A 144,179-nucleotide genomic window follows, 5' to 3' on the forward strand; every position below is an offset into this window, starting at 1 on the left:
ATTTGAAATGATGCTTTTGAATACAGAATAAATTGAATAGATTCATTATTCAAAGATTATAAAAGAATTGCATAATAGAGGAATTCTCCATTATTTCCACATGACCCAGCAACAGAACTCTGCACGCTTATGGCAGGCACTGGAGGATCTTACAGATAATTTGTAAAATGAGAGCTTGACTTAAGTAGAGTGTATTTTTATGATGCAGAGAACCTCCCGGCTTCCTCATTGGGATTCAACTTTTATCTGTTATCTGATCTCATGGCATTAGGTAATTTCTCCTTTACTGAATCGTACCGAGAATTTTTTTTACATAATATATGTGTTGTAAACAAGAGTATAATTTTTAAAATGGGTTAAGAAAATGCATGAATCCTATGAGTACACCATTTTAACCTCAGAAAAAAACTTTACACAAGGCTGATATGTAGAGAAACCTTGATGCAAGAGAGTTAGACAACTGAGGGTTAGGTTACATACATTACTTATCCACTCTCTTCCTGTCAATCACTTTGTTCTACTAAAGGGAATGCCCTCTGGATGTCGTTACATCCAAAGGAGAGAAATTAAAATCTTTTTAACTCGAAGTAAGTATACTGTATCAGTATTAATTCCCTACATGCTCAAAAGAAATTCCCCACAAACTATGAGAATGAGTTTCTTCCTATGTTCAGTAGTGAATAATGTGTGTCATATCTATAGACTGAGGAGAAACATGGTAAGCATTCTAGCAAACGATGCATGTCAGGCAACCACAAATGCAAAGTATAGAATGGCAAAAAATGTTTGCTTTTCCATAATTGGGAAGCATTTATGGTTTCTGGAATATAAAAATATATGATCATAATATATCCTTTGTTTTCTGATGCCAACTTTTGGCCATCAGAGAAACATTCCAGACCCTTATTTATATAATTTTTTCATTGTTGAAGAACTCAAGAGAAAAAGAAAAGAAAACTGTGTCAATTACATAAATATGGAGAGGATCCAAAGTGTAAACTGTGTAACTAGAATCAAAACATTATTTTTGATGAGTTATTAACAGCAAAGAAACTATTGAAATATTGTGGTTTTATTTGCAATAATTGTGGTACGGATATCCAGGGAAGGAAGCAAAACAAAAACAAACACAGGCTTTGGCTTTTTTTTTTTTCCTTACTGGTGCAAACTCCTAAGAAAAAGTAATATCAAGCCGGGCGGCGGTGGCGCACACCTTTAATCCCAGCACTCGGGAGGCAGAGCCAGGCGGATCTCTGTGAGTTCGAGGGCAGCCTGGGCTACCAAGTGAGTCCCAGGAAAGGCGCAAAGCTACACAGAGAAACCCTGTCTCGAAAAACCAAAAAAAAAAAAAAAGAAAAAAGAAAAGAAAAGAAAAAGTAATATCAAAAAAATGTGAATGATTTGAATTTACCTTGCTTCTGCAGTGGACTTTAAAATTTCTGGACACTTGTTGCAAGTTCATTAAGTAAATATTTGGAGCATTATAAGTGGGAAGTTGCTTGGAAATTAAATAAAAGGTGTTCAAGACATCGAGATCAAAAGAAGGGCATCACTTATCCCAGTTAGATACATGATATTCTTCAAATAGATCACCCCACCCACCCACCCACCCACACACACACACCTTTCTTCAGAATTGTTAAGCTACTCTGGGCATAGTATTCTATCAGCATTGGGATTAGTTTCAGAACTGTATGCCCTCTTGTGCAACCAGGCACAAAATCATTTTGTTCCATTTTCCTCCTCTGTACTTAGAGATAAATGTAGTAGCACCTAATTGAGAGGATGTTTGTAATTATGAAATGAAACAATGCTTATAAAATGCTGTATAAAAAAAACCAGTAACTTGAAGCTGGGCATGATGGTGCAAGCCTTTAATCCCAGCACTCAGGAGGTAGGGGCAGGTGGATCTCTGAGTTCAAGGCCAGCTTGGTCTTACAAAGAGAGTTCCAGGGCAGCCAGGGCCACAGAGATTTCAGGATAATGGCTCCTATCTCAGTCTTGAGCAATACTTCCTGATTTTCCAACAAACACTAGTTACTCATCTGAATTGGAGTTATGTTCTATTCATGTGGGACCTAGAAGAGGAAACAGTAGTCATTCCCATATTGTAGTGGTATTTTCCTCATGATTCAGTGTGATGTCATTATACTGTCATGGTATCTTTCCAAAATTCTTCCCTAAGAGTTTTCTTAGCCATAATAGTGACCCAGCATCAAACTGATCATTATAATTACTAATATATTTAGATAAAAATAATCTCATAACTGAGTCTTCACTCCATTTTGAATATACAGAGATTCAAGAGGGACTGTGCTCCTTGGCCAGGCCCTTTCTCTTTTGAGATACGAAGAAGGCTGTTGGTGACCATTTTTTTACTATTGATAATCCAAAATGAGCACCGAAAGGCAGTGTTCATCTAAATACTTTGCACATAGTTGGCATTAATGAATTACCGCTGGGATGCACTGATTAAAAGTTATGACCCTGAAAAATGTCAGGTATAGAATGTCCAGATGATCATGCTAAACATATCAAATGCTCATCATTGAATCAGCAACATGTGTATATATGATGAATAATATCAGTAGTTACCCGAAAGACAAGAGTGAGGTAGAGCAGGATTACATTATTACGAAGGTGTTATTTGACTGGCATAATGAATTGTAAGGAAATAAGTCTTACAGCTATGAGCAAACAGTTTTTTTAGTTAGAGGCCATGAGGAACCACAAGAAGAAGAGAAGAGTAGGGCAGCATCACCGATGCTGGCTGCTGAACTGTCTGTTTTAGAGGTGAGCAGGTTTCCAATTTGATGGCAGCTGCTTAGCATCATTAATACAGCGAAGAGAGAAATGGGGAGGCTCCATAAAAATTAACCATTGACTGAAAGTAAAGGAAAACTTGGGGTGCCCTTGTACGCTGTGTTTGTGGATTCTTATCTTCTACAACTTGTAGTAAGCAAGGTGGTTTCTCAGAGTCAAGACTTATTGGCAAAGTGCTTCAAATGAATGTTTGTGGAAGATTAAACCCATAGCCTTGCCAAGTATCTCATGCCAAACCAGAACCATATTAAAGGAAATATGCTAGGGCAAATAAATATTTCTCCTCTAGGCCTGATTTCCTAAAGCAGTCTGGGAGCAGAGAAGCAAAAGAACTCACGGAGTTTGTAAAGTGAATTTTCTGTACACAGATCACTGCACATAATAGCAGACAGTGTGTATAGATTTATCGATTCAAATTTCTGTTCTGATGACTTTTCTACAATTTCTGTTCATCAACTCTTACTGAGTTCTTGCTGTCCTAGATGCGGAATGTGAACACAGAATAAATTTCAGTAATAAGTTTCCCGAAATCCTCATTTCGGTCTCTTAACTCTATTGTTATTTTACAATATTAACTGAAAAAAATTTAAATTATGTATTATTTGGATGGCAAAATGATAACATTAAATTAATTTTATAATTCTCAACTTGCATTAGAGTTTGGTGAAATGCTACATATTACAATATTTCTTATGCTTAAAAACATATTATGTTTTTAGGCAAATAAGAGATAGCATATATAATTACTAGAATTGACAATGTATAACTTATTGATGTTAATCCAGTCACTATAACCAATGTAGAATCAGGAGGACATTGAAGCCCATGCCATATTACTAAAGTATTTGGTCCAGTGTGATTTTCATAGTGCCCTACTATCAGTTCACTTGATCGAAAGTCACCAAAGTGACCTATGGAGAAGAAGTCCATGATTGGTGATGTGCCAGTTTATTATAAACTGTGGTTCCTAGTCCTGTGATATTCTAGGGAACAGTCCAGAAGTTTCAGGAAATCTGCCGACAAAGTGCCAAATGTGGCACAAAGTACATGGTGGAAATCTTTCTCTTTTGTTTTCTTGATTATATGAATGTATCAGAGTTTTTAAGCATCTCCAGATGGACATTTGAACAACGGCTTTTCATTCTTTCATAAAATATTGGCATGCCCCTATGGCAGGAAAACATTCACTGTCAAGTATGTGCTGTACAAAACCATCTCAAACCCTCGAGGCTCCAGACATGCTCTTCAGAAATCATGAAATAGCCGGCGTCTTTGAAATTTCTTGAATAGTTCTGAGTCTGAAGTTAAAAATGGAGAATTTTCTTTTATTTTCCTTTTATAATTCAGACCAGTTAGCAGCATCTCAGTGGTCTTTTCCTGTTCCAAATATCCTCTGGAATTATAGATATAAGATCAGTTGCCAGGTAGCTAAAAGTAAATAAATTATATTCTTCGTGTTTGTAGTCTGAGGGAGAAGACACAGCATTTTGAAGCACTCAAAAGTCAGGACTTTATGTGGTTATGCTGAGAATAATCTGAGATGGTGTAACATTAGAAAATGATGTGGAAAATAGCAGGGATTTAAAAAAAAGAAACACAGCATGAATGAACACAGTAGAACAGAATTTGATATACAAAAATACTACTGAAATTGCTATCTCTACCTCTAGGATAAAACCCTCCTAGGTTTGGTAATTTAAGCTTAAAGACTCAATCCTTTGAAAAAGCAAAATACAAGGAGCAACTATTCCAGAAAAAACTCTGGAATAGTCTTTACCAGGGTGCATTTCAGGAAGGTTCTTAGAGAGTCCTTTTTCATGATGAGTAAAAGAAAGAAAGGGAAAGAGATGGGGAAGAAGGAAGTCACAAAGACAAAGGAGGGACAAAGAGGAGGAGAGGGCAAGGGGGAGGGAAAGGAGAGAAGGAAGGAAACTGAAAAAGCATGAAGAGGATTCCATAGTCTAATAAAACAAGGTTAGAAACTAAAACTAAATAGATAAAAAATTTCAGACTTTATTTTCCTTATATTTGAATTCATGATTACATGAGGGTGGTGTGTAGGTTGTAGATTCCCCCCTCCTCCAAAAAAATTGATCACTGAAATGGCTGAAAAATACTTGGAAAAAATGCTGCTACAGACCGATTCTTTTCAAAGAAGTTTTTTTTAAGAGATCAAACAATTCTGGAAGGTAACCAAATCCTGGAATAGTACAGGTCCTTGGTTACAGAGAGCATCTATAAAAACAAATACAAAAACATATAATACTGGTGAGTATATATCCAATTATTCATAGGCTATAAAAATTTTCACAAAATTATCTCTTCTGATTTTCAATGCACCTTTTCAAAATAAGTATCACATCTACATGCACAAATAAAGCCACAAATGCTGGTGGAGTTGAGGCTTTTAAGATCACATAATTAGTGGCAGAGTTTCCATTTCAACTGTAAAATTCTTCCACTCCACCTCTCCTGCTGCTCTATTGTACACTGATAATAAATGGAAAGGAAAACTCTTTTTGTTCTTTAAAAATTAAATAAATTGAAGAATTTTTCTCTGACAGATATAGCATATCTTCAATAGGATGTTTTGGTTTGTCAAGGGAACAGAACCACTCTATAGGGGAATTTTTAAATCTTGAGAATTTATGGCATGAAATGATGTTTATCAAGCCAGGGGTGCTACATACCAGCTGTATGTGGGATAGGCTTTTACTACTTTCCAATGTAATTTCAATTGACAGTTTAACAAGTGTTAAACATAGAGAAATTATGGTGTGATAGGACTCTGTACAAGTAAACATTTACTAAACTTCATAAAACTTTAACGAAATGCTCACTAAAGTAGGTGATAGTCATTTTGATAGGAATCTACTATGGTATACAGACATTGCCTTGCTGATCAGGTAAGCTTCCCTCCTCTTCAGCTTGGTTCTTCACACAACTATACTGATTGCGAGTCACAAACTCCAGATGTCCCCATTTACATATACACCATATACTAAGTTGACCTTCAAGCCTTACCTGTGACTTGCAGAGATGCCACCATTTTAATGTAATTCTAAACTTCTTCTAGGGTGAGCCACATGTGATTTGGGTAGTTTCAGTTAACATAAAAACAAAACAAAGCAAAACAAATAAACAAAAAAAAATAGATCTTTCACAGAGTAGGTGGCTTTAAACACTATAAAATTGTTGTTTGTTCTTACAAATTGAGAGACTAGAACAATCAAGATCAAGGTGTTAACAGTTTGGTTTATTACCTGCCTTAGGGACAGATGACTTATATCTGGTTAAAAGACTCTGATACTTAAGGAGAGAAACCTCCAGGTGTTTGCTAAAATTATCCAGGTATATTAAAGACTGAGTGAGATGAATGATTGTCTTGGCAAAGTAGGGTAGACAAAAATTTGCTAAATTCTTATAGAATTCCTTGCTGAAGCTGAATCACTTCCCAGGGAGGGAGCTATCTAGGTGTTTGGAGCCACATCTGAGGAATACCACACAGGCTCGGATATGAGAGCACTTGTGTACTGAAACTCCTAGGCGCAGCCACCATGTATTCAAACAATTTGAGAGGTAAACTGATGAGCACTGAGAAGTCATGTGTATTTCCTATGGTTTCAGGATGAATGGGAAGTGCTGGAAATTTGAGTGAAAGGGAGTAATCAGGCAAGGCTGTACTTGTAGGGAGGTCTTGATATCTTGATCTCTGGACCCCACTCTGAAATTAAATAGGTAAGAGACTTGGAGGCATGAGCAAATAGAATGTCAAAACGAAGATGTCCAAAGTTAGCTTGGTGAAACTAACACACACACAAAGTCTTTAAAATGCCAATCTATGAGATAAAAATGTATGATTTGCTCTATAGGCTATCTGGTGAATACATACTGAGTTTGTTTTCTTGGTGATATGTTTCCTCTTTGGAGTAGTAGTTAGCTACATGGGTAAGCAACTGCATAATGAATCGTTATACAACCTTAATGTCATTTCTGATCCAAATAGGATGATCACTAATTCATGTGGTATCTTTTTCTGTGTGAAATTTGAAAACAGTGTTGCTTTTTAGAAACCTGTTACTTCATCTATCAGAAAATTACTATATACAGACTTAAAAAAAATTAAAAACTCATTTTACTGCCATCTACTGGAAAATCATGTCATACAAATGAATGGCATGGTAAGAAAAGCCTGGACATAATAGTTTGTGTAGTATAAACATAACCTGGTGTCAGTGGCTTGCTGAGTTGTGTCTATGTACAGAATTTGCCGTGATGACCTCTTCTGGTTACAATGGCAAAATGGTGAAGATAAAAGCTAGGAGCTCCCAGTGACCAAGGTTCAGTTTTGTGGAGAAACTTTGTAAAAGATTGAGGAGAAATAGTCTTAGTAGCCCTAAGCTTTTAGGCTCTAATCCTACCTAAAGAAATTTCTCTCTCCTCTCCTCTCCTCTCCTCTCCTCTCCTCTCCTCTCCTCTCCTCTCCTCTCCTCTCTTCTCCTCTCCTCTCCTCTCTTCTCCTCTCCTCTCCTCTTCTCCCCTCTCCTCCAATCTATTCTTCTCTCTCAGCATATGTGTGTGTGTGTATGTATGTATTCATAGTTAGAAAAGTGGGTATAAAGAAATAGTTGGGAGTGTGTGTGTGTGTGTCTGGATTGAACCCAGGGCCTTTTGCCTACGAGATAAGTCCTCTTCCACTGAGCCATATATCCCCAGCCTGAAGAAAATTTTATCTTCACCATTACTTTTTTTAGCAGAGCAAAATTCAGTTTTTGTCCAACAAAATGTTGTCCCACTAACAAACGCCAGACATTATTATAGACTATTTTGCTATAACCAAATATAGCATTTTAAACAAAAAACTCTGGTTTTCACAATAATGAGGGCTGGAAATCCAAAATAAAGTTTCTAGAGGATGTGGTCTCTAGCGAGGGTGTGCTTAAATGGGGTCTTCTAAAAGTAGCTTCAAATTATTGTGTGTGGTGCAGGATGCAGTGCTCTTGGGCACCTTTACAAATGTTCTAATGCCATTCATGAAGATTACTCTCTCATGACCTGATCACTCTCAAAAGCCCCATTTTCTAATACTATCTCCTTGTTGGTTAAGATTTCAACTCATGAGCTGGAGTGGTGTGGGGGGGCAAGAATACTCAGACCCTAACAGAGATCCAATAAAATGACTTGACTGACCACTTAAGAAAGTGAGCAGGCTGGGCGGTGGTGGCACACGCCTTTAATCCCAGCACTCGGGAGCCAGAGGCAGGTGGATCTTTATGAGTTCGAGGCCAGCCTGGTCTACAGAGAGAGATCCAGGAAAGGCGTAAGCTACACAGAGAAACCCTGTCTTGAAAAATCAAAAAAAAAAAAAAAAAAAAAAAAAAAGGAGGTGAGCAGGAAGAGATAATTGGAGATATTTTCACTTCGTATTAGACTCAGATATGAAATTATCTATTTGTTTCTATGGGAGCAATTTCTTACCAAATGTAGTGAATGTTGACTTCTCAGAATGGATTCTTGTCCAGAATAAAAATTTCGTTGAGTTGAATTAATTTTAAAATACACAGAAAAACACCCTTACTTAGTCATTTCATTGTCAAACATTTATGCAGAAGCTACTTTTCAATAGTTCTATTTACTGAATATAATACATGGAATGCTTTCAAACTAATATAGCACAGTAATGCTTAGCCACTGTGCCAAAACAGTTGATAAATAAAAAGGAGGCATTAGTTGTGTGTGCTGGCACACACCTTTAATCTCAGAGCTAGAGAGGTAGAGGAAGGTGTATCTACATGAGTTTGAAGCCAGATCTATGTGAGTTCTGGGATACTCAGGGCTACACCCAAGAAGTATAACTTTCAGTTTTTTTTTTTTTATATATGAAAATTGGAGATACCCTTTAACCTACCCCTAAAGTTTTAGTTTTCTCATCTATAATATAAATAGATAAATTATAATTATAGCTGATCTATAAGACAGTGTAGTTAAAAGTAGCTTAAATTTTAATATTTCCAACAAAGGTTTCCAAAGTGTGGCCCACAAGTGTGTTCAAATGAAATTCCCAAACCCACCTCCAGACCGATTGAATCAGACACTGTGGGGATTAAGTTCACTAACCTGTGTCTTTGGCAAATTGTTATGTATTTAGAGTTTGATAATCACTGCTTGGAAATACATGATGCACTTCATATCAATGTATTCATACCTGTATCACCAACAATGTTTTCTCTCTTAACTTCCACCTCCTCTAAAATTTCCTCCTCCCATCTCTCAGAGAAAAGGATTTTGATGAAGATAAAACTTTTCTTTATGCTTCATGTCTTCAGATATTCTTCATGGATACATGGGATCTTGCAAACAAAAAAAGCTCATGTCAAGGAAATGATTATCCATTTAGAGTAATTCTTAAGGTCTGCAGAGTTTTCTTAGTGGCTAGCGAGCTTGCTGTTTTTAATGGAGGAGCTCAGTTTCTAGTACTCACATAACCATGACTAAATCCAGTTCCAGGGATCTGACACTATTTTATGACCTCTATGGTCATTGCACACATATGGTCCACTTACATGCAGACAAAACATCCATACACATAAAATAGAAAAAACAATTTTATATTATTTTTATTTATTTATTTATTTATTTATTTATTTATTTATTTATTTATTTATTTTTTGGTTTTTCAAAACAGGGTTTCTCTGTGTAGCTTTGTGCCTTTCCTAGATCTCACTCTGTAGACTAAGCTGGCCTTGAACTCACAGAGATCTGCCTGCCTCTGCCTCCCAAGTGCTGGGATTAAAGGCGTGTGGGCTAGATAGATGGCTCAGCCTTTAAAGGCTAGGCTCACAACCAAAAAAACAAATATTTTAAAGAGTAATCTTTGTGAATATTTTTTGAGAATCATTGGATAGTAGAGTAGTGCATTAATAGTATCAATACAAGTTCACAGGTTAATAAGTAGGGGGAAGCATTTTGGTTCCATTTTGTGCTTATTGTGAGTTAAAAGAAGTTGGTACAGGATTTTCTCCTAAAGGCTAATCTCTAGAGATCAGTTGTAATGGGTTAAAATGACAAACCCATGTTACAGATTTGTAACCTTAGAAACAAGCACCAAGTGATCTCCCATATTTATCCTGTTCTTTCTGCCACAGATCATAAAAAATGAGAAATAAAAAGTATATATATATATATATGTGTGTGTGTATATATACACACACACATATATATATATATATACATACATGCATATATAATTCTGGGCACAAGGCTACTTTATCAACTGAGAAAGACTCCTACCTGGTTTTAAATTTGTTACCCTCTCTAGGTTTATAAAGTGGTCTGGGGTATGTTCTCATGTACAGTTAGCACTAGTTTGTAAGCACATTTATAGAAACATTAATCAGAAATCTTATGAGGTATCACTTGTGCTTTTGGTTCAAACATCATGCACCCTTGATGTCTGAGGGAATCTAAGATGAGTTAAAGAATGACATATATTTCAACAAGGGTATATCCAAATGGAGAGCAGATGGATTTGATTATAGCTGTATGTTCTTCTTCTGTCTATGCCCCATGATATTTCAATTCCTTTTATAAAACTTCCTTCAGGAAAGCCGTTTTTGGACAGGCTTTTAGCAATCCTTAGTGACTGGGAGATTGAAGTAAATGTAGATACCACTCCCCCAGGAGCCCTTCCGGTTCTCTCAGCTCGGGCCTGGAAGCCCGTTTGGGCCTTTCGTTTTCATTTGCTGGATTTTATATCTCGATATAGACAGGGTCATTACTTGAGAAAAGATGTGATGGGGAATTCAAGGATGTGCCCCTGAGTGACAGTGATTTGATTCTGAGCTACAGCAGCTTGACTCAGCAATGGCAATGGATGTTACTATGGCAGATTGGGGCTGTTTGTGTTCAGTCTTTAGGGAATGATCCCACATAGCCTAATATTGACATGTATTTTTGAGAGAAACATTTCATCATGTATAGGAAAATCACATCTTCTCCTATTCTCCACTATCCTTCTCTAAGGTCATTGTCTTTTTAGTTATTGGCCTTCCTGAGTCACTACCAAGACTCAAAAATTCAAGTCTAGCAGGTCACTGCTTTCTCTTTTTTTCCTCACCTTGGTTCCTATCATCTCTAACATCTATTTTCTTCAGATATGAAATCAGAAGAACACGGGTGACTTGGACTTTCCAGGGGTAGTGTTTGTAAAACAGATGCAACTAGTTTTACTGTTAGGGCTTCCTTCATAAAGAATCCAAAGAAACAAAAGAAGATGGGGGTAGGGGGAACTCAGCTACATTCTCTCCTTAGGAAGCTCCCTCAGGTTAGTTAACACTTCCAAAAGCTCCCCCATCTCCTTTGCAAACTTGTTCTTTCCCTGTTTCATCGTTTTTGTTTCTGATGCTGTTGACTGCTTCCCACCTTTCTTCGGTGTCCTGTTTAATGATTTCCCATTGGTTTGATACCAGTTGGTCATGTCTATGCTTTTTGTGTGTTCTCTTTTTCCTCCCATCACAGGTCACAGATAGCTATGCAGAGGAACTGTTCACTTGAAGACTGGTTATTAGGAGGAGCCCAGGAACCGGGAAGAGAGGAGCCCTCAGGTTCTCTTCATGCTTAGAAGCACGTTCTCCATACCTGAAGTGTGAGAAGCAAAAGCTGGAGGCTGGCTAAGGCAGGACCAAGATGAGAAGCCTGTAAAAGGAATGTTCCTAGAGGGGTGTGAACTAGGAGAGGCAAACTAGAGCCAGCCTGCCAGGTCAGTAGCTAACAGCCCACGAGTTTGCTACTAAGGAAATTAAGACTGGAGCTAATGAGATGGCAGCCACCTCCTGAGAGTGAGCTGGAGGCGTCCTATTAATTCTCTCTTCTAGGTACCTTTGCCTAAACAATCTTAAAGTTGTTTTCCTATTTGTTTAAAAGCACAAGACCCAGAAGACAAAGGCATTTATAGAAGAGAAGTTGGAGGAAAACTCTTATCACACTCTCCCTGGAAATGTTCTTCACCAAAATCATATCCTAGGTCACGGAAAGAAGATAGAAGAAAAAAAAAAAAGATTCTGCATAGATAAGAAACACAGCCAAGATGACTCAGTCTCAGGGGGAATTCTGGTGAGAGGGCATTGATAAATCTGCTATTGGCTCTGTAGACTCAGCATCGTTAGCCTACCTCTTACAAGCCCATGAGTCGATTTTGAGAATTTCAGGTGTTGAGCAATCCTAGCTGTGTCCACTTATCCCCCCACCTCCACCCCACCCCACCCTCCGCCCCGTGGCAGAAGTCTGTTCAACTCGCAGGTCACCAGGAGAGTGATTGGAAGTCTCTGGCTATTGCTTGGTCCTGGAGAAACATTTAGGGTCACTTTACAGCCTGGGACTCCAGCTTCTGGTTGCACACTGTGGTCCCTTACGAACCGAGCCAGGTCTTTGCGGGAGGGCGAAGCTGAAGGAGCCTTGGCTGGCTGGAAGAAGACCCGCAGCGCCTTAGCAGCAGGCTGCGGTGATAGGGACATTTCGGAATGAGGATGTGAGGGGTGGACAGCTCGCGAACTTGTCCCCCCAGGCACCATGACGCCAAGGAGGTCTGGGAGAGACCCTAGCGGGATGTTCCCCCCGGGGCGGTGCAGCTGACATCCCCCGGCGGCGGCGGCGCCGCGCGGCCCCTCTCTCCACCCGCGAGTGTGCGCGCGAGAGCGGCGGCAGGCGGCGGCGGGAGGAGGCGCAGGCGCGCTGCTCGCCCGTCTGCAGCCCCGCGCCGCCGAGCGCCTCGTCTCGGGGAGTTGATGGCAGCACCACAGTGCGGCCGGCCGGCCGAGCGCACCGCGCAGCCACCCGCCGCTGCCCTCCGAGCGGCCGATATGTGGGGGGACTGGGGTGGGAGCGGCCGGAGCAGCGCCAGGGACCCGGGCGCGCAGCAGCCGCGGCTCGCTCGCCTGTCCTGACCTGACTCGCTAGTTCCCCCCACCGAAGAATGTCAGCCAAGTCCAAGGGGAACCCCTCCTCGTCCTCTGCAGCCGAGGGACCTCCGGCAGCCTCCAAAACCAAGGTGAAGGAGCAGATCAAGATCATAGTGGAGGATCTGGAATTAGTCCTGGGCGACCTGAAGGACGTGGCCAAAGAACTTAAGGAGGTGAGAGGGGCTGGGGTGGGGAGGGAGTGGGGCGACCCGCGCCCTTCTCGGGTGGGTTCCGGTCCCCCTCTTCGCTTGGGACCGTGGCATTTCCAAACTCCTAGCAACTACAGAGGGATGCCTGCAAGACCGACTTTCTCGGCTCTGGCTACTCGTGAGAAGAGTTGTGGCACTTTCCATCTCTCTCTTTTTTAATCAGGCAGAAATCAACTAGTGTTTTAATCGATGGACTCAGTAGGATGGTGGGAGGGGTGGAGGCAAACTACTGTCTACACGGGACTGCCGGTGGTGTCAGGGGAAGGGGTTAACTGGGGGTGTGTCATCACAGAAGATGTGAGCACCGGCTGGCCCGAGCCGGTATGATGCTCTTTGCCTGCCCGGCTGCTCCCCTTCAAGTCCTTTGGCACGTCCCCTCCTGGCCTGGCAGCCTCTGGAAGCTGAGCTGAAGGGGGTGTCTTCTGGGCCCTGGGCCAGGCCAGGGAGGGCACTGGGAGGGGGAAAGCTCAGCTCTGGCTCCCCTCTCCTCTTCCCAAGCCCCACCAAAAAGAAGGCGACCCTGGATGCTGACAGGGGGATCCAGCTTTGGGGAAGGAGCTATGTCTGGGACTTTCTCACTTTCGCAATTCCTGAAGCATCCCCTGCCCTTTTTCCAAATGTTTTCCAGCAACTCTGGGCCTTCGCGCCACCCCGAGTGTCGCCATTCTTCACTTCCTTCCTTTCATTCTGTCATCGCTTGGCATTGAACCTGAGCAGTAGGGCTTACAGAGGAGTGTGTATGTGTGTGTGCGCGTCGCGCGTGCCTTGTGGTCTCGCCACTTGCATCCTGGGTTTTTAGAACTGGGATTGTTTTCCCCCTCCCCCGCCAGTATTCTACCCCCTCTATACTCCGCCCCTCCCTATCCGGGTGAACTGGATTGGAAGAGGTGAGGTGTCGGGTGGAGGCTGCGTAACTCAGGCAGCCTAAGCGGCCCAGGGCCCCAGTGAGGGCCAGTGGGCAGGAGGTGGGTCTCCTTGTCAACCTGGCTTCCTCTTGTGGCTGGGGGAGCTATTGGTGATGCCCACAGCGCTGTCGCACTACGGAGTGGGGCTCCTGGTGCAGTTCTTGGTGAGGGAGTCTGGCAGTTGGAGCTGCAAGAAGACAAACTTCTTAGGTGGTGGTTGTGGTGGTCTCCATGGAAAAATAAGGGGAGGGGCAATCATAGCCTAAATCCGAATTCTAATTCGGTTTCCGAAGCCAAGGAGGGGGAAATTGGGGGCTGTTTGGATGATTGGCCTCTAGAGATTATCCTCCTGTCTTTTCCAGCCCAAATGTGAGGAGTCTTCCAGGGATTACCTCTATGAACAAAACCCGAGTTTCTAACCAAATTCACAGCCTGTTGAGAGGATCCATTCCTGGGCAGAGTTTGTTTTGCCGATGATGAATTCATTCCTGTAGGTTTCTCTGCAAAAGGAACACAGTTACTGCTAAGGTCCTGATAGTGGTGGTAGGCATTGACAGGTCAGGAAACTTGTTTGTGTTTGCAGGATTTTCCTAGGCTTGTTTCACAACTGGTTGGCAGCTGGAGAGGCTGTGCACTGAAATCCAAGTCTAAAGATGTTTGTTTCTTTGTTATTCTTTTACTAGCCATGTTTGGCAGATTGTTTTCATTTGCAACATTATCGTGGTTTTAAAAATGAATAATTTACAAGAGTTCCTCTTGGCACACACCTGCTTTGCATTTTTTTTTTTAAAAAAAGGTAGTGGATGTAGAAAACCAATAGCACCGAAAGGTATAGCTTGTTTTGTTTACAGGGAGAGACTGAGAGAAAGGTAGCCAGCCAACATTTTGCTTCTGTGGGTCGTGGTAATGTATCAGGACACTCACTCTTTTGGACAGAATAAACCAGAAACTCATGACCTTGGTTCTTTATTATTATTATTATTATTATTATTATTATTATTATTATTATTATTATTTAGACATTTGATGGCCAAGATAATATACAAGAAAATGTTTATCCTTTCTGGTTTGTGGCTAAAATTAGAGATGTTGGTCTTCCCATGTATTCATTTTAAAAAATATACATATTTAAGAGAAAAAAAATCAGTACTTCACCAAGGGACGGAAATGCAGACCTGACAGAGCTTGAGAAAACATCTTCATTTGATGCCTTGCAAGGTTTCTTTCACTAAGCAAGGCCTAATTGGGTAAAAATCTCAGCACAAAGCTAAAATACAAGAGTGATACATGATGTGATTGACTACCAGCTAACTTTGCTGTGGACAATCAGCATCCTAGGCTTGAATGTGGGAGTGTATATGCTAAAGCTAAATATCAAAAGCGGCTATTTATAGAAGAAGAATGGGACTAATTTCCAGGACCAAATATTTATAGGGCATGTTTAACCTATGACATCTTGCGGTTGTCCAGCTTTGATCTGTCTGGATAATGCAGCATACATGACTAAGTATGTCTTTCATGAAGCTTTAAAGAAGCACGTCACTGAAAACTTTGGTAAACTCTGCAAAGCTTATTTATACATATATACATTATTATATAGTACACATAAATTATTATAGTATTATACTATTGGTATACATAATATAAATTATTATATTCAAAATTCAAGTTCCTTTATGCATAACACTATACTTTTAAACCATGTTATATTTTGATGTTAACTTACAGTGAACTTTTATTAACTTGGAATGGAAACTAAAGTAATAACATAATTTTGACTGATTCACTGTCAATTTCATTTTCATTACAACTGAAGGTTGAAACCTTCTGCCTTTTATCTTTGTACAAACCTCACCAATAACACTGAATTCTTGTTTGATTACTTTAATATTTTTGAAATTAAAGTATAATTACATCATTTTCCCCATTCCCTTTCTTTCCTCCAATCCCATTTGCCCCCTCCTTTTCTCTCTTACAGATTCACGATTGATTATTTTAATAGTAGCTTTTTGAATTCTGATAGGCAGGGTAGATTTGATCACCATACTAGCTGCTTGAAACACTTAATAATTAGTAAGAAAACTCCAGTCTGTTCACTAAGAGGAGTACTTGTTATATCTTTTTCTGATTTGTTGTTTAGTTATAATAATTTAATCAGTTATAATTGCACTGAGTGTTATAAAGAGACAGGATTTCTAGAAAACCCAGAGACTGTTTTATTCATTCTCAAAAGTGAATAAAACCTCAAAACAACTTGAGGATTTCAGAAATATTATGAATCATTTATCTTTCTGTGCTATAATTAAAAAAATAACCTAAAATATAGCTCTCTATATGTGTTCATTCAGCACCTACCATGTTACAATAGAACTTTGATTGTTGCTAAAATGAATAACTTTTGTTCATGCTCAAAATTTTACTTATGATGTGTTTATTATGTTATTAAACATCAGTACTCTAAAAAGTCATTAATGCTTTTACTGGCTGCTCTGACTATTGATGTAAAGTAGAAATTGAAGCTAAGAGTACTAATTAGTACATGTTCATTTATAAATCTGTACTGGTTATGTACTCAGTAGTATGGTATTCTGTGAGCAAAGAACATGAAATTTAAGAAGAGAACAAGATAAGAACTTTAAGTAACTTATAGTTATCCAGGTTTTTGTGGTGGACATAAATGGATTGGTTCACAAGAGATCACATATTCATGTGTTGTAAGTACATATGTGAGACCTCCATGAATAATAAAGTTTTATAGAAATGTAAACTCAAAATATGAACCTTCCTTTGCAATATGGATAAGATTTGAAGAGTTAAAAAAGAAAACACTTTAACAAAATTCATCGTTAGAATATGTGATTAATCCATGTTGTGTTTTCTATAAATTGAAGAAAGTGTTTGTGAAACTCTAGAGTTTAAGGAATAAAATTAAGCACAACTGGTATAGCAGATGTTAGTGTTCAATTTTTTACTAAGAAATGTGGAAACAAATGCACTTTTGAAAATATTTTTTAAATAATTCAAAATGCTGGTAATAAGCTGAGTGTTCCTTTCTAAAGATGGGACTTGTGAAATATTTCACATTAAATGTTTGTTTGCTGGAATCTCCAATAAAGAGCCTTAACTGCTTTAGCTGTTATCTTTTTGTTCAGACTATTTATAGCCTTGAACTTTCCTTGTAGCATCTCAGTGCTTTAAATCTTGTCACAGTACTATTATATGAATGGAACAAACTTTAACATGCAATATATAAAACTTATGTTTATAACAAGTAAGAGGGGCACTTGTGAGTAGGTGTCATGGAGGCAAAATAAGAACCGTTCTGTTAGTGAACTAGAATCACCTCATGGCTGGATTCCACAGGTAGGCAGGTGAATCTGTGAATGGAAAGCACCCATGAGTTTTCTTATAATTTCATAGACAAAAGAGAGGGACAACTTAAGTTAACCTTAGAAAACTTGGAAAGTCCATTGACATTGATTAAAAACAATTAACAATTACTTGTTAGGTATTCTTGCCTTGTAACGTTTTCTGTTTGAAAAATGATTATGTTATTAATTTAAGTGTATGAGTGTTTTGCCTGTACATACATGTGTGCACTATGGAGGCCAGCAGAGGGCATGATATCCCCTGGACCTGGAGTTAAAGATGGTTGTGAGCTAACGTGGGTGCTGGGAATTGAAGCTTTTTAACATTTTAACAGAGCCATCTCTGGACCCCCTTAATGATCTTTCTTTCTGACTTATTCACTTGTAATTCTGTAGTTTATTGCTCTGAGAAATCCTACAGTATTTTTAGTTAATGAATCTATGCATATAAAATGCATTCTTAGAACAAATTATAGAGAATGATCTCTGTAGTATTTTCTAAGTTCTAAAATTATGAATGAATGGAAGTCAACAGTGCATCACTCTATCTTTACTACTCTATAGCATACCTTACCCAAACTGAGATGTATTTACTAAACATCAAACTACATTAATTACCTTTTCTCTTCTTAAATATGGTGCCTTAGAAGGCTACTGAGAGTATGCTTCTGTGAGCATAAGATAACTAATATCCACCCCTACCCATCATCTCTCTCTTTTAATGAATTGAATCATTTAACACGGAGAATTAGCTGGTAAGAAACTCAAGCAGCCTTAAAGTAATAACGTGCTTCAGGCAGTAGTGACGTGACAGATAATGAAATCAGTGTAATAGATTTCATTGTTACCTGGATGGTGTTCTTCCACCCTGCTCTGAGGATTTCAGATATTTGAGTCTAGGTGTTAGGAAAAGAGAAAGGAATATGAATCAGAGCGAAGCATATTTTCCCAAACAAAACAGATGACATGATCTGCTTATGGAGCTACTTACTGGCAACTTTTGAGAATTGATAAAAATCACAACAGATTGATGATTATATTCTGACAGAAAGCCTGGTAATTGATATCAAGCTGCCAATGTAAAACTAATGTACAATAATGATACTACATTTTAAAGAACACTTGTTTTTCTGATTTCAAAAATTTATGTGATCTTATAAATCATCTGGAAAGATGCTTTAAATGAGAAAATAAAAAATAATATTAATAGAAATAGATAATGCTGGACATTTTGTTATATTTATCTTTAGTCTTTTGCTGTGGATATTTTGATGAGGTTGAAGTAAGAGAAATATGAATTATATGCAATGCTATTGTCTGTTTTCTTTAATAACACTAGAGTATAACTATTACATGGTAGCTGTAAGATAAGTGATAATTCTGTTAATGTTACATATACGACTTATTTCTAATGTTTTGTGGCTATTAAGTATCATTAGAAGCTGCAACTTTGGCAACAAACAAGGCTAAAGAGGAGTGTTCTATTTCACCAGGTTGTTCTCTAAATACTCTTTAAAATTCTAACCCATCTAGTCCTCATAACCGTCATTTCTCACTTTACAGATAAGGAAACTAAGGTGATATGGGTCAAGTTCCTTACTCAAAGCCATTTGTGCAAACACGAGGCTTAAAAATCATGTTTGTGTTGGGGACTAGACATTTCACTGTTCTGGCCTATGGTTTCATTTCTAATATTTTGACTTTGTATTTTTTTTAACTGAAAGTGGAAGTTTTAAATTCTTCAATTCATATTAAACTACTGTCCAGAGATGTTTCTTTTTTTTTGTTTTATTGCCAGCAGCAGCAGTATATATATATATATATATATATATATATATATATATATATATATATGTATGTATACAGATGCTTTTTCAGATTCATAGTGATACTAATAAAGTACTTAATCCTTAACCCTTGCTGTGTGGATTAATATCTTTTTGGTAACACTCCTTTTTTTTTTCCAAAGAGGGTGAAATGCATTTACATTTTGGTACCAGGATTGAAGCAACCATTAATAGTGAAAAAATTAGATTCTTCAGTTTTCATTTTTCAAATAAATAGGTGCTTCAGTAAATCATGCAGCTTTTCAATATCATGGCTTAGAAAGTAAGATGAAAAGTCAGTAAGAGTGATTCCAATGTCTCATGTTATGTATGAATTATACATATAATTATACATATATAAACATAATTTGTATACAATATGAGACATCAGAAGAACTTTTATTGGCTTTTCCTTATATTTTCTAAGCAATAATATTGAAAAGCTGTATAACATTCACTATACACACACTCAAACACACAAACACACACATTATTTTTCAGAGCTGGGTTTTGAACCCAGGGCCTATACTTGCTAGTTATGCATTCTACCACTTTGCTACAGCCCCGGTCCTATACAGGTCTTTCCAATGAAGAAAAAATAATTCAGGAAGTTATCATCTTTTGTTATCGCATTGCATTTAAAGAAAGGGCCTATCATGATGATTGAGATTTGACAATCATTTTTGCTTTTTGCGCTAATTGATAAATTAGAGAATTTGTTGAATTCTTAGCCAGGTAAAAAAGCATTAAACTGATTGATGCTGCCTTGTGTATTTTTGTGTTCTTAGTCATGAGCCATTTCCTTTCCATGACATTAGAAACGTACAAGAGTAGCCTTATGTGTGTTTCCTTTCTGGTATGACATGAGCAAACTGTTTTCATCATATTGAAAGGTCATTAGGAAAAACTGCTCAAAATTAAGATTTCCTGTATAATCTAGAAGGCTCAAGTCAGCGATGTCATCTCTAAACAAGAGCTAGAAACTAATATTTAGGGAAATGAAAACAATAAAGCCATGTCTAATTAATGCCCAAATCAGAAAACACTCACAAGGTGGCCTGTCAACTTACAACAAATGTTGCCACATATTGCATGAGTTAGTCTGTGTATTTATTTATTGTCTGAAGATGGAAAGATAGATCTCAAAGTAATTAAACTCCCAGATTCCACTTTCAGCTAAGAAATAGGAGTAACGCAAGCACAGAACATTTACTTATGATCCTTGCCACTCTTCCTGAACTGTGCAAATACTACTCAGGTACTGTTTGAGTAGGGTTTTTTTTATGTGTGGAATAATTTAAATGACTCAAGTTCTGTTATTATGGTGTTTGGCACAGCATAAGTAGATTACCCACTGTGGATAACATATGCTTATTAGGAACAAGCAAATTTGATGATTCCTAACAGTTTATTATTACTTTTTCTCTAACAAAATAACAAAGGTTAACAGATACGTTGGTGTGTAAGCTTCCTTTTTTCTAACATTTTATCTTATCACAAGATTTAAAATCACATTGTATATAACAGAAAAACGCCAGGTTCAAACACTGACCAAGTCAATTATCTTTTAATGTCAGTGATTCTTAATCTTTGCTACATATAATACTATGAACAAATGTTTAAAATCGGGGATATTTTTCCTGGAACAGAACTCACGCTATTGTAAGTGTGTGCACACATTCTGAGAACCTTTGGTGAGTGAGGAGAACTCAAATAAAGGGACAAAACAGCCACTGACTGTACTCACACATTTCCAGTCTGTAATTTGAGCTCTGTCTCTCAAGTTTTCAATACTAAAAGTCTGTATCTGTGGAAATGGAAAAAAAAATGCAACATACTAGTGGCTGAAGTCAGATGGTGTGCTGGTTAGTTTTTGTTAACTTGACACAAACTAGAGACAGATGGGAAAAGGGAACATGGGCTGAGAAGTCACCTCTATCACACTGGTCTCTGTCTGTGTCTGTGGGCATTTTCTTCATTTCCAATTGATGGAGGAAGTTCTAGCTCACTGTGGATAGTGCCACCCCTGGGAAGGTGGTCCTGGATTGTATAAATAATTAGTGGAATGTGAACCTGGAAGCAAGTCAGTAAACAGCTTTCCTTCATGGTCTCTGCTTCAGTTCCTGCTCTGGGTTCCCCGCTTTCAATTCCTGCCCTACCTTCCTCCAGTGATAGTTTATGACCCATGAGTTGTAAGATGAAGTAAACCCTTACCTCCCTGAGTTGCTTTTGGCCTGTGTTTTATCAGAGCAATTAGAATGCAGACTAGGATGGATGGCTTTATTCCAGGGAGCACATAAGTAGTGTGTCAGGAATTCACTAATTTTAGAAGATTGTGTGTGTGTGTGTGTAAAAGCCACTGTTCTCCAAAATTGTCAAATTCACACGTGATTGATGTCTGGCTCATTTTTTTTTCTTACAAAGTATAACAGAGCAGAGCATTTTACGACAAGATAAACTATTTCTAGGCCTCATTTTTAAGCATAACCTTTTCTTAAAACTTTCCCCAGGGCAGCATCTATCTTTGTTGTTATTAGTTTTCTCTGCAATGTGTATCTGTGAATTATAAAACATATATTGAATCTCTGACATGTGTAAGTTTTTGTTCCGAAGGCCCTGAAAGATACATGCATGAGTAAGCTCAAGGACATACTCATAGAGAATGTTATTTCTGGGAAGAAGAGCTTCAGTTCTTTAAAGTTAAAACAGGGGCCTATGCAGGGACACTTTGCTCATCCTGGGAGGAGGGGACTGGACCTGCCTGGACTGAATCTACCAGGTTGAGCTGAATCTCCAGGAGAGTCCTTGCCCTGGAGGAGATGGAAATGTGGGGTGGGCTGGGGGGAGGGTGACGGAGGGTGGGGTGGGCTGGGAGGAGGGAGGACAGGGGAATCTATGGCTGATATGTAATATTAAATCAAATTAAAAAAAACAGCATAGAAAGTTCAAAGGCCATGCTAAATTATACAGTGACCACAAAACACGAGATAAATCCATCTTAGTCTTTTTATTGGTTTCTGTGTTAATGCATTTAAAACTTCTCTAAATAATATCTGCAGTAACTCCTGCAGTATGTTGTGGTTTCTGACGTGAGGGTAAACTTTTGAAACTCGCAAACACAAATGTTCATGTGATATCTTAAAGTGGTGAATCATATGAGATTATGGTAAAATTTCTACCAGTTACTAACACTGGAACTTACTTTTATGAAACAATTCTCCCAATTAGAATTTCTGTTGTCAAAGAATGATTGCATTACAATAACCAATTATCATTAATCACATTATAAATAATTAGTTAGTGTTTATGTTTACACAGATTGGCATGGGCTTTCTTTAGGTACATTGTATCTACATTTTTAGTTCTTTTGTATAAGACGTGTGAACAATTTTAAGCAAATTACTGAAAAAATGAATTTTCTAATCATGATAATTCCTCAAGATACATAGAATGCAGAGTGTGCTGGATAAAAGATAGGATGGCATACAAAGAAGTGGTCCATGGCGGGGGGTGGGGGGTGGGAAAACTTGTGTCAGTCACTACTGGAACTGCATAAACTGACCATGAACAAAAATAATCCCATTTGGTACCAGCATGAGCAGATAAAATCTACCAAAGAACTGAGCAAGCACTCTCTCTCTCTCTCTCTCTCTCTCTCTCTCTCTCTCTCTCTCTCTGTGTGTGTGTGTGTGTGTGTGTGTGTGTGTGTGTGTGTGTTTGAGACAGAGTTTTCCTGTGTAGCTTTGGAACCCTTCCTCGAACTCACTCTGTAGACCAGGCTGGCTTCCAGCTCAAAGAGATCTACCTGCCTCTGCCTTTCCAGTGCTGGGTTTAAAGGCTTGTACCACCACCGCCTAGCTTGCATTTTCTCATTTTTAATACAACTTTTTTTTGAGGGGTGAAGGTGGGGCACTTATTAAGCAGATCAAACTCATCCTTGAACTTTATGTTCTCGTCTCTGCTTCCTAAAGGCTGGGATATAATAGGAATAGGTCACCACCATTCCTGGTTTAATGCACATCCAAAGTCTCACTCTTATTTGACAGGGAACTTGAGGAGCCAAGATTAAAGAATATCTAGTAAATATATTAAGGACTAAAAGCCAATCATTCACTTGAGTGTTAGACTGTTCTTGCTAGTTTACTCAATGAAATTACTATTCTTCCCTTGTTTCTCTTATACCATCACAATTTTTTAACAGACTGCTAGAGGATTTCTCTCAAAATAAAACTGAAATAAAATATAATAAAGCTCTTTTTTATATAGTTCCATGAATACTGCCATACCATTCCTTAGCTTTCCTTTACAATAAACTTGAACCAGGGGCCTGTGCATGTTAACACCTTTTTCTTCTTACTTTTTCTTAAACCCATTCCAACCAGGTCTCTTCCCATCACTCTAGCAAAGACATCTCTCCCTAGCTTGACGATGGCCCAGTTATTTAATCTAAAGTTCAATTTTCAGTGCTAGCATTCTGTAACCTATTAAGGGCTATTTTACATATTAGTAACACTTGAAGTCTCTGTTAATATTTCTTCCGTGTGTTTGAAGAGTGCTGTAATTTTTCAAGCTACTAATTCCCCCCCTTTCTGGTATCTACATTTACTCCTCCTTAGAGATGTCTGAACTTAAATTAATATATTTTGTTTGTAATTTGCATTTTTCCTTGGCATTTTTATTTAGTCTGTGAATAAATTCCACTGATAGATTCTCCAACTCTTAAATTTGTCTAACTAGTCCTTCCTTCCTTCCTTCCTTCCTTCCTTCCTTCCTTCCTTCCTTCCTTCTGGATTTTACCTGCCTAGTCTGCTGATATTCTTCCTCCTCCTAGACATTAGTCCCTGTCACCTTTCTCATGCCAGTTGGAGGTGTCTGTCTTTCAACTGGATTTGGGGGCCATTATCAATTATCTCCAAGCCACGTGAAAGCATGATTGAATCTATGTTCAAAGTTTGTCCAGGTCTTAACTTCTCCACTTCTTGCAGCCTGAACCTAGCCAACATGCTGTCTCACTTGGGTTGGTACAATACTAACAATGCTCCTGCTCTCCTTTCCCTAACCATTCTTGTCCCCTATAACGTATCTAACCTCCTTTCTTAGTGATTTCTTACTGGTTCTCTTTGCTTCAGCAGCAGTAATCTTGCTATTTCTCGAGTGAATGTGATAGGCACATACAAGCTGTCTTCAACTGTTATCTCTTTGAGGACCATTCTGTTGTTTTACTGGTTTTGTGTGTGTGTGTGTGTGTGTGTGTGTGTGTGTGTGTGTGTGTGTGTGTGTATGTGTATGGTCTTGTGTATACCAGTGGTTCTCAACCTGAGGGATATGTGAGAGGTTTGGAGGAAGGGAAGGAAAGGGAAAAATGTTGTAATTACATTATTATCTCAAAAAGTCATGTACAAATATCAACAAATACTTGGATTTTTTTCTAACTCTAAATTTATCCTCCTAAACCTGTCCACTTAAGGTTCAAAACCATCACCATTTACTTTCCACTACTATGCTACACTTTCTGAGAATGAACATATATAACACATACATAATATAATATGTATATTATATACAATATTTATATATACTATAATATATATCATATATAATAAATACATTTGGTAAGGATTCTTTGTTTTTCTTACCTATTACATGTAAGTTAGTTGAATGAGATCTTATTTTCCCTTGTTTGATTTCACAATTGAGCAACATTTTATCCTTCGAAATGCTCAAAGGTTTTTTGGTAATGCTATCATGCTGAACAATGATTACATGCCAAAATTCTAAGTTAAACAAGACAAAGCAAACAAAACCTTATCAAATCGTCACCCCTCTCATCCTTTGCCCTGTGGTTCTTAAGCTGTTCCTCACATTTTGAAATTCTCAACACATTCTTTCTGCATAAACCATAAATTTGGTTTGGAATACCTCGGTTTCTCTGTCAGAAAAAATCTAGGTATGATTTGAAAAGGCTCATTTTCTTTATAATACAGAGAAGTCACTTTAAAATATTTAAAACATTTAGCAAGTTATCTCCAATCAATTATAACTCTATTTTTTCTAATAGAATATGTAAATTGAAATGGAGAGAGAGTATATTTACTTTTTGAATAAAATAACATTTACCTTTTTTTTTCCTGCTTGAATATTGTTCCTTCTTGTCATTAACTTTGTCAAATTTTAAACTAACTGGAAAAAAAGCATTTAAAAAAAGACGTTGGATTTGTTTAAATAAGTTTTAGCACTCTGTGAGAATCAAGCATAAACAACTTAGTGAGACCTAACGCACAAGATACTGAGGAAGCACAGCAGGCCTATGTTCAGCTTCCCATGTCATTCTCTTCTACACTCCCTCTAGTGTTCAAAAATATGGACACTTACAATTAGTCTATTGTCATTATAGTACAAATGCTTATGTGGAAATAGTGTTTTCTTCCTAATATTGTTTTGTTTTCCTAGATAATGTTGCCCCAATCCTAACCTCTCAGACTCACCATCTCCCCTTCCCTAAGGCTGCTAACAGGCGTGGCTTTTCTGTGCCCATGCTTACAATCTGTGCACTTCTGTCAGGGACACGCCTGAGTTTCTGACTTTACATTTTCCCTCCATTAGTAGTATACCTATAGTCAAGATTTTAATTTTGCAACTTGAAAAGTCTCACTAAGTTGTTCATGCTTGATTCTCAAATGGAGTGTTAAAAAATGATTTAAGCAAGACCCAATGATCACTTATCTTTTTCCTATTTACTATATGAATTGAATATGGATATGAAAACATTAATGATGTAGTTTTGCTATAATATTATTGAAATGCCATTTAAATACATTCCTTTCAAACTCCCTTAAGAAACAACCAGAAAATCTCTAGGAGAAGAAAGTTAAAAGGAAAAATGGATGGTTATTCAATATAAACTATTAATAATTACAAAACATGTCAAAGAGATTATTTTCAATCATGAAACTTAGCTGCTATTTGCTGATTTTTAAAAATTTGGGCCCAGTATTTAAATATGTTCTCTATATTAACTGGAAATATTACAGATACTTGTTTAATATCTTATAGTTTTTAAGCAATTTTAATGTTTGCTATCATATTTTAATTTCTCGTTATTAGATGAAGTTAAAACATATATGAAGAGAGCATTCAACATTTCTCCTCTCCTTCTGACTTCTGGGCATGACGTGGCTTTTGTATTTTTAAGCTCACAGCATCCATGATTACCCACATGAGGTCCCCAAGTCTGGGCCTGCCATACTCTGTCATGAAGCAGGAAAGAGCTCATGAGGTCTCATCCTTCCCTGAAGATTTGTAGGCACTTCATGATTGCTGAGGGAAAGAGGGACATAATTTTTTTTTCAGTAGCATAGTTACTGTGAAAGTGTCCATGCTCCTGTAGAGAACTCCTCTTTGTACTCCTGTAAGCAAACCTAAGGAAAATCATTTGGTTCATTAACGAAAACCACAGAGACAGGGTTTCTCTGTGTAGCTTTGTGCCTTTCCTGGATCTCGCTCTGTAGACCTGGCTCTGCCTCCCGAGTGCTGGGATTAAAGGCATGTGCCACCACCACCTGGCCTGAAGGGAGGGTCTTTAGGGAAAGGATGAGGACCAGCTGGAATTGAAGGGGGTGAGGAAAGTGAAAAGAGGTGAATAAGATCAAACAACATTATATATTGGACAAAATGTCATAATAAGAAACCAAAGGGAGAAAATAGAATAAAATTATGTTCAGAGTTACTGCTTCAAATTTCTATTCACTGTTCAGTATATTATAAAGATTGATACATTTTAAAATAGAACTCAGAACTCAACATGCACTCTTTAACAATCTTCCAAATTTATTTTGGGTGCTTAATCCTTGTTCATAACGGGTTATACTGTGTACCCTTGCAGAAACAAATTTTTTAATACAGAGAATAATGCAATGCAGCATGTGCATTTTTGATTGTTTCATGAATCACAAATGCTTGAGAGTTTACCATCTGCTTCCTGAAGTTACTAATACTCACAAGTCAATAAATTATATTACCAACTGCCTCTTAGCTTACCTGAGCCATGCAGCTCACTGAAAGCTGACATCCTAGCATGTTCCAGGAGAGGTAGAAGGTTTTCAAGAAACTGTCCAAGTAAATCTTTATTCATAATGTGTTTCTTTTGCCAAGATACCAAGAAGGAAGTCCTAAGTTGTGCATAAACAATTTAGTATTACTTAATAGCATTAGCTTCAATAGTGTTCAATCTAGCTTTCAGAGATCTGAAATGTTCCTAGCTCTGCTAATGTTCTTATTGGATTATGATAATGTGTCTTATTTTCCCTAAAGACTGGAGAAGAAAAAGATTTAATGTAAAAGTACTGGCATCTGATCAGAGTTGCAGAGAGAAAAGAAAAAACAGACCAAGCATTACAATTGAATGGCTGGAGAGAGAGAGAGAGAGAGAGAGAGAGAGAGAGAGAGAGAGAGAGAGAGAGAGAGATTCAACCCAGGGTTTCCTTGAACTCACTTTAAATCTTGTAATTCTAATCTGCCAAGTGCTAGCATTACAGGCATTTGCTGCCATATCCCACTGCTAGTTTGTGCAATGTTTAGGCTAGAACCCAGGAATGAGGCCAGCACTCTGCCACTGAGTGTTATCCCCTGAATGGAGACTGTATTAATAAGCTTGCTTTGTATGTAATGTTATGACATTATTACTATAATAGTGAAACTGAAAGAAGTCCATTATCTACTACATTAATATATGGAGATACTTTTCTTAAATGTTAAGAAAAAAATGAATCAATTCATTATTTTTTAGCCAGAATTCTTGATCTCCTGTGTAGTGATATTTTATGTCATTTTGTAGTAACAATAGATGTATAAAAAGTCATTTGTAGATCCAAAAGCGATCCTTTAAATCACATCGTCTAGTAACCATCGTGTCACCATTAATCCAAAATACTCTCTTAATGATAAAATACACCACAGTATTTTGACTGATATAGTTTTCTTTGATGTTTATTTTCAAATTAATTATACTGACCTAACCTACATTTTAAAGTGTATTATTATTGTATATCAGCTTCCAGTGGTGTGCATACTTTGGATGGTTCTGGATGCTCTGGGAGACTGAACCTAGCTAGAGGAAGCAGGCCAGTAGAGACAGATTCTCTGAGGTATTTTATCTCTGCTCCCTCCCCCTGCTGCTTTCATTGCTTCCTGTCTGGCAAACAGGGAGAATAGCCTTTACCACAGGCTCTGGCTGAGAAGAGTTTCTGCCCCAGGCTATGGAACTAGCCAGAACTGGGTGAAATGGTAGCTAAAAGGAATCCTGTTTCCTGGAGTTGTTTCTGTCAGAGATTCCTCAACGCAATGAGAAAATTAACACATATACCACTGCAGATATCTGCTTCCTTGATGAGCAGGAAAGGGGTCTAGCACACACAGGGTATTTATTGTAACTTCTCCTGGAAGACCTTGCAAGAGCCTTCGATTTGAAACGTAAAGAGAAAATAAAGATGTTACATTAAAAGTTACTGTAAATTATAGAAAGCATATTATAGTTCCCAGTATAGGCAGAATGTCATACATCCACACAGGTAAAATAATTTTAAAATAAGTTGTTTCTGTGAATTTAAGACAAGCTTCCTATAACATGCTCTCTTTACAGTGTCATACAGAGATAATTTAGTTAATGATTTAAAAAAAAGTTGATTTTAGCACTTATAAAATTGAGTAAAGTTTATTTAAATTCTCTAGAATAATATTGTTTACAAAATATACAAAATTAATTAAAAAATAGCTCAATGATTATAGTCAAATTGATTTCCATTCCTCAAATGAACCAAGAAATATCCAATCTGACTTACTATCTACCTAATCTACCATTCTGATTAAAAAATGGCTCCTGGTCCTTTTATTGGGTTGTTGTTACTAAGACTGCCATATTTTCATGTTTATAAACAAAGTTTAACATATACACATTGTAAGCATTCGCACCCGCCCCTTGGGGACCCGCCCAGCGTCCTGACAATGTCATCTTACTAAAGTCCTCTTTAAGAGAAAACCTCTCCCCCTTCTCTCTCTCTTCCTCCTTCTCTCTTGCCATGAGGGCCTGTGCACCTTCTCTCTCTCTCTCTCTCTCTCTCTCTTTCTCTCTCTCTCTCTCTCTCTGCTTCTCTCTCTCTTTCCCTCTCTTCCCTTCTCCCTTCCCTCTTTAATAATAAAACTTTCCATGTGAGCACTATCACATGGTGTGAGTGACTTTCAGCCATGCCCCTGGGCTCCAACCTGCCAAGACCTCCGCTGTGCCCTTTTTAAAATACAACACACGTTTCATAGAAAAATGGAGAAACTGACACTGGTTAAATGCTACCTTAGTTTCTTTTCTTGTTGCTGTGATAAAATAAAATAAACCGACAAAAGCAACTTAAGGGTGTGTGGGAGGTGTGTGTATTGTTTTGCTTTGCATTACAATCCAGGTTATAGTCACTCACAGCAGGGAAGTCACAGTTGAAAGAGCCTGAGACAGCTTGCCACATTGCAATCTGAGTCAAGAGCAGAGGGAAGAATGCTTATTCTCAGCCTTGTCCTTATGCAGTTCAGGATCTCAGCCCAGAGAATGGTCCCTCCCAGGGTATACAGATCCCTTCACCTTGGTTAACCTAATTAAGAGATTCCCACACAGGCAAATCCAGAGGCCCATCCCTCTGGTGAAAGTACATCTCATCCATTTGACAATTCAGATTAATCATCTCAATATACATATCATCCTCTGGGCATTTTCTTCCTGTGATCAGCATGCTAGCTTACAGCATTGCATACCATGTAGGAGTGTTATAAAAAATAGTCAATGAAGTTCTGTACACATAAAATTCCAAGTTTGTTTCTTGACAAGTACATTTAGCTGATATGGAGCAAATGAGGAATTTAAATATCTGAAATTTGTACTTAAAATCCTGTATCAGGGGCTGGAGAGATGGCTCAGTGGTTAAGAGCACCGACTGCTCTTCCAGAGGTCCTGAGTTCAATTCCCAGCAACCACATGGTGGCTCACAACCACTTGTAATGAGATCTGGTGCCCTCTTCTGGCCTGCAGGGACACATGCAGGCAGAATACTGTATACATAATAAATAAAAATAAATCTTTAAAAAAAATCCTCTATCAGCCCCATTTCTACTACTTTCCTTATGTCAGAATTCAACTATTGCCAGAGGGTGTGGTAATTAATGTCAAAACTTGGGAGCCTGAGGCAGGAGGATCTCTGTGAGTTAGAGACCAGCCTGGTCTACATAGTGAGTTCCAAAAGAGCCATGACTAGAGAGAGAGAGAGAGAGATAGAGATAGAGATAGAGATAGAGAGAGAGAGAGAGAGAGAGAGAGAGAGAGAGAGAGAGAGAGAGAGAGAGAGAGAGAGAAACTCAGGCATTGTATAGGCTGGCAGCATGGTGCAATATAGTACCCTCAAATCTCTGTTATCTAACTCAACAGTAGTTCCTTTTGTCTGATATAAAAGCACTCTCCAAAGCCAGTGGGTGAGGGGCTGTGCTCTAGTGGGTCATTCTGGGGCTCCTATTCTTCTTATATTGTCATATCAATATAATGCTTTTGAGGGGTAAATTCAAAAACTAATATCCATATGAATGTTATAACCTTCAAGGAAAATAGATTTCCTGTACACACAGAACTGTGTTCCATAGAGAAATATAAGGGACTGAAGCTTTATTTATTTATTTTTTACTTTATAATTAATTTAATTTTACATATCAGCCACGGATTCCCCTGTCCACCCTCCTCCCACCCCCCAGCCTTCCCTCCCAAACCCCCCTATTTCTACCTCCTCCAAGGCAAGGTCTTTCCTGGAGATTCAGCTCAGCCTGGTAGATTCATTTGAGGCAGGTCCATTCTCTTCCTTCCTACACCAAGGCTGAGCAAAATGTCTCAGCATAGGCCCTAGGTTCCAGAAAGCCAGCTCATGCACTAAGGACAGGTCCCGGTCCCACTGCCTAGGGGCCTGCTAAACAGTTCAAGCTAATCTACTGTCTCACTTATCCAGAGGGCCTGATCCAGTTCCATGGGACTTCCTCAGCTATTGGTTCATAGTTCATGTGTTTCCACTAGTTTGGCTATTTGTCCCTGTGCTTTTTCCAATCATGGTCATATAATCCCTCCTCTCTCTCACCGATTGAACTCCTGGAGCTCCACCTGGGGCTTGGCCCTGGATCTCTGCATCTGCTTCCATCAGTCACTGGATGAGAGTTTTATCATGACAGTTAGGGTGTTCAGCCATCAGCCACCAGAGTAGGTCAGCTCGGGCTTTCTCTCGACCACTACCAGCAGTCTATTGTGGAGGTATCTTTGTGGATTTCTGGGGACCTCTCTAGCACTCTGCTTCTTCCTATTCCCGTGGGGTCTTCATTTATCATGGTATCTCTTTCCTTGTTCTCCTACTTTGTTCCTGATCCAGCTGGGACCTCCTGCTCCCCTAAGCTCTCTTTCCCCTGACCCTTGCCCTCTATCTACCCCCCCCCCCATGTCCAGGTTGCTCATGTAGATCTCATCCATTTCTCTGTCATTGGGCGATCCCTGTGTCTTTCTTAGGGTCCTCTTTACTAGGTAGCCTCCATGGAGTTGTGAGTTACAGTATGGTTATCCTTTGCTTCACTTAAGTGGGTCTGGATGGCCGAGCGGTCTAGGGACTGAAGCTTTATAAACCCACAGTGGAAATGAAATCTGTTGGAACCTGGAGGCTCAGTACTATCCTGCCCACAACTTTACATGATTTTAGTTTTCAATTTAATGATTATGTGATATTAACTTTATAAGATTTCACATATAAGCCTACAGATACATGTGTACTTGTGTACACATGCTGAGTTTCATACATACACAGAGGATATGACAAACTCAACATATTGGTATTATTTTCCAGATGCTTGAAGATATAAGTTCTGCTCTTTGGTGGTGGTGGTGGTGGTGGTGGTGGTGGTGGTGGTGGTGGTGGTGGTGGGTGTTGGAGAGACGGCTCAGCAGTTAAGAGCACTTCCTGTTATCCCAGAGGACCTGAGTTCAGTTTCTAGAACCCACATCAGGTGGTTCACAACCACTTGTAACTGCAGTTGCAAGGATCTGATGCTCTCTTCTGCCTTCCTCTTCTGGGCATCTTCACACAGGTGTCGATTGTTCACTCACACAGACCATGCACACATACATATATATAAATCTTTTGAAAGAGTCTGCTTTTTTTCTGAGATTCTGATTTCATAAAACACTGTCCATGATCTTGCAAATTGAATGCGTGTCAGAATGTGTCAAAGACTCACTTTTAGTAGAATCTTTTGTCTACAGTAAATCAAGGATACATGAGTTTGACGGTACTTGTCAGCAAAACCGTAAATAGAGAACATAATGTGCCCTTTACTTTACAATGGCCATCATTTCTGAATGCGTCAATGCCAGCTTATAGCTCAGAACACAAAGTCAGAGGCAAAAGTAGACATCTACCACTCTCTAAGCAATTCTAACCCACTTGTGCAAGAATCACACACTAAAATTATTTCATATTTTGAGCTCCAGCATGGTCTGAGCTGGCCCAGGACATTTCCAGTCTTCTTTGTCCACAGTAGGCTATAGACACTAAATCAGGATAGGCAGCAGGATTGCTACCTGTCTCTTCCTTGAGATTTGTACTTGGGCCTGAGTGTGAAACAGGAACAAACAAACAAACAAGCAAGCTTAGAATAACTTCCAAGCAAGTCCCCAAACTGTGGGGGTCCCTGAAAGTATTCAGGCAGAAAAACGAACCACACAAAGAGATACGAATGAAACTAACTGACTTTGTCAACCTGGATCAGACTTTGGAGAGTCTAATAACAGGTGGTTTAATTGCACTAAGAAGCATAATTACATTGAAATTCTACTCAGAGAATATGACATTTCCTTCAAGAAGGTGGGTTCTAGAGATAGGCTACCTGTACTAGCTTAAGGGCCTAAGGGTCTGGCCTGGTTTTAGTCATAGAGATAACATAGAGGTCATTTGGGCTATTAGCCATCTCTGGTCCTGGTTGTGGGAGCTTTGGGAGTCTCTGACTATAAGGGTCATTTAGATTACTAGCCACCTCGGGTCATGGTCATAGGAGCTTGAAATAGCCTGACCCAGAAGATAACACAAATCACCAGGCTATTAATCACTTCCAGTTTTCAGCGTTCTGGATGGAAAAACAGGTTTTTCATTTTTCTCATCGGATAGATAATCCTATGTGCTTATCATAGGTTTCTCTGGAGATTTATGGGTACACGGATCTTCCTGCTATGCTCTCGACAACAAACGGGTGGCTTTTTGTTTGTTTGTTTGAGATAGAGTTTCTCTGTGTAGCTTTGGCTGTCCTGGAACTCACTCTGTAAACTAGGCTGGCTGGCCTTGAACTCAGAGATCTTCCTGCCTCTGCTTCCCGAGTGCTGGGATTAAAGGTGTGCACCACCACCTGATATCACCATTGGACAAGGGTGGCTTTTAATTAAAGAAATTCCCGGTTACTTCATTTCTCCAAATGAAGACTCATATTCTGCTTGAAGCATGAGAGTATGACTAAGGCATTATGACTGTCTGGTAAAACACTAGAAGTTCAAAGAAACCTCCATCCCCCAGAACTGTAAACATCAAAGACATGAGGCTTCAGAAAATATCCTCTTCCCACCAGAATTTAGAACCCAATTGCAGAATGCTCTCTTAAATTTGTAGAATGAAATCTGTGATCTCAATTCTAGTTTATTTTCTTCTTACTAAAGCGATACAGTCCGTAGGAAGCACAGTACTTGATCCTATAAGGGGATCTGAATTGTACCCATTACATATATTTTGTATAACTTAACGTATTTGGTATTCAATTTAAGTAAAATTCTAAAAATATATAAATATTTTATTAGTTTTATTTTTTAGAGTCGATTTAAAAATATTTTCCTATTTCTTGTATAATAACTGAAATGTTACAAAAAATATTTGGAGACTTTCCCCAAATTATACAGAAAAAGTAAAAAGATAAGTTAAATACTTACTATCTTTGATTTTAGGAATAAAATTAGTACAAACATATAAAAGGGCCATCTTATAAGCTTTTAGCACATAGACGGGTGCTGTTTAAATCACAGAAAGTGCCAACATTAGATAGCCACCAACATGGTCACCTCTAGGCTTTCAACATCTGTTTGTGCTTGTTGTGGATGTGCGGGGGTTCTCCTAAATGGAAACAGTCACATAGCATGCAAATAGCTCATTATGACACTTCCAGATGTTGGTGTGAATTATGTCCTAAATTTTCGTTCTCATGTTTCCCTGCTAACACATTGACTATCCTGAAGTGACTTCAAAAGTATGGAAAATGTTGATGTCCCATAATGAATTTTCTTGGCAATCTGTTAACATGGCATTGACAATGTGTTCCTAGTGCTACACATCAGTCACCATCTCTTCTGGCTCTGTATAAATTTAGACAGGAGGTAGAGCGGGTATACACACACTCTCTTAGTGTTATTTGTGTTTTGGAACTATTGTCTTTATGGAATGACTTATTCTCTAAATCATCAAACCTTGATAATAAACTTCATTATGTGTATTTGATTAATCTGTGAATTTAGAATGAGATAATCACAAGTACAAAGAGTGTTACGAAATTGTAACTGGATTTGATAAATTAATATTTGGTTTCTTTGTTCCTTTTATTTGAATTCACATATAGGAGACATTGTACATCTTTAAAATTTTTGTAACTAATGTTTCTTGATTATGTGTTTGAAGTTGAGTTAAAACACAACAGAAAAGTAGTATTTGTTGTGAAAGACTATTTTGTGCCAAAGACTACATTTTCTTTGTATTTAACCAGCCTTAATAAGTTGATACTATTTGATTTTTAAATTTAGGCTCTAAATAATTCTGAAATTATTTTAGATTCACACACATGTGTCAAGAATATGTAGAGATTTCTTTGATCTTATCTAGCCTCTATGTGGAAATATCTTTCAAATCTGCAGCAAAATATCATAATGAGGATATTGACATTGATGAAGTCAAGCTACCAAAGGTTTTCACTGTCAGCTTTTACAACTATCCCACCTTCCCTACGACGTCCACTCAGGCACTAACCACTAGCAATTCTTTTCTGTAAATTTTCCTGTGTAAGATAGTTATAGCTATGAAATCAAATTATATGTACTATTTTGAACTTTTTTTCATAATTACATAATTATCTGGGGATTCATCAGCATATTGTGCATAGCAACAATTTATTCCTTTTTGTTTCTGACTAGTATGTCATGGTACAGATGCACCTCCCACTGTTGAACATTCACACATTGAATGACATCACAGTTTGGGGCGATGATGAAAAATTAGTTTTGATGGGTGAAAAATCAAAGAGAGGATACAAATTTGGGTGATAGGGAAGTAGCGTTAACTGGGATTGTATGAATACAACACCAAAATACATAGAAGAACTCATTTAAAAAGGAAGTGATATACTTCAATATACTTGGATAAGATTATGAAGGAATTATCCATCTGTCACAAGTTTCACTAGATGCTGACTATCTTCTTTGCCTAGGAAGACAAGCTGACTTGACAATGTTAAAATAGAGTCCCCTACTTCAAACTGAGTATGAAAAAGAGACTGAATTTTTGGAAAAAGTGTAGTTTATGACATGGTTATGAAGAAGTCATTATTTACTATAATTTTGTTACCTTATTCCTCTGAGGATTTTTTTTTTATTAACACACATTCTCTTTATGATAGAAAGAAGTATTAAATTAAAATTCTATTTCCATGTATTGACATACCTCCATTCACAGACATGAGTTGAATTCTCTAAGTTGAAGAGTTGGATTTTTGTGATCCAGTGATTCATCGCAGAGAGAAAGAAGTGATTAATGTATGTCCAAAAGTCACTGGAGCAGAGAGGAGGGGCACCAGTACTCTTGGAATGACGTGTCTTAGTGACTCACTGTGACCCCATGCAGCAATACCACTGGAGGGAAATTTGTCAGCGTGTATCAGGAGCTTTCTCTACCCTTGGAGTCAGCAACTCTATTTCAAGGAATTAGACTAAAAGAATAGATAGAACAGAACCACAACAATATCCTGCTTGTGGTGGTATTGTGTTCCCCAAAATATTGTGCACCCTAATAAGCTTATCTGGGGTCAGAGACAGAACAGCCACTAGATACAAAGGCTAGAAAATGGTGGCACTCACACCTTTAATCCTAGCACTCCAGAGGTAGAAATCCCTCTGGATCTCTGTGAGTTCAAGGCCACATTGGAAATGACCAGGCATGGTGACACATGCCTTTAATCCCAGAAAGCGAGCCTTTAATCCCAGGGAGTGGTGGTAGAAAGCAGAAAGATATATAAAGTGTGAGGACCAGAAATTAGAAGCATTTGGCTGGTTAAGCTTTTAGGCTTCTAGCAGCACAGTTCAGCTGAGAGTCATTCAGATATGAGGACTCAGAGGCTTCCAGTCTTAGGAAACAAGACCAGCTGAGAAGTTGGCCAGGTGAAGTTAGCTGTGGCTTATTCTGTCTCTCTGACCATCCAGCATTTCACCCCAATAACTGGCCCCGGGTTTGATTTTATTAATAAGACTCTCTAAGATTCCTGCTACACCTGCTAATTCTACAACAATCCTAAAATAATTTCATGTTCTACTCTTATTTCATTTTTAATTTTAATATTTCATTATATGATTTTTATATTAGAAAAAGGCATTGAGTTTCAATTGGTAAATGATTATAGCAGATATTATTCTCAAAAATATATATTTAAAAGGGAATTATTTTTCTCATTTTTATTAGTTCTTTCAGAATTTTTTATACTGTATTTTGGTCATATTTACCTCTTCCCTACCCCTCCCATATCTATTTCCTTTTCCCTAACCACCCAACTTTGTCTTCTCTCTTTTTTAAATCCATCAAATTCAGGTTGTACTGCCCGTAGACTTTTGGGTGTGTGATCTTCACTGAAGCATTGTTAATATGGAAAGTTTTAGTACACTTAAACCACATTTAATAAATAGTTCAGGGATAAATATTTGTATTGTCTCTGTAACTCTTCAGGCAGGAAATCCCTTTAACTCTTCCTGTGGCTCTGACAGAAAAGTTTTCAGTTATAGAAAACAGAAATTGTGATACAAGGACAAATAAGGAGGAAGAGGCTGTGCGTGCTTAAAATACAACCCAGCCTGGGTGTGAACCTTTGTTTAGATCCGGCTCTGACACTAACCCTAAGTGAGTCTTATTCCTTGTGGTAACAGTTTCCTTTTAAATATTTGGGGTAGGTGATGCTCCTTTTATTTTTTAGGTCACACGGTTCTACACCAGCAATTTCAGATGCATCCTAATAAAATAAGGAATAAACTTGAAGTTAATACAGCTGTGTTTAAAAGAACAAGCAGTTTGTTGCTTTATTTGCTGGTCTTAGGAACTGAAGGGATATCTCTGACCAACCTAAACTTTCTTATTTTTGTCAGAGAGATCATTATATTGCAAACTGAGAACATGTTCATTCATTTAAGAAATAGTTTTGGGAGTTGAGAATCTCATGCTATAAATTAAAGCATATGGCATACTAGATGGGGCATTGAGTTGAAAATATTGTTATCCCAGTTAATCTTGGCTACAAGACACTATATTTCACCACTGAGAGTTCTATGAGCCCATTAAAACATAAAGTATTATATTATTTTTAGCCCAGAGTGCCTACATTTTATTTTGGGTAAAAGGAAGAAAAAGAAGAGAAGACACAGAAAAACATTTCCTTAAAACAAGATGCAAATTATAAAGATTTCCTCTTTTAAAAATCATGTTTTAGACTTTTCAACTTGCATGAAATTCTGTACTTTCACATGCTCTCACTTAAAGAGGGTTAGGGAAACATGTTCTCTCCCAAAGTGTGTGGGACCTAATTGAAAGGAATAGATGCAGAGTCATCCCAAGGAAGGTCTCCAACCCAGTGCCTATCCCGAGGTACATTAAGAGAGAAGTCAATGGCCTTTTAGAGCCCATTCCCTATGCCTTGCTCAGCAGTGATGCCGTGGGGAGGGGCTTGGTCTGTCTCCAACTTGATACGCCAGCCTGTGTTGACTACCTAAGGGAGGCTTTACCCTCTATGAGGAGGGGTAGTATGGGGGGTGGTATTGGGCAGAGGGGTTGTAGCTTCTCATGAGTCTGTTTGCCCTCCTCTCCCTTGCGCTGGAATTGGATCCATTGCTTTGTCATATCATCTCAAGTTCTCCTCAGCTGTCACTGGAAGCACATTCTGACTCTTATTCTACATTCAACTGTGGCAGAAATAAAGCCAAAGGCATGTAAGAACTTTGAATCTCTACCAGGTGCTCTTGAAGCATGGAGTTAATACATTTATAAATAATCATGGAGGTCGGTCTACGCTTACTCACTTACATCGAGGCTGCTTGCTTTGAAGGAGGCTGTCTTGTACTCTGATGATATATTTAAAAGAAACGATTTATTCTAATTTTTAGATATAGTTCCAATTTAAAAGAAAGCAGTCTACCACCCTTCATAGGTTTGATATGGATAACAAACATTCAATCCAAAACAGGCAGAGCACATTTCTGGGAGAAAATATGACTTTGTGAGAGGATGCCAAGTGGGAATTCAAAGGAGGCCGCCAAGCCAGTCTTTACTACACAGATGACCAGCTCTCTTCAACAGCTATTTCCTCTGAAGCCAAGATCCTGAAGGGCCTGGCAGCACTGTAACACGTTCACACTCTGTGTTAATTGTATAAGTGCCAGGGAGTCACACACTCTGAGACCACCTGCACCATCAAAATAACAATTTCCAAGGATAAAGTCACAAATATATAGGTGGGCCAGGCAGTGGTGGCGCACGCCTTTAATCCCAGCACTTGGGAGGCAGAGGCAGGTGGACCTCTGTGAGTTTGAGACCAGCCTGGGCTACAGAGTGAGTCCTAGGACAGGCTCCAAAGCTACACAGAGAAACCTTGTCTCAAAAAACCAAAACAAAAATGACAAACCAAAACCAAACCAAACACACAAACAAAACAAATATATAGGTATAGAAATACTTGTGTCTTCAAGAACTCCTATAAGCATGTAAATAGGTGGAGAGTTCCTAAGGCAGGAAGTCCATTGTACCGCCCCCACCTTGTTCTTAGGAATTTTGTGATATTTTTTCCCCTGAACAGTTTTGGAATATAATCTGAAAATTAAGCTATATGTCAATCATTTCAAAAGTAATACAAAACACTGATTGCACGTGATTAATTTTGTCCTATCCTTTCTCTTCATTTTCTTTTCCCTTTGTCCTTTTTTGACTACTCTAAGAGATTCAAGATTATATTAATTTAATGAGGCTTTCCTTAAGTATTTGAATGGAAAAGGTTGAAGTTCAACAGGATTCTGATAGAGTTTTTTTTTTTTTTTTCATTAAAAAAAAATCACTACTGGAACTGCAGCTGGTAAAGCTGGTAAGGGGTAAGGGTGGTACAGAGATTGTGTGAGTGGCCAACTGATGACTAGTCCAGCCTGAGACCCAGGCCACGAGGCCCACCCCTGATACTACCTGGAGCACCAGGACCCAGAGGCTGGATGGCCCAGAGACCTGGGATAGAACCAAACATGACTGGAGGGGAAAAATGGTAATGTGATGATGCCTAATGATATTCTGCTAGACTCCTAGCTTGGTGCCTGTCCCAATTGTCATCAGAGAGGCTTCATCTAGCAGCTTTTAGAAACACATGCATAGACCCACAGTCAAACAGTAGGTTGAGCTCAGGTAGTAGGAGCCAGAGGGGTCAAGGATATCACAAGGAAACCCTCAGAATCAACTGACCAGGGTTCTTAGGAACTCACAAAGACTGAACAAACAACCAGGGAGCCTAGGTCCTCTGCATACATGTAACAGTTGTGTAGCTTGGTCTTCTTGTGGGATGCCTAACAGTGGGAGTAGGGGCTGTCTCTGACTCTTTTACTAGCTTTTGGGATCCTACTCCTCATAATGGATTGCCTTACCCAGCCTTAGTACAAGGGGAGGTGCTTAGTCTTACTGTAACTGGATGTGCCTTGTTTTGTTGATATACATGGGAGGCCTGCCTTTTTCTGAATAGAAACAATGAAGGAGGAGGAGTAGATGGATGGGGCAGAGGGGAAGTGGGGGAAGGGCTGGAAGAAGAGGAGGGAGGGGAAACCAGGGTCTGGATGTAAAATAAATAAATTTTCAAAAAAGTAAAAAGCAAACCAAAACAAACAAACAAAAACTCCTACCCCCTCTGCTGTGTGTGTGTGTGTGTGTGTGTGTGTGTGTGTGTGTGTGTGTGTGTGGTACGTGTACCACACCATGGCATGCATGTGGTGGTTGAAGAACAATTTTGTTGGGTCCGTTTTCTCCTTCCACTTTTTGTGGGTTCCAAGGGTCTAACTCAGGTCCCCATTATTGTAAGGCAAGGACTTTACAGGCTGAATCCTCTTGAGACCCCTCCTGATAGGGTTCTTAATGAAGAAGCAGTCTCTCATCCAGCTGGCCACTGAAGTACTCTTGCACATACATTGACTATGTTGAACATAGTTTTTGCCCTTGATGTATGAATAGACCTAGATATGAATAGACTTCCTAAATTGTACTCCTGCATTCCACAGGTCAGGTAATGATAATTTGGGTAGCTGAAGTTAAAACTTCATAACTGTAGTCTAAAAATGTAATTTTGGGATTGTTACTATTGATGTCATACTATACATCACTGATTCACAAAGCCTCCATACATGTACATGTGTCAATTATTTTGGTGAAAAAATGTTGTAATTTTTACTTTTTTTTTAGAAGAGATTGATAAAAGCAGAGTTTGAAGCACGTTAAACTTTCTGCTGGATTTCTATTTCAGTGATATCTCAAAAATCAAAAATATAATGACTCTGCATAAATTATTTGATATATGCTCTTTAAATTTATAAAATAATCTATTCTTAAATGTACTGTTTCTTTATTGAAAGTATGTGAGGAAACATTTGTATATACTTATGTATATATGCACAATGTTTGTATATACATATATATCTTCATACATATGTACAAAGAGAAAATTTATGTATGTATACCACTTGCATGCAAAGTGTATCTGGATTTTTCATGTTGACTTGTCTATCCATATCACATCACAAAGTACTGAATGTTGCTTGACTTGAAAACATAAAAGTATCTATTTTCCAGATAGAATACTAAACGGATTATGCACCCTGAGATTACCCTGAGTCTTTGTGTTCCAGCAGTGACTAATTTGGCTTCAGAGTGATATACTTGAGATAGTTAATTTTTATTGCCAACTTGGCAGGATGTAGTGAAAGCATTTCCAGGAAAGTTAAGCAGAGAAGGGAAGACCCATCCTAAATATGGGGTTACCATATTGTGTGAGGAGGGTCCATACCAAATAGAAAGGAGAAAGGAGAAACTCTGGTGAGTGCCTGAATTCTCTTCTTCCATTTTCAGGTCCTTTTGATGTGAACAAACAATTTCACATTCCCATTGTCAAAGCCATGAGACACTTCTGTTTCCACGTTTTCCCTGTCATGATGGGACTACATTAAGGAACAAGCTAAAATAAACAATACTTCTTAAGTTTGTCTCATTTCAGTGATGAGAAAGCTTCCCAGCACATGTACTCTCAGACCATAGAATTTTAAAATAGACTTTCTATAGGCATTAATACCCTACAATTAATACCCTCCAGTATTAAACTTAAGGATTCAAACTCTAGGCACTTTTATGTGAGGGTGCAGGCCTGAGATCGATGTTGGAAACTTTCTCAATTGCTCTTCCATCTTATTTTTTGGAAGCAAGGTGACACCATCAAACCTAGATCTTAGGGATATGGCTAGTTTCAGACTGTTCAGGGAATTGTCTGTTTCTTCCTTTTGAGGCTGTAGTTAAAGGAGACCAACCACACTCACTCAGCATTTTCAAAGGTTTTGGAGATCCGAACTCTTCTTGTATGCCTAGTAAGCACTTTGCTCCCCAGCCCCAGTTAATTCCTTTATAAGGTCGATCTGAAGTGTTTTAGGGATCATTGGGGCATTAATTACTATTTGATGAATGAATCTGTGTAAATTTTGTCAGAAACTTTGCAAACTGTGACTCATTGGGTTTGTTCACAGATACCACTGGAGCTGAGAGCAGAGCAGTAGTAGACACTCCTAGCTAGTCATTATTTTTATTGCTTATTTCTCTCAGTTTTTGAGATGCTAAGGTACTTGTGAAATAGCTGTGTTTCTCAGCTTCTCTTACTAAAGTATGGCATAAGGCCAGTCCTATCTCTGTAGGAGTCATTGGTGAAGCTTCTGCAAAGGGCTTAAAGGGAGCCGACGGGGCTGCACATGCCTTTTCTGGAAGGTCGAGCATGGAATCTGGTGGCATCTGGAATAGACATTCATTCCAGATTTCTTAGAGTTGTTACATCATTGCTGGGTGACTTAAATTTGGCTTCCTGTTATATAAAACCCTCTGTGCTGACAGCAGTGCTATTTGGTTTGTGTGTGTGTGTGTGTGTGTGTGTGTGTGTGTGTGTGTGTGTGTGTGTGGTTTGTGCAATTGAACACATTTTCAACTGTTATAATGTAAAGGAGAATGTGAAGATCCCGCTTCTTCACAGCAGTCTCTGTAGCATGATGCACTCAGTATTTTTGAGGTATCCTTTGATATGTAACAAATCTAGACAATCTCGGTTGCTTTAGAACTTAGAGCAGAGAGGAAAGGCTTTAGGCTAGTGTGAAGCCTCTCTATGCGACTGGGCTCCATCATTTGTAGAGAGAAGGTATGCATCTTCAACATACCTGAAGTGAACTTCCCAAATCTGTGTTTGTCTAATAGAGCCTAATTTGAATCATGTGGCCTAGCAAGCATTTTGTGCTTGCCACTTAGATGTATCCTTCTCCTGTATAGGGATCATTACACATTTTAAAAGTTCCATTTAAGGGAAAACTAATTATGCTGTAATCAACCCTTCAGTATGTTAAAAAATGTGGCCATAGATAGTAGAAGTTCTAAGATTATTCTTGTCTGGATATAACTGAACATTACTGGATGTGTTTTCTGTACAGATTTAATTGGGTTTGGGGCATAAACGATGACAATTTAGTTAGTTAATCAAAATTTGTTAAATTGAGGTTACATAGAGATGGGGCCAGCTTTCTCTAAAACAGACTAGTTTACACTGTATAGTCCTGTCTAACGTGTGTCCTTGAGACATTAAATGGTGGACGTCTAATTAGCTGGGAAAATGCAGTAGCACAGTAAATCTTTGTGCTGCACATTCACACATGGTTTGTATTTCTTGCGTTCATCTTGTAAATACTTTTACTCACACACTTTGTAAGTGACCACAGGCCTACAGTGCTGTAATCTGACATCTGTGCACCAGGTTTCCCTGCTCGTTTCTGTTGAGTTATTTTCATCCATGTAGAGCACCGTTACAACCTTCTGCTTTCGATGACATGTAAGGATCAAATGACAGACTGAGACCACCAGAAGAAAGAGGGTTAGTCATCTTGGGCTACTAACATATCCCACTTGTATGCAGTTGAATAGTAGGAAGTCTGTGATGTTGGCGAGGCTGTTTTGTTTTATATCCAAAGTGAGACAAGAAAGAGTGAGTAACAAGTGCTTCCTCATTGAGGATTTCTCTATTGATGATTCCTCAGTGTTAAACACAGTGGCATTTAACATTACTTAGCCAGAAGGTCTCAATTTGGAAGAGCATATCATCCATTTTAGGCTACTGATGGCTGTTGCCTTTTCACTGTCTTTTGGTGCTAGAGGCACCAGGGTTTTATGCTACAGTGCTCCAGGAATAGCAGGAGGAGATTATTAATGTGGGCTGCAGTTTGCCAGGTGAATACCAGGCTGCTCAGTTTGTATTGTATAAATTTAATCAGAAAATTTCACTAACAGAGAACAAGTAATTTTTATTTTATTTTTAAAATTACCATGCAAAGTATTAGGTATCCTGACATTTTTAAATACGAATTTTTAAATAACTACCCCTACCCTTGTCCATCTCCTTACCTCCAACTGACACCTCTGATATTTTTCCTGCTTTTGTATACCTGGGGTCCACTTTTATTTATCCCTCCCTCTTCACATGTGTTCTTACCCTCTCTTGGTTCTTTTCTAGTTCTTTGAGCTTTTACTCATGTTTACACCATTTCTATGCATATGTGTAAACATTATAAACTGTAATCCATATGTGAGAGAACATGTAGTTAAATTGGAATTTTGGATGCTGATAAAATTGTCTTGAGTAACTTTTAATCTTTAGTGACCTACCAAGTTTGCAAGTCACTTCACAGGAACAGTCTTTCAGGTGGACATGTTAGGTTTCAAGCATGCATAAAGAGATGATTTATTACTTGTCCATTACACTGTTTTCTATGTGCATCTGTTTGGAGTCATGCAGCAGGTAGGCCTAACAGCCTCAAAGACATTTCAAATGGAGCTAAACTGTAAATGTCAATCAGTCTTTATGGTCACACAACCAGACCTGGGAAAACACCAATCACATTGCAATTGGTCTTGTAAAGACCGACCTGACTTTTGTCATTAGCTTACTCTGACTTACTGTTTGTTTCTCACCTGCAAAGATGAGAGAATGATTTGCCTCTAAAGAGATGGTATTTATGAGCAAAGTATTTGTGAATGGCAGAGCCCTGTGTTCTGAGAAAGCCATTTAAACAATAAATAATACCATTCAGTGTGTTATTAGGAGCTTGCTAATATATGTTAGAATACAGTTCATAATGGAAATCTGATAAATAGATAGGTCTCAACAGTTGAAACTGCTCCCCAGTGGAAATTGCTAAAATGAAAAATTACTGTCTGGCATGCTTATCATTGTGCAACAGAGCCTGCTATCTGTGGAGGTTTATTTTGCACTTCCTATCATTTGTAGAAAAGGATGTTGATGTCCCCTGAAATGCCATCTGTATCCACATATTGGATGTGAGACATGATGCGATGTTACCATTTTTTAAGAAGCAGTTTTGCACATACCAGATGAAAGAAACAGAATGCACTAGGTGATGATAGCACGGTGAAGTATGAAAATAATATACTCAGATGAATGAATTCGACAGTACAGTCCCCACATTGAACCACCCAAACAATCCCAGCTTACTGCAGATCTCAACATTGAACCAGTCAGTGGTGGGTTACACTTTTCAATGATGTAGTAAGGTTGTCCTGGAGGGAATGGTGGGCAAAGAAACAGGAGGCTCAGATTTTGACTCAGGCCTGCCACATGATGACCATGTGACTTTGATGATCTCATACAGGAAACCTGTGGATTATCTCTTTTTAATTGTCTTATACAATGGCTATCACGTGTTTGGGAATGGAGGACAGTGTTGTGTTTTATGGTCTTGTTTTCATTTTTATTATCTTAAAACTTGACCTACTGTGTGTTAGTACAGACCTGTCTTGAAAACATCCCATGCACAAGCTCCCAGTAACATGATAATAAGAGGACAGTGTTTAAGAGGATGCATAGCTGAATCGTAAGATCCAGCATTACTAAGATGGACAGGTGCTTTGGGTAGCTGATTTTCCCCCTGAGGCAAAGTACTTGGGAACCCCAAGTGTGATTAGAAGCTTGCATAGCTTGCACGGAATGTTCAAGTTAAATGATGTGCATTTTCTAGATGAGAATGTGTCCAAATAAAAGTCTCCCTCTCAGTGGAAACAAAGAGATGATATCCACAGCCTCCTTTTGATCCCAGTTTCTGAAAATGTTCATTTTCTGTTACATTTGTATATTTCTGAAATGACTTACCTTATCTTTCTCTCTGACCTATATACAGTGGCATTATAATTTAATTTTCAGAAGGAAAATTTTATCTCTTTTGTTTCTAAGTCACTGGCATTTTTTAAATATATCCTTCTCTTCACTTTACTGCATGTAATAGGTTAATTTCAATATTTACAGAGCTAAGATACAGGGCAATTTCTACTCAATCTATTTATATTGGGACTTGATATTTTAGAGGCAATTAGACTTCTCAAGTTTCAGTCTCATCCTGTGGTGGGAGAAAATGCTTAATTCTTTTGAAAGGCACAGAAGTGAAAAGTTTTAAAATCTTTTTAAAACGTGTGTTCACATTTATTTATTTACTCCCCCCCACCCGTGTGTGTGTGTGTGTGTGTGTGTGTGTGTGTGTGTGTGTGTGTTTGTGTGTGTACGCATAGTCACATGCACGCTCGGGAAATTGCTATGGTGTGCATACCAAAGGACAAATTTTAGAAGTGGGTCCTGGAGATTGCACTCAGGTTCTTAGGCTTTGCCTACAATCACATTTACCAATCTCCAGGCATATTATCTTTCTCATGTAGTGAAGTGACAAGATGCATTTACACAGCCTGAAACCTAAAGGCCTGACTCCGGACATGTCATTCCTGACAACTTATAAACTGAGGAAACTTTCCCTTTCTTGAGGAATTCTAGGAACGAAAAGCTGGTATTTGGGTGTGAGCAGATCCTGTCTGAACCTTCGAACTTCATTGTGAATATGCTCAGGCTTATGACTCAGTCCAGCAGTTAGGTAATGTTTTATTCAAGTAGTTAGGAACAGTAAAGGTTTTGGAAAGCAGTTAATGACATTTCACAATCATCTTTACCACTGCTATGCTGACTGAGCACTACCTGACATTCAGGCATCTGCTGACCAGATTTGCTGACTTCCCTGTGGTTCATGGGAGCCTGTTTCTTTTACCACATTTCCCTCTAGCTACATGGATAGCATCCATCTTCCATCTACTGCCCTTAACTTGCTTATGAGGCATAACTTTCCATTTCCCCGTAGCTTTAAGCATAAGGTTTTGAGGGCTGGCTTCTGCTGATTAAATACATAAAGGATCAGAGTGGCCTGGCTATGGTTCTGCTCCTAGTTAAAAATGCCAGCTACTTTAGTAGAGAAAGAGGAATTACGAGTAAAGCCAAGGTATCTCATACAGAACCTCTAGGTGGGAGTCTCTGGCTGTTGGAGATGCCCTTCTGACTAGTCTTCTGGGACATTTGTAAGAGAAACAAGATGTGAATGTTACCAGGAGTTGTTTTCTGTCTGCAGAAACAGACAAACAAATGAACAAACCAAGGCATAAACACAATTTAATGTGACTGCAGAATCAAATTCTTTTCTTGTGGCAGGGACATGGCACTTAGAATGCCTGTCTCAGTCAGAAGTGCCACCTCCCATTAAAATGTGTGCCACTTGGCCTTGCTCCAAGCCCTGTCTACAAACGCCCCTTTCAAATGTGGTCACTTAATTCTTTGCCTTGTATGCCTTCAAGGACTTTCTGATGACTAAATGTCTTGTGATGGCAATCTCTCATTGCTTGTCTTTCCAACTCTCCTTCCTTCATTAGTCTCTGGACACACCCATGCCCTTCAGTTTTTCCAAGATTTTACAGGCCCAGGCCTCAAAGCTCTGTTTGAGACTCTTCCCCAGGACTTGTGCCCAGTGTCTTCATCTTCACACACTAACTTCTGCTTCTCTCGCCAACTCTACCCACCACAACATTCACTATTTCCTTCCTGTGTTCTCACTTTTCATAGTGCCTGGCATCTTTTGGCTTAACCTGTTTATTCACAGTTTTACTTAATATTCCATTTGATAATTGTGAGTTCAGAGATCACATGTTTTATATTATCATCTGTCTGTCATTTCTCACCATTTTTGGTATAAAGTCAGCACCAGAATAAGTTACTGATGAATGAATGATAATGGGTGAACCTAAGCTTTCTTTTTTTCCCCCCAATGGATCCTCTTCTCTGTGCAATTGTAATGATTGCCATCTGGGATATTTGCACATTAAGTAAACCAAAGTGTTTCATTCAATGCTGTGTCAGTTTGGGACTCTTTCTAAATGTGTTGTAAAGGAATACTAATGTATTTTCTTTAGATGCTTAAAATTTATATATGTCATGTATTTTCTAGAGATTAGTAGTCATATATTAGTTGATTCCTTCATTGTATTAATTAACTGAACATATGAGATGTTCCTTCTCTTTTTCCGTGGAGGTCCCTTTCTAAACTGATGCATTTTATAAATCACTAAACCTTTGATATGCCACAAATTTTGCTGAAATGTAAACTGATGGATAACATAGGCCATGAGAACCGTGCACATCTCCTCCATTTATATCACTTTTTATTAAATTGTTCGACTCGTCCTAAGGAAAACTGAATAACATTTTTGTATGGATCTTTGATAGCATCTATACATATGAGATATTGATTTAAATAATAGCCATAGCATATTTATTATCATCAATTTTAACTTACGTTATGAAATAGAAAGGTATAATATGTGTGTATCGACTAGTATTCAGTGCCAATATCATTCATTTATGGTTTGTTAGATTGTGTAGCTTTTGTTTCAGCCAGTAGTCTCTTTCCTGAACATTGTTTGCAATATTTATTTCTCAGATTAACATCTGTTCTATTTTCTTTATGTCCAGAATTTGGGATGAGTAAGTTTCACTTTTTGAAAATTTCTTTGCATGGGACAGCTTCTTCTCTAGAGTGTCCCCATGCTGTAATTTAAAAAATTCCTGTAAGAAATGAAAGTAACATTTTTGATACTATACTCATGAGAGAAGTACACATACATTAGCAATTATAAGGCATTTAAATTTTTATTAAAATCTTCTTCACAACTTTAATGTCTATAGAATATTAAGTCTGAAAGCATTCTAGGCCCCACATGAATGTTTTTCTTTTTCACAAAGACTGATCAAAATGTAAATTGGCTACCAGCTGCAAATCTTGACAACTGAATTGGTGGGAATGAGTGGTATTCCAAGGATTGTGGGCCTTCTAAAGACAGGGATGTTTTGCATCATAGACTAATGCTAACTCTTCCGTGGCAAGAGAAGCTGGTGGCTTCGGAACCTGCTGCTTTATTTCCTGTTTTAGCAATTTCCATATGGCTCCTGTGGTACCCACCAGTGGGCATTGCCAGGCAGGGCAACTGCATTGCCTGTGGCATTTGGAGCATCCTGCTGGGTCTGTATCCCAACCAAGAACAATTTCTATTGTTAGCAAGCTCTGAGAGAAATACCCACAAGGTAAATACAGGCCAAAGAGGAGGCTGCTCCGGGATTTCCCTGAATCAGAATTAAAAACTGGTGAAAAGAAATACTTGGCAGTGTGAGCTCATACTGCTGTGCTGGAATCGTCAGGGGTGTGTGTGTCGGGGGGTGTAATGATGGAGAACCTAGTGGAGCATATTTGCTTGACATGAATCCTTTTGAAAACCCAGTCTTCCTCATTGTAACATGAATTTTTATGTTTTGTTTGTTTTATTATGTAACCAGTACACAATGCATGGTATAACTCTTCCAAATATTATGGTCAGACAGGTAAATGCCTGGCCTGACCATGCACTGCACGCTGAACAGCAGGCCTCTGTCTTTTGCTGGCCCTCATCCCCACCCACTGTAACTTCAACTGTGCGAAAGGTTTTTGCTGCATTCTTCCAGACACATCAAGAACCTACTTCAGGTACATAAGTGGATTCCCATAAGATATACAATTGCCTTTAAAAGAGGCATGAATAAAAGAAAGTAAGATTTGGCAATAGAAAAAAAATGTCTCCATACAAAATTCAGGTTAAAAAAATAAGTTCATAGTTAGTCTTTCTATCAAAACTTTGATAGGATATTCAGATTGCTGTCTGGCAAGAAAAGTATTCCAGGAGGCCCACTGTTAACACTCCACTGAGTATTCCCAAGCAAATTGCTGCTTTCTGTCTCAGTCATTCTATATTGGCGTCTATAGAGAGAAACTTCTGTGGAAGCCTGACTGACTGGACTCTATTGAAAACTGGTTGATTTGGATTTTAGTCTCAGTCACTGTTCTTGGTGTGACATTTCCACTTCCCTCTTCCAGGATAGCAACAAGGAATCCCTAGTCTCTAAAGCATTGAGATTGTGTACAATATTATAGTATGCTTGCAAGTTGAAGGAATTATCCTGGTTGGTAGAAAGTTATGTCTCATAACAGTGAGTGATGGGTTTTCAGTTCAACTGCCTGACTTTATTTCTCTCTGCTTTCAGGTATGTAAGGGCCATAAGAACTTATGTATCTTGTGTGCAGCCTTATTTTTCAAGTTTTAAAATTTTATATAGAAAAGGGGTTAGGATTCATATATCATAGGTAGCTTAAGGGTTAAATGAGAATCTATTTATGAAGCATTCAGACAAATGAATGATTAGTGTATGGAAATTTTATTAAGTTTGAAGTTAAATCAGCATGCATGATTTTCATGACTGCAGTGATCTTAGTACAATGGTGCATGGTGCGCTCAACTTTAATAATTAATTTATTTAATTACAGAGTAGATACGTATCATCAAAAAGTAGGATGACTGTGAGACTGTGGATTCATTATAACTCTGGGGCCCTTGAGATAGAATTATTTGTACAGAAAGGAGACCATGATGGGTCTTCCATATGAGAGTCAAAAACAGCATTGACATTGATTTTACTAAAAGATATCCTGACCCCATCACTCTTAGAGAGCTCATTCACTCTATAGAGCAAGAGAACTGTGAACTAAAACCACTTCCTCATTATACTCTTTCTGCACAGTTTGCTCGCTGGGTCTGGTATTTGCCAAGACAAAATAAAACTCCTTTTTTTTCTTCTTCCCGGAGAAGTGGCCTTTTGGTACATTTTTGCATAAAAAGTGAATTTCTAGTTTCTTTTCTTTAGTATAGTTTATGAAGTCGGTTAATTTTGCCTAGCGAGTATGAACAGAGGCAATGAGGACCATTTTTATATTCTGTTGTGACATTATAAAAGTTACTTTGTCTTTCTTTTTATTTTATTTAATGGCTGGGTTGTAGTTGAGGTGGCTGGGTTAGAAGATTCATCATAAATTATGAGGCAGAAATCAATTATGGATGTTTCTGCAATGATCATGAAGAACCAAGACTATCTGACACCAAGCAGTAGTACTTGTTATAGACCATTCATTTCTGGACTCTCATCCATTGTCGTGTTTAAGGTATTATGGTTATTGTTCGTTAGTTAAGTCTATGTATTCACTAATGCATAGTACTATTGCTGTTCATTTAAACTTTTATTGATTCTTGTGGATTACACACCATGCATTCCAATCCCACTTATCTCCCCCATGTCTTTGTATCTGCCTTGTGCCTTTATAATCCCTCATCAAATAAAAACCAAATTTAAAAGAAAAATCAAAAAAACAAACAAAAATAAACAAAACAAAAAACAAACAAGAATGAGGAGGAGGAAGGAGAGGAAGAAGAGGAGGAGGAGGAGGAGGAAGAGGAAGAAAAGGAGGAGGTGGAGGAGGAGAAGGAGGAAAAGAAAGAGGAGGAAGAGGAGGAGAGAAGAAGAAGAAGAAGAAGAAGAAGAAGAAGAAGAAGAAGAAGAAGAAGAAGAAGAAGAAGAAGAAGAAGAAGAATCTTGTCATGGAAGCTGTAGTATGGCCCATTGAGAAACACAGTTTATCCTTTAGTCCATTCATGTTTACTTTCAAGTACTCATTGCCACAAGTCGTGGTTCTGTCTCGAGGACTCTGGCTTCTGATAATGGGCTGTCGTTGAGGCGCCTCATGGATATCCTATTGTTCTGTGTCATGGAGAGCCTGCTGTTTTGGATCCGTAGGTTCACCCTCTTCATATGCTCCTGTAGTTCATAGATTGAGTGGTGTTGTGGTATCTCAACTCAGTGTCCTGGTTCTTGGCATGGGTGGTAGCTGAGTTGGTCAGCTCACTAGTTTTCTCTCATCACTACCCAGATGAGCTCTCCAGCACTACCTAAGCTAGGCTACCTCACCCAGTGCAGTGTATTGAGATGAGCAGGCCACATCTCCTGCTCTCTGTCCCTCAGATCTGGTCCCCCTCACTCACATCTCCAGAGCCAGTTCTACTGATTATTCTAGGCAAGGTACAGGGCTCTCTCTTCCAATTGCTGTAGGGGACATCAGATGGAGGAGCGGGGTCAGCTCTCATGGCTGGCTACCTGCCACCCTGACAGCAGGATCTGCTCTAGTGTGTTGCCCAGGAGGAGTTCAGGGCCCACTCTCCTGTGTGCTATAGCAGTTTTAACTCCAAAGAGGGAAGAGTCACTATTCTTTCCCTCTCAGAATACAGAACATGGGGGATGATAGTGAGATTCTTGACCCCAGGACTTGAGGACAAATAATAGGAGCATGCCCCTTAGGAGAAAGATTAATTTTCATTCAATAAAATATTAAGTTAGTATCCACTTGATGAGAGAATGTTGCTTGTGAGACTGAGGAATATGGAAAGACTGTGTGGTGTGTAGTAGAAGTACATAATCAGAGAGAGGATAACAGTTTCTTAGCAATAAATTGATTGGAACTTGTCATAAATAATAGCAGAGACATAGAGTATGATAGAAGTGCCAATTTCATAATGTGTTAAATTGTTTCTTTTATGTACATTTGAATCATAGAATGAAGCTTGAAAAGTATTCCTGTTTTTTTTTTTTTCCATCCAATCATGATTTCACAGATGGGGTGGTAAAAAGACACCATTGTTTATTGTGACATTATCTCCAGTAAACGTTATTTATGTTTCTCTCATTGTTAACTTCAATCTTTTAGAAACTTACCACAGTTCTCTAATAAAATATACCTTGCACCAGCAGGGAAATGGTAACAATGTTCCAAACTCTGACATATATTTTAGAGGGGAAAAATGTAAGATACTTTGCTGAGTTCTTAAGATTTTAGGTTAAGAAAAATACACTAGTAAGAGCCCTCTCTGAAAAATAATAAGTTGTATTGATTTTTTTCTTGTTTTTAAACAGTTGGTTATGGCATTTTCAGTTTTCTTTCCTTTTTTGAAGGGGCTTAGCTTTTTAAATCTGTTCTTCCACACTTGCTAGTAAAGATATATGGACAAAGGGTTTACTCTGTGACTCACTGTGTCACACTACAGCTTCCATGATAGACTTTTCCTTTTTCCTCTTAAATTTTATTTTATTTTTTTCGGAGGGGGGGGTTTGCAAGGGCAGAGAGCAGATACCAAGGGACAGAGAAAAGAATGGGGATCAAGATGCATGATGTGAAAGACAAAGAATAAGTAAAAAGAAAGTTTAAAACAAATTTGTTCTTCTATACATCTATCTTTGAATTAATTAAAGAAACATTTAACTGTTCTTTTCTGAATCTTCTCTATTTACTATCAGTCCTGAAAATTATTGTTCTGAAAATTTTTATTAGAATTTCTCCCACAGAATTCAATTCCATTTCTGAAATGATAGATGAGTCAGTTCAAAGGGAAGCAAGGCAAAGGGACTTGCTGGGTAGATGCCTTCTTTACTTTAGAAGGGTCCAGGCTGGCACGTACATAACACCTGGAGCTCATGCTACTCTTGCCTGATGTAGCACATCAACATCTCTTTGAGTTCAGATGAAGTTTTTGTCTTTGCATTTTATTCTTGTCAACTGAGGATCTTATTCATTTTTCAAATATATGCCACAGTGAAAATCACGTGCATAGTATCAAAAACAGTCATGAAGATTGTCTGTTGAAAATTTTGAGGATCTTGTTCATGTGGACTTTTATTTTTCCCTACCAGACATGTTTTTAAGTACAGTGTTCATCTGACACATTTAATTGTTTGATATTGAACCGTGGAAAACATTGCTTCGTCTTTCCTGTTATGGAAATTCTGTCACCGGTTCACTAGCCAATTGAGAGGAGTGTTTTTGGGCCGAAAGGTGGGGTTTTCATTGGGAATGGACTTGAGCAAGAGAAAAGGTGGAGTGAGGAATGTGTGGGCCTTCTTGAGCAAAGAAAGAAGCATTGGTGAATGGGGGTGGTGGCTTGTGGTTTGGCTCAGGTTCCCCTTTTGTTCTTTAATATTTGTGTGCAGGATTTTGCATATTAATAAACCATAAGGAAATTTCTAACACTTTCCTTTGATTCTCATAGCATCATGGTTCTTTTTTTTTTGTTTCTTTTGAACATGGAAACTTGTATACAAATAAATTTATTGACACTTGTGTGTCTTACAACAATGGTGTTAAATCATTTAATGCTAAATAACATTTAATGCTACTATCAACAAATACGGTTTATTCTTACAGTATTGTGATGCTTTGACATGTAAACTCTAACAGTTTTCATTAAAATTCCTTAGCATATTGCAATTCTACTTTTATTTTCAACTAAAATATATTTTTCCCCAGGGCTTATAACTCCACTCTGGTTCTTACATTCAATGATTTTTTTTTTTCATGCTTGACTTTATACATTTGTTAAATTAGCAGAACATCTGTTTTCTGGTAGAAGTCACCTTCTGTCAATATTTTCAGAGCAACTGCATATATATATATATATATATATACATTTATACATATTGATTATACAATCATATTTATTTAGACTTATACATATTTAACTCAATCTATACCATAAAATTTTGCTATAATGTCAAAGATACACTGTAATAAAAGTGGTGTGCTAAACAAAATGATATTTAACTATGTGGAAATAATAAGTGAAAACCAAGGGAAATAATATTAACACAAAAGTGGTGTGAAAATAGAGAGGGCCTCATCATTTGTTTCAGCATATTAAATCATCCAGTCTTCAGCTTCACCACACTGTGTTCTCTTTTCAGTCTTAACAGTTAAGCTGGGCTGTGTATGCAGACCTTAGTACTTCAGTTCCCTTGTGTCCAGGCACGACACTGATAAACTAAATACAAATTACAACTCTACTGTTGTTTTGATTCTCCTCTTCCTCTTCAATTTATGTCATTTTTTCAAATTCTTCCTGGAACATGGCAGATTCTAAACAAGCATATATTAATTGTGAGTTTCATGTCAAGATGATAGCTTAATGAACCACAATGTATAGGTAATATTGACTTAATAGTATCAGTCTCCTGTAGTGGCAACACTCATCCTGGTGGTTTTATAGCAGTAGGTAGGAAACTTTTGAAGTTCTGTAAAGGCCAGTGTCCTAGCAAATTCGCTTCTAGAAATAATTATTGATTCCTGCATATGAGTCTATGCACACAAAGTAGTTATAGTACATGTCAATACCAGTAAGTCATGAATGCACTTTTTAACAGAAGGCCATACTGAGAACTCACCAGTTCAAGTGGCCAAGTTGGTGCAATTAGATATTAAAGATGTTTGTCTTTTTAAATGAGGCAATGAAAGACTTACTAGGCAATGATAGTCCTTGCCCTCTGATTCAACAATTTTAAGAATCATTTTGGAAGGTATTTTCCTATTCAATAAAATAATTGAGGAAACTAGATTTGAAGTGAAGTCTGATTCAGTCTATCCTTGGCTTGGAGAAGAAGCCTAGCAACAAGGATTTATGCAATATAAAAAAAAATGACTCCTGTCTTGTAAGGAAAGTCATCCCTAGCACAATGTGTGAAGGTTGTGCTGTTATATAACTCCCAGGGAGTTTGTGCTTCAGGTTAATAAAGGTCTCACTGTATGTTAACCCTCTTTTCATTGCTATGAGCCTTAGAAGCATTTTTTTTTTCCTATTCATTCACCAGGTCCCATCTGGCCTATCCTTCCTGATATGAATACAAACAGAAGATCCCTTTTCCTTCAACACTTTAAGATGTGTATATTTTGAAGAAATGTTTGTATATTTAATTGTAGCTATGTACTATTTCCCACTTCTTCATGCCACTTTCATTTCATGTAACAAACCACCATAATAATATTCACTATTTCACTTCCTTTGTTGCTTATCAATATTATGATACAATTACTGTGCTCCTTTTTGTCCCTGCCTAAGTGACAGTCAACCTAATCACTGCCACCTGTATCAACCTTGTTTTCTACTAGAGACTTATTATCATAAAATACAGATACAGTATCTGGAAGTGCAATTGTTGGTTAAACCTTAAAACTTTTGAACAAACAGTAAAATTAGCAATGTAACAGGTAAAAGAATAAATATGTAATTATTTATTATTTGTCAAAAGTTTCCAGGCAGTCACAATGTTTATTTATATTTTCGGCGAGTTTGTGGTAGCAGAATTAACTTAACTATTTGAGATCCTTGAAGAGACTCAATAAATTGTGATTTGATTGGCTACTTGGGACCATTTCTCACATAGCATTCTGCTCCAGATTGTTTCACAATGTGGGCTTGGGGCTTTCCAATCATAGAAAGATGAAATTGAAAGAAACACAGGCAACATCAGAGTAAAAGCAACAACCCTCTCAAAAATTACTAGCTATTCAAAGTGAAGTCAATGTCACACATGAGTTAACAGCTGAGGTGCTTGGAGTGTAGGTGTGCCTATTGTGAAGATGAGACCTTTCTTGATGCATTGATTTATTTGTCTTATAATCAGTATAGATGATGCTTTGATAGATAATGTTTCCTTGGTTAAAGCCTATTTAAGCGAGAACCCAAGTAAAAGATGCAACAAACCATCACAGCTTCCAATCTAAACCACCACCGACGACCCAGGCTCCTCTGAGCCAGTTTTCCAATTTGAGATCTGACAGTGACTCAGCCTACTTTGAGCTCCTCAGCGCTGTTTTGGTCTTTGCCCGTGTATAGAGATCCATGCTGGACTTTGCAATTCAAACAAGATCACGGTACTAGAAGTTCCAATTAGCATTGGGACACATCTATTGCTACACTCCTAAATCCTCATGCCAGAAAGGCTACTTGTGCAATTCCCAATGGGAAATTAAAGAACAGGGTGAACTACAGTGAAGAACTGCTACCTTTAGGAGGGACACAGTTGAATTCCAAGGAACACAGGCTGAACAGCAAGGGGTACAGTGCATCACTGTGATTAAGATCAAGCTCACCTGTGCCAGGCACAAACCAGTCTGCTTTTCCAGGTTTCCATTTCATCATCGTCTTTTCAAAAGAGTGATGCCTTTTGCACAGGGTTTTTGCAATGCATAAAAACTAATACTGAAAAAGAATTCAGTGTCAGCAATGAGTACTACTATTAATTTTAAAATGACAACTATTTTAAAAAGAAAAAGAAGTTAAAGGAGTTACCATGTTTTGCATATAGTCAATAGCACATTGAATAATATGGGAAAACATAATGTGAAACTCAGACTTCTTGCCCTCATTTAAATGCTGTGTAAATGTTCCTTTGTTTTTCATGATGGCTCATCTCAATCTGAGTAATCCCTTATTCCTTGGCTATTTTTGTTTTCTTTTATTATGATAAGCAACCCTGAATAACAAGGGTCACTAAATGGCACCCAACTTGGGGCTGTCCCGACCACGGGCCAGTTGGGACACAGAAAAACTTTAGCATTAGCTAAACCTGTGTGTGTGTGTGTGTGTGTGTGTGTGTGTGTGTGTGTGTGTGTGTGTACATGCACATGAAGCATGTGTGTGTGCATGTACCTGTAAAAGCCAGAAATGTTTTTGTAGATAGGATTTCTTAGTGAACCTGGAGTTCACTGACAGCTATACTAGTTACTAAAGCTTCAGTCACTCTTTGTCCTTCATGTGTCAAATTAGCCTGCTTAATTCCAAGGAATCCTCCTTTCCCCTCCTATCCCAGCACTGGGATTACAGACATGTATGGTAATGATGCCTTTTATATAGGTACTGGGATTGGATAAAGGATCTTACACATGCATATCATGCATTTTACTAACTGAATTATATCCCCAGCCTCCAAAACTTTATATAAAATTCCATAGTAACTATTCTAAGCTATATGGGCTGGAAAGAGAATCAAGGACAAAATGTGGATACTTATATAACAATAACACATTTCCACACATTTTATTGATGAATTTAAAATAATGGCATTCAAGTTTTCACAAAACAAATGTACAGAAGAGACTAATTAAGAAGCTTGTTTTTGTTTACAGGATTGAAGGAGAGGGTAATTTTCTCCCTAATTGTGGCTCAAGTTAGTTTTACCTTTCATCAAATTGATTGCTAATGTTCTGTGCTGCAAATATCCTTAGTTTGCATGCTGAAGTCATTGCAGACCTGATTTGGTATGGGTCTGTAATTTGCTGACTGTATCCTTAGAAGATTTAGAAAGCAGAGGAACCAATCTACGCTGATCAGATGAACATATCTCAGTAGCCTCAAGGGAACTTAAGTCATGAAGGTAAATGCTTCACTGAAGCAGTATCTAACCATATTTGAGTGGGTGGATGATTTGAGACAATACTGTGGACCCCCAGTTTCTGAAGGAAGGCTCTAAAGTTCATAACTAAGTTTCATTTGTCTTTTCAGACATTTCATGTTTACAAAGTGGTTAGGCAGGGTTGACAAGTTCTTCTTATGGACACATTTACAGATGGTAGCCGTTTTAGCAGAAAGAAGAAAGCCAGTTTAAGGCAGCACTGAGGAATCCTTATCTAATCTCTACCCTTAGAAGAGAACATGGAAGAGAAATGGACAATTTGAAAGAAATTGACCCCTTGCTTTCTGTTTGTTGTATGAAAACACTGTAAAGAGGGGAAGGAAAATCCATAGACAGTCACACAAGCCCTTGTATAAATAGTAAAGTTTGCAGTGACATTCTTTAGTAAATATTGCTATTGATGAAGGTCAGCATGAACAGATGTGCAGAAACCTCGGTAGTAGTTGGGTGACTTACTTCTCCTGGCATCCCACGAAGGATGTTCTGTGAGTACCCCAAAGAGAAAGTGTGTCTTCCCTCCTGGTGCTGATGCTGATACTGCTGAGGGAAATTCTAAATGTTGGATCAAATGGGGGAGTTAATATAAAGAGAGAGAATCCAAATGAATCTTCATAGGAACAAAAATACTTGAAGGATATTTTTATTACATTTTTAAATTGAGATTTTTCTTTATTTTTATTTTATGTGTATGAGTGTTTTGCCTGAATACACACCTACACATCCTGTGTTTGCAATACTCATGGGGTCCAGAAGAGGGCATTGAATCATCTAGAACTGCATTTACAGATGGTTGTGAGCCACATGTTAGTGCTGGAAACTGAAGTTGGCTTCTCCGGAAGAATAAGTGCTCTTACCTGCTGAGCCATTTCTCCATCTCCCACTTGAAGTTTGTAGACTGAGCCGGTATCCTTAGAAGAAGGTAACAGAGAGGAACCATTGAAGAGTTAGTTCAAGCATGATAGACTTGACATTTGGATAAACTGATCGCCACACACTTATAGAATCAGGACACTGACCAGCTGTGCCTATGCAAGGGGAGGGATATGGAAAAGGGGAAAATGAAGAAAAATAGTACCTCAGGGGAATTACAGACCCATAAGTCAGTTATGAAGTTGAGCTCAGAGAATGCATGAGAATTTTTAGCAGAACCCTGGACCTTTGTGCAGAATGGGTAAGAATAGGAGCCTATTTGTAGAAAAAAGAAGAGATGACAGAGGTAGCAGATCCATAGGTGATGCAGAGATTGGTGTGAGCATAGGCTGGACCAAGTGCTTTCCACAGAAGTAGGAAAGTAAAAAAGATACTGGGAAGTAGGCTGAGGTGTCTCAGCTCTGTTGCGTTCATTATACTGAATCCGGATTGTTGTACTCATAAAGAGTACATGAGAAGGAGAAGTATAAGTTTCCCAAGTTCCTAGAACATCTTAATATTGTTCACAGTGAAGCTAAAAAGATGGAGTCTGTGGAAAGAGACAAGTTATTTGGTTGATACCAACTTTAAGGAGAAAATAATGTGCTTTGCAACACTTTTGACAGATAAGTTTCGGGGATTTAATTTTTCTTTCCTCTTTAGGAAATAAATTTCATTTCAACTCAACAGACTTCAGTTCTTAGTAAATATTAAAGCAGTGCATGCCATTGATTAGCATCAAAGCAATACATATTCATTATGATTGATTTTCTCTTTTAGTATATGCTGATGACCCAATAAGTGATGTGTAACGTTTTAAGAACGGACTTGACATGAATTCTTTAGAGAACGATTTGAGGAGTTGTATTAATTATGACATAATGGTTACTGCTAACAAAGAGGGAGATGAAATTACTGCAAAAATGTAGAGAAGACTTTTGTTTTCCTTTATGAATGTGTAACAATGCTTTATTCACCACACAGGTTGCTCTTCAGACAACGTACCTAATGAAATGTATGATAGGGACTTACTTTTTAAAGTTGTCTATATCTAACCCCAAATTCAATGTTTCATCTGTAAAATCATGAACACAATAAATAATCTTCTGGATTATATAAACCATTGCTGTGGCATTTGTCTGTTTGAATTAGGTACAAATTTTCCTTCTTGGGTTTTATGTATCACAGAATATATCAGATTTTAGCTGCATGAACTGTTCCCACTCAAATCAGCTTGATGAGGGGTAAAACAGGACAGAATATATACATTTCTTAAACATCATTGTGAATAATATGGAAAGGATTAGGTAAGGATAAATTTAGTGATTATGAATATCAGAATACCAGGAGAAGACATTTTAACCCCTTTGTATTGAATCTCACTAAAATAGAATAATTGTCAAAAGATCTAGTTACCATGGTGACACATCTTTTAAGAGCAGGTAACTAAAATCACTCAATTATAATACCAGAAAATATTGAATACAATTTAACTGATTTTTCTTTTTTCTTTTATCATTAACCTTTTTTAATTATATAAAAGTAGTATAAAATTAAGTTGTAGGTGCTAGAATGAAATTAGAGGGAAAGATTGCATTATGAACCATTCATTACAGTTTGAGAGAAGTGTTCTTTTCTATAAAATTATTGCTTTGTTGTTGTATAAAATGCTAACGCAATCAGACCATTTAAGAACTAAGACAGTTACTATGGAAAAATGTTCCCTGTAAGCATGCTAATACACACATACATATATCCACATACTTATACAAATTCACATGTACACACACAGAAACACATATTCACATATAAAAACATATGCAGACATGTATGCACACACACATACACACTATATAGAAACATACACATAAATACACACATACAGATATTCACACAGACATATAAACACATATACACAGATGTATACATTCACACAGTGCACACATAGATATAAACACAGGTATACATGTGTATACTCACTTGCACTAATACACACACTTATAACAATACACACATAAACACATATATAAACATATACATACAAACAAATATACACATACACATATACATGCAGTTTCCACATATTTGCACACAAACACTTATGCACACATACACTTATATATATACATACATATACACATTCATTCACACATAAAAACACATCCACATACATATACACACAAATGTTACATACACAGTTATGCATTCACAAAATCACACACATATATACACAGGCACACAAGTACAATAATAAAAACATACATATACATAAACACATAAGTTCATACATATACATACTTACACATGCATACCCATACACACCTATACATATAAATATACACTGACACACACACAGTCACACACACACACACACACACACATACACACACACACTCAAACACTGAATGTTTTTCTGTATACAACTTGTTTTGTAACATCCTATGTTGGATCTTGCAGTGGTCTGAATGAGAAGGACCGTCATTGGCACTCATGAATGCTTGGCCCCCAGTTGGTGGAACTGTTTGGGAAAGATTAGGAGGTTTGATCTTGTTGGAGGAGGCATGTCACTGGGATGGGCTGTGAGGTTAAAGGGTTACAGATTTAGGAAGGTTGAGAAGCACTGCTTTTGTAAGAGGTGGGGGTAGAGCTGGTAGAATCTTCTTTAGAACTATAGTCACATTCCGTCCATGAAGAACATTCCTTAGCACAGCAGAAGCGAGAAGCAGAAACACACAGTTACTGAAAAATAAAAGCTGTGCTCTGACAGCCTTCACTGTCCTCCAGATCTAACAATCTGTCCTTGATTCCTTTTCTCTGCACTCAATTGCATTGGCTAAGAACTACTATGTAGACCAGTTGGCCTCAAACTCATGGAGATCCAACACCTCTACCTCCCAAGTACTGGGAGTGTTCTTAGATTTTAAAGAGCACTGGAGAAAGCCTGATGTATCAACTATGGCATGGCCATTAATGTCACCTTTGTTAAGCTCACTTTGGGCAGTCATATTAGTGAGACTTTATGAGTGTAGATTCTGATGTTACAAGAGGACATAACATCACAGCAAACTTCCTGATGATACAAATATGAAGACATCTCTTCTCTCCACAGTACTATGTATTTGGAGTTTGTTTGTTTCAGAAAATTGTAGTTTTTTGAGGATTATTATTAACTTTCTTCATAGGACATTAATGTCTGCTGGTATAGAGAGAATGTCAGTCTTACATAGGTAAATTAAGAAGAGTCATGCACATGGGAGATATGTAACAAAGTCATTCAGAATCAATCACAGGTATGGATGTGTGTGTGCATATATGTGTGTGTAACCTGTAGCTACCATGTATCTATATATACCATCTTTCTATCTGTATGCCCTATATATATCATTTGATTTATTATTTGTGGTAAATCTGGGGCAGTGCAGATCAACATACAGGACTATGTGACTGTTATATGGAAGCCAGAATATTTTCAGTGATTCTCCACACTGTTTCATTTCTAGTTTTGAGGTTAGCATTTTCTTGGGAAATGTAAACCAAATTACCCATTAGATTGTGCATCCCACCCTTGAGAACTAATGACAAGCAATTAAATAGTATATTCTGCCATAGGAGCCTTGAGGTTGTAAATTATTGCTTAAGGGTGTTTTGACAACTTATTTGTTTCCTAAGATTCAGGAACCAAGTTATTTTTTATATTCATGGTTCTTTCTATAAAGCATTTAGCCTTTGGTTAAAATTGTGATTCCAGACATAGACTATATGTTCCAGAATAACAGCATGCAGCTAATGTTCTGGGTTAAGCTGAACTTCAGGGAATAAATGTGTTCATCAACTGAAAAGTTTTCCTCTGTGAAGTCCTGGGCAATTCAATTTATACACGCCTGATATTTATTTCTTTCTTTGTTTTTTATTTATGAGTTTTCCTTTTTCTTTTTTAAAATTTTGGTGTTGCTAACTATTCCCAGCTCCTTGTACATGCTAGACAAACACGGTCCCACTGAGCTATGTTCTCCAGCCCTGTCTTGTTTTGTTTTGTTTGCTTTTAAAATATGTCTCATTCTGCAATGCAACTTGACTTTGCATGAACTCTAAGAAATCTACCTGTTGGCTTTCCTTTGATCTTCCTTGAACCTGTAAGGAAGGGTACTTTCTCCCTTTTCTGAATGTTCTTTTCAATCACAGATTAAGAATAAGTTCTGTGACTCCCTAGGACAACTGCTGGAATCATGCCATTGACATTTCTTTACTAGTTTTCCTGTGTTTTTCTTCAATAGTGGAATAGTCCTTGGACCTGGCAATGGCCACAATTTAGCCTGTTTTAAGGCTTAAAAGTGATGTTACTTAGGTTAGAGAAGCTTTTTGAAAGAAAACAAAGTAGATGTTTTTCTCCAAGTTAAATTGCTGTCATTTTTTTTTTGACAGTGAAATGATAGGGCATTCTCATGTCATCTATATCAACAGTTTCTTAATTATGTTAATAAACTCTTAATTTTGGAATAGCTCTATAGTTACAGAAAATTGACAAAGATACCACAGAAAATTCCTGTCTATGTAGTCGCTACTACTGGGTTAGTGTTTTGGCATATTTCATTACGTGACACATTGGAAAATATTTTAAAAAATCATTAATTAAGTGAGAACCAATGTCAATTATTTAATATTTACTGAACTGAATGGTTCTTTGTACATGTGCCTGTTGTTCTGTCAATCTTTCTTTCTCTTCTGCTCTATGATCCAATTTAAGAAGTGGCATTCAATTAGGCCCCAGATTTCCCATGCATGAACACAACAGAATAAAACGTGGAGTGATAGTGATTACCTGAAAGACTGATGGAAGATGTCATTGAGACCATCACTGATGAGAAGAGGTACATAGTTCATATGCACCCATTGCAGTGTCTGTACCTAGTGTTGAAAAGCCCTCTGTTTGGAGGAAGATCCATGTTTGCGTATTCACATTATTTCTTCTTGCCTTTGTATAGATGCCTATGTCTGTTTATATCACTTGCACTTATTATTTATGAATTCAAGATTAGAGATAATTTAGATGATCGTTAGGAGTAATTATACAACCTCAGAGTTTAATTGCTGTGTTTTTACTTATAAATTATGCACTCATTTATTTAAAAGGAGAGTAAAACTTTTCATAGCATTATTATATTTTCTACCTCTTAGCAATTATTCATTTGATTCTAGTATATCTCAAAATTATTTTCATTAAAAAATTTGTGGACTGAAATATAATCCACTTTCTTTTAGCTGCATAGATTCACCTTGTATGAAAGTCTTAAAAAATTGACTGTTTCCTATATAACAAAAAAAATTTCTGCTGGGAAAAAATTTTAAATATGTCAAAGCTATTAAGACTTGATCAAAATTACTCTAAACAAGTTTAAGACCTACTCTTAGATTCAGGAGTGCTGTGTAGCACTGATGACAATTATTATTTTTTTTTCTGAATGAAAAAGTTTCATGAGTCTGCTGTTGACTTTTACTTGAGGGCTGTTGGATCAAAGTAGATCAGGAGCATGCTTCTTTTTCTGTTCACTTAGAAGTCATTCATTTACTCTCAAATATTGCCATGTGAACAGGATGTTTCTATGTTGGAGTTTACCTTTGTAGTAATCGATTTATAGCAGCATATATTCTTTCAGTTGGATACACTTCTGGCAAGTGTTATCTACATTTACAAGATAAAATGTCAGCAAGAGTAAAGAAGTGATTAAAAGAACATTGTTTTTTTTTTAATCAACACTGTCTACAAGACAGAGTTTCCTGGCTTGAGTGTGCCTTTGCAGTGAGTGGACTGTTTTGTGTTTTTTAGAATACATGACCAACAGCAACAATGCATGATTAAAAGGCTATCAGTATGAGGGTGAGCAGAGCTGAGTTCTACATTATGTTAACTGAGAATTTTAGCTTTACATTTACTCTCTGCGGGTTTCAGTTGCCTTGAATGTGACATGACAAGTGGAGACAAGAACCTCTAATGGAGAGAGACTAAGGAGTGTATTGCTTTACAGACTGATGACTTGGATTATTATTATTATTATTATTACTTGTCACTGTCATGTATAGTTTCTAGTCTGTGCAAGTCAAACTGTGAAGATATCTGGGATAATTAATTGATGGGCTTTTGTAATACTTTCTGGCCATTGTGGATGCAAAGATCTAGACAATAGGTGACAGGTTCAGATGTCTGGAGTTTTGTGTCAACTACGGAAATGAGCGAAGAAAGAGAAACCAGGTGCCCCAGCCAGCATGTGCCCTTTTTGAGGGGATACCTGTTGACTCCACAGATCAATGTTAGATCTTCTGACCTTTAAGAAAAAGCTGTATAAACAGCCTTTTGTATGAACTCTCTAATCTTTAAATGTTAGCAACTAATACAATTTCAAGAAAGCCCCATTAGATTAAATTAAAGATTCAGTAGTTTGGAACTCATTCACTGGACACTGGTTTGGACTTCTGCTTCATTTCAATGGTTTCATTTTTTTCCCCATAGCAACAATAATAATGCATTTTCCATCATAATCTTGTATGCCCATACTTCTGTGTGTTTTTTTATGTGAAACAATAATTTTCTAAGGCAGTGTATGTCATACATCTAAGTTTCTATTTTACGCTATATAGCAGATTTTGTTGATGCAAGGCACAACTTCCATCTTAAAGGTAATAAGAAATAGTTTATTCTGACACAAATGTGAGTGGCAACAATACAGAACATGGATTCAGGTTACTCCAAATAACATGTTCTAATGTGGAAGTAGCTTCATGAACGTTTTATAGTGATGTAACAAAAGGAAGTTGTAAACCAAGCATTTACTATATATGTCAGTGGGTCTACAGGTTACTAAGCTAGAATGAAATGGGAAAAAAAATCTACTACATACATCTCAGGTGCTACCTGCACTTAGCTTTTGAGTTAGTAGGAGTGATTGGTCTGCTAGGAATACATCCAAAAATGAATTTTACCTCACATGTCAGGCATAGAGGTAGGCCATGAATGACTGTGGGGACTAAAGATAGCCCAAGATCATTTGATTCTGGATTTGCAACATGGGATTATTTCATTCTCTGTGTTCCATCAATTCACTTGATTATACAGCATTCCATCTCTTCTCATCACGAAGTTCTATTAGTCAGCTTTGTAGAATTTAACACAGATACAGCATTTTTTTGGCGCAGATCTGTTCATAGGTCCCCTGTTGGCCAAACGTCACATTTTGTGCACACACAAGCTAAATATTTTAAGTTTGATGGTGCTGGGAAGGCTCATTCCTGGGGTCAGAGAAAGAGGAAGTTAGTGTAGGCAGAAAAGCATCTTTGGGAGAGAATAACAGTGTTAAAGGCATTAAGAAAGCCTCCCCAGATCCTGTCGATATCTCTGGTCCTCTCAGTCTAGACGTGATGTTCTCTCTGTTTCTGCCCATGTATCTGTTATAACATCTAAACACACAGTAGGAACTATATCATAAGTTCAAATAATCAAGAATATGTAATACCCTCAACAGCAGATGGAGGAAACAGGCATTTTAACCCACAAAAATCACACTCTTTAAGCAAACTAACTATAGATAGTTTCTCCCTGTGTCTAGTTATTTATATTTTGTGAACTATTTTATTTGATGTTTGGTCTGTTTGAGATGGTGTATTACTTTTTTTTTCAGAACTTCATACTTGAGTACTGAATGTATATTATTTTTGTCCTCCTTTCTCCTTTCCAAATTCATGACCTCTTCTTTAATTACTATTCTGTCTCTCTCATATATACATGTATGTATAACCTACTGAGTCAGTTCACCATTATTTTTATTCTAGATATTTTTTGACTACATTGTTTTTACATCCATAACCCAATACAAGGTTTGGCTGGCTTTAAATTTAGAAAAGATTGAACTTTTAGGTCCAAATCACTGCTATACTTAGTTTTATCTGGTAATTTTGTTTGTCTTATTATTTGGATATTATACCAAATTACAGTATAGAGAAGGAAAAGGATAGCCACATTACAGAGGAAATCAGACAACAATACAGTGTTATTTAAAAATCCTTCCCTCCAAATTGTTCTCTCCCCGCGTTTCAAACAGTAGTGGCAGGACACAGAAACAACAGGACAAACTGATAAGAAGTTAGGCTTCCACAGATTTTGTGGGTGTAATAATAATCATAAACAGAAGTGGAATTGTGGAAGGAATGATTCCATGACGTTGTCATGTGTTTCTCATTGGTGAAGTTTGAGTGTTGTCTAGTAGTCCTCCCAATTCTGGCTAAATACAATACAGGGTGCCTTGGACTGATTTTTAGAAGTTTTAAATTTTTATTAAAGATTTACTTTTGTCCATACTTATGTGTGTCTTTATAAGGCTATGTGTACATGAATGCAGTCAGGAAGCAAAGAGAGATGTTCACCAGAATGCTGGGGTTCTGCTTGCTTTCTCATTTTCATGCAGTCAGACCCCCAGCCCTGGAGTAGTGCCATACATATTCAGTGTGTCTTCTCACATCAAATCTACTCTGGATAATTCAGGCATGCCCAGAAGCTTGTCTCTTAGAGATTCATGATCCTGTCCATTTGATAAGCAATGCTAATCATCAAAATTGCACAAAATAAATTAGCTCTGTATTTTCAAGATCCCAGTCCCTTACAGTCATGAATTTCTAATTAGTCCAGCAGTCTCTTAGAATCCTTAGCAGATGTGTGGCCTTTTCTCAGAAAATTATCTATTCTATTCTGCATTTTCTTGCATTTAATATTAAATTTCTTTCAAAAGTATTCATATAGTTATTAAATAATTTTACAGATCACCAGTGAATTATCCTGCTCATTACTTCTATGAAAAAAAAACTAGATAGCAGTATTTTTGAACATGAATGGGACTGGGAATATAATTATAATAATTTCAAAAAATATAAATAATTATTATAAAATTACATATGAAACATGTTTGGAAATTTCTGCCTAGAAACCAGACTTCCAAAATATTTTACAGGCAACTTCTTCAGCTCAGAATCTTAAGGAACTTTTCAAATATACTATGAACATATTGTTTGTTGAGTTGTGGGTAAAGTCTCTGCCTCTAGACCTGACTTGCCATCAGCCAGCACGGAGAAGAGATGGCTTTGACCCTGTATCCATGACAACATAATAAGCAGAATAATACAGTGGTAGCTAGGCTTACAGTAATGGTAGCAGGCTGCTCTTACTATTGCTTAATAGAAGAGAGGCAGTACCTGGAAATATTTACTTGAGAATCTATCTACCACTACTTTCCCCTGCCTTTCAACTCCACATGTTCTTGGAAGATAATGTTGTATAAAGGATGGAGAGGGTTAATTAAAGTCAGGATATAATGATACACCTTCCATGAGGTCACTCGTAGGTAGGGCTTTTCAGTGATACAACTGTGGTTGGGTCACTGATGCTCCCACGAGTATCCACTCACCCATGATCCTGCAATCAAGCACAACAAACTCATTTGCTTACCGAGCTGAACTTGTACAGAACCTATTTCTTTGACCTATCATTAGTACCCTATGTGAGTTAAGTGAACATTTACTCGTATCTTCCCAGGAAATAAAAGTAATACATTATATGGAATTGTGAATTCTATGTAATCCAGATAACCAGTAAACTTAGAAGTAATAGTTCTAAGAGGGAACACAGAGCTGAAGGAAAGACATAGGAAAGCATATTTATATGCATATGAGCATAAAACTGAGCATGACATTCCTTTTTAATAAAGGAGATCCTTTTATTCCCTTTAGTCAGCACAAGCAGCTCGTGCAGGTGCTTATTCACAGGCTTTGTGGAGATAAGCATCCCAGTTTCCAAATCTTAAGTTGTTATCTGGCAAATAAATGTGGATTTCATCAGAAAGTAAATATAGGTATCTTCATGCATTGGATTCTGTTCATGCAATGTGTATTTTATCAGAAATTAAATGTGGAATTGATTAATGTTCTCTGCTCATTTTAAATGTTTCTTTCAGATTACTGTATTTATTGTTGACAAGTCCGTGTATGGTGATAGCTTTCAGATGTCACAATAAAGACTTGAAAACCTCACATTAAACTTTTTATACTTCATGTAATTTACTCTTAGGTGAAAACAATGGCAAAGGAAAATTATTAAACTTTTGTAAGAATAAAGATATCATTTAACATCCAAAATTGAATGTCTTATACAATGCTGCATGGTGTATTTTATAGTTATATTGGTACACTTACAATAAGATCCTAATATTATATATTTTCTTAATGAGTTATTGAATACAAAGACCATATTATTTGTGGTGGTATGAATAGAGATGGCTCCCATTGGCTCATATATCTGAATGCTTTGTCATTAAGGAGTGTCTCAATTTGATAGGGATTAAGAGGTGTGGCCTTGTTTAAGTAGGTATGGACTTGTTGAAATGAAGGTTATGATGTTTGTCACTAGAGGTGGGCTTTGAGGTTTCAGACACTCAGGCCAGGCCGAGTGTCATTCTCTTTCTGCTCCCAGTGGATCCAGATATAGCATTCTCAAGCTACTTCTCTAGCACCATGTCTGCCTGCATACTGCTATGCTTCCTGACATGATGATAATGGACTAAACTTCTGGACTGTAAGCAAGCCCCAATCAAATGTTTTCCTTTATAAGAGTTTCTGTGGTCACATCAGTAGCGCACTAAGACTAAGTATTTAACTGAAAACAAATCATTTGTATCCATTAAAAAATAGAGTTAGGAAGACACTGGCTAGCCACATATTTCACCTCACATTTTATACCTGCTTTCAGATAAACTTGTTTCTCAATTCTAACTCAAGTTGAAGGAATGCACCAAAGTAAGCTATGTTCTTCCCAATTTCTTTTACATAAATTTACCATATACCTTTTGGCTCTAAATTTCTTTGATTTTGACTATACAGTTAGATAAAGATATGGTCTTTAGTAGTAAAGTAGACATGTACCAAATTTATTGAGCCCTCATCATGTAGAATACTTTTCATATATTACTTTATTAATTCTCAGAGCACTTGTTTGAGAGTGTTTTATCATTTCCATTTTATGAGTGTAGAAGCTGGAGTTAATAACAATTTTGCACAGTTGGTGGTAGAGCCCATGTTTTAAACCACTGAGATATTATGTCTCTGTATTTAGCTAAACTGACATTTACGTGCAAGCTAGTAATCAAATCATCAGAGTTCTTTGAGTATGGGGGATGCTTTTACATAAGAATTGGTTAATGTTCAGTTACTGCACATCAGTAAAGATGTATGTCTTGTGCTGTGAAAATAAGGAAATGTTTCCATGAAGTATAAAAGATGGTTGTTGGCCCAGACCACCCCACTACCAACCACAGTTTCTCATAAGACCATCAACATGTTTTCTATGATTCATTAGCAAAATGATTACTGCCTTATACTTTGGGAATAGAGCTAGTGGAACAGTCTGTGATCAGTGAACAGGTTTGCACTCATCCTTGAGTAGCAGATTTTAATTTTGTTGCCTCATATTGTCTTGTGTGATGAGTCAAAAGTACTTAGGGAGGGGTGACCAAGGGTTTAGCTAGAGTTCTCTATCCTTGAGAGAGGTGAGAATGGACTTTGGAAAGAAATTATCCCACTGAAAGGCCTTGGAGCCCCCCCCTCCAGCGCGTGCGCGCGCGCACACGCACGCGCACACACACACGTGTGTGTGTGTGTGTGTGTGTGTGTGTGTGTGTGTGTGTGTACATGTGCTGTATGCACATGTGCAGATCAGAGAAAAAGTTGCAAGCATGGGTTCAGTCCTTCTGTCATGAACTATTATTTGTTTCAAATCTATGTCCTTTGCTACTCCAAAGAGGAGGGGGAAGCAGAGACTTGGGGTGGTAAGTCACTTAGTGAAGAGCTTGTCACACAGGCATGGGGACGTGGGTTCCATCCTCAGCACTTATGTAAGTAGCCAGTTGTCATGGCTTGCCTCTGTAACCCTAGTGTGGTGGATGTAGAGACAGAAGAATCCCTGGGCTCCTCTGACCAAACAGCTAAGATTTTGGTAAGTCCCACATCCCAGTGAAAGACTTTATCAGCATACAACAAAGTGAATGGTGTGTGAGGATGAATGATACCCAAGGTTGTCCCCTGACCCACACACACACTTGGAGCAGCACACACAGGAATACACACACACACACACACACACACACACACACACACACACATGAATAACACACACAGATAAACAGAGTGAGGGGATAATCAATTTGTAGATTATTGTAACAGTCTCAGTTGCAGGGTTAGGCAGAAAGCAAAAGAATCCTTCTTCAACACTATCTCCTCATGGGCTACCTAGAGGGAAGCAGTTCGAGATTCCCTCTAAACCAAGTTTAGAGAGTTGGTCGAGATTCTCTCTAAACCAAGTTTAGAGAGTTGGCCTGTCCATGGGGGAGAACTGGAAGACGTGGTGATTCTTCTGTCTGTGTGCGGTGTTCATCCTGGGTCCTTCACCGATGTTCCTAGACCCATGTTTTCCTGGGAAGACAAACTATCCTCACTATGCTGCGGTTTTCATTCTCATAATGAGTTCTCTTGTGTCATTTTTCACAAGAACATAAAAGTTGAAAGTGTTGTATCTGTCACAGGATGTTTGAAGAGTAGAATGGCGGTCACTACAGTGAATAAAGTGAGCAATTTTTGCAATTTAAAAAAATTTCCTGCTCCAAATTTTACATCCTGTCATGCTGTTAAACTCACAAACATTCAAAAGAACTCCAATCTATCTCTGGGTCTACACAGATACAATAATACTTACTGCTTCAAAGTATATACTTATATGCATATGATTTTATATATCTATGTACTCACCAAGGCAGTGGGTATAGTTTTTGTCTAATTTATAGGAACTTCAATAATTGACCTGTTCCATGATGTTGATGAAAAACAAACAGAACTTTTATGAGTAAATATGATGAGTTGTAACTTAGAACGTACCTCCTAAGCCTCTCTGTGGTAAGATAAGACTGTTTAAAGAGATAAAGATAATGGGTGAGGGTGTTTTGTAAGTTGAGAACTCGATATGAAAGAAAAAAAGAAAACCACAAAGAGTCTGCATATAGGAACTCTCAGCAGCTGTGACTGCAGGCACAAGGTCCAAACCAGATCAATGCAGACTAAATCCCAGCATGTGAGGGAAAGGGTCTCAGGAAGTTCCACCTGTAGCTGAGGAGCTGCTGGCATTGATGGTTGCTGGGGTGGGACAGTCAGTTTTCCTCAGGGGTCCAGTGCCTTGGAGTCCACTCACACTCCAGTAGGTGGACCTATATCCTTTAAACATTGACATCACTAATTAGACTTAGTCAATTAAAAAAAATAGGAAAAAATACCCAATTTGTGAAACTGGGAGGGAATAGTGGGCAGTGGGGACAAGGGAAGATTGAAAGAAAGAGGATGGTGGGCATGAGTTGATCAAAACACATCATATGAATGCATGAAATTCTTTTTTTTTCATTTTTCTTTTATAAATTTATTTATTTATTTATTTATTTGCTCACTTATTTTACATGCTGGCTACAGTTCCTCCTCCTCCTTTCTTCCTAGTCCCTTCCCCCAACCCCCCTCTGCAACCCTGAATCTACTCCTCCTCCATTTCTACTTAGGAAAGGGCAGGTCTTCCATGAACATCAACAAAACATGGCATATCAAGTTACAGTAAGACTGAGCACCTCCCCATATATGAAGACTGGGCAAGGTGACCCAGTATGAGGAGTAGGGTCCCAAAAGCCAGTAAAAGAGTAGGAGACAACCCCTGCTCCCACTATTAGGAGTCCTACAAGAGGACCAAGTTACACAACTGTAACATACATGCAGAGTGGCTAGGTCAGTCCCATGCAGGCTCCCTGGTTGTTGGTTCAGTCTCTGAGAGTCCCTAAGAGCCCAGGTTAGTTGATTCTGAGGGTTTTCATATGGTGCCCTTGACCTCTCTGGCTCCTACAATCTTTTCTCCTCCCCTTCCTCGAACTCCTTCTAATGTGTTGCTGTGGGTCTTTATCAGTTTCTATCAGTAGCTGATGATGACTGGGCTAGGTGCCAAACTGGTCACAGGAGATGATGGCCAGTTCAGGCTGTGTATCTGGCATTGGTAAGAGTCTTAGCTGGAGTCATCTTTGTAGATTCCTGGAAGATTTTCTTCTGCCGAGTTTTTACCTGAACCTGAAATGCTCCCCCTTTCCAGTAGTCTGTTTTAAGACTCTCATCCTCTGTCTCCCCACCCCCAACCTGATCACTCATATTCTCATCCCCACCTTCCTTCAGTCCACTCTCAAAATGTTCCCCTTCCTGTGGAGATCTGCATGTCCCTCCATGAACCCTCCTTGTTACCTAACCTCTCCGGGGCTGTGGATTGTAGCAAGGTTATCCTTTATTTTACAGCTAATATTCACTTATGAGTGAGTACATACCATGTTTGTCTTTCTTGGTCTGGGTTCACAGTCTCTTTGAGCCCCTATGAGCCCAGATTAGTTGATTCTTTAAGTTTTCTTATGGTATCTTTGAACCCTCTGGCTCCTACAATCCTTTCTCCTTCTCTTCTGCAGGATTTCCCAAGCTCTGTCTAATGTTTGGTTGTGGGTCTGCATCTATTTCTATTAGGCGCTGGATGAAGCCTCTCTGATGACAATTGGGCTAGGCACTCATCTATGAGTATAGCAGGATATCGTTAGGCATCATTACATTCACACATTTTTTTCCCTCCAGTCCTGTTGCTTCAATCCTAGGTCTTTGAGTCACCAGCCTGTGGGTCCTGGTGCTCCAGACAGTCTCAGGCATGGCTTACTCTTCTGGCATGGGTTTTAGATGAATGCGTGAAATTCCTAATGAATAAAAAAAATATTACAAATAAAATTGTCATTACCAATGTTGTGATTCACCTTGTTTTCCAAGCTGTGCCATCTTGTAAGCAATCAATTCTGTTTTACTTATCTGGTCCAACTGGTCAAGCATTAACATTACTTTTCAGAGGTAAATAAATTTATATTTATGGTCATTTGTTTACATTGATATTATTCTTTCATAATTTCCTGCCCAAATTTCAGACTCCTTCAATTAATTTCACAATTGTTCAACCATAAAATAATGTTTTATAAATATTGTAAATTTATCTAAATATAAATACTGTCCATGGCTTGTTACTGGAAAAGGAAAATGTTGTGCTTATTTGAATCAGGATTGTCACATTTTTTTTTTCAAAGAAAAACTGGTCTCAGTACAGTACGAGAGCAGATCAGTCATTTAAAATGTCTCAGCTTTTCCTACTTGACATAGTAACTTTACTTTGAAGCATCAAAATGTCATAATTAACCCCCAACTCTTGTTCCATTTCTCTGATGTTGTCCTAGAGTTACCATTTACCAGTGGTACTGGATACAGGCTGGGGCTAGTGGTGTGTTCTCTTTCCATGGATTAACTGCAGTGCAACATCACGGTGGCCTCTGGCTTGCTACTGACCAAGAGGTGACAATGGAGTTAGGGACTGAGTGACGTAAATGGTGCATGACTGCCATGCTCCCTGCTTTGGGCTGTTTGTTTGTACTGGACTGAGTTTGTCCCCTAACTGACTGCTGTAGACCTGCAGATCTTTACCTGTTTGGTCTGAGAAGCATGATAGCCCATTTTGTCTCTTGTCTCACATGTACACCCTCTTGTTCTCTCTCTCTCTCTCTCTCTCTCTCTCTCTCTCTCTCTCTCTCTCTCTCTCTCTCTCTCTCTGACACACACACACACACACACACACACACACACACACTTGTTTCTTTCTTTTCTATGATAAAGCCCAGTTATCTTTCTTGAAAAAAATCACAATGGCTTGTTTTCTACGAACCTCTAAGTCTCCTAAGCTCGCATATTCTCCCTTTTGAAAAGAGAAATGTATTAGAATTGTCTCCTACATGGTTAAAGATTAGAAGCAATTCTTTGTAGTCTATCCCATCAGCTGAGATCACAGGGTGAGTGTTAGAACCATTATTAAGCTCTGACTTTCCTTTGTATGGAAACTTTTCGCTGTATTTTCACCTCTACAGGAACCGAGCATGTCTCCTTTCTTTCCTTCACATTTGCTTTCCACAGTCCTCCAGCCTGGAGTCACTCCTCTTCTGCTTCAGTCCATGTTCTATATCTGTCCTGCCCTGGCTCAGCACCTTCTCCCCCTTCTGTGTTCTTGTGTGTGGACCCAAGCTCTGGCCCATAGAGAACTCTCTCTTTCTTCCTCTCTATCTAATGCTGTCGTGTCCTTACATCTTCCCCTTGCTCTGAACATCTTAGTGCATTTGTTACATTAATTGGGCTCTGAGACAGGGAGCTACAGTTTGCATTTCTTATACATTTGAATACTATCATGTGCATGGAGATTTTGAGCATATACTTTTTGATTCCTTAGAAATGAACATTTGCATTGTTGGTTTTGAGAAAACTGACACATTGTCATACAGATATAAGATGGAGACAAGTTGGGCCTAGTGGACCTATAGTGGGACCCTGTAGCTGGAAGTTTTCCTGTGTCCTGCCTGGTCCTGCAGCTGCTCAGACCCAAGTAAACACACAGAAGGTTATATTAATTATAACTGCTCAGCCATTAGCTCAGGCTTATTATTTACTAGCTCTTATACCTAAACTCAACCCATTTCTATTAATCTATATGTCGCCACATGTTCTGTGGCTTTACCTGTGTGCCATTACATGCTGCTCCATGGACGGTGGGATGGCATCTTTCCCCTCTCTTCTTTCACTATCTCTCCTGGATTTTCCCACCTAGCTGCATCCTGCCTTGTCGTAGGCCAATGCAACTTTACTTTATCAACCAATCAGAGCAACACATATTCACAGCATACAGAAAGACATCCCACAGCAGGGACACTGTTTCAATTCAAGGGAATTTCACATCATGCCATGAACATGCTAGTGACATGTCTGCAATCCCAGCATTCACAAGACAGAATTTAGAGGATCTGAAGTTGGTGGTCAGCTTGGGATACACAGAAGATTGCCTATCAATTAATCAAGAAAGAAATAATCCAGTAAAATTTATTATGGTTCATGGCCATAAATTGTGTGATTCTAACTCTAGGTGACTAACTTGTAAGTTAATTAATTCAACATATACTCATGAGGCAACTACAGTATACAGGCTTGTTGCTAGGCAACTAAGGATATATCCTAAGTAGAGCCAGTGAGCTCCCTGCCTTTTAGAAGACTCGAGAGGACTAAAACCATATAATCACTCAATGAACTATATGAATGTCTCTGTCAGGAGTGCAGTTAAGATGCATAAAGGGATTTATCTAGTCAGGAACACTTTAGTGAGAACAAACTTTACTCAGAGGAAAAAAATATGAGAGGATTGAAGTTAAGTAAATAACAAGAGGAGGGACATCTGGTAGGCAGAAAACATCGATGGCACATTATCAGGAAGAAGAGGGATTCCAGGAGACATTTTATCATACCTATTCCCACTGTAACTGCAAGCATCTTGAGGCACATGTTCCTCTACTTTTGCTTAATAACAAGTCTAAGTATGTTCTTCAAGACATTTTATGTTTGTTTCTGAGAAATAAGGATCCTGTTCACTGAGTTTGAGTAATTTGCCTTAATTTTTTTAGAGACTGGAAGAGTAGGAATGATTTGATTCTGGTAAAAGATAAAACAGAGTTGAGAAGTATGAGAGAAAATGTGAGTGAGATAAATTCACAAGCATAGGATCTAGGGACTTCTTGGGTTTGGTGATGAGGAGAAGTGCAATAAAGGTTCAGAAAGCAGGTGCACATTCCTTCCTGTATGACAGCAAGGACACTTCTGCTGCCTTTTGTGTGGATTAGGACTGAGGGAAGTCATAAGTGCATCCCAGCACAGGAAAAACAAGGGTGAGGAGAGTGTGTTGTCTCTCAGTCAGACAAACCTGCAGGCCTCTCCTGGTGCTATTCCTAGGGTAACTTCTCCATCTGTGAAACAGAAACAATGTAGAAAGTTGAATTACCATTGGTGTAAGTCCTAAGCATTATACCTTGAAAACAGAAAATGTATTATTTTCTTTCTCTCTCTTTATTCCATTCTTCCTCATTATGGACACATTAATGCAATTTAGCCATATAGGGAAGGGTAAGGGCTCAGGAAGTGCCTGATAATTTTAATTTTTCTTACCTTTTAGCCCCCCTCTCCATTGTTCACTTTCTTTTTTTTCAGTTAAGATACTTGTATAACACAAATTATATAGATTGAAGGTATAAAATACACTGTTTCAATGTATGAATATATTGTGAAATAATTGCTCCAAACAGTCTTGCTAACCTATCCATTACTTTATGTGGTTTTCTATTTTTGATTGTTAGACATCAGACCCAGATGGGACCCAGATCCTCTCATGCTACACAGGCAATGTCCAGTTGACTTATATCCTCAGCCATATTTTCCAATTTTAGTGTGAACAGAATATGTAAAAATCATTCTTTTCAACACATTTCAAGTACAGAATACATTTATGCTGCAAACTATAGTGGCTGCTCTGAGCTAGGTTTGTAGAACTTATACAAGTGTATGGCCAACATCTCACCTCTGCCTCCAGGCTTGGTTCTTGGTAGCCTCTCTATTTCTGTGAATTTGGTATTTAAAAATTCCACATATGAGAGCACATAGCCCATTTTTGCCGCTGTCTTCCTTTGTTAACTAACTGTGAAACTACAGTTTGCATACTTAGTTTTAGATTTAGATTAATTGTCTATTAAGGATGGATAATAAGAACTTCCTCATCAAACCGCTGTTTTGCTGGCACAGTGCATGGCATGTAATCAGTGCATGATAAATCATGTTCATTTTCTCTTGAATATTGCAGAAAAGTCAAGTTTAAACTTCTGCTTCCTCAAATGTCATGGCGTTCAAATCCGGGTGTTTGCTAACAAATGGCAATGATTCCTTTGATGATCATGCAAGAGTAGTAAAAGGACATCATGTTGGAGGACTTGCAGTTGATGCAGAACCAATGAGTGAATGAGTGTGGAGGCATCATCAAAGGATGTCTTGGCTCACCACAGGGAAGACACTACTGGCTTCTCTGACTTGGTAGAATTTCCTCTCATATCTTACGCATTTAAAAATATGACTGATTATGTGAGTGAGAATTTCCCCAGGAGCCCATCCTAGGATGTACAGAGCATCTGAGGACATGCTTACTCATTTAGCACCACACAAAGGTTTCCTACTGACATTTGGGGTCTTAAACAAATACCAGTCTCACACAACCTTTGAGATTCACAAACTCCTAGGACCTTTTGGAGACAAAAGTAATTGTCATGGTAGTAGAGAGCTATTGAATGAGAAGGTTATGTTTGTTTATTTGAGACAAGATCTTGATAGGTGGCCAAGGCTGGTCCTGTAACTAATCAATCTCTTGCCTCCCCAGGGGTAAGAGTATAGATATGTTCTACTACTCCTAGTTCATAGCAGATTGTGGGCTTTGTTTGTTTATCCCAAAAAGGACCTACCATTTTAGTCCAGGCTTACATGGAAGTAACTATGTAGCCCAGGCTGGTATCAAACTCAGGATCTAATTACCTGAGTCTCCTGATTGCTAGGCCCACATATGCATAGCATCATGCATAGATAGCATCATGCTCAGCTACAAGGATACAGGTTTGGTATGATTTAGTGAATCTATAAGGTTGAAAAGTTGAAAGGTTGAAAAATCACTTTTTGTCTCTTGAATATTTCTAATGGTTTCTTTAAGACAGCATGGCTAGTGATATTGATATTAATAGTAAACATTTATTTGGTTTATTGTATTACCTCAAGTCATTGCATTAGGAGCTAGGGCTTAGCATTAATACTATATCAAGAAATTAATCATAAATATCATAATAACAGTAAGGTGAGCATTTTATTTCTGGAAAGGAGTTGAAGTATAGTATAAAATCAGAAACTGTAAAGCAGTTAATGAAACATAATATTTATTTATTCTTTTATAATTCAGAATTTATTCTATTTGTATTCTATTTAAGATAGAGTACAGATAAGGAATATATTTTCTGATTGTATGGATTATTTTTAACTTGATATAAAAATTAATGTAGGTTTTGGTGTTTTTAGGTAAAAATAGTTTTGGAAAATTCTTGTTATTTTGAAAACCAGTGTTTTTCATGAATTACCTATTTCATAATTTGGAACAACTACTATGGAATTAATTAATATGAAATTTCCTTCTTAACTATCTAAGCTTAGACAAACCTTGTATTTGTCTTTGTTTATTTACATAAAATTGTATTTAGTATTATGAAGATTTTGCATATGAAATGTGTTTTCTTTCCCTATAGAATTTCATTCTTTCTGAAGTTTCTCAGAGCTTGTTTCTTGCTGGTTTTTCAAGATGTACAGGATGTTCAGCTAGTGATGTAATGATCGGAATCTGCACTAGCAGACCAGAGTTCTGAGCTCCCCCATACAGCTAACTAGTTTCTTGATCATGACTACATGCTCTCAGCTCTCCACTATCACAGTTCAGAGAACAGCCCAGAAAACACAGATAACTTCTATCACTTATAGAAGGCCCTGAGGATTTTACTAGCTTGTTCAAAACAAATTTATCTGAGCAATAGACCTATGACTCTAATCTAAGTGGTCTGACCTTGGCTACATTCCCGTTTTCACACCAGAGAAATTGACACAGACCACAGAGTATTGAATAGCAGGTCACATTTGCATGTTATAATCATAAATTAGCATGCATGTATGTAAAGAGGTGAGTGTTCTTATAAACTTTTGCATAAACCCATTATTATACCCTGATCTGGTGCCAAAAAGAACAATGATGACCAGGATATAGTGTAGATTCTCGAGGAACAGCATAACCACTCTCATGTAATGTGTCCATTGGGTACTGGGAATAATTACATCCTTTGTACCATACATTCATATAAGAGAGGCACCTTGAAGAGTGGGTCATGATTTCTTTGTTACACAAAGAAACTCTCTAAATTCAGGAAAAAAGTGTCTCCTTGGAATTTTTACTTGGTTTTCAAAAGTATGATCATTCTAAAGATATACAAATGTGATGTCATATATGTGTGTGTGTGTGTGTGTGTGTGTGTGTGTGTGTGTGTATGTGTGTGTGTGTGATATAAGTGTCAGCATAATGTTTAATCTTAACTGTCTAGTTGATTGGATTGAAAGATGCTCATATTACTAAAGCAGAGCTTTGAGTGTGATCACAGGGGCATTTCCAGAGAGGATCAGCTAAAGAAGGGAAGACTTACCATGGAGGGGATATTGGTGGCACAATCCCATACCTATGGGCTTGGGAAGAATAAAAGGGGATATAGGAGAAAACCAAGCCATATGGGTTTCTCTCTCTGTCTGCTTCCTGGATATCTGCAGGAATAAAGTGCACCACACACTCCCTTACATGATAGTGAAACCCTGAGATCCATGGGCCAGAATCAATCCTCTCTCCCTTCAACTGATGTTTTCCACAGTATAGATAACAAAAAGATTCTTAGTTGTTGTTGTTGTTGCTTCTTTTCCCCTAAATTGCTTTCTTTTGCCTTTTTAAAATTTATTTTCAAAACTGATTTATTGACTGCAGGTAAATATGAGATGCTTCACAACGTATTTATGGATCATTTTATTATCATAACCTTTATATTGAACTCTTACATAGAAAACTTGCATAGTAACTTCTGAATCCACGTATAAAAATGGGAACTCCCTTATCTTTCAAGACAAAACAAAGCCATTTACTCAGATATATGCATAACCATTGTCTTTTGTTTCTTCTGCACTCTGGTTAGTATTGCTTTAATTCTCCATTTCTAATCATGTTGGAAATAACATCCTCATTAGCATTATAGCTTGGTGTAATCACTATCTAAAGAGCAAGCTTACTCCTATCACATCAGTGGACAACTTTTCATTGAATGAGGTAGCGTGCAAGTAACTGTCCATCAAATCAAACAGTCATAAATGCCCTATTTTACTTGAACCAGAACAGCTTATCTAGTCACATGCTGATCTGTTTTGTTGTGTTCTTTTAGCTTCTTGTTCTTCATTTGGTTAAGTCCATAAAATGAATATAAGGTATATTTATAAATGATTCACAAGCAAGAGACACCAGCAGATATATTGACTTTTAGAAATCAGTTTTCAAATCAGGCTTAATGCTTTGTTAGGAAGGATCAGGTATATGTGCAGGAGTGAGGCAGAGGACTTCGTTGGCTGTCCTTATGTCTACCCACTGTAGAAGAGTTCATTCCAATAAGCTCTGCACAAGTCTGCAAGGAAGTATCTATACATATATATGTTTTCCTGTTAGTAGCAAGATCTTGATAGATCCTGTCATCATGGGTGGACATTATGACCAAATTTAATCAAAGGGTAATTAAATAATTCGGTTTGCAAATATAAGGTAAGCAATGATTTTTAAGAAAATAAAACTGTGTATTAAAGAACCATACTGGTTCATTAGAAATCGAGGCAAGAATGAATGAAAGAGAATACAGAGATAGGACGAAAGGGTGATAATAAAATTGAAATTGCAGTTATCCCCAACCTTAGTGGTATTTCTCTGTTGAATAAGGAAAATAGAAGAAAGCTGTAAATACAATGATGGACACTGATTAACTGCTATGTCTGAGGCTCAGTCTTGTTTCTTTTTTATATACTACATCACTCAGTCTTCATTCTGTCCTAGAATGCAGCCTACTCAGGTCATTTCAGCTGAAACATTTCCTCTGTTACCTTGACTTTAATATTAGGGTGCTTTGAAGATGTTGGGAGTTGGGATGGATTAGAAGGAAGGAACACAGATACCTGTCGAAGTGGCTTTGAAGTTGCTGAATGCAAGAGCAGTACCAGGCAGAGTGCAAACACCCTCATATCTCATTCTTCACATGCTGCCAAGAAGAATGCATGTCAAAAGTGCTCTGTGTCTGGGGCTTCTACCAGTGTGCGTGTGGGGGGGGGAGCGGGGGGGGAGTTCTTGCCCTGTCAAGACCCTTTTGTTATAAGAGCTGATTTTGTAGTGTGAGGGACTTGATACTAAGGATTTCTGTAATTAGTTCTAGAGCATTTTATAAACACATTATGTGTATTTATTGATTGATGCTATTTTCGTTGATAAGGACAGCTGCAGTATTTATCCCCTCACTCAAAACGAGTTTTTACTCATATTCTAATTCTAAGGAGCTTTTTAATCCCAGAAGTACCACATAAGGATTATATGAAAACGGATTAACTGTTGCTGAAAATGTTTTGAGCTCACTGTTTATGGCTTGTGTATTTGCCAGCTGGGGGCCTGTGACAGCAGCCTCCAAACAGGGAGGTTTAAGCCATGGGAATTTATTTCTTATAGTCTTGAAACAATAGATTTAAAATAATGATACATGTTTTTTTCCTGGTTTACAAAAGCTCACTTACTGTTGAATACAGAGTTCTGGTTGCTTCCCCTTCCTATAAGGACAAGAAAATAAGGGAGGTGGCTCAGTGGTTAAAGGTACTTGCTGCCAAACATGATTACATTACATTAGTTCGAGCCCCATTACCTACTGACTCTCTTAAGTTGTCCTCTGACCTCAGCATGCAAGCTGTGTGTGTGTGTGTGTGTGTGTGTGTGTGTGTGTGTGTGTACTTATATATACATTTAAAAACCTAACTATTATAGGATCACTCTTATTACTTTATCTGAGCCCAATTTCTTCCTCCATACCTCAATGGGAACATAAGAATTTACAGAAGATGCAAACATTCATACAGAGCAGGGCATGTATAAAATAGATACCAAGATAGATTTATAAATAGCAGACCCATTCTGCTATATAACCCTCTAAACTTCTATTGTTCTGAATTTCTCAATTAACTTTTTCTCTGAGTCTTAGCAGAGCATTGGTTTCAAAACTGTGATTCCGATCATTGTCACATTTGTTATACACTTTAGCCAAACAAGTAGTAGTATTTTAGAAATTGTAAGATTCTGTTTCTGTTAGTAGGGAACTGTGTGCCAGCCAAGTCCTAATCCTTTGAATATATTCATCAAATTCTCACCAACACCATTCTGAGGTGATACGTATTATATGGATGGAAAGTTTAAAAGACATAAAATAGAGTTCTAGCTTAACCTCCACTCTCACCAGCTTTACAAAAGCATACACATCTTTTGAAAGAGGATCTGCCATCAGTCACTCGCATATCTTTAGGCTACCATTGAGAACTTTAATTTTAATTATTCTAGAATCAGTTTCATTCTTTGAATTTCATACTATCATGTCAAACTTCCTAGTGGGAAGTCTTTCACATTTATAATTTCTGTGATCAGATTCTTCCTGCTCAGGGCCATTATTTCTATGATTTCCAGTGTACAGCTCTTGAACTGAGCAGATGTATTTTAAGGATTAAATAATGAGAGATATTTCTTTAAAAAGAACCTGATATAGCCTAGACACTCTATAGACTACCACTGGCTATGCTGGAGTCCAAGGCACCTTTACCTTTCACATCCAGTGTCTTTTCCATAGTCTGTATGCTTTTGTTAAATTGAGGTAGAGTGGACAGAATGTGAAAGTGCTCTTCCTCTTGGCTGGCCAGGAATTTGCATGATTTGTCGTGGAAACTGGGGAGCTGGCTGCATTTGAATCTCATTAAACAGACTTAGTTGACTTTCTTTGGAGAAGAACTTATAAATCTTGCACAACACTTCTGCTTCCTTACTGGGCCCTACAAGTAGCATTAAGCAATTTTAAACTCTTCCTCATCTGAGAGTTCTAAAAAGAGCTAGCACATTCAATGACTACACAAACAAAGTCTTCAAGAATACGTATTGTAAAAGATGTTCTAATTTTATAATACATTATAAAGTTCTCTTTATAGAATCACATGCTACCCTGAGCTATTGGTATTACTATGACATTCAGCAATATGTATGTAAATATATTAATATTTGAGAACTATTGTCCATAATGATGTTTTTAAAGTAAAGGTCATAAAATTCTCTCAGCTCTTGGAATCAAGAAAAGAACTGACCCTTCTGAGTTACTGATTCACAATTTTTGAGTTGAAGAAACTGTTTATTAGAAAGAATTAATTACAAGTTTCAATTCTAAATGTGAAAACCCTTTTCCTTCCTTTACTTGAGAAGTCATGTAGTTTGGATAGGAAACTTATTCCAAAGTCTTCTGTGTGTGAATACTCAGACATCAGCATATAGTGTTCTATTGGGAAGTTATAGAACCTGTAGGCGTGGATTGCTTGTTGGAGGGTTGACCTTATGTGTTAGGGTCCTCAGCTACATCTGTATACCTGAGTCTATGCGGTTCTAGCTGTAGATATATGTATACATCAATAATGTGTGAATGCATGTCTATGTATATCTGCATATGTGTTAGGGTCCTCAGCTACATCTGTATACCTGAGTCTATGCGGTTCTAGCTGTAGATATATGTATACATCAATAATGTGTGAATGCATGTCTATGTATATCTGCATTGTCCTCCTCTCTTTATATTTTATTTCACATGCATGGAATTGAAAGGAATTATATCTTTGTTTCCTTCGCAAATTACTTCAAATTGTCACTACTGATACAATTAACTAAATATGCATTTATGTGATGATAAGGTATATGGGCTGGATTTCAAGAAAGCTGGGTTCAAAGAATTGACTCAAATAATTGTCATTGGTAATCTTGTGAATTTGGGCAAACCTCTGGTGCTTATAGTATTCATTTTTTCATACAAATGAAAAGTTTAATTACATGTGGACTAAAGGTTTACTTAAGTGTGAACTAAAATATGTAATTTTAATTCATTAAATATTTAAAGGAAGAAATACTAATCACATGAAAAATACGTAAATGAAAAATTAGAACTATTTAGCATATCTTAAAATAATTTTTTCAAAGTTAGATTTTCTATACATGGATATGTATTCTGAAGAACTTCTACAACTTGTTCTACTTAGAACCTAAAAACACTTAGAAATTGTTTCAAAGTTTGGGAGGAGCTTCTGGTGACGACATTAGAATTTCCATTGGGAATTAGAAAGCATTTTAATATTCATATACATACATAAATATCCTTCAGATATCTTAATTCCTGATTTTTTCAATTTTTAATATATATATAAAATCAAGAATTAAATAACTATGGCTTGAAATAATCTAATCATTCAATGAAAGAGTGAAGAAAACTGACGAGTTCTGCATTTAAAAACCATTTTAGATAGACCATCTCCTAAAACAAACAAAAAGTGTTCAAAGTTTAAAGAATATAAGGAAATAGATTCATTTATATAAACAAGTTTCCAATCAAAAAGAGAAAAAGTAGATTTTGTGGGATCGTAAGATTAGCATGTGACTTGTTTTTTACATAGGAGATTTTGAAATAAATGTGGATCTATGAATATGAATTTTGCAATATATTGCTTTAATTATAGGTTAATCACACTTGTATGTAAATTCAGAAATACTTTTAACACACATCTAAATTCCTTTACCAACAGTAAATTTCCAGTAACCAATATTTATAAGGACTTTTTTAAGTTTTAAATGCATGTGATACAGATTGTATTGTCAACTGTGACAGAGTAAAATATAAACCTTTGTTATGTTCTGGAAACATAAATACACCAGATTAGCATAAAATCTTCTAATATCTTACGCCAATAATCCACTCTTGGAAAGATTTGAGCTGTAGAGTGGCGTGATGGGAGGGAAGAATTCTTGAACAGTGAGAGGCTAATGAGCCATGTATACACGCGAGTTTTAGCCTTGTGCTGAGGTGCTCAGTGATTTCATGTGTCACAAGTTAACTAGAACAAGACAATGTCTTAATGTTAGAAGCTTGGATAACCCTGTTTAAAAAGCAGAAACTACTATAAACAACTACTAAAAAAAAACCTACTACATATAACTAGTGTACATATAAACTACTATAATTACATTGAGATAAAATGGCACGTTTTGCATGTAAAAACCAGGCTATCAAACTAGTTCAAGTGATTAACCTTGTATAAATCTGGAGACACATGCAGGGCTAGTAATGCCTGGTTCTACCATGTTTGATTTCTAGCTCATTAAAACGCAATATGGGGAAATGACATATTAGAAATAAAGTATTATCATTGGTTAACCTTGTCTTTTTAATACTAATTTAAAATATGGTTACATAATATACATATTTATACATATACATGTATATGTGTATAAAATTATGACTGGAAGGGACTTTAATAGTGGTTCTCAACCTTTCTTATGTTGCCACCCTTTAATACAGTTCCTCAATCATAAAATTATTTCATTGCTATTTTGTAACTCTAATTTTGCTACTGTAATGAATTGTAAAGTAAATATCTAATATGTTGGATATCTGATATGTGACCCCCAAAAGGATCATCACCCAGAGGTTGAAAACCACTAATTTAGAGCCTGTGTTTTCCACTTGTTGGCTAGAAGATTTCTAGCCAAGCTTTCTTTTATATTAGAAGTAAAAGTTGTACTACAACTTAGTGTTCTCTGATGCAAGAAAAGTAGACTATTTTCTGTAAAATGGCTTTGTTAATTCCACAGCACATTTCAAGACCTAGTATTTATCTTCTCAAAGCCCAATCCTGCTAAAATCTCATTCTATTTTATTGTTTTGAGCATTGGGCTTATTATACGTGCAATTAACCTTACAATTATATCATGCATGGATTTCTTTCACAGTATTTTGACATTTCAATACATTTCAAATGATTTTCCCCTGAATTTTGACGAGGCTGAATTGCACATCACACATGGATCATAGAGCATTCTGTTGTGTGAGGACATAGTAAGGTTGACTAGGATGTATCCCCTATTACTCATCCCAGGATGTTATAAAAACATTTGATTGCCATGTTTTGGTAATTTTTATATATTGTTTAGGAGTTTATTTTTTAAGAAAATTCTAGAACCTTTAGCCTTACACTATTTAATAGTATTTTCAACAGAAGACTGTGACTCATGGATGGAAATGTTTTTGACACCGATTTCAGATATGGTTATATAAATGTATGTAAAAATAAGACTGGGAGGGGCCTGGGACACAGTGCAATAGATAAGGCGTTGGCTGTGCAAGCATGAGGTCCTATGTCTGGACTGCTAGCCGCCATGTAAACAGCTGCACATTGCAGAGCATGCCTGCGGACTCAGTGACAGGAATCAGAGGCTGGTGATCCAAAGACTCGGTAACAACCAGTCTAGAAGAAACTCTCAGTTCCAGGTTTAGTGAGAAACTCTGCCTCACAAAATGATGTGGAGGGCAATAGAGAAAGGCACTTGATGTGAGCCTCCGACTTCTACACGAGGCCTTACTTATGAGGGTGGTTGCACTCTCCTGTGCACATCCGTAAATAACACACATCCTATACAGAAATAGAATCATCTATTTTTTTTTGTTTTGTTTTAACAGTGATTCATTTAAAATCGTGAGTACATGCGTATGCTTTAGAATTTATAATTTAGAAATTTCAAAAGGGTATGAACTTTGTGCTACAACTTTTCCATGTCAAGGATCGTGCTTTTCCTTCCCCTGGGAAGTAATGACTGCCAACAGTTTCCCTGCAGTCTAGAAGTAATTCTCTATGAATTCAATCAGTGAAGCACTTTACTCTAACCTAGTCGGTGTCATGCTATTTTAAGTTTCACTCTAATCTTTGTTATAGTGTTCTCAAGTTGACAAAAAAGAGTTACTTTCCTACAGGTTCCTGAAATTTTCTCAACTATTTCTTTTTTCCATTTTTAAGACATACTCAATTCCCATACAGCTTCAAAGTACACAGCCTCTCTGCAGTTGGCTTTGGCCTTTCTTGTTAACCAGATGTGCTGTGCTGTACTTTCATGGTTATCACATCTTGTAAACAGATATAGAAGAATAAAACTATTGTTCTAAGTCCAGTATCTCACATGTACGACTCAACCCTGAAGTGACACTCACATATCTACTAATGAACAGTTTGTCAAACTTAGATGAAATAATACATGCCCTATCAGTGGAGCTGGGTTTGTGCTCTTGCTTTTTTGACCCGGGGCACAGACTACTTGCCTAGAGTCCTAACAACATACCCAGCTCTTAGGACTTGTTACCTAGGGGACTAGATCTTGCCATGGTTCTTCATTTTACTTTCTTGACTATCATGGAGCTTTAATCATCGCCTCTAATTCTTTGAATTAGAATGCTTGCCTGGGATTGAGTTCACAGAGGACAGGCTATCAGAAATGGATCACCTTCTAGGGATCAGCTTTGTGTAATAAATGAACGATTACTTTGGTGTAAGGTCATAGTCACTGATATGCACTTGACTTCCCACTTTACCGTTTTTGGTCATGTCTGTGAATGAGGCTGCACTGGCAGGTATATTTTTTGGTATTTTATGACGAAAGTTTGAATACAACTAAATGGATATACTTGAACACTACATTGTTTCAGTAGTTATTAATTAGTTGCCTAAACCAGAAGAACAGATGATTAGGAAATGCACTGTGATGCAATTTCTTCTTTGCATATGCGTCATCATATTAGGTCTATAAAACCAGAAAAGCTGAAGCAGATGGGCAGGCAGAGTACAACAACAGCAGAGATTAAAAATGTCAAGACATGCTCCTATGAAACTATTTTTTTTGTTTGATTGATCATTTTATTTATTTATTTATTTATTTATTTGTTGAGAAATATATGTCTCCATGTTCCACTCAGAGAGTTTTTGGATCAACAAAACAGACCCCAAAATATGTATAATACAATCCCCCTAGATAACTAAAGCTGTGGAGCTGGTGAGGATTATCTGTGCCACAGGGCAAGGAGTAAACTTTCTGTGACTAGCTATGATGAAGGATTTGTATTATTTCTGGGAAACAGCATTCCTGAAAGGCACCAAAAGGAAACCATTAGGGAAAAATGGTATTTTATGGCTTTATACAAAAACAGTATAAAGATTCTACTCTTCGTCCTCAGTTTCCTTACATTCTCTACCACCTAATCAAAGAAACACAATTGTAAGTAGAAAGTGTTGTTCAATATTTTTGATGTTTTGTCACTATTGAATTTTTATTATATGCAGTGAAAAGATAATGCAAAATGGAGAATTACACATTCTTTTGTAATGATAAGTTTCATCCAACCTGAAACATACTTTTTAAACGTGATTTTGTTGCTATGTAGCACAGGAGTTTAGACATTAACTCTCTGTTAGATGAGATTAACTTGTCAGAACCGACCATCTCAGAAGAAATTCTGTAAAATGAACTCAGCATATTTTAGGAAGGCTGTCAGATATTTTTGGAATGCTGTTGTTGTGAGTTCTTGGAAAATATGATAGACTATCAAACTATCTGTGCAAGATGTAATTCCCATTTGATGCCTCAACTGGCACATTCTTATTTTTGGTTGTAGAAGGATCACTCATTTTATCCATAGACTTTCATTTCACTTCGCACTCATATCAGAATCTTTTTTTTACCTTTTAGTCAATAAATATTTATAGACATTTTGTCAATTTAATTAAATGTTTCTATTGCGTAGTTATAAAACACTTTTCTTGAGGCAATGTTTTGCCATGACTTCACATTCTTTTTTTTTTTTTTTTTGCTCAGCCTCAGGGTAGCCAGTAGCTGAAATTACAGTCTCCTGCTATTGTACTGATCCAGTCACCATACACTTTTCAAAAATCAATTACCATTTTATCTTCCATTATCATTAAAGAAATTTATTTTAAAAATACTTCAGTTTGTAGTCTAGCAATTTGCATGCCTGTCAAGATTCACCAGAATGATGGGCACACTGTGAGAACATCTGGGGATGATGGGCACACTGTGAGAACATCTGGGGAAACACCCTTGCTAGGTGAGAAATCATTAGTTTAGTTCTAACAGTGACTGAAATACAAGAGTTTTATATTCCACATAGAATTTTATGTCTTAGACACAGAAACTGGAATCAGAAATTTTCCCGCTCTGTGGAATGAGCACGGACACAGTGTGTTTAGTTAATAAATATTAAGTTAAGCAGTAGCCTGGGAAGAAATAGCAAACTAAAATTAATGATCTCTGAAAGTCTACTAATTTTACAAGGGGACAAGCATAGTACAAAACACAAGAAACTATCCATTGAAATAGCAGTCTCAAAGGAATGATAATAGCAGACTATCACTGTACAAGGCGAAGTAGAAGAGAATGGTGTCATCAGGAGAGAGATGGAAAACAGGCTTGCACTGGCAGTGTGGCTGGGCATTGGCTTGACAGAGAGTAAAAGACATCAGGGCAGTGGAAGAAGACCTGCCTCTGAACAGCAGGGAAGGACAAATAAAAAGCAGCAATTGGAGATTAACCCTGGGTGGTGTTGTACCTTCTTTGAGACAAGTAACAGGAATCCCAGTTGAAGAAAAATACTAGTGTGGAGTATGAAAGCATGACTGCTTAAGTTTTCAGGGACAATCTGGTATGATGATGCCTCCCTGAGAATTCTTGGAAAATAATGAGTTGAGAGCCTACCTAGCAATGTAATGAGATCCCATCTCAGAAAAACACCCCAGGAGTTAAGACATGGACTCACTTTAAGGACCTTAAGGTCTGAGGCAAACCTGGATTTTGTGCTCCTCCTTCTTGACTTTGGATACTCAGGGATTATTTCCTTCCTAGATTATAAACCTCATAATGTTCGTTATCAACCCCAAAGAAAGAACATTTTCTGTTGTAAAAATAAAACTCTTCCCTTCAGAAGCCAAGGCATATATGTCTAAAAGTGTTCCCTACATACCTCTCTCTGATTGGTCACTGTGGAAATAGAGGATGGAATTTGTGGGAATGTCTTTTGCCACACAGTTCTATTTCTATAGCCACCTAGAGTGCTTAAAAATGGAGATGGAGTAATATTATCAGGGGAATATCTTGGAATTACAATAGAAGAAAGAGAGGACACATTTTAAAGGAAGCCATCAGTGTCTCCATTAATTCCCTACCCTAAAGGATCAGAAACCCTGTTGAAGAGGAGGCAGAAAGATTATTAAGAGCCAGAGGGGGAGGGAGGACACCATGGAAAGAAGGTCTTCTAAGCACAGGAAGACTAATTTACATCTGAACTCACAGAAGCTGTGCCAGCATGCATAGGTCTGGGCTAGATGGGGTTCCAGCACTAACCGGAGAAGTGGACACAAGCCCCTATCTCTAACTCAGAAACTATCTCTAATTGAAAACCATTCACACACAAAAAAAGACTAATTTTCTCCATGGGAGTCTCACTGGGTATGTAAACCACTCTTAAGAGTAGGCCCTATGCCAACACAAAATTAAGTCAATGGTATTTTTGGAGGGTTTATTTATTTATTTATGTCTCATAGTGCTTTGTCTGGGCATTTTTCTTTTCTTTTCTTTTTTCTATTTTTCTTTTATTGAAAATAGATTCTTTTTTCTTTCCTTTTTTTTATTATTAAGAGATTTTCTATTCATTTTACATACCAACCCCAACCAACCCCATCCACAGATTTCTTTCTCCTCCCTCCTCGCACCCTTCAGTCTTCCCCCACAACCCACCTCCAATTCCCACCTCCTCCAAGGCAAGGTCTTCTATGGGGAGTCAGCACAGCCTGATACATTCAGTTGAGGCAGGTCCAAGTCCCTCCTCCCTGCACCAAGGCTGCCCAAAGTATCCCACCACAGGCACTGGGCTCCAAAAAACCAGCTAATGCACCAGGGACGGGTCCTGATCCCACTGCCTGTAGACCCCCTAAATAGTTCAAGCTAAACAACTATCTTGCCCATCCAGAGGGCCTAGTCTAGTACCATGGGGGCTCTTCAGCTATTGGTCGACAGTTCATGTGTTTCCACTAGTTTGGCTAGTCATCTCTGTACATTTTCCCATCATGATCTCTATGTTCCTTGCTCATAGAATCCCTCCTCTCTCTCATTGATTGGACTCCTGGAGCTCGGCCTGGCACCCTGCAAGGATCTCTGCATCTGCTTCCTGGGCATTTTTCTTTTCTTACTCTACAGGTCTTTTGTTTAAATATTTCGGTTTTCAATTTTGTGGAATTTCTATGTTTGCCAGTGTGTGTGTGTGTGTGTGTGTGTGTGTGTGTGTGTGTGTGTGTGTGTGTCTGTATCTATATGTGTTCTCATGCTTCATTGAGTCTTTGTTTCTTTTGTTCTATTCAGGTATTTTTAGTTTTTATTTCTCCTCCTCCTTCTTATTCATGCCTACTTGTTTTCTAATGATAGAAAGTAAGAAAGGGTGTGGATTTGGGGATAGGTAGGTAGGATTAGAACATTAGAGAGGGCAGATATCATACAAGGTTATTGCTTCTTTTAAGGATCTAGATAGTAACATACATAAGATAACAATGCATTAGAAAGTTGAGATCAGAGGACTGATGCCATTTTAAAGGATTGACAGGACTCTTTTGAAAAAACAGAGGGAAGTGTGGATTCAAGGGAATCAGAGTTTACTTAATTTGCTTTAAACTCAGCCAAAACTAGGGATAATATTGTCTTAAGAGAGGATGATTTTGATTGCAGTTACTTCTGTGTAGCTGTGACAAAACATCATGACCAAGACAACTTACAGAAGAAAGAACTTATTTCGCTTACAGTTATAGCAGCTTAGTGTCCATAACAGCTAGCAGAGTGCAGCAGAAGACATGGTAAGTAGGTAGAAGACGTGGTGGCAAAAAACAAAAAGCTAAGAGCACATGTCTTGAACTGCAAGCACAAAGCAGAGAGAGAGAAAAAAAAACTAGAATTATGTAAGATTTTTAATCACAGCCCCAAATGACAGACTTCCTCTGGCAAGGACACACCCTCTAAATCTTCCCAGGCACTTCCACCAACTGGGGGCCAAGTGTTCAAATGTACAAGATTGTGGAGCATATCTCATTCAAATCCTCATAGTCTGATTTTCTACTTTATTGGGAAAAAATCCCTAAGATTGGTATTTATATAACAGCTATTCTATAACGTTCTGTACTTTGTATTTAAAAGACATGGGAAGTGCTCTCATATGGACAGTTCTGCTTCATGAGCACTTAACTGAGGTCATTTGAGGATGATTTGTCTGGAATGTCTAAGGCACCTTTACACACATACTTGTAGGAACATCAAGAAGACTAGGATTCATTGAGTCCTTTTTCTTCTATGTAGTCTCACAGCTTCTCTCATGGTTTATCTATCGTGGTGTTCAGATAATTTATACAAAGACGATGACTGCAAAAGCAAGTTCACAAAGGGCCAAACTGTTACTTTCCAGTGTTTTAAGGCCTTAATCTAAAAGCTAGGTGTACATCACTTCCATTGCTTTCCATTGATCATTTCCAATGCAGACTCTACTCAGATACCAGTCTTCAGTCTCTCTCTCTCTTTCTTCCCTTTCCTCTCTCATTCACTCCACCCTCTCTCTTACTTTATTATAATGGTATAATATAGCCTTACTAATCTCTCTCTGAAATATGGAAGAAATACTAGTTTTCCATAGGCTATTTTGTTTCTTAAATGAGGGAGTGAACAAAAGGCAATGTCTGCATTCTCCATAGATCTATAAGATGCTTTGGGAATAGCTCCTACCTCACTGTTTTGGTTTGTGGTGATATATTGTGTCCCCCAATATATTGTGCACTCCAATAAACATATCTGGGGGTCAGAAAACAGAACAGCCATTCTATTAAACATAGAGTTTAGGCAGTGGTAGCACACGCCTTTAATCCTAGTATTCAGATCTCTGTGAATTCAAGGCCACACTGGGAACAGAGCCAGGTGTGGTGGCATATACCTTTAATCCCAGCATTTGAGATCTCATGTCTTTGCTTGGGAAGGGCACCCACCTTTAATCTCAGGAAGTAATATGGCAGGACACAGAAAGGTATATAAGATGTGAGGAAACAGGAACTCATGCTTTTGAGGCTGAGGACCAGGAACTAGAGGCTTTTGAGCAACAGTTCAGCTGAGATCCCTTCTAGGTGAGGACTCAGAGGCTTTTAGTCTAAGGAAACAGGATCAGCTGAGAAGTTGGTGAGGTGAGGTTGGCTGTGGTTTGTTCTGCTTCTCTGATCTTTCAGAATTCACTCCAATATCTGGCTCTGGGTTTTGTTTTGTTTTTTTTTAAGACCTTTCAAGATGCATGTTACATTGGTTATTGTTTTTATATGTGCTGCTATCACTCATGAAGTCACTTTTTCCTTTGCTACTATTCAATTAATTCACTCCCCCCCATTTTCATGCTTTTGAATTTTATTTTGGATGAAATAAAATTACAGTATTTTACGTAATTGCAGAGTATTTTAAAGCTTTTTATTGTTGTTCAAAATCTGTAGGATATCCATGTAGCAATAGCATAAAATGTTTTTATATTTTAAGAATATGGATACTAGAACTAGATGGAAATGGACAGAGTAAAGAAAACTCAGTCATAATACAGGTTTTGTGGGAAAGAAGCTTATAACACTAGTAAACAATAATGGTACTCGATTGTATCATATTTGTGTTTAGTTTTAGAAAAAGACATTTGTGAGGATGATATGTGTAGATATAGTTAATTTAATAGCATATAATTTAGTTTTATTTCTGACACATAGAATTTGCATGTTTATAGATGAAGTATAATACCCAATCCAGGGCTTAATAATCAAACCTAAGGAATTATCATTTTCTTTTTCTTGGACACTCCTTCTTTCTTGTTGTTGGTAAAACTCATCATTTGATGGGAGAACTCTTCAACCATAAGTAGCTATTTGTTGTGACTTGCTTAGGTTATGAGAAGTATCTAAACTCTCGATAAATTTTAGTGATTATCTTATCGGTGTGGTTTATTAAATGGGCATTTGTTTGAAAAACAAGAATCAAAGGCACTATGACTTTTTTTTCTGAGCAACTAGAGAAGTAGCACAGTGATTGTGTGCAATAGGGGACATTGTGGGGAGGACATTCAGTGGTTACATTTTGTCTATAAAAATCCGAGTTACTTGTTAGATACCCGAGCAGACAGGGAAGTAGCCTATGAGCTAAATGAGTGGAAAGTTCAAGGAAGTCTGTGCAGAGAGCTATTTATTTATAGATACTATTTGAGTTAATGAAACTAGATGGATTTCACTTAGGGATGAGGGGAGAGGTATAATTACTGAGCCTCTGAGAAGTTCAAATGCTGGTGATTACAGAAATGAGAAGGAGCTAGTAAAGGGACTTTAAAAAGTAGGTCATGAAATAGAATAAGGAGAACAGGACGTCCAGGAATCTAATGAAATATTTGAAGGAATGGGGACCATCTAATTGACATATTCTGTGGATTGTTAGGTACTGAAAATGGAATAGCCATTTGGGGCCTGGAACCCATTGACTTTTATAGGCACAACTTTGCTTCAGTAGGTTAAAAAAGAAAGCCTATGGGAAGTGAAGTGTTCTCATATGAAATGTGAGGAGAACATATAGAGAGAGCCAGTGTGGACAAAGTCCATGATACACTTTCCACTATAGCTGCTGTTTGCCAAAGTGAAATGCCACTCTTGTGCCTTGGCCACCTCTCCAAGTATAGTTAAATAGGAGGCTTTCTTCTACAGCATCAGCTTAGGTGCAACTGTTGAAGTGAATACCTGTGAATTAAAAAAAAATATTGACCAGAACTGTTTCTGGTCGATAATAAGAGATTTCAAACTTTTTGTTGTCTAAATTAACAATGAAGTTGTACAATTAGGAAAATAATTGGAATATACTATTAATTTGTCAGAATTCAAATTATCTTTTAAATACTTCTTAAAGAGAAGCAGAAATATCTTTAATATTTCCTTTCTACATTTGTACATTAACTATGCTGGTTAAAATTGAAAATAAAATATTCATGTTAGACAAAATATAATATTTTCAAGACTTTTTTTATAAAGTGTAATTTTGAAAATTATAATAATCCCTAACTGTACTGGGAAAGCTTTAATAAATTGAACTAGATGAAGCTGAATTGCTGCTTAATGAAAAATAATAGAATAATAGAACAAAGTACATAGAAGGAAATGTGTATGATAGGTAGATCTCTGAGAGAGAGCTTATTTCTAGACTATAATAATTTAAAAATCAATGATAGCACCAACTGATAAAGATAAACCATGTCAAGTTTACAAATGATATGAATAGCCAAGTCACAACAGAGGACACTCAGAGGGCCACAAAATACAAGAGGCTACTCAAGTTCATTAGTCAAAGAAGTACACAAAATTAAAATCACTTTAAATTTTATTTTATTTTTTTCTTTTCCATTCTCTTCTGTTTTCTATTTTAGAAATTGCCACAATGTCTCTCAAGATAAATTGAAATTCATTATGTAGGCCAGACATATAGCTGGCTTTTAACTCACATAATCTTCCTGCCCCAGTCTCATAAGTATTAGAATTACAGTCATCATGAGCCACCACACCTGATTTTTACAGGATTTCTACATGTTCCCCAGAATGATTAAAACAGGAAAACAAATGCTATGGAATATTAGTAAGGGTCAGGAATAATCAGAACTTTTATATACTGTTGGTGAAAATGTAAATTATTTAGGTGCTTTGAAAAGTGTGTTTTAGCATCTACTGAAGCACAAGGAGTATGTTCACTAAGCCCTGCCTGTAGGTGTATGCCTACAAAATATTTTGTTGTTGTAATTACTGTCTGTTGCTTGAGTATTTGTTTAGGCATGTAAACACAACTCTCATCACCCACTAGTGCACTGATGTCAGACAAAAAGAGCAATTCTACCCAAGTGTAACTTGGGGGACCAGTGAACTTGTTGGGGTTACTTAGAAGGAGCGTGGGTGACTGAAAGGCAACTCAAAGCCAGCGTAGCATGGATGAGAACTCATGAAAGCTGTATCAATGTATCACCTCCCTGGCCACCTTGCAGGCAGCTCCCTTGTGGTTTCTACTTCCCTACTAACTATTTGCTGCATCTCCAACTTCAGGCAGGGCCTTGTACATTTTGTAACAGCCATGGTTTCTCAGCCTCATAAATTTCATTAGCTTCCTGGTCTTACTAACCTCCCTCCTTCTTTTAGGAAGTATTGTTTTAATTTGGAGGAAATAGCTGTGTGACAGTATGCAAATGATCATTTACAGAAGGATTATTTAAAACAGTCCAAGACGGGGAGAAACCCAGAGTAATAGCAGAATAGAAAAGTGTGATGAAAGCAATACTTCATAGCAAAGGAATAAATTCGATGCCACAATAGGCATTAATCTTAATAGTTCACTCACTTATCAAGCAAAGTAAGTCAGATATGAAAGGTAAATCAATTCATGTAAAATTGAAAGCATGTTAATGAAGCGAAAGTAGTGCATATGTTCACTCATACCTCTAAGTGTAAACCACAGGATCTTGTTCATGTAATTGCCTCTTGTTGAAGGTTAGATTCCTGGTTGTATTTCAAGGGAAATAGAAGCAGAGAGGCCTGTGGGGGGCCTCTAGAGTTTTGTTCAGAGTCTGTTTCTTAAGCTTCCTGCTCGTTTTGTGGCTGACTTCACTTTGGAATCAATTGTAAGTGTTAAATGTCCTTTTGTGTATTCCTGGTATACAACAATAACAAATACTGTTGAAGGTTACAAAAATTAAGAGAAATTAAGGAAGACTGTTTGCAACTAATATAATGCCCACACTAGCTTTTCCTTGAGAAAAGATGAGTTTCTTAAATAATAAAGTACTTTCTAGTGCTTAAGGAAAAAAAGTCCACTTTATACGCTGCTCTATGTCAGGCCATTTATTATCCTACAAGGAACTTTAATTATACTACTGCCTTATTTTTTCATTTTTATATGGAAAACATATAAAATTATGAATATAAAAATAATGATAAAATAAATATTTAAAATTATTTTTTCTTATTAAGTATTTACTAGAAACTTTTTTTGGGGGGTACTGTGACACTTCCATATAAATTTTGCCTAGTCAGACTTACTGATTAGAATAACACATTTGCATTTTCCTCAAGGGATTTCCTTTTCTCTTCATTTTCATTCTTCCATTTACTTTTTCCTTTGCTCTGCAACCACCACACTGTATCATATCATGAATAGCAAATGTGTCCTTGATATTTAAGTTTGTGGGTTTGATATATAAAAGTTAAACATGAATATTGTGTTTAGATAGTTAGGCATTGGTATAACAAATTTCAAATATGTTCTGTTTTGTTATCATTTAGTAATCAAGGGAGCTATTTAAAAAGAGGTGTGTGTGTGTGTGTGTGTGTGTGTGTGTGTGTGTGTGTGTGTGTGTTTCTGTAACCCAATACTCACATAAATAAGCAGGTCTTCTTTGAGTCCTGTTTCCAAAGATGGACTCATGGGAGCAGATAGCTGTAAAGATGGGCTTGTATCAGGTGTTTGTATTAGGAAATTCAAAGCTTAGCAGAACAATTACAGTGTTAACTTGAATCACACTTCTCAGCAAGCTGCCTGTTTCCTGTCTCCTGCATCCAGGAGTGTCCTTCTGTCTGTGTTCCTTTTCCATTTTATCCACCAAGACCAAATCATTGCAGAATGCTCATTGCCCTTTGCTGTAAGTTCCCAATAACAACCTGATTGCACATACGCTTGTACTTACAAAAGCAAGGTTTTGTGGAACATTACTGTTTTTTTTTTTCTCTAAGCCCCTCAGTGTCACAAAGATAAGAAAAAAATACCTAAGCTACTTATATGTGTCATATATAATACTACTTAAATGGTTATAATTGGATTGGACCAATGTAGTTCTTCACTTCACCTCTGTCAAATAACTATGAATTTTTATATATTGGGTGCCCTCTCAATAGCTTGGTTTACTTAGTTTACAAAGAAAAAAATGTAATATGGTATTTTAGATTTTTCATTATCTTATTTTATTTTTAAATATCTACTGTTCATAAAAACTTACCTTGTACATATTAATTGAGAGCTATAATATGCACTGTGTGAGGCTTAAATAAAGTATAACAATTTTTAATCTCCTTAAATGTTTATCATTTTTGTCTGGCAAAGTTTTCAAAGTCCTTTCTTGTGGCATTTTAAAATGTAGAGTACATTCTTATTTTTCAGAGTCATCATGTTTGATAGTAATAATCCAGAGTCTCTTGCTTCTTTTCAATATTCTGTAGAACTTATTGATTGCACAGTTCCATTTTTCCCAAGGTACTTTTCCCATCCCTTACCCACTGTTACCCTCAATTTCTTTAAAAGCAGTTCCTTTTGAATTCTACATTTCAGTGAGATCACACAGAAATTATCCTCTGTGCCTAGCTTATTTAGTTAAAGAAAATGTGCGGTGTAGTGGGTAGCCATTCCAGCTTTGATCTGGAAGTTCCAACCCCCACTGAGGCTTCGGTAACTGTCACGTCTACAAGGCGGGGCCAAGAGAGGACCCTGAAGACCCGAGATGCACCAGCTCTCTTGGTTCTTGGACCCTGGATGCTGGAGGTAGACCAAGCAGAGTTCTCCGGAGAACACAGCCAGACTGTGCTACACCTTTCCCAGACCCTGTAACCAATCCCTTCACTTGTTAGTTACCCTACAAAATAAACCTCCCTTTTAACTACGTGGAGTGGCCTTAATCATTTCACCCATAGTGTGGTTCTACCTAGGTTTCTATAAATTATAGGGTTCCATTGTGTTTATATCACTGAGATCCCTGAGGAGGATTGCCTGTGTATATTTGCCAGCTTACCTGCTCATCAGTTGATGAACACTTGCACTGTTTCCATTTCTTGGCTCTTTTGAAGAGTGTTGTAATATGAACACGGTACTGAGGATTTCTCTTTTAACATAATGATGTCATTTCCTTGGGTACATGCCCAGGAGTGGGATTGTTGAATGGTGAGGTAGTTCTAATTTTAATTTCTGAGATGCCTCCATATCATTCTGCCTAGTGGCTTTGGTAATTTACAATCCCACCAACAGAATGTAAAAGTACACTTTTCAACACATCCTTTGCATTAATTGCTGACTTTAGGCTTTTAGTTAGCTCTTCTTCAATCTCATTTGGAGTTCAACTTGCATTTCCCTGGTTTGTGATACTGCAGTTTTTATCCTGTGATTAGTGTCTCCACTGTGAGACATCTCTATTTACATCTATTGACCACATTTAAATTAGTTTATATGCTTTTAAGTTTTGTAACTTCCTTTATATCCTGAGTATCAAACCCTTGGCTGATACGCACACTGCAAATATTTTCTTCTACTACACGGGCTGCCTTTGCACTTTTTCCTTGGCTGTGCAGAAATGTTTTCGTTTGATGTAATCCCATTGTTCTCTTTTGACTTTACTTTCCTGTGCTTTTTGGAAGAAAAACAAATTTCAGGATCTATTGTTACACTCTAATCTGCACGGGAGTGATCGTCAGAATGTGTTAATGTTCTTATGAAAATTACACATTTTCTTTAGGCTGTGCCCAAAGGTAATATGCTTTCCACTTGGCATAGTGTGCATTAGGGCCAAGCTATGACTCTTTTGCACTTATGTTTTAGTACTTGACTATAACGCTGTAATGTCATATTCAATGTGGCAGTGTGACAGGGTTATGGGGTGTCTAGATACAAATACTGTCTTGAGTGTGTTTATGAGACTGTTTTGTGTGAGATTTAACAGTTGAGCTGGTAGACTGAGTAAAGCATATTGCCCATCCTAATTTCCAGGCTTTCCCTCTTTATGTCAAAATCCTTAAGAGAATAAAATGTGCGAGCTTAGGTGAGCAGGAGTGAAGGCCTGCCTGACTGCCCCACAGGACCTTTCTTTTCCTGCCGTTAGAATCAAATGGAAACAACAACTATTCTTGAGTTTGACACTGCTTTATTTTTGTATTTTGCTTTTTTTTGTTGTTGTTGGAATCCAATGTTATTAATTCTCCTGGTTTTCAAGTCTTCAGACTCTGTAGACTCACACCACCACATCTATTGTGTGCGTATAAACACAGATACATAAATAAATGTGCATGCTTATAAGTTTTCACTTTTCATTTTTCTCCTAGAATTCTTATAAACCACTTTAAAAATACATATTTTTTTTATGTTGAGAGACTTACTTCCAGGAAATGGTTAAATGGGAGTAAATGATTACATAATCTTGTGAGTTCACATTAAATATGATTCACATGAAACTATATATAGCCATGTATACAGATAAAAGCAAAATGTTTTCCAAGGATGTTCTTTGAAATTTTAACAGGGATATTGAAGCACAAAGAGTTTTGTATTTTTATCTAAATGTTGTGTTTGAAGTCTTGCTATGCTCATGTTAAGAAATCACTAACATGAAATCTCAGTTAGTAAGGGCTATAAACTCTGAAATATTTGGAAAAAAAAAAGAAAAAAGTCCTAGAGAGAAAGAGAGAGAGAGGTGGTGGGGAGTTAGCCTTTCACTGAGGTCTAGAAGGTGAGCTGGGCAAGCCTTCATTCCCATAGGATATAAACTGGTTGCAGGGTAGTTAGTTCAGTTTCCAGAAAATGAAATAGCAAAGAAATAATACCAATATCTTCTTCAAGATAGATTTCACTTCCACAGGTTTCTGTGCTGTGATTATTTATTTTTTAGATTTTATAAACATATGAAAAGTCTTGCAAAAGCATCACACATCAAAATCAAGCAGACCCCAAATCTACATGACCCAATGAACTTCTATACAAGTAGGATAGGAATTTGGAACAGACACTGTGGAACTTCACATTTTTAAATTTTATACTTTCAGTATCTAATATACCTTATACACTAATCTTTCGAGAAGTAGATAATTTTCTGATATTTGGGGAAACCCCAAGTTATGAATGCTGCTTTCCTGCAGAACACTCTTAAAAACCTTTCACACCAGTCAGTGAAGTCTGAAAGGCTGCATAGATGTGTGCTTTGGTTAGGTAATGTATGCTGTGCCTTCTGTCTCTGTTTACCGTGGGTCACATGAGAAGTGGGAGATGACAAAGCACTTGTACTTTTATTACATGTGGGCTACAGGTCAGGTGTAATAGGAAGACCTTTATTTCTGTGAACTCACTTGATTTTCCTGAGAATCGGAGTTGGAGATGACATCATTATGCGAGTCTTACAGACCGGAACTACGTTCACACTGTTAGAAAATGATTGAAATATCATGTAAAGCCAGCCATTTTGGACTAAATAGACCAAACCTTAATTAATGTGGTAACTTACAAAGGGAAGAAACAGAAGAGAGAAGGGATGAAGAAAACAAGAAGGGAGAATTAAATTAACAACTGCTTAGTATGAGGAGAGACATTGCTCTAAAAATACTCTGAAAAATAGCAAAAAAGTAAAAGAAAAAAAAAAGTTAGTTATAACCCCTAAATCTAAAGACCCCTTCATTTTCCCTTTGTTATTATGCAGCTCATACATTCATGTTATTATAAAGCTGTCCTCAGGAATTTTCTGGTACCATGATTCAGTGTAAATAATCTACTATTGTACAAAATTACACTGAGTAATTGAGTTATAATTACAGTAACATTATCTTCATTACTGGCATGTGCCTGTCACTGTGATATACAGAACAGATGGAGACACCAGTGGAGTATTTTTTCTAAAATTTGGGGTAATCTTTCTCCTCTAAGTATCTATTTTACATGAAACTTGGTATTATTTCTTCATAGTATGTGAAGAGGTGACTCGGTTCAATATTTGCCTGGTATGCTCTGGCTTCAGCCTCCAATATTACGAAACCAAACAAAAAGTAGTTATAACTGTTCACCCTTTACGTTACAATTCAGCTCTTAAAAAGTTATCTATCCTTGTGGTGTGGTTGAGCATTCCTTGGATATATACCCAAGAGTGGTATGGCTGGGTCTTGAAGGAGGTTGATTGCCAATTTTCTAAGAAAGCACCATATTGATTTCCAAAGTGACCGTATAATTTTGCCTTCCCACCAACAGTGTAGGAATGTTCCTCTTGCTCCACATCCTCTCCAACATAAGCTGTCTTCAGTGTTTTCGATCTTAGCCATTCTCATGGGTGTAAGATGGTATCTCAGAGTCATTTTTCATTTCCCTGATGATTAAGGATGATGAGCAATTCCTTAAATGCCTTCCAGCCACTTGAGCTTCTTCTGTTAAGAATACTCTGTTTAGCTCTATAGCCCATTTTTAAATTGGACTGTTGGTTATTTTGATGTCTAATTTCTTGAGTTCTTTATATATTCTGGAGATCAGCCCTCTGTCAGATGTAGGGTTGGTGAAGATCTTTTCCCATTCTGTAGGCTGTCCTTTTGTCTTATTGACCGTGTCCTTTGCCGTACAAAAGCTTCTCTGTTTCAAGAGGTCTCATTTATTAATTGTTTCTCTCAGTGTCTGTGCTACTGGTGTTATATTTAGGAAGTGATCTCCAGTGCCAATGCGTTCAAGACTACTTCCTACTTTCTCTTCTATCAGGTACAGAGTAACTGGACTTATGTTGAGATCTTTGATCCACTTGGACTTACGTTTTATTATTTGTAATAGCCAGAACCTGGAAACAACCTAGATACCCTTCAGCTGAAGAATGGATAAATAAAATGTGGTACATATACATAATGGAGTACTACTCAGCAGAGAAAAACAATGACATCATGAGGTTTGTGGGCAAATGGATGGAACTAGAAAATATCATCCTGAGTGAGGTAACCCAGACTCAGAAAGACAAACATGGTATGTACTCACTCATAAGTGGATACTAGATATAAGCAAAGGATAACCAGACTGCAACTCACAACTCCAGGGAGGCTACCTAGTAAAGAGGACCCTAAGAAAGATACAGGGATCATCCAGCCACAGAGAAATGGATGAGATCTACATAAGCAAACTGGGGATGACAGGGTTAATGTGGGGCAAGAGTCGGGGGAAAGCAAGCTTAGGGGAGCGAGAGGTCCCAGCTAGATCAGAAACAGAGTGGGAGAAAAAGGAAAGAGACACCATGATAAATGAAGACCCCATAGGAATAGGAAGAAGCAGAGTGCTAGAGAGGTCCCCAGAAATTCACAGATACTTCCACTATAGACTACTGGCAATGTCAAGAGAGTGCATGAGTGGACCTGCTCTGGTGATCGATGGCCACACACCCTGACTGTCATGATAGAACACTCATCCAGTGTCTGATGGAAGCAGATGCAGAGATCCACGGCCAAACCCCATGAGTCCAACTGATAAGAGAGAGGAGGGATCGTATGAGCAAGAGATATGGAGACCATGATTGGAAAAAGCACAGGGACAAATAGCCAAACTAGCGGAAACATATGAACTGTGAACCAATAGCTGAGGAGCCCCCATGGAACTGGACCAGACCCTCTGGATAAGTGAGACAGTTGATGAGCTTGAACTGTTTAGGAGGCTCCCAGGCAGTGGAACTGGGACCTGTCCTTGGTGCATGAGCTGGCTTTTTGGAACCTAGGGCCTAAGCTGAGACACTTTGCTCAGCCTTGGTGCAGGGAGGAGGGCACTGGACCTGCCTCAACTGAGTCTACCAGGCTGGGCTGAATCCTCAGGGGAGACCTTGCCTTGGAAGAGGTGGGAATGGGGAATGAATTGGGGGCGGGGGAGACTGGGGGGTGGGAGGAGGGAGGACAGCGGAATCCGTGGCTAATATGTAAAATTAAATTAATTACAAAATAAATATATTTATTAAAAAAAGTTACCTGTCATTGGCTTTTAAGACAAAATATCTCTATGTGATTTTCTGGAGGACTGTATCCTACTAGGAGCTCAGATTGCTGGGATCACTCTTTTTTTTAGCCACAGTGCGTACATTTGCCAAGTCGTTTTTTCTTTTTCTTTCTTCACACTCTCCCCTGTCATTTCAAGAATGTCCTGTAATGATACTGATTAGAACCATTCTGACAGAGATTAACTTTTCACAAAGTAAGCATTATGTTTATGAACCTTTCATTTTGTATAATATCCTCACCTGCAGATTACCAAGGCTTCCATTATCCCCTCCCTTCCTGCAAATCTTCTCCTGCAACTGGGTGTTAAGATCATCACCAGTCTTGGCCCTCTGGAGAACAGAGACTGACAGAAGTTGCTTTGTTTTTATTCTTTCAACACCTTGAGAGGAGCTGGAGACTGCACTTCTCTCAGGGAGGAGTTTGTTCGCTGAGCTTCTGGCAGATGCAGTTCTGGTTCACAAAATCACTTTTCTAGTTAAGCTATTATCACATGACCTTTCAGTTTTCCATACATTTCGTCAGAATATGTTCTGCACAGGTGCTGGGAACCCATCACTTTTCCTTACTTGATCATAAATCATAGTTATGTCTTGAATTTGATTATCTCCTTTTGCCCTTCAAATCAATCATTTACAAGTTTGTGTTCTCAATTTATCTGTGCATAATCATATATAATTGGCATTAGGTGACTGGGCACAATGGTATGGTAGATTAAGGGACCATGAGAGATCATCTTTACTACTTATCTTTACAATTGTAGATTTAATTCAATTTATATTATAGAGACACTTCAGTTGATACTTTTCTTTCATTCCCATGGCAACCTTACTAACAAGGTACAATTATTCCCTTTAGAGATAGTAGAACTCAAACATAGATTAAAATATAAATTCTAGCCTGGAAAGGAAGTTGAGTTATATTGGCCTCAGGAGTACACTATTTATTGGATTGGAATGGCTTGTGGAATGTCTGTGGACATATTTGTTGGTGAGTAGATAGATTCTGTGGATGTTAAGATGAGCCATTGGGCCTGTGTGGTGGAGCATTTGCATAGCACTCATACATCCATAGGTTCTAGGTTCAATGCTCAGCACTTAGATAAAAGAAAAAAAAAACCAAGGAAGATAGTGATGAGTTACAGGTTTAAAGAGAGATTTGAAAAGAACTATAGAGTGAGGGAACAAAGCTGCATTTCAAAGAGATGGGTTCCTAACTCAAAGTATTTGAATGGAATTGAGTTTGGGTTTTATAGACCAGTGCATTTTTTAACCAAAAATAATTTATATTTCATTAAAAAGAAAAAAGAAAAACTTAAACTAAAATGAAATAACAAAACAGCAGTACCTGTGCACTACCAAATCCTGCCAGAGAGAAGTAGCTGAATATGTAGAAAAAATATTGCAGAGAACTTCAGAGATAACCTGGATGATTTCATCAGCAGGAATGTAGAATATCCTTTTTCAGATTATTTTACAATCTTCCATGATGGTAATATTAGCTGTAGGAATGTGAAATGCACAGTTGATATTATCTGCCAATAAAAAAGCATTCATAAGGTATAGGACACCTCAGAATTCTTTAATTCTAGTTGTAAATTGATGTTCCAAAGTCCAAGCAGACTTCCAGATCCATACTGTTTGTCTATTGATACCTAAAAAGTCATCCTGTGATCTGTTGGTTTAAACATAACAACAATAATCTCTTATTTCTATTATTATCATGATTTCCAGAAACTCAAATGTTAAGGGTTTAGAATTATCTGTGTTCTTATTTCATCACAAAATTGCAAGGTCTGATGTGGATCTTGTGTGAAATATGTGTGTGGGGCATCTGCAGGTAGCTTGTGTTTACCTACAATGTGATAGCTGGATTATAATGACAAGTGCCTTAAAAGAGTGAGCCCGTGAAAAATCACGTGACCTTTTCACATTCTAATATCAGACTCTACTCAGCATCACTTCCTCTGCGTTTTTTATTTTTTTAGTAGAGACAGCTACAAAGTTCTACCCATGTGTCTTAGTGATTCTATTGCTGTGAGTAGACACTGTAACCACTCTGCATCCCCAGGTCTGATGTCAAAGCCATCTCCAGCTCTCCAACTCCTTTCAGCTTTATTGACTGCAATACACTTTCTTTCTCTTGGGCTGGTTCCACTGCCTGTTAGCAGCTTTCCTCAGCAGATATCCCACAACTCTGCATCTCCATCATCTTGGGTTCTCCAAGGCAATGCAGGTTTAACCTTCACATTTTCACACAATGGCCTCTCTCTAGGCCTCCATACACCACACCAAGTTTCAGGAGAAAAGACCTACACATTTTCACACAATGGCCTCTCAATAGGCCTCCATACACCACACCAAGTTTCAGGAGAAAAGACCTATGGAGCTCACTTTTCACTGTAGGATTTCTAAATGCTACATTTTAATAGGAACACTGAAGGTGAGATGCCTGGCATAAGACTCTCTCTCTCTGTGTGTGTGTGTGTGTGTGTGTGTGTGTGTGTGTGTGTGTGTGTGTGTGTGTGTGGCGTGTGTCACCATGCTTGGAAAATACAATCTGTCATTCCATCTGAGAGTTCTAAAAATTACCAAGACCTGGCCACAAGGTAGGAAGCAATGAGTCACATTAACCTCCTGGAGGTATTTTATTAAGCACATCAGGGGTTACCACAAGGGGAGACTTTATCCTGTCTCTCTTATACTGATGAATATTTGTACTGCAAATCCTCAGGAAATTCTGATGGGTTAGATTGCCAAGTCTAAGCTTAGTTGCCTGATGTACGGGCAGCTTCCCTAGTTAATGCATGCACAGAAAATACTAGCTCCTGAGTGCCGACTACCCAGGCTGTAGGCTGTCTCTAGTTGTGTGATGCTATGAAGGCTCTCAGACACAATGGCTGTCATCATTCAGGTGACTGACCCAGGCTGCCTCAGGGGTTCCCGAGATTTTCAGGCATTGCAAAGATGCCCTGACTTTTATTGACTTATTTAATACTTACTAAATATTTGTTATGGGTCAATCACTGTGTCTTATGATCAAAATGTAAAGATCAGCAATGATCTAGGAATCTATCTTCTAAGGAAAATAGAGGTGTACACAAGTCATTTTGTGATGTGATAGGAAATAGAAAAAAAATAGGTACCTTTTAATATCTCCCCCCAAATAATGACATTATATTATGAATCCATCAAAGGATTAGTCCAATGATTAGACTAGAGTCTTCAGGATCTGATCAATTCCCAAAAACCCATAGACTGGCAACCAAACCTTACCATCCGAGTCTTTTGGGGAGATATTTCATGTCTGAACCATGCCAGAAAATTCCAGAAAATGAAAAATCAGTTGGCCTTAAAATTATTTGCTGTTCTAAAACATGAAAAATTTTTGCTCCTTTCCATTCATCCCCACCCTATGTAGGAATTATCTTTGTCCAGGGATTCCACATTGTATATGCTATCAGTCCTATAGTCATTTAATAGCTCTTTTGGCTATCAGATTTTCATTCACAGTATTTGTGGTAGTTCTAATGAAAACAGCCCCCATGGGCTCATATATTTGATTGCCTGATTACCAGGGAGTGGATCTATTAGGAGGTGTGGCCTTGTTGGAGGAAGTGTGTCACTGAGGGTAGGCTTTCAAATTTCAAATGCCTAATGTCTCTCTTTCCACTAACTGCTGATCTGGATATAGAACTGTCAGCTACCTGTCCAGCACCATGTCTGCCTGTATGCCTCCATGCTTCCTACTATGATGAAAATGTACTAAACCTCTGAACCTGTAAGCAAGCCCCAATTAAATGCTTTTCTTTTACATGAGTTGGCATGGTCGTGGTGGTTCATCACAATAATAGCAACCCTAAATAAGACAGTATTGCAAAGCTGTATTCAAGTAACCTTAATTTTACTTAATAATGGCTCCAAAGCACAAGAGTAGTCATGCTGGCAATTTTGAAATGCCAAAGGAAAAGATGTAAAATTCTTTAATTAAGTGAGCAGATGGAAGTTTTTAATTTAATAAAAAAGACATTACATATTCAAAGTGGTAAAAGCATACAAAAAGCATGGAACTTGCATTCATGGAATTATGAAAAGGAAAGAAAGCCATGTGCTTCTTTTACTTTTGCATCCTCAGCTGCAAAAGTTTCAGGCACAGCAAGTGATAAGCAGTCAGTAAAGATAACATTAAATTATTGAGTGTGTTACTATCTGTGGTACCATGAATTCCTTGTAGGTTTTGGAACCCACCCTGTAATTAGAAGCTGGGAGGTAATGTAGCATCTAGGACATAGAGGAATAGCTTATTGTTTATTCTTTAAAAGTGCTACCTGAACTAAATAGAAAACTCAATGGCTTCATTTTCCCGAGTTCTGGTTTAGAGTCTGACTAAGCAAATTTTATAAGAAGACATTAACATTTATAAAACTTATGAATAGGAAAGAATCTTAGAGGTCAGGTCATTGTTATACAGCCCTAGTTAAGTATGGGCTAATAAACTGGTTTATGAAGTAAAAGTATCTATACTTGAGCAACAGACTGAAGTTAATTGCTATTTTTCTTGCCTTTATTCTTGAATTTTAAAACATTTTTATGAATGCTGTTTGAATTTATTATACTGCATTTATTGCATTTTTTTACTTACTAGACAATATGAAATTTGATGCTTAAGCAAAGTTTTTAAATATACACTGAGCAGATTGTCTCCATTTTATAGTGGACTCTGTGTATTTTAGGTGGCCTTTCGGTAGCGCACTGATGGAACATTTAGCAATTTCTGAAACCAGAAATATTTTTTTCCTGGCTTGCGATTTCAAATATAATGTTTAAGATCAAGAAAACGGCTTGTAAAATAGTAGTATTCTGTGTCTGTCACTTGTATCCCATGCAGGGGGATCCTTTAAAGCCCAGCTTCTTAAACTGTATAGGTCAGCACCTCACAGGAGTCCTTAACTGGATGTGAGGCCATGAAGAACTTGGCAATGGTAAAAAGTTCCTGGCTGCACAGTGACCAAAAATCAATTGAAGATCAAAGACACAATGAATTTCTGGAAGCCTGTGACTGTGTTGCATCACACAACTTCACAACAACGTTAGTTCTGAACACAGATTACATGCTCAGCCCTAAATGTGCTGCCATGCCAAGGGACGTGAGCTCTGCCTGAAACATCTCAACTCTGAGTATTTACTAATTGCAAAGTTCAAATAAGGTTTTTTTTTACATCTGCCTACTGTAATTCCTCAGCATGTAATGAATTAGTAAAACCTTTGGCTACATTATTTTAGAATATTTGATTTTTAAAGTTACTTTTTCAGTTCCTGATTCAAATTTCATAAATTATTAAATGAATTTTTTAAGGTCTAGGACAAAATTCCCAGCAATATCTCAAAAGCCCCAAACATGATTCTGCCTTTTGCCCTATATAAATATGTTTATTTTTATATGTGGTAGTTCTTTGAGAGTTTCATACAACATGTTTTGGTCATATGTACCCCATCCCCCATCTCTTTCCAGATCTATCTCCCTCCCCACTCACCCAACTTTGTGTCTCTTTTTCTTTTTTTCTCATCAAAGTCAAATTAATACCACTCAAATATTCTTGGATGTGTGGTCTTCTACTGGAGCATGATTGACTTGCCAGGGTCTATATTCTTATAGGAAATAGTTTCTCAGGCAACAGTTGCCAGTAGCATGCCAGTTAGGGATGAGATTTTGTGCCCGACTCCCACCGGCATGCTGGAATTTGGTCTGGCTTAGGCTTGCATAGGTTTTGTGCATACAGATGAAACCATGTGTATGTTCATATGAGCAGTTTCCCAGCTGTGTCCCAAAGACACCATTTTTTCATAGCCATCCACCACCTCTAGCTCTTCTGCTCAGTCTGTCCCCTCTTTTACAATGATTCCTGAGCCTTGGGAGGAAGAGGTGAGACACAGACATTCCATTCAGAGCTGAGCATTCTGCAGTCTCTTATTCTCAACGACTTGACCAGTTCTTGGTCTCTGTTTTTATCACTCTCAGCTGCAAATAGAACCTTCTTAGTTGAGGGCTGAGGGATGCATTGATTTATGGTTAAGTCAATAGGAGTCCATTTACTACTATGGTTCTTTAGCAAAATAATAGTAGTAAGTTCTTCACTATGGCCTACAAACTGTCTAGCCAGTGAAGTTTCCATCACTGGTTAATATAAAATAAAAATATTGGCAAACTTTGAAAACTGAATAGTTAGCCAAGTTTTAATTCTTTGTAAAATAAATAAGAATATCCATCAAGTAGGCATGCAGATTTGCTTTCATCTTTTAAAATTATAAAATTATATCAACACTAAAGAATTGCTTTAAATAATCTCCATATGATTTGCTATCAGTAAATGCTTAATTTCTCTCTATTTTTTTATTTTATTTTACAATACAATTCAGTTCTACATATCAGCCATGGATTCCCTTGTTCTCTCCCCTCCCGGCCCCCCTCCTCTTCCCCCCAGCCCACCCCCCCCCCATTCCCACCTCCTCCAGGGCAAAGCCTCCCCCGAGGACTGAGGTCAACCTGGTAGACTCAGTCCAGGCAGGCCCAGTCCCCTCCTCCCAGGCCGAGCCAAGCGACCCTGCATAAGCCCCAGATTTCAAACAGCCAACTCATGCAATGAGCACAGGACCCGGTCCCACTGCCTGGGTGCCTCCCAAACACATCAAGCCAATCAATTGTCTCACCCATTCAGAGGGCCTGATCCAGTTGTGGGCCCCTCAGCCATTGGTTCATAGTTCATGTGTTTCCATTCATTTGGTTATTTGTCCCTGTTCTTTATCCAACCTTGGTCTCAACAATTCTCACTCATATAAACCTTCATCTTTCTCTCTAATTGGACTCTCAGAGCTCCACCCGGGGCCTAGCCGGTGGATCTCTGCATCCAGATCCCTCAGTCATTGGATGGAGTTTCTAGCACAACAATTAGGGTGTTTGGCCATCCCATCACCAGAGTAGGTCAGTTCGGGCTGTCTCTCGACCATTGCCAGCAGTCTGTTGTGGGGGTATCTTTGTGGATTTCTGTGGGCCTCTCTATATACATACATATGTAGGCTTTGGTGGTTTGAATGAGAATCTCTCTCATAGGTGTATATATTTGAATACTTGGTGCTCAGTTCCTGGAACTGTTTTAACAGAATTACAAGGTGTGGCCTTGCTGGAGGAGGTGTGTCGCTGTGGATGGGCTTTGAGGTTTCAAAGGCCCATCCTTTTCACAGTTAGATCTCTTTGTTTCTGGGGTGTGTTTCAAGGTGTAAGCTCTCAACATTTGCTTCAGAACCATGCCTGCCTTCCTCTGCCATGATCCCTGCTGTAATGGTCATGGACTCTAACCTTCTGAAACCGTAAGCACCCTCAAAGGTTTTCTTTTATTGTCTTGGTGTTTTATCAGAGCCGTAGAGAAATAACTGATACATAGGTTTATATAAGATTTACTCAGACCAAAAGGGTTGCAAGTGGGAAAAGCTTACAGAGTCATTGCTGTGTGCTGTCCTGTGTCTTCTTCCCAGCCCTCCTGTGAGATGGCTGGTGCAAGGGAACAGCCAAGACTGTAGACACAGCGTGATAGCCATTCCACCCAGCAGAGACACTTTCTAACGGGACCGACTCAGCAGCTGTTTTCAGACTCTCAGAAGGACTTTTTCTCAGAAGAGTAGCTAGGAGGAGATGGAGGGCAAACTGGAAAAGCAATGCATTCTATTTCAGTTGAAAAAAAAAGTGAAAATTATAAAAATATAACGAAATTAAGAGTGAAAAAGATCACTTCTCACAAAAACAGCAAAGAAATTTCCTCTTTTCCATGTGCAAGGAAAGGCCCAATTGCTTAAAACCATATAAAAGGTCAACAAGCTTTGAAATACTACAGGGAAATAAAACAGATATGGGAGTCTAGCACAGTGCATGCCTTTTTTTTATGAAAATGGGCACACTGCTGACCATTAAATTTAAAGTGCGTGGAACAACAGCATTCACCTACACCTAGCATAAGAGAATTTCATAAGAGAATTTCACTGATGTGACCAGTGAAGGAAAGTGTATCCCTGTTTGGTTAAGATTATTTAAAGTTCTAGTCTGTTTCCTTGCTCTTTCCTATTCCTTATAGGTACATACTGTAGGTTAATTTATTGTCTCCCATATTATGTATTGGATTATGAACTTCATCTATAGTAATAAATATTTGAAGTTAATATTTCAAGATAACTGTGTGTTTCAGATGCATGTAAGCACTGTATATTGAGGTTTTTTTTTTTTTTTTTTTTTTTTTTTTTTTTTTTTTTTTTTTTTTTTTTTAGGATTCCTGCTGCCACCTGGCTTACTCTGTAGAGAAATAATGTACAAAATACTTTTAATTAGCTTATAAAATTATTTTAGTATTAAAAATAATATGCCTAACTATTGTAAGAAATAATAGACCAGGTACTTCTGCCTTAAGAAGAATAGGTAATCAATCTACTAAGAGGAAATAGATTATAGTATAATCCTTGTTTAAACTCTAATACTAAATACCTATCTAAAATGATATTGAAATACTATATGTCTCAATTATATTTTTGAATGTGAATTTCGTAATTTGTACTTAAAATTCTGACAATGTACTCATCTGCTGTTCAGTCATCCTGATTTAACTCTTTCTGTTTCTTTACTTAAAATAGTAGACCAGTGTCAATCGCAGTGGCCTGCATCTTTAATACTAGTCCTTAGGAAGTTGAGGTAGCAAGCTGAAAAGGTCAGTGCTTGCCTGGGCTACACTGTGACACCCTATCTCAAACAAAACACAAAAAACTGGGCAGAAGTAAAATTGTAAAACAACCAGCATTTTCATTTTCCTCTATCTAAAATAGGATTCAAACTATTCATATTAAAACCCAGTGCTAATAAGCTTCTTGTCAATGGAGAAGAGTTCCAGTACACTTCCTGGCTTAGAATATTTGACTTCAATTTCCTCTCTCTAATGTAACTTTAAACTCTTTAACTGCTCTGATTCAGTTTTACTAGTGTGAAATAGATATAATAATAAGACCCATTTTATAGGTTTAAATGAGTAAGCATATTTTAATAGACATTAAAAGTTAAGATCATTGACCTGATTCAAGGCTTTTTAGTGTCTAATTTGGAGGTACTCTCTGAAATATTTTTTCTGCCTAAAAAAAAAAAAAATGTGTCTTCAAATTGGCAAGGAAGAGTGCCTAGTTTCTGAGAGATTTCTGTGTGTAGCACAAATCCTAATTGATCTTAATAAAAACCTGGAGTAAATGCTGAAAGATCAGAGAAGCAGAACAGTCAGCCACTAGAGGTCTTACCTCTACTGAACCCTCAGTCTGAAAGAGACTGAGCTCCTATCTCCTCTCACCTTATATTCCTTTCTCTGCCCAGCCATATCACTTCCTGTCTCAACCTCTCTAGTGCTGGGAATAAAGGTGTGAGATCCCAAGGGCTGGGATCAAAGTTGTGTGCCACCATTGCCTGGCTTTGTTTCTCTTTTAGACTGGTCCAATCTTGTGTATCCTAGGGTGGCCTTGAACTCACAGAGATTTGTCTGCCTCTGCCTCCAGACTGCTGGGATTAAAGGTATGTGTGCCACCACTGCCTGGCCTCTATGGCTAACTAGTGGCTTAGCTCTGTACTCTGATTATTTGTAAGATCACAAACAAAATATCACCACACTTATCGGCTCCAAACTTCTTACTTTCCCCAAGGCCACTCCAATTCCTTACAATGCTTTCTATTTAATTTTCAGTTATCATCATCCATTTATATATTCTGTAACCCACTTCAGCCATAGGATAACCAAGAATAGGCAACCTGATGCAAGTTTTGTTGTTTTCTCACAAGCGTTGTCTGTAGCTGTGGATCTAGCATACCGGTGCTTTGACCAGGGGGGAAAAGGGCATGATGGAAAAACAAATTCTCTTCTCAAGAAGATAGCTTAGAAACAAGAATAGTTTTCCATATATTTTTATAACAATATCATCCGTGCCATTTTTCTCTATTCGAAAGCATATGATTGATTTTCTTTTAAATTTATTCCATATTTTGAGGGAGTTCCTTTTGAGTAGTGTTTGTTTTCTAGGAGGGCATTTCCATATGTTAGACTGTCTCAAGTTTCTATAACTGAGGCTAGCGTCGGTATCTATAACTGGAGAGATGGCTCAGTAATGAAGAGCACTCACTGGCTGTGCTTCCAGAGGGCCTTGGTTTGATTCCCAGTACTCGTGTGGTGGCTCACAGCCATCTGTTACTTCAGGGGATCTGATATCCTCGTATGGCCTCCAGGAACACACATGATGCGCAGACATGCATGCAGCCCAAGCACCCACACAAGAATAAACATAAACAAATAAAAAGTTATTTTAAAAAAGAAATGAGACTAGAAAGTGAAGAAGGTCAAAGCAAAAAGCCAATGCCTGGCTCATGAGAGAATTCACCAAAAGTTTGCTGTTATTAGTATTAATAATATTAATATTAGTATTGATATGACTATATGTATCAATTATGATTATCCATCACAGTTCTGGCATATAGTTCTGCAAAATGAAGAAAAAGCCTTGTTCTTTGTTACATGTTGTATTATTTAGATTTAATCAGCTTTCTAGACTCTTCTGATACCATTAAATAACAATACTGTTTTATAGTTTTTATAGTAACTCCTTGAATTGCAAGAATTTTCTGCAAAAAAAAGTATTTACATCAAAACATGTTCACACACAAACATACGTCCATAGATACATATATCCATACACACACATATAGCTCTTTGTGCTCTCATGCCACAATCATAGCTTTAAGGATCTACAAGGGATGGGGAAATGCTCAGTGAATTTCTTACCATAGAACAACAAATTGTTGTTGAATTGCGTTTCCCAGCACTTCCATGAAAAGCCAGGCATAGACAGTCACATCTGTAAATGCAATGCTTGAAAGAGGGAGACAGGCTAGCTCTTGGGTAGTGCTTAGATTGCCCAACCACTTGACAAGCTTCAAATTTAGTGAAACAGTGTGTCTTAAAAATATGAACAATCACAAACAAACAAACAAATAAGACAAACAGAAACAAAACACAGAGAGATACTAAAGTAGACACGGAATGTCAACCTCTGGTCTCTAAACACAAGCACACACAATTGCACACACACCACATGCAGGCACACATATTCATGTGCACCTACATATGCCACACAGAAACACCCCTGCTGGCCAAAAAAGACTATACGTAATTTTTTATAAATGCATGTACCCAAATTAAATTATGATGGAGTTCCTTGAACTCTTGGTATTGTAAATGATCTGTACTTTTTTTTCTTTTTTTAATTATTTTTTTATTAAGGAATTTTTAAAATTCATTTTACATACCAATCAAAGATCCCCCTCTTGTACCTCCTTCTGCCGCTCCCACTTTCCCCCCCAAACCCACCCTCATTCCCTCCTCCAACAACGTAAGGTCTCCCATGGGGAGAAAAGCCTGATACATTCAGTTGAGGCAGGTCCAAGCCCGCTCCCCCTTCATCAAGGCTGTGCAAGATGTCCCACCATAGGTAGTGGGCTCCAAAAAGCCAGCTCATGCACCAGGGATGGATCCTGATCCTACTGCCAGGGGGTCCCTTAAGCAGATCAAGCTACACAACTGTCTCACTTATGCAGAGGGCCTAGTCCAGTGCCATGGAACTCCACAGATGTTGGTCTATAGTTCATGAGTTCCTACTAGTTACTAATTTGCAGGCAAATGGATGGAACCAGAAAATATCATCCTGAGTGAGGTAACCCAGACTCAGAAGGACAAGCATGGTATGTACTCACTCATAAGAGGATACTAGTTGTAAAACAAAGGACAACCAGGCTACAACCCATAGCTCCAGAGAAGCTAGCTAACAAAGAGGACCCTAAGAGGGATGCATGGATTGCCCTGGGAAGGGGAAATACATGAGTCTCCATGAGCAAACTGGGGATGCGGGGGCAATGGAGGGTAGGGAATGGGGGATGAGAACATGACCTGTACGTTATAAAGTCAAATATGAACTGGATTTTTTTATTCAGTTGATTTAGTAAATTCAAAAAGTTGTTCTGTTAGTTATTCTTTTGTTTTATGAGTTGCATGTGTAATAACTTCACATTTTCCATAGTAGCATGCATTGTCAAAACATCTAGGGTATGTAAATAGCACTGATGGATGCAATTTTCACAATCATGGAAACTGTTGGATAATATCATGTTAAGAATAACTTCAAGATAGCAAACTCAGAGATTAACAGTTTAACTAACATGTGTAAAGAACTCAGGATTCCTTATTTTGAATTGCATTTATACACATTAAAATGTTTTGATTCTCTTCTGAAACTCTCTAAAACCGCAGCTTTGTTGGAGTAATTTATGTGTTCACTTGCTGCAGATGAGAAGAAAGGGCAAACTTTGCTGCCATAGCCTTTATTTCGCATGCAATCCAACAGCTTGAACGTTTATGTGGCATTTTGGCTGTCTATCACTTTAATCATCAAATCATCAGAAAAGATAAACTAGCATAACCAGACATTTTATGCTGTTATAATTTTGTCATAGATGATAATGAAGGTGTCATCTCATCTCATCTTCCCATAAATTTTGCTAACAAAGTTACTTGGTTGAAGTCACTATACATTTCCACAGCATTATCTTTCAAGTATACATTTCTGAAGGAAAAAGATTATTCTTAATGTTGTGTATAAGTACTTGTGGGTTTGGAGAACAAAATTCAAAGTATGTTTCAAGGTGAAGTATTCTGATCACTGGGTTTATAAGTAAAGGCTCTGATTTGAATTGATGGAAGACTCAGCTTAGTTGTAAAGTACTGGGGGCCCAGGTAATTTCTTTCTGTTCTGCTTTCAAAGAAAAGGCATCATTTAACCCAACACCTTTCTAGAACTGTGTGAATCTTAGTAAATCAGTTTTCTTTTTATTGTGATTTTAAGAACATAGACAGAGGCAGGAAACAGTTACAGCTTCATTTTTTTAAAAAAAAATGTGCAGAATGTAGATGCTTTTTAAGTGCGTGAAAATAGAAAGAGGACTATTTGGGACAAACAAGGGAATTGGGAAATGGGGAAAAAGGGAAGATGGGACAAGAAAGGAAATGGGAAAGTAAATAGCATCAAAATATATTATAAACATGTGTGAAAATATCTCAGTGGGACCTACTGTTTTATAACTTAGTACATCCTAGTAACAAAATGATTTTTAAAAAGGGTTAATAGTGCTTACTGATCCTTCTTCAGAGGATCAGAGTTTTGTTCCCAGCACCCATATCTGGTGGCTCACAATGTGTGATGATTAATCTTTTTAGTGGATCCAATACCTTCTTTGGTCTCTGTGCGTTCCCACAGACAAATGCACATACACACACAAACATATGCACACACACACATACACATCAATAAATAATAAATACGTAAAATGATAGCATAAAGAACAAAGACTTGGAGCCACTGGTAGAACTACATTCTTTTGCAGTAGTTTCAGAAATAATTAAAAATACAACTTTCCAACACTTTTTTTCCTCTTTTCTTTCATCACCACACTTTCTGTGGCCAGTCCTTAGAAGGATTATGCTTCAAACTTCAGTGGAAAAAATTTTGTTTCCTTATCTTACCTAATCATCCTGGTTCTCACAAACCCTTTTATTATTGAGTAGGACATGTGGAAGTATTTTATTATCCTGTGAAATTTTTATTATATCTCCATGTCTTAGATTAATGTCTTACTTTCTTTGAAATTTTACTTTATCTTTTCTTAAGTATTCTTTTAGTCTATTTCCATATATTTTAGTGTCAACTTTAAATTGTAACTATTCAGGTAATGTCTTATTTTTTATATATAAGTTGTGTGTTCTTTGAAAATTGTATACATGTTTGTAATGTCTTGTGATTGCTTTTCTCCTATTCTCTCTCACATTGCACCCATCTCTATCAACCTTCCTTCCTTCCTTCATGTTTTTGTTTGTTTGTTTGTTTGTTTTGTTTTGTTTTGTTCTGTTACTCATTGAATTTAATCAAGGCTGTCTGCATGAACAGCTTTGGAGACGTTGATCAGAGGCTGGTGGGTTCACCAGTATGTAGACAACTGAAGGCGTGGATGCCCTTCTCAGAATCTATCGGTAACCAATGATTCAGCAGTGCCAGTGTGGGTAGGGTTCCGCAGCTCCTCTCCACCCATGTCTGAATGTTGACATTCTCTGGCAGACTCAATACATCCATCTTCCACTGCTTCGAGTTCCTGATCAGTAGAAATGCGAGGTCCTAGCAGGCCCACAGCAGGGCTAGCAATGCTACTGACATGAAAGCAGGAAGTACATACCGCTCTGGATTAACAGAAACTCGCAGGACTAGACCCTCTCCTAAGGGTCTGAGTCAGGCTAAGAAGTGAAGGCTGAATCAGCTGCATGAGAAATAAGTGAGTGTCCGGTGTTCCTCTGAGCCAGCAGCTGTCAGACATCAGGGCAGTGGTTCTCAACCCTCCTAATCCTCCTAATGCTGTGACCCTTTAATACAGCTCCTCACGTTGTGGTGACCCCCAACCATAAAATTATTATCGTTGCTATTTCCTAACTGTAATTTTGCTACTGTTATGAATCGTAACAGTACTTTTGGAGACAGAGGTTTGTTAAGAGGGTCACCCCCCCACCTGTTGAGAACCACTACTTCAGAGTATCTTAGGCGCTGACCTCCCTGTCAAACAGCTGAGAACGACTGCAGTTAACAGTGAGGTATATGAGACTCTATTTCAAATAAAAGGGAAAGAAAGTTCCAGAGCAAAACAAACAGGCGGACAACGTGGGTAAAGCTCTGGTTTTAAACTGCTGGTTTCTGGGCTATGAACCAGGTAACCACGAGGTGAGAGGAATAGACGGTGTGAATGGGGAAACTTCAGCAGAAGGAGCTCACATAACGATGACTATGGTGAAGAAGTCTAATGCTAATGTAGACAAGAGAATCAACAGCTGACGCTAAAAAGGACACAAGAGTGGTTTTGAACATTGGGATTAAAAAAACCTTAAAATATGCTTGTATTTAAAGAGATCAAGAAAGCATACTGTCTTTAGAAAGGAGTAAGAGATTACTATAGAAAAATAAAATGTGTATGTTTAGAGAGATAGCAGAGCGGGTGAACAAGTGCTATTGTAGAAGCTCGGGGACCAGAGTTCAAATCCCCATCATCCAGGTAAAAAGCCAAATGTGGCAATAAGCTCCTGAGGTACCAGTGGGATGAGGGGACAAAGAAGGATCACAGGGGGTGCCTGGCCACAACTCTATCCGCAGGCGCAGGGAGAGAACTTGTCTCAAGGGAATCAGGGGAAGAGTGATGAAGTTACACCTTGTGTGTCCTTTTCTGGACTCCATGCACATGTATATACACCATAAACATACATCAGATACTCATACAAATCATAAAATAAAACAAAATAAAAATACGATTTAGAGTGCTTGTGAGTTTCATCCAAGCTTGGGACCAAACTCGGGAGGTGGGAACCCCAGCATTAAGCTATTGAATTTCCAAATTCTCCAGCCCCAAGAGTGCTAATGTTTTCTGTCTTAGAATAAATCACTGGGTAATTTAAGGTGCATTAAAGAAATGAATATTTCACCGATGCTGTTTAAGATTTAAAGGCATGTGTTATATATAGTAACTGGTAAAGCCCAGAGGCTTGATTTTGGCAAGGGGGGGTGTGCTCTGTGCTTCCTTAGTTTTGTAGCTGCTGTACTGTCGATCTTGATTTATTTTTCCTTAGGACTGGAGAGGTATTATTTTTTCTTTTAAAAATTGTTCAATAAAGTATAATGACATCATTCCTCCCCTTTCTTCTGCCTTACCCTTCTGTGTGTACCCCCCCCCCCAACACTCACGGTCTCTTCTGCTCATCCGTTGTGACATATATACATTCAGAAACACATAAATACAACCTGCTGAGTCTTTTCAGTGTGGGACCTTTTTGATAGTCTCATGTGCCAAGAGAACCATTTCATACCCACATTTACCCACTCCCCTGGCCTGTTAAGAAATTTTCTTGTAGGGTTTTTCTTGTCGTTTACTTTGTTTGCCTGGTTGTTATTACCAATGAACTTTAGATAAAATAAGGTATGTTACAAGCTGGGCTTCTCTTACATGTCCCAAAGGTCTTGTGTTTCTCTTTTTGTTGCCTATGTGCAGTGTTTCATGTTTGAAGAATTTGCTAAGACAAATGCCGAGGTTTCTGATAGCCAAAGAGGGGAATGCTATTTAATATTCCCTACATGATCACCTAGTTTCCTCATTGTTAGCTCCTCCAAAAGAACCTATGTTAGAGTAAATGTGTTGTTCTTATGCAAAACAGGTTTCTTGACAGGGTCCCTGGCCTACCTTTGCACTTAGACCAGATGCCTCTTACTATTGAAAGTAGCACTGGGTTGGAATCTGTGATAAATTAATATTCAACATAGAAGGCAGAGATGAAGAATCGTTAATGAAAAATATCCCACTTATGCAAAAGACAAAACACAATGCAGTTCTGCTTTCAAAGTGACTGCTAATTGTGGAAGAGTCCAAATTTCATAATAATTTTGCATTCATTTTTTTTAAAAAGTTACTACTTAATGATCAAATACTCAGAATTAAGTAATATAATTCTGGTTAATTAATTCAATTATGTCTGTTGTGCTAAGTTTTACTGACAACTCTTCAGTTGTAATCTGGGTTGCTTTCAAATGAAGGTTTTGATGATTATGGGTCTCTGAACCCCTAGAGAGCCTTTTGTACCTTCTTTCCTTCTTGTCATAATGCGGGATCTGTTTTCTAGTTGACTGGTTTGCTGGGAGTGACCTACTTATTGTACTTTCTTGAGTGTACAGTAGGCCCTTCGTTCCTATTCTATTTCTCCAGAATCAAAAAGGTATTTAAAGGAAGGTTTCTGCTGCTGATCTCAGCATCTTGTGAAGAAATTTAGTCCTAGAAAATCTCCATAAGTAAAACAGAACTGACTGCATCCAGGAAAGATCAGGTTTTTACATAAGATTTTTTTCCATGAGGAAGGATATTCTGTCTTAAAAATTCCCCAGTTGAGATACGTTCTAGTTGGTTTTTCTCCTGCAGTTACAGAACACTAACCAAAAGCAGCATGAAGGGAGAGGGTTTATTTGGTTTATACTTCCAGGTCAAAAGTAAGGGAAGTCAGGGCAGGAACTCAAGGCAGGAATTTAGAGACAAGAATCATGGAGAAGGACTGGAGAGATGCCCAGTGTCTAAGAACACTCAGCGCTCTTTCTAAGACAGCTTTAGTTTCTGGCACTTTTTTCAGTGGCTTACAATCACTTGGAACACTAGTTGCAGGGAAACTGACACCTTCTTCTGGACTCCATGGGAAGCCACAGCCACAGCCACATTAGTGCACACAAATTCACTCAGGCACACACACACACACACACACACACACACACGAGCGTGTGTGTGTGTGTGTGTGTGTGTGTAGACTATGAAGGAATGCTTACTCTCTCTCAGACTCACTCTCACCTAGCTTTCTTGTACAGCCCAGGAACACATGCCTAGGGATGGTAACACCCTCAGTGACTTAGTCCCTTTTATGTCAGTCAGCAACCAATACAGCTCCTCGGAGACATGGCCACAGGCAAATCTGAGCCAGGAAATCCCTGAATTGAAACTGCCTCAACTGACTTATGTTGACAACTGAAGGTACTAGGAGGAGGTATATGTGTTTCCTGCAAATTTATACAAATCAGTGGATTGTGTATATGAAACAACAAACTTTTCAAATGTGATTAAATAAATAAGTGTAAATAAAACTTTCACTTTATCACTTCAAGTGCACAGATTAGGAATATTAATTACATTCACAGTATTGTGCAGTTGACATTAGTATTTGTTTTCAATTTTTTTTTTATCACCCCAAATAGAAACTCTATGGTTATTAACTAGTAAGCCTTATTCTCCACTGATTTCCTGGTAACCTCTAATCCACTTTCTTAAAAACAGAATACAGTTATTCTTTATCAGATTGATTCTTTTGGCTTCCTTTTTCAAATATTAAGGATGTTTGCCAAATATCGAATGATAATCTAAAAAGGAAGATCTAATTCAGACAGGGCAAGACAATGAAAACTTCTATATTAGTAACCGCACCCCCCAAAAAAAAAATCCCAGAAAAGCTTGAGATAGTTGAGCAGTTAAGAGTATTTCCTGGGCCTGAGGCCTGTGCTTGGATCCCAGCACTCATACAGTAAACTGGACATCAAGCAGTGAGCTAACAGAAGGAATGTTAGGGCTTTGGGCTTCCAGCATGGCCAGGAAATATGAGTCCCAAGTTAGGAGAGGAAGTCTATCTCAAAAACTAGACGAAGAGTAATAGAGAAAGAAACCTGACCTCTTCTGGCAGAACTCAGGTAGCTATGCATCACCTTTGCTCACACACACATATACACACAAACACATTTACCCACACACAGATGCACACAAATATTCACAGACGCTCAGACACACACACACACACACACACACACACACACACACACACACGTTCATAGACATCCCATCCATATATCACAAGCATGGAAGTAGACTAATGTAATTGATGTCAAGTTGTTTCCTCTCTTTTTTGCTGTATTTTATTTTTATTTTTATTTATTTTATTTTATTTTTTTATTTTTTTATTTTTTTATTTTTAGAGAAATTACATATGTGTGAACACGGTGTGTATATATTCTGTAATTGCTCATGGAATTAAATGAATGGGATGCAAAATTTAAAATAATTTTATTACCTGGGAAACTTTCTTCCAGCTTCCTTTCTATCTCCTGAAAAAGGAGTGCTTCACATTTTGTGAAAAGCCTGCACAGTGTCCATTCTGTTCCCATGGCTACAGTTACTCTCTCACACTGTGCTCAGCTTCCCACACTCCCAGGCCTCCCTGAAATGCTCTCTGCTATGAGGCTTCTGCTTTGCTCTTCTTGCCTGACATGGACAGGGACATTTAACTCAGGCAGACTGAGCAGTCCAACTCCGGTGTGGGAGGCTCCCTTCACAGGCCTGCTTTAGCACTCTGGACCACTGTGTTTCAAAGACTGGTGGAAAACTGGTTCCTTAGCACTTAATGTATTTTGGGGTAGGAAAGTTTCCTCCATTTCTATCTAGTTGATACTGATCATTGAATAAACTCTCTGACAGGTTGAGATGGCTTTGAAGTGTTCTATATGAAAGCCACTCTCTACCTAAACACTGTGTACTTAATATGGCAACATGAGATTTCAATTTTCAGGTAATATTACAATTAAATATACTTTAAATAATTTTCTTCAATATATATTATTATTTGATCACATTTAAAATGTGTTTTTTTTAATGCTAATAAAAGCAGTTATTTAATTGCACTATTGAGTGAAGTATGTATGTGGTATTACTTCCACAAATCCATTATTGATTATTAATGGATATTTTCCTTCACAGTTGAGCTCAGAAAGGATGTGATTAGATTTTGATCCTGAAAACCCATTATATGCATTTTACTGATGGGATCAAGTAGTTAAGAAGCCACTGCAGCTGTAGTACTGTTTTTTGCAACTCTGAATCTTGTTGGGCATTGTGTATACTTCACAAAGATCACAGGTAAGGCATGCATTCTCTGTTGCAATTATGCAAGATTCTAACACAATTATGTGCCCATGCACACTTGGAGTGTGGTGAAAGTAACTCTTGCCCCTAAAGTGAAGGAAACCTAGTAAAAAAGCATACATTAAAGCAATGACTATTTCTGTATTTGATCACTGGCATTCTGAACAATCATGGAATGCACAATTAAAATGGTGTCAGCCTTTTAAATGAGGAATGTGCTTTATGGTCAGACTTTACATGCCATTTGGTCATACTTAAACTGAAATTAGTTTAAAATTGAACACTTTACATCTTATTTTTTTTTCCTTTTCTTAAATACTGAATGTTAACATTTTTGTTCTTTGGTAGGGAATGCTTTTTATTTTTAAAAATAATTTTATGTATGTTACTAAAATTCATGACTAAAATTCCATGAAAGCATGAATATAACTTGCATGTAGGTTTCTATTTTGGACAAAATAAGAAAAGCATAGTCCAAGCTTTCAATATGGGACTTATTTCACATTATTTCTTTATGTATATGATTTGTTTTGTCAAACTAAGTTTAAAATGACATTTATTTTGTAGCTTCCTGAGGTTGATTGCTATTTCAGGGTTAATGATCGATAAATATATTTTCTTTTTCCAGTTTGACTTATTCATTGGTGTCATCCTCATTTGACTCAGAAATAGAAAGGGAGAAATGTTGTAATTAAATTCTAATCTCAACAAAAATCATTTTCTTTAAGACAGTAATGACTTTTTAGATGGTGGCCACTGAAAATGGTACTGAACTACTTTTTAAGTGTTTCAGGTGCAAGGCTTGCTGAAGTCACTGGGCTGAGATTCCCATAGTGCTCTGCTGATTTGCCTAATTGCATTTTAATTAAGTGTGCTTAGCCAGTAAACAGACCTCTTTTCATTCTCAGAGGTCTGTGCTATGTGGATGAGTAAGAGGTTATCTCTTCTCTGAAGGAACAGTTCCTCCTGCCAGTGGGATACTGATTAGCATTTGAAAACAGCTTTCCTTAGCAAACATTTCCACACACATGGATTCAATTGACGGGTGTTTGTAGCTTGTGGGTTATGGGCATGTGTTTGATTCCTAGACAAATCTGATGGCTTAATACTGAGACATTGTTTTCCACAACACAACTGTGATCCCTGAGCATGTGATGCATTTTAAACTTGTGTCATTGATCATAGAGAGACAAAACAGTGTATTAAGCTCCATGTGGAACTTAGAATGAGTCCTGAGAAATTCACTCAACATTCAGTCCTCACACTTCGGAATTTTTGCATCTTGCCTTTGGAAAGAAAAAGCAAACTTACTCTGGGTGGAGTTATCAAAACAGACTGTGATGTTGATTCATTCTGCAACAGCCAAAAACGTGAATGCAAGCTTGTTAGGAATTTAGGTTGGTATTCTTCCTCTAACACATTCAGGTTCTCCTGTGTCTGAATAACCAAGGCCAAGTGTGAGTCTAGGAGACACGAGACCTCCAATAACTAGAATGCAGTCTAGTTATTCACTTGAAACCTTTTCCATCTTAGTTTGGTTGGCTTTGTCTAAGACCTTCTAAGACATGTTCAGAGAAAGAAGGAAGGGATTGTTCAGCTTGCAGTTGGCAGGAGAGTGCTAGTGCTGAATAAGATCTCAAGTGATGGCTGAAATGGTTTGGTTGTAGTTTTTTCCACTGCACAAAGCCAGATGCCTCAGCCAGGCAGCTGAACAGAATACACAGTGTCAAACTGGAGACAAGGGAGTGGTGGTAATTATGAAGCTGGGGGATTCTGTCCGTGTGCTTAAATTTTGCCTCCTGTACTTTGTTGTGAGGAGGACCTTATGGTCACCAACTACTTCAGCCTGTTCTGCTGCTACACTCTGTGGAGAGAGTTCTTTGTCCAGCCTTGAGTGTTGAGTTCAGAGTTTTACACTCAGGGCTTTCAGAACCTTGATCAACACAGGTTCTGACATGCACGGTCCTTCCCTGCTCTTCCAACTCCACCATAGAAACAAAAGCCCTTGTTTTGGCCTCTCACATCTTCAAGCCTCTCCTGTATTAGCTCATTTCATTTTCACTGTGACCCTGTGAAGTCTGTTCTTCCTTAGACTGACTCTTCCTGTTCCTTACTGGACCACCACTCACCATTGTATTTTTGTAAAGAATGAGAGTAACATTCCTGATCAAGAGAACAACCCATATTCTTCTCCAGTTCCATAGACCCTTAGGACTTTATGGTTAATCTTATTTTTAAATAACTATTTTGAGGGAGAGAAGAGCAAAAGTATGCAAATTCCTTCTAACATATTAATGATAGGTTATAACGTTTTAAAAATTAATTGCTTTGTATTAGATCATGGCTCTGTCCCCTTAAGACACCATTCATTCTAAGAGGCCAGACCCCATAGCCTGAAGAAATCAGACCACACCCCTCTGTAGATGTCTCTCTAGGATAGAGAGTTAAGAAGTCATGCTGTGTGGTGGCCTAACAGCTCCTGATTTATGGTAACTGGCTGTCCTAGTTAGCTTTAATTGTTCATTTGACACAGCCTAGAATCATGTAAAAAGTCAGTCTCAACTGTGGGATTGCCTAGGTTAGATTGGCCTTAGGCAGGCCTGTGGGGCATTGCCTTGATTACTAACAGCTGTAGAAGGGTCCAAACCATGTGGGTAGTACCATTCATGGGTGGGTGGTGGTCTTGGGCTGTACAAGAAAGCTAGGCAGCAACATGTGAGCCAGCAAGTGGTATTCCTCCATAGTTTTGGCCCTCAAGTTTCTGCCTTGAGTTACAGCCCTGGCTTCCCTCAATGATAGTCTGTGACCTAGAAGTGTAAGCCAAATAAATCCTCTTCTCCCCTAAATTGCTTTTGGTTGGATTGTTTTATTATGGCAAGAGAATCAAACTAGAACACTGACTAGTTGATCGTACTTGACTCCTCCATGCTCTTCGTTGTGTATGCTCTTTTGAACTAAATCATGGCGTGTGGAAGTTCCCATCATTTCCTGAAAGGATGCAAGAGTTAGATGTTTTCTTTAGTTGGAGTATTTCTCCAGAAGGCTCTCCTCAACGCTCCACCCCCACCACATCAATCTGTGTATGGTGGTTGTCTCTCTGGTATTTTCTGTTTCAGCTACAACCAGTTCTTATAATTAGTTATTAACAGGTATTTCTTATAACCCCTGGGCCCACAATAAATAATTAGGAGGGGTTATGTGTATTTTATTTATTCCCATATTCTTTACAAGTAAAAATATTAGCACGTAACACTAAACGAGCATTTGCTGACTGTACTAACAAATGGATGAATAATGGAATTAAAGCATTGAGTTTATTCAAATGCAAAGTTTTGCTGTGCTTTACTAAATATTCAAGGATATTTTTAGTTAAATGAAATAAGTAGCCGGGTGGTGGTGGCACATGCCTTTAATCTCAGCACTCGAAAGGCAGAGCTAGGCGGATCTCTGTGAGTTCGAGGCCAGCCTGGGCTACCAAGTGAGTTCCAGGAAAGGCACAAAGCTACACAGGGAAACCCTGTTTCGAAAACCAAAAAAAAAAAAAAAAAAAAAAAAAAAGTAACAGCACAGGAAGTATCAATAAGATATGAAAATTCTTCCCTTACTCAAGCTCCATCTCATGTTAGCTCCCTTTGAGCTCCTTGAAGGTGGGGTTTGTCTAATTTTTTTGCCTTCTCAGTGGGGACCCATCATAAAGCTCCATGAGTAGTTAATGAATGAATGAGTGAATAACCAAAAATGATTTAAGTTCTTTTCCAATTTTTCATAGCTAGCCTGAATAATTCTTTTTTTAATTAAGAAATTTTTTTTTATTCATTTTACATACCAGTTAAAGATCCCCCTCTTCCCTCCTTCTGCCCCTCAAGTCCCTCACACCCAATCCACCTCCCATTCTCTCCTATAAGAAAGTAATGCCTCCCATGGGAAGGTACATTTAGTAGAAGCAGGTCCAAGCTCCTCCCCCTGCCTCAAGGCTGTGTGAAGTGTCCCATCACAGGTAGTGGGCTCCAAAAAGCCTGCTCATGCATCAGGGATGGATTCTGATCCTACTGCCAGGGGACACCTTATGCAGATCAAGCTACACAACTGTCTTGAGCCTGTATGTGACTGAATAATTCCTAAGTTCAAAAGCTACAGTGTTTGGAAAACGAAAGTGTTACCTGAGGTGTAGGGTAAGGATGAGGGTCTGTTTCCTCTATGGTCAGCAATCTGGATTGAGTACAGCCTCACAGGACATGACTGCCAACAGCCCTTTGGCACTTAGAATCTTCAAAATGTCCTCAGCCAAGAGTTCACCTAGCCTCTGCTTCAATATTTAATCATTCAGATTTAGTAGTCTTTGATTCATTTGACCTGAGTGTATGACCAGCCCATTGGAACCTGATATACCAAGTGTGAGTGAGAATGCCATTTCTACACTTTTTGAATATTGCTGCCTCCTATTCAGAGGCCATTGCACACCACCATGCTGAATGGGGTGTTAATAGCTTCATCATGTTTGACTGCCTGTTCTTCCTCTTCTCCTCTGGATTACTATACCTAGTGCTAGTCCTAATTTTTCTATGGGAATAATAATGACTCAGTGTTAATTGTAAGAAAGTTTACAATGCTGGCTAAAATATTAAGTAATACTTGATTGAATGATCCACACCCAGGGTTCTTATGTTTTCAGTCACAGTACATGACACATGGCATTTAATTCCTTCACAGATTTGTTCCAACCTAGAAATGTGTCCTTTTCCCCCAATGTATAAATTTTCTTCCATATACCTATGCTTCATACCTATTACACACATAACTTCATCATCTTCTTCTTCTTTTTATGATTGGGAGACTCTTAAATAAATACCACTTTTTTTTTTCTAGAGTTATCTCATTTTCTTAACAGAATCTCCATAATCAACTCCCAACCTCACTCCCCGTATTACCAAACAGAGAAGCAGTGCCACAGGTGGGTATGACAGCAGGACATCAGGAAATATCAGTAAAGCTCTGTCCTACCTTTGACATGCTTTTGGAAGTTTAAATACTCCACAGCAGCTCCACAGAAGCATTTCTAAGAATATATAAATACAACGTAACATTTCCTGCTTGCCATATGTACAAAAGGTGCTACTAACAAGATCTCTTTGAATATTAAAACTACTAGGGAACATGAATATCATAATTAACAATCACACTAACTACCATCATGTAAGTCACTGCATATTTTAGTCTTTTTATTGTTTATATTCTATGGGAGGAGCTAACTATAATAATATCATGAATTTCATCAATATTTACTTAAATTAAAATTGAGTGCTCATTTATACATAAATATTGATTTGTGAAACACAGAACTTATCCTTATCAGGGCATGGTCTTTGTTGCACCACATGGCATCATTATCTTGAACAGCTGTGAGTTCCTTATGAACTGAAAGCATGCACAGTCAAGGTCAACAACATTCTTTTGCTGAGGTTTTCTGTTTTCTCATCACAAGAAAGCCACTGGTGAGTGTTTTTTATTGGTTTCAGTATTTTCCTCTGTAAAAAAGAATATAGACCTATTAATAAAACACTGATGCTCCTGATGCAATAATTTGAGACTGTGCTTATTGTTTCTGTTAAAAATCCCCATCTTAGTAAAATATAAAAGATGCCATGATCAGTCAGGATTTGAAGAGCAAATTTATTAGATCTAAAAGACAAATAAAAGATGTCTGGGCAATGTCGAGCATTGTAAATACGTGGGCAGATTTGCAACGACTATAACCAGTTACAGCTTTTGTCCTGCACTGTACAGCATTGATGTGGATAGAATTCCTATGAGTAATAATTTTCAGTTGGATTTCTTTTAGACAACTTCTCTATATTAGTGTATAATAAATATGAGAATGTAATTGATATATGATTTTCATCTGTGAGATGATAGTAATTATACTTCAAATTTTCTTATTTATTATTAGTATGTGTGACGTGAGTGTAAGCTTGAGCACGTGTGTGCAGTAGTACACATGGAGCAAGAGGACAAATCTGAGGAGTTGGTCCTTTCCATCCACCAAAGGTTTTCAGCTTCAAACTCTGGTCATCAGGGTTACATTGTAAGTCCTTTAACCCAGAGAACCAGCTTGTCTGCTCATTAATTGCACTTTCTAACAGTTAGTTAGAGCTGTGTTATGAATCTAACCTTCATCTTAACATGTTCTAGTAAGTGGTAATAAGAAGAGATGCTACTTGGAATTTATCTATGCTGATATTCTTCTTTGGTGTTAAGTACAAAAAGACTTTAAAGACCAGGTAAAATGAAAATTGTATAATGATAATATGTCAAATCCTAAACATCCTAAACAAGAGAAAAGGTACAATTAGATCTCTATCTGTATGTATTATTATTGTTAAGCAAGACCCGTGGAAACACATTTCAAAACCAATAGTAGGAATTGCCCGTGAAGTTTTACAACACAGCTGGTAGTAAGTTATGTCTTGAAGAGAATATGAGCAAAACTTAAGATTTCTGAATTACAAATTTTAGTGCTAAAATTAATTTGCCAGTTAATATTTGGCATATCACTTGTTCAATTCAAAATCCCGAAGCCTATTTAAACTGAGTTCCAAAAACCTGTAGGTGACTTAATGAACCAAAAAGTTTAAGACACCATTTCCATGTTGTGTTGCTTTGTTTTTTTTTTTTTTTTAAAACTTGACATAAACAATGGTCATCTGTGAAGAGGGAACCACAACAGAGAAAATGTCTCAATAAGATTGGCCTGTAGACAAGCTTTTGGGACATTTTCTTGATTAATGATCAATGTGGGAGGTCCCAGCCCACTGTAAGTGGTACCATGCTTGGGCATCAGGTCCTGGGGCTTGTAAGGAAGCAGGCTGAGCCAGCTATGGGGAGCAAACCAGTAAGCAGTGTTTCTCTAAGGCCCCTGCTGCAGTTCCTGATTCCAACTTCCTGCCTTGAGTTCCTGTCCTGACTTCCCTTCATGATAGACTGTAAGCTATAAGATGAAATGAACCCTTTTATCCTCCACTGAGTTTTGCTCATATTATTTAGCAACAGAAAGCAAACTAGGGTATGCATATGTCTTGTCAGTTTCAAATGGCTTTTACAGAACAAGCAGAATCCACCCCTCCCCCCAAAAAAGGTTGACGCTTACCTTTTTCTACTGTAGTGAAGTCTTATTATCTACCATGGGACAATGTTTTCTTTTACACAGGAGATATTTGATTGAAGTAGCTAATATTTGAGAATGAAAAGTTGGTACCACACTGGTAAATATATTTAGAAATGACCTTAAGTAGATGGAGCTACAAAAAAAGGTATTCAAACTCAGCATTTTGTGCAGTTTAAAGGGCCCATGTCCTTATTAAATAATGAAACAAGCCTTGAACTCAATTATGATTTTATAGTAAAAGATTCAGAACTAAATATTTAACTTTAAATTTAGTTCACTGGGATACAAAAGATAGATTCACTGATGACATGAAGTTGACTAGCAATATTTAACTGAATTAGAACTTTGTTAGAATTAGTGCCAATAAAACAATAACGTGTCCATTCATACTTATAGGGACTATCAATTTTGTTAAAATATATGAAATATTTGCTTTGTTGAGCCAAAGAGAGAAACCATTGTGTAATGTGGTATTAATTTTAATAACGTTGGTAGTTCCAGAGGATCAAAAAAAAAAAATCCACAGTTAAATTGAATAGCAATTATCACTCAAAATGATTTGTTCTGCTAGGATACTAATGAAAGTGATATACGACCCTTCAAAAGTTTTAAAAAACAAAAACAAACAAACCAAAAAAAAAAAAAACCGTCAAGGGACTGATTGAATCTTTGAGACAGAAAGCATTTTCCAAGTGTCCAGTTCAAAATATATTGTCTTCTGATATCTTTACCATGTTTTGTTAAACTAAAATTGAATAGTTTCAGCAAATCTCAAAGATGCTATAATTCTTTTATTTCATGCTTAATAAACATCTGCTAGGCTCTGTGCTAGAAATGATATGCAAGGGTTAAGAAGACATGCTCAGTCAGATGAAGAGTGTGAAAGGAAAGAGTAAGTCATTGTTTATATATAGATAGTTTTGTTCTGTTTGAGTCTGAAGCAAATCAGAGAAAAGTTGAAAGTAAATAGACTGTGTTTTACAAAATAAGAATGTCAGACAATATTAGGGGGGAGCTAAACTTATTTTGGGTCAAAACTGAAATAAGTAATACTGAATGACTATCTGACTATCAAAAGGAAGGCTCAAAGAATTGGTGAGCTTGGTAAATAGTCTGCTTTGGTGAACTAAAAAGTGTGTGAGAAATGGATGCCAGAAATTTGAAATATTGCACAATTCCACAATAAAGCAGCAAATGAAATTTATCTTAAATGCATTTGTCACCAGCAGTGACCTTGAATATGATAACAGTGACGAATTATGAGCTGGCTGACAGCAAGGCCAGCGGCTGCAGCAGTTAAGCAAGCAGATCAGCGCTGCGATTATGTTGCTGTTCCCGCAGATGCACAGAGTGATTGATCACCTGCAGAAAATGTGCTTATGAGGCGGGGTTGCTTAGTTTTGTTGTCAAGTCAAAACAACTATGGGAGTTACTTCAGAGAATTACTGCTCACAGCCCCCTTAATCAGCAAGCAAGGCTCCATGGTGCAGGCCAGTGAATCAGCTACAATCCTTGAGGCCTAACTCACCATCCACATTTTTATTAATTTTTGCTGAATCCTGCTTGTGTCTTCTCATCCTTTAAATATAAGGGGCCCTACCCTTGTTATTCTTCCTCTCAGGCTCCTCTTCTCTATTTCTATACTCCTCCTCCACTCCTTGCTGACCTAATTTGGTGTCTTAGCTTTAGATATATGTGACAGTCTCCTAAATATCTATCTTTAGTCCCAGCCTCTGCTCTGAGCTCATCCATGCTCACCATTAATGTTTAATGGACATCTCAAGCACATCAAAAGTAGACATTTGTGTGGACACAGCAGCTTGTATGCCAGCACTGAAAAACTGAGGCAGCAGCGTTATCACTTGAGCTGAGGAGTCGGAAGGAGCCCAGGAAACAAGTCAGATGCTCACCGAGCACCAGTTAAACAAGGAGAACTACAAGATCAATATCTTGGGCCATGGCTGCTTTCATCTTCAGACTTCAATCTCAGTCAATCATTCCTTTGTCTTAAAAGCAGCTTCATCCAAAGTTCTGCACATTCTATTTGCTTCATCCCGTTTACCTGTTCTTCACATCTCACTCTTTAGGAAGTTTTGTGACATTTGCTTTGAACTGTGCTCTGCCTTCTCCTTGTCACCACACTTATTACCCCACTCTAGACATCACATCTTCCAATTAGATTGCCTTGATGGGACTCCAGAGACATATTCTACATCCTTTTCTGCCTCTCCATGAGTGATTTTCCTAACACAAAGTGTCGCTGGTGATGACTGAAATATAAAAGGATCCATGCCGTGCTACCTAGGGGACATTGATGATTCCTCTCTCTCACTAGAGCTCTGTCAGTCTCCTGAGCTTGACTTATCTACATTGTGACTGCTCCACTGTGTATCTCTAGCCACAGAAAGCACCTAGTATTTGGCTGAACTGCTTCTGCCTAACGCCCTGCTATGCAGAACTGTACTCTTCCTTGTCTGGCTAAGTTTCTCAAGCTTATTCCCACTGTCTAACCTTGGACTCACTATGTACATGGCTCATTATTTATAATCTTCAAGTCTTGTTTCAGGTGACACTTGATTCAAAGATGCCTGTCCTGACCACCTCATCCTAATTTCTGTAGTCGATGTGTCTCTCCTCCCATACGGAGATGCCTGGTGTAACACTACCCGAAATACTGTCTGTAACTTCTCTTTGATACTTACCTACCTGCCAGGGAACCTTTTGACCATATGTTTGCTACTTCTTTGTTGTCTGTCTCCTAACAAATGCAAGCTCTGAATGAGCTTGGGCCTCATCAGTCCTTGGCGTGCCTCAGACTTCAAGGTCTGTAAAAGTAAGAGTGTGGTGAGTGTGTATGGAGGGAATGAAGGAGACTCTGTAGCTCTAGATTTTCTCTTTATTCCACCTTGAGAAACTTTAGTTTAGTTACCTGGAGACAGAAAGGCTAACAAATAAAAATCTCCTTAGTCATTCTGATATTGTCTTCTGAGAGAGAAGCATGACAAGAGAGCAATGTTTTTTTTTTTTTAAGTCAGCACTTCATATGTTAGCAACTTCTCACTATTTAAATGTACTTTTTGCATGATTTCTTTTTTGTTCCTTACAGCCGAGTGTCAGAATAGAATTTGATCTGCAGAAACTTAATGGTAATGCTTCTGAAGAATACAGTGTGAAGAAAACAATAAAAAAATTGGATACTGTTCACTTACTGACATAGCATACTTTGTAACTTGGGGCTAATGTGTGAATAATCCTTCATATAAAAAAGAAAGATAGTATGAGAGAGTGCTGTAATTGCATAAATACTCTGCTATTTTCACCTATTTACAGATTATACCAGGATATGAAAATGAGCTGTCACTGTGGGTTTTTTTTTTGGCGGGGGGAGATGGCAAGAGGGGAAAAAGTAAAGAAACAATCACCACACTCCATGATGAAGAAAACAAGAGGCATGAGCAGCACGAAGGTTGAGACTAGGAAGTGTCAGAATTAACAAGAACTGGTGAGGCTACTACGAAACTGTATCTGCTGCTCCAAGATTTTCTTTTGTAGCTTTACGGAATTGTTACCTGTGTTCCAGCCCGTTCATGCTATAGAGTCTATGTGTGTCACGATCTGATTTCCTGGGATACACTGGAAACAATTTGCTGCAATATAGATTCTGTGTTGACAGTGCTTACGTTCAGAACCTAGCTTTACCTCTTATTTTCTGCATTAACTGGGCACACCACCCAGTTAATTCTTCTGTAAACATGGATCTTGTGCTAATGTAAGAATCAAGTAAGATAACTGGACTAACTATCTTCTGTTTATTATCAGTTTTATATTTACATCTGCTTTTATATACGATTACTTGTTATTTTTCTCATATCCCCCCCAAATATTAGCTTAGAATATGACTTTAGAGGAAAGAGTAGTAGAAATTTCATTTATTAATTTGCTGTAGGTTTGACAGTTATCTAGGGTGGGAAAAGGTAATGGTTTGTGTACAGAACAAACTGATCATGCTTTTACTTGCTTTATAGGAATATTTTATTTCCATTTCCAGCAGCTATTTCTACTTTGACTAAATGAGGCAACTTAGCATGCTGTGACACTCTAAGACAGGAAGTCAGGCTGCCAGGTTTGCAGCCCAGCTCTGCACTTAGTGACTGAGTAATGTTGGTCAAGTTACTCAGTGCCTCTGCGCCTCAGTTCCCTCAGGTGGAGGTAGAGATAGTAGATTTGACTCCATGGGAGCAATAAGAAGATTAAAGGAGTCAACTAGTTTTTAAGAATCATCCATGGTGCATGAGCAGGCTTTTTGGAGCCCATTACCTATGATGGGACACCTCACACAGCCTTGAGGCAGGAGGAGGGGCTTGGACCTGCCTCTACTAAATGTACCTCCCCATGAGAGGCCTTACCTTCTTGTAGGAGGGAATGGAAGGTGGGTTGGGAGGGGGAGGCTGGAGGGGCAAGAGGAGGGAAGAGGGGGATCTTTTGTATGTAAAATGAATAAAAGAATTTCTTTTTTTTTTTTTTTTTGGTTTTTCGAGACAGGGTTTCTCTGTGTAGCTTTGTGCCTTTTCCTGGAACTCACTTGGTAGCCCAGGCTGGCCTCGAACTCACAGAGATCCGCCTGGCTCTGCCTCCCGAGTGCTGGGATTAAAGGCGTGCGCCACCACCGCCCGGCAAAAGAATTTCTTAATAAAAGAAGAATTAAGAATATCTTCTGGTTTATACTGCATAGTCTATACTTGTTAAGTTTATCATGTTGAAAACACATCATAGTACTTTTTCAATTTATTTTTATTTCACTTCTTCCATTGTGTGTTTAATGTCACATTCTCCTGAGTATACGGTAATAGAAATTTAATTATCGTTTGTCTGTAGGGCCAATAAAATCCTGTCTTTAGGAGTCTCTTTGACTTTCCACTCCACTAGAGGCTTCATGGCTGTAACCAGACTGGAAAGTAAACATTTTGCTCTTTCATATAAAAGTACAAGCTGCTTAAAAGCATGCGGTATCAATCAAGAAGGAATTTGCATATGTGAGTGGGAAAACAGACTCAGAAATCTAAGGGTTGTGTTTATTAGCAAGACTACTCACTTTTCTCTACCATGAACTGGTACATGACATAATAGTCACATCCTGAGACTACTGTGTTACATATGGTTTACATAATTTAATCCTCATGCCAAGCTTCTTGGGCAGTCACTGCCATTGTCTCTACAGTAGAAGAAATCAGATAAGTTAATAGCTCACCCAACTCAATAAAAGCCATTTGAATGCTCAAGGAGCACAACTTCAACCTGTATTGACTGGTCTTCAAGTCTCTCTTCTACTGGGAATTGTAGAACAGCAACAGAGCACCTAGAAAATCTAGCTTTATGTTTGCAGTGTACTGCTTCAAGCTAATCACCCTTATCCAAAATGTTTGGGAACATAAATATTTCCAGTTTTTCAGATTTTAGAATATCTTCATAAACCTTAATAACTCAGTATTCCTAGTTCTAAAATATGAGAAACAGATTTTGCCAGAATCAAAGTTTATTGAGCATTATATTGGCTCCAAAAGTTTTCAGAGTTCCAGACTAGGGATGTCCAACTTAGATCAGTTGTCTCCAGACTATAGACATGTATATATCTATAAATCCTGGTTTTAATTTTCCCTTAGCAGAATTATTCATCATGCCTGAAAATTGAAACAATCTAAATATCCAATAACTGATTGTATGATTAAAAGAACTATAATGTATCAGTACAGTGGAAAATTATTTAATGCTACAAAGAACCAAATACTGACAGATGGTATATCGATGAACCTAAAAATATATAAGCTAATAAAAGAAGGCAGACAAAGAGACCATATAACATTGTTATATCATTCCCTCTATGTAAAATATCCAGAAAGTAAACCTATGGCATCAGAATTTATATTGTCACTGTTTAAGACTAGGAGTTACAATGTGGTGACCATGAGAAGCCTTTTGAGGTGACATTAGCTTTCTAAAGCTGTCAATGGCTTCACCAAATCCACAGATATATTAGAAGTTATTTACTAGAAAAAAAATTATACATGTTTGAGTGACTTTTACCACATACATATTGTGCCTAAATAATCCTGTTAAAAGAGACAACAAACAAACAAACAAACCTAGACAGGAGGTTTGTTAGATTGTAAGAATGAGGATAAAGCAGATGAAAATTAAGTCCAAACATTTGTACTCCATGATAAGTTTTAGACTTATCTGTCTTTTCTCTATAATTACCATTTTAAAAGATAAAGGGCTACTTTGGGTCATCTAACATAAAAATATATTGATGAGGAAATAGGAAATTTTGTGCTGATGCTTTTTCCTTGGGAAACAATACCATGAATACTGAGTTTTGAAAATAAATATCTGAATATCATTCGGTTTGTCTCCTTAAGTAAAATGTTTAACTGGCAAATACGTTGTGTTATTAGATTCATGGACAGAAGACCTGCATGGTATATATAAAAAAAAAATCCTAGTCTTTACCCTGAGAAAATAATTAATGCATCTCTTTAAACTCAATAACTCAATTTCATTAGGTTCTGTTCTTGATTTTCCACATAATTCTACATAGGGCAATTTATCATTTCCTTCATTTACAGACCAGGCAACAGAGATTCATGGGAATTAAGTCTAAATCATGTAGTTTTACATACTTGAGATATGGCCAATACTTAGTTTTTCTCAACACTAGTCATATATGATTCCTCTTTGCAGTCATTAGTTCAAGCAATAGCCATGTGCCAAGCATTACTTAATTCTGTCAGTCTGTGGGAGATATCATAGCTGTGTTCCAAAGCACTTACACTGATACCATCTTATGAGGCTCTTTTACTATCATGAATTGGAACTGCAAACAACGACGTTTTCAAATAGGACTCAAGGTTGATGTATCCTGATAAGTCTTTGATGTGCGCTATCAGGCATTTTCAGCAGACTGATGGAGAAAAGGATGATCTCCCACCCATTTTACCTGCTTGAAATAATGTTCCCAAATACACCACTGTTCATTCCTTGGCTTCAAGCTTTATTGAAAACAGGAGAGAATGATAGATCATGTAACCATCACACTGTTTGGCCACTGATGAAAGTTCAGGGAGTCTTATTGCTGCTTTTGTTCAGAAGGTGTCACTGGCTGCTGCTCCAGTGTGCTGTCCCAGGATGCTCTTCCCAGGAATATTCTGAATACACTGAGGTTTAAAAGCCTTAGATCCCAGGCCATTTCTTATAGGCACAAGTCACTGTTCAAAAAATGAGAGATGAACCAAATCAAAGACTCATAACTTTTTAATGAAATGAATATCACCATTTGTTTCATGTAAACCAATATATTTTACCTGTCCTTAGGATAATTATTCACCTCAATTCTTTTCCCCTTCTGTTGTTTTTATTCTGATGGCGAGTTTCTTCCTTCAACAGCAATATGCACACTGCAATTGCTTCTTCACTTACGTTGGGTACCTTGTGAATTTATGTTCCTTGCCTGGGAAGATAGAGTGCGTCCCGGATAGTTGAACACGGAGCCTGGATTGTTCGGTTTATTTTTTTTTTCACCTGTAGTCCCCCTGTTTTCACTTCATGATGTTTTTCTTTTTTGAATCAGAAATCAGTGTGCTGAAGGCAAGGGAACAAAGATGGGTATCTGTTTCTGAAAGGGGTGTGCACAGGAACTGTGTAAACATTTTCCTGGTTCTATTTCTTTTGTTTTCGAGACAGTTGTCTTTTAGATGTGAGGCTGGGCTGGGCAGACTTAATGTAAAGCACATGTACTGGCTAGCCTGCAGACACGTGGTAGACTTCTCAAAACCCGTGCTTAACAATAGATTCTGTTTGGGTTGTGGTTCTCTGCCAAAGCTTTGCAGAGTGCTTTCAAAAGTCTGGGAAGCAATCATTTTTGGGGGTATTACTTTTTCCTCCTAAGGCTGTGAAAGGAAACAATAAAAGATTTGAACAAGAGAGATTAGATTTCCCTCTAATAAAGCAGATATTTATCCTTCATATTGCTAATGAATTTGGATGTCTTCCAAACCTTCCCTTCATAACCCTGAAGGTAAGATGTCTTCCATTTTCATACTCGAGTTCCCTTAACTTGTTCGAAGTAAACACTCGTTCACCTCCAGAATCACTCACCTGGAGAAAGTCTCAAGGGATTTTCTGCAAATACATAGTTCCAAGTTTCAAATCTAACTTTCTTAGTAAGTGTTTCTACAGGCCTTGACCAGGAAAGACCATTCGAGTGTTTCATTCTGCCCTCTGTTGTGCTGTCTTAGACTTGTTTGGTTTTGTGTGTCATAAAGCAGTCATCGAAACTATTATTGTTTTGTACTAGGGATACTTATTTAGATTTAGGGACGTGCTGTACAGTTCCTTTCCTGACCTTTCCTCCTCACGGTCTCATAGCTCGACTTCTATACTCTTAATGCACAGCTCTAGGGTTATTCTGCTTGTTTTGTTTTCAGGGAGGATCAGCTAGCCGAAGGCTCCCCTTGCTGTTGTTTCAGACATATTTATATCTTCAAGTCCAGGAAGTGATTTACTACTGGGCAAAGGAAGGCAAGCAGTTGTTTCCTCTCAGCACCTCTGGTATTAATCCATCACTTTCTGGGTTCTGTCGTTCCTTTTGAGTGGCCTGATGGCAGCTGCCAACATAAATCTATCCTTTAGTGACTCATCGGACTTTGTTCTCAAGATTTTTTTTTTCCTTTTTTCTTTTTGGTCATTGGCTATTATGACTATTCAAGCTATGAGTTTTCTTTTTCTAATTCACGAGTCATTTTTTATTTTTGATCTCTGAAGATTGTCATTTAGTCTGGAATATTCTCAGCTTCCTTTCTTTAGACATGAGTTCCCATTTTCCTTTTTTTATTATTTTTCTTTACTCATTTTCATTTTCCCTCTCTTGTTTTCCCTCTTCCGACTTCTACGACATGTCGTTACTTATCATTAGACTATGTGCACCTCTGTTAGGTTTAGACAGTTGTCTCCTAAGACCCACGTGCTAGGCTGTGGCTACTAGTTCCTGTGTCACTGAGAGAGTGAAGAACCTTTAAGAGGTGGGGCCTAGTGGGAGAAAGACGGGTCAATAGGGGTGTTCCTGAAAGGGCTATTGGGACCATGGTCTCCTTATTTATTTTTGGTTTCTACAAAGCGAGCAGCTTCCTCTGCTGCCCCAGAGACCCCAATACAATGGAACAACAGTGCATGGACTCAAACTCCGAAAACTGTAGATGAAAGTGAACTGCTTCCTTTTCACATCGACGGTCCAGGTGCTTGTTATGGACTCAGAAGTATGGGCAGCACAGTCTGCTAACTACCTTCCCATACTTCCCCTGTCTCTGTGTTTTCCTACTGTGTCTCCTCTGACTGGGTTCACGGTTTTCTCTTCAGATATACACCTCGGTTTATATTTAATCTGCTTGCTTTCTATTTAAATTTATGTGTAATAGCTCATTCTTTTGAAAATTAATCCTTTAGTCACTTTTAGCATGCTAATTTTGCCATTTATCTACCTGATTACCTTAATTTCTTGAATTTCTATGATAATTATTTACCCTCTGTGTGAACTCACAGGCTCGTTAATTTATTTCCTCATGAATTTGGTCACGTTTAATGTAAAGCTTCCTTACACTTTAAATGTTTTAAATTTTCTCACTTTGCCAGGTGCTCCCACACTGTCAAACAGTTCAGTGCTACTCAAGTTCATGGTTTTCTGGGTTACACTTGCTAAGCGGTATAGGCTTTGTAATTAGAATCTTGAACTTTTTCTTAGATAAAAAAAAGAAGAGGTGGGGGAGTTACATTTACCCCACCCCACCCCATCACAGCCAGAGTACCAGAAACCTTGCCTATATACCTCTTTTCTTTCCCTTGCCTCCCATTCCCAGGGCGCAGCTGGTGCAGTCTCAGTGTTCCATGCAGGTGTTTCCACCTCCTCAGTCTCTGCACCATCTGTTTTCTTTCCGAACAAACCTAGAAACACATCTTGAAAGAGCTTTCATCTTATCTAATCTGTCTAGTCTGGTAAACATTAAGAGGCAGAAGTTTCTCATGCCCCGTAGTTGTTTAGATGTTTTCTCTAAATATTCAGCACCTACCTGGTGATAAACAGATTTCCAACATTTGTAATTGATTCACAGCATGAACCAAGTGACAATAAAATGAGCAGAAAATAACGATGTCTCAAAGACACAAAGCTTCGGAGAGTATTTGCCAACTTTAAAAACAGACAACATCATTGTTATAACAATAAAATCAAACGTGTTGATAATTTAAAGCTGCTGATTCGAGGACATAGTCAGAACCCTCGTTAAAATTGCAACTATACAACATAGCTTAGAATAGTCCATTTCTTCAAAGATTAGCAGGAAATAGGTTGGAAAGAGCATCATTTGGCATTTGAGTATTGCTTCCTTTTTCTTCCGCTGCACCTACTTCCTCTGAGTCACTGTCTTCCTAGATTTTTCTGCTTTTCAACTCATTCCAATGCACACTTTCCAAAAGGACTCTCTTAAAAAGGGGGCCTGAGTTGGCAGTTTCATTGTTGGTTTGCTTGTCTTTGTTTTCAAGGTACCACATAAAAGTGGAGAAACTTGTTAATGTTCAGCATGCAGTGCCAACATCTTCGGTGGGAAGTTTACTGGTGTTGGTGGACACCAGGGTAACGTTTACAGGTATATGGATCATCTCACAGGCAGGTTATTTCACCAGCGTCATTAATGGGATTGACAATCATGTAGGATTTTAAAATGCAAGATATTCTCCCAGAGGTCTCTAAGCAATGTGTGGGGGCCATTATTATTTAGGATATGTGTAACACTAATAAAATTAATAGTATCCTGAACCAGGCACTGCTTTGAAATCTTCTGTGTATTTACTCACTTAACTAAAAGACATCCCTGAGATTCAATCATAGTCCACCTTAAATACGAGGTTTTATGAGAAGCTTCATCCTTTCGCAATGTCACCCTGAAATTTACAGCCAGGCTCTTTGAAGTATGGCTCCAAAGTCCATCTGATCATTTTTCTCTGTTTCTAACTTCTCTTCCCTTCTTTCTCCCTGACTCTCTGACTCTGATTCACCCCCTACTCTCTTTATTACATGCACACAATCTTATACATTCACAAAGACATACCCTATGTATATACACACCTCAGCACGTACACACCACTATATGCCCCAACATACACATGTGACCTGAGGTGTAGCATTTATCTTAGAAATATTTTTGCACATATTTTCCTTTCTTTTTATCTGTAAAGAAGAAGAGTCGAACACTGCCATTCAGTTTATAGTAATGGTATGAATATAATGGATTATCTGACCAGTCTCACTCCTCAGGAAAGATGTGATTTGAGAGTTTTAGAGGCTCATAGATCATAGATGAAAATGAAGTTAGGTCCCAACTATGCCATTAACTTCTAGGAGTCCTGAAATTGCTACTTTATAGTTTCTATTATCAGAAAACAACAGTTTTCACTTGAACTCCAGTATTTAGTGGTTTAATTGAGCATCTGTGCTCTTTACTAACTCAGAACAAGAAAATAAATTTTCCATTTTTAAGTAAATTACTTTTGGGTGTTTAGCCAAATTGTACATAATGACTACTTATTAATTAATATTATGCATTTAATGATAATTTCGGATTTAAGTAATGCATTTTTATTGTCTAATATTTGCCTTTTATTTATTATAGGCTTCTAAAACTCTAATTTTTGGAAAGACATAAGAGCTTAGTTATAGTCAATTTACTAGCAAGAGGGTTAGGGAAGATGGAAATATTCCAGTAAATAGGAAACATTTCATTTCACTTTCATGATGTTTTCATCTGTTTTATGTTTTCGGTAATTTAGCTGATTAGATGAGGCAGAGGAAACAGTCTATAGAAATCACTTGTATCTACTGAAAATCTAAAGCCCCCCAAATGATTGAGGCTTCTAAGTTTCTTTCTTGCCTTAAGACATTCCCATCACCCTTTTACATAAGTACCACGGCTTTCCCTTTTTTTTTTTTTTAAATTTTTATTTTGCAATACAATTAAGTTCTACATACAGGCACAGATTCCCTTGTTCTCCCCCCTCCCGCCCCCCTCACCTTCCCCCCAGCCCGCCCCCCATTCCAATCTCCTCCAGGGCAAAGCCTTCCCCACAGACTGAGATCAACCTGGTGGACTCAGTCCAGGTAGGTCCAGTCCCCTCCTCCCAGGCCGAGCCAAGGGACCCTGCATAGGCCCCAGGTTTCAAACAGCCGACTCATGCAATGAGCACAGGACCCAGTGCCAGTGCCTGGATGCCTCCCAAACAGATCAGGCCAATCAACTGTCTCACCCACTCAGAGGGCCTGATCCAGTTGGTGACCCCTCAGCCATTGGTTCATATTTCATGTGTTTCCGTTTGTTTGGCTATTTGTCTCTGTACTTTATCCGACCTTGGTCTCAACAATTCTCTCTCATATAAACCCTCCTCATTCTCGCTAATTGGACTCCCAGAGATCCACCTGGGGCCTAGTCATGGATCTCTGCATCCAGATCCCTCAGTAGTTGGATGAGGTTTCTAGCACGACAATTAGGGTGTTTGGCCATC

The sequence above is a fragment of the Peromyscus eremicus genome, chromosome 19 (genome assembly GCF_949786415.1).
Source record: "Peromyscus eremicus chromosome 19, PerEre_H2_v1, whole genome shotgun sequence".
NCBI lineage: Eukaryota > Metazoa > Chordata > Mammalia > Rodentia > Cricetidae > Peromyscus > Peromyscus eremicus.